Source organism: Pelophylax lessonae, assembly GCF_965119305.1.
Source record: "Pelophylax lessonae genome assembly, chromosome: 12".
In the NCBI taxonomy this organism is placed as follows: domain Eukaryota; kingdom Metazoa; phylum Chordata; class Amphibia; order Anura; family Ranidae; genus Pelophylax; species Pelophylax lessonae.
The window spans coordinates 185340201-185462096 of NC_138779.1; the positions used below are offsets into that span (position 1 = coordinate 185340201).

The 121896-nt window shown below is 45.3% G+C and overlaps 1 protein-coding gene across 1 annotated transcript; it reads right to left on the reverse strand.

Moving 5' to 3' along the window:
* Positions 1-56721: 56721 nt before the first annotated feature.
* On the reverse strand, positions 56722-119865 carry TOMM40 (translocase of outer mitochondrial membrane 40). The gene is made up of 10 exons (XM_082274086.1): positions 119716-119865; positions 96289-96492; positions 94481-94548; positions 89888-89980; positions 85428-85529; positions 73025-73130; positions 70668-70790; positions 64920-64996; positions 59960-60062; positions 56722-57778 (listed from the first exon to the last, which is right to left on the reverse strand). The coding sequence occupies exons 2-10, from the start codon at positions 96485-96487 to the stop codon at positions 57639-57641; spliced, it is 1011 nt and encodes a 336-aa protein (XP_082130212.1). The 5' UTR covers positions 96488-96492; positions 119716-119865; the 3' UTR covers positions 56722-57638.
* Between the last annotated feature and the right edge of the window lie 2031 nt (positions 119866-121896).

A 121896-nucleotide genomic window follows, 5' to 3' on the forward strand; every position in this document is an offset into this window, starting at 1 on the left:
GTTGTTTACAAAGCTCAAAGGCTCAATATCAAATTTATAATCCTTCCCTGCCTGACTTACCTGAACCCAGCCTCCATGTGCACGAGAGCAGCAGCTCTCTCGGCTCTCTCTCTGCTCATTGGAAAGAGAGGCAGCAGTGGTAACCATTGGCTCCTGCTGGTGTCAATCACAGCCAGTGAGGAGTGAGGGGAGGGGGGGGGGGTCAGGGCCGAGCCGGCTTGTTATAGGGGCACTTGACAGGGAGGAGGGGCCAGGGGGGCCAGGAGTGCCAGTGGGGAACCTGAGAAGAGGAGGACCAGGGCTGCTCTATGCAAAATCAGTATGTAGGGCAGGTAAGTACAACATATCTGTTGCTTAAATAGAACTCCGAACCTTTACAATCACTTTAAACCTCTTATTGGGGCTCACTAAAGAGATCTTATGTTCTTATGATCTTATCGTATGGGATCTTATACTGAAGATGATGTGGAATAATAAAAAGAGCAGGGTTAAATGTAATGGGGTGTATTTGAAGAACTTTGTATCAGTTACTTTTCATAAGCTGATGGCAACTAGGCTCAAAAATTTAAAATGTTTGAAATATTCAACATGTTTATGCATCAGTTAAGGAAAATAAATATGAATCAATCAGCTGACATAGACCCATGTCCCATCAAGGATGTTGTCACTGATGAGAATTCACCATCAACAAGAATGCACAGGGAAAACTCTCATGTGATTTTCATTCCCTCGCTAGCTAGATGAGCGACTTATTTCTCCCTCCTCAACAAAAACGCTGCAGAATTTGAGTCACCAGCATGAAGGCGATGCTGCTCTCATTCAGCTGGTGATGGAGGAACACAGGTGAGTGTTTTACCACCTTCGATCTGCCTCATGAATACTCGTCATTCACAGGTATGCTAACGTGACATGGAGGACGTCACACATCCATGAAGAAATGCGTAGGGCGGTGCTTCCGTGTGGTGATTTAAAAAAACGGTTACACTTCCCTTTTTTTCAAATATGCTGCTGAGCCTGGTCTGGTGACCTGAGAGAATTTGAAGGGGGAGTCAAGTTTCCTATCTCCTATATCCATGGAGGGCTTGGTCTATGCTGATGGAGGCTGGACACTATAAATTATAGGAACTGGCTTCCAAATTATAGATCACGTTGTTGCCCCATGTAGGGGGGTCCAACAAAAGAGGAATCTCACATTTGGAAACGTATTGGATATACACTTTAAAATCTTACACACCCCATGGATTGAACATAGATTGGAATATTAATGCACTTATTAATGCATCTTAACACTGGTGGATAGTTGGTGACAAATTTTTTGGGGGGTTGGCAATCTTAATAATCTGACTCCAGTTATCCTTTTACATTTATATTTTTTTTATCCTTTTTATTTATTTTCCAATTTGGCTCGCAGTCTCTGCTCAAATTCATTCCAAAGGTGTTCTATCAGGTTGAGGTTAGGACTCTGTGCAGGCTAATCAAGTTCCTCCACCCCAAACTCACTCATCCATGTCTTTATAGACCTTGCTTTGTGCACTGGTCCAAATCATTTGGTGGAGGGGGGATTTTGGTGTGGGGTTGTTTTTCAGGGGTTGGGTTTGGCTCCTTCGTTCCAGTGAAGGCAATTCTTAAGGCATCAGCACACCTTACCTTACCTCACCTTTGGACAATTTCATGCTCCCAGCTTTGAGGGAACAGTTTGGGGATGGCCCCTTTCTGTTCCAACATGACTGCGCACCAATGCACAAAGCAAGGTCCATAAAGATACGGATGATCGGGTTTGGGGTGACTGGCCTGCACAGTCCTGACATCAACCCGACTAAACACCTTTGGGATGAATTAGAGCGGAGACTGGGAGCCAGGACTTCTTTCTTGTCCAATATCAGTGCCTGACCTCACAAATTGTTCTGGAAGAATAGTAAAACATTCCCATAGACACACTCCTAAACCTTGTGGACAGCCTTCCCAGAAGAGTTGAAGCTGTTATAGCTGCAAAGAGTGGTCCAACTCAATATTGAATCCTAGAGACTAAGACAGGAGCGCCATTACAGCTCATGTGCGTGTAAAGGCAGGTGTCCCAATACTTTTGACAATTTAGTGTATGTGTTAAGTCAATGGAGTTGTTTTAAGCCCTGTTTTACTTTAATGATTTTATGTTCACTTGTTTATGACAGCTGATATTTGGACCCCATTTTTTGTTACAAATTTAGATTTTTAGGATAGTGCGGGTGCATTATATACATATAACTAGTGTGACATGAGCCTTAGTAGCTTTCCTGGCTTGGCCGTTACATCTCTTTGCTGCTAACCCCTGTCCCTATTTGATCTTCCCCTTTTTATAAGACCAGATTTTCCTCAGTGTCACTTTAGAAAACGACCTCTCACCTTCTTTCTGATCATGTCTCCAAAGGATGATGTCTCACATTCTTATGTTTTGTGTGTGGCATATGATGCAAAGTTTATAATGGTCACACACTAGAAAGAAGAAGTTGTGGTTATGCCCTTCCAGACATAGACCCAGGAAACAAGCAAAAATATAACAATTAGGTCACTCACCATGCCCAAGACCATGTAATGTTAAGCTGGTTATTAAGACTCCATTGTACCCAAGTGACCCACTGTACGAGTGGCCGAGGTCAATGGGGGTATACAGCAATGGTGAGCATACTAATCAAAGAAGTCACTAGAGGTAGAAGTCATTACCCTGTGTAAGCTCTGACACTATGAACATGGAGCCTACACAGAGTTTATATCTCTGGCTCTGAGTAGTGGGGGAGCGCCAGGAAGGTGAGTACCTGTCACCTGTTGAGTTGAGAACCTGTCACCTTGCCACGAATTAAAAACACGACCCCCCCCCCCCCCCCCAGATTAATCCTCAGGTCCCAACAACTACATTCAACACCCTGTACTACGTTTGTGTTAATAAGGACTCCGATGTAGCCAAGTGGCCTACTGTGTAAGTGTCATGGGTCAATTAGGATGTAAAGCAGTGGTGAGCATAGTAATAGTTTTTTAAAATGTACCTGTGGGCCTTGTAAAACAGCTGCAAGTGCCTCCCAGTTCCAGAGCTGTCCTGTACCGCTAAAACCCAGGGTGCTCTATAATACAAAAGTAACCAGACCTCCCAAGGCACCAGAATTATGCTCCTATGGTTGGGTTATCCCCGTAAGGGTTACAGTTTTAAGCAGTGGTGTATTTAGGTTTTGTGCTGCCCTAGGCCTGATTAAAAATGGTCACCCCTAATTTAAATATGACCCACCCCTTCCTGTAAAGGCCGCACCCTTTCCTGTTTATGACCTGCCCTGTCATCTGTAGACCACAACCACAGTGAATCAGTGCCCATCAGTGCAGCCTCATCAGTTCCCATAAGTTCAGCTTCATCAGTGCTCATCGGTGCAGCCTCATCAGTGGCCACCAGTGCAGCCTCTCAGTGCCCATTAGTGCAGCCTATCAGGGCCCATCAGTGCTGTCTTATCAGTGTAGCCCTATCAGTGCAGCTTATCAGTACTGCCTCATCAGTGGCCATCAGTGCAGACTATTAATGCCCATCAGTGCAATATATCAGTGCAGCCTCATGAGCTTTTTTGCTCCCCCCCTGCAAAGTGCTGCCCTAGGCCTGGGCCTTGTTGGCCTAGGCCAAGATACAGCACTGGTTTTAAGACCTATTCCAGTCTCTTACTCCCAACCACAATCTACTTTTGAACATAGAATTTCAAAGAATGACTCACTACTGGCCTTAGTCCTTAGGAAATACTTCCAGATTTAGGGTACGCGTGATCTTCCCCCAGTGCTCAGACTTGGGTGGCCATTTGGCTAGCACAAACCCATCATGTTAGAAAAGGGAAGAAGCCATTACCCAGTATAAAACCCAACACCATGAACATGAGCCTACACAGGGTTTGAACTTCTGGCTCTTAAGCCTAATACACACAACCCGCTGGGTTGACCAAAAAAAAAAAAAAAACCTGACAGCTCCAGTTGGAGCCACTGTACTAACAATTCAAAGTTAGTACAGAGATCTCCCCTGCTGTGCTTTTGTGTTCTGACAGAGGGATGGCCCCCACTCCAGAACACTCCAGTCGCTGGCTGAGAACTCTTATTGGAAGCCGGTCAGCTACTGGTTTTCCAGCATGCACGTCCAACAGAAACCAGCCCAGCTGCCATACATACGGGCCGAATGTCGGCCTGCTTGTTTGAACAGGACAATATCACCCAACATTCAGCCCGCGTATACTAGGCTTTAGTGGTGGGAGAGTGCCAGGGAGGTAAGTGGCAGGAAGTTGAGTATCTATCAGTTGGTGTGGGGGGGATCGCCCGTCGCAGTTTTGCGGCAGGCTGGCTCGGCAGCGCGAAACGACGTAGCTCTATATTGGTCACGCGCGTGCTGCTGGGGGGGCGAGCACGAGCCGCCAGTGGCACTTCCATCCCCTCTAGGCAGTGGGATGTTGTGGCAAACATCGCCACTTACAGAGTATTCTGTCAGGAATGATTGTCCAACTGTATTATGTGTGTATTGTATGGGTAAACGTAACCCGTGCAGTACCTGTAGGATTTTGTATTGTGTTAGCTGCTGGCTCATGAATGTGTATTGGAAACCCCTGCTGCCCCTCTGTGGAGACCCTGTATAAGTATCTTGTTTTAAAATACAAGTCCTGTGAATAAAAGAGTTAGTTGACCTTCAAGCTAGGTATCGTCTGGTTATTGGAGGGTTGGGAATATTATACGCTACCAGGATTATTGTATGCTGGACCTGACTACCAGGGGAGATATCGTGGATAATACTGCTACTCTGCTACAGATGCCAAACCACAGGACTGATGGCCGCGATTGCCGCTGGGCACCCGCGATCGCTCCCCGCTGAGAGAGAAGGACGGTCAGCTGTTGTAAACACAGCTGACCGTTCTTCTCCCTGAAATGATCACAGAGCGCCTGTGATCCTTCTATATAGGAACACAGGTCTCTATGGTCATTTCACAAGCCACGCCCCCCATACAGTTAGAAAACACTCCCCTAGGCTCACACTTAACCCTTAGGTTAGCTCCTTCCCTGCCAATGTTATTATTACAGTAAAAGTACATATTTTTAGCACTGATTACTGTAGTAATGTCACTGGTTCCCCAAAAGTGTCAAAAATGTCAGTTAGGGGTCCGATCTGTCCACCGCAATGTCGCAGTCCCGCTAAAAATTGCAGATCTCCGCCATTCCCTTTGAAAAAAAAAAAAAGGACAATGGCATAATGTGCTAGCATGCATCGCATAATAGCACATTATGAAATACTTTCCTTAGAACGAAGCCCCCACACGGTCGCCCGGACACCGCTGAGGTAGCTGTCATGTTCCCTCGGCGTCTCTTCCCGGTTCTGCGGCTCTGGCGCTGTGAGTGGCCGGAGCCGCGATTACGTCACTCCCGCGCATACGCGGAGTGTGCCCCCTCAGTAAGCCCCCCTCCCAGTACAGACCCCTCAGTAAGCCCCCCTCCCAGTACAGACCCCCCAGTAAGCACCCCTCACAGGACAGACCCCTCAGTAAGCCCCCTCACACGACAGACCCCTTAGTAAGCCCCCTCACATGACAGACCCCTCACACGACAAACCCCTCAGTAAGCCCCCTCACATGACAGACCCCTCAGTAAGACCCCTCACATGACAGACCCCTCAGTAAGACCCCCTCACATGACAGACCCCTCAGTAAGCCCCCTCACATGACAGACCCCTCAGTAAGACCCCTCACATGACAGACCCCTCAGTAAGACCCCTCACATGACAGACCCCTCAGTAAGACCCCCTCACATGACAGACCCCTCAGTAAGCCCCCTCACATGACAGACCCCTCAGTAAGCCCCCTCACATGACAGACCCCTCAGTAAGACCCCCTCACATGACAGACCCCTCACATGACAGACCCCTCAGTAAGACCCCTCACATGACAGACCCCTCAGTAAGACCCCCTCACATGACAGACCCCTCAGTAAGACCCCTCACATGACAGACCCCTCACATGACAGACCCCTCAGTAAGCCCCCCACCTTCACTCCCCAGTACACTTGCAGTGTAAGGTGTGTGCCCCCCTCCAGCGGTATGGTGCTCACATACCGTCCTTCATCTTGATGATGATGATCCCATGTCCTGGCCATTGCTGCTGGCGCGTCTCGTCTGTGTGGTAGGGATCGGCGTCGGCGCCGTGACAGTCGTGCAGGCAGCCAGTCATCTTGATCCACCGCCGCGCAGCCGCCGGATGTGACGTCATGCCGCTCACAGCGGCTGACATAGAAGACCGTCACTCTGGAGCGCAGCGGGTGCCGGGGCCGCGGCAGCGGCAATCATCACAGCGGCCGGCCCCGGCGGCCCCAATGCTTCTTAAAGGCGCCCCTACCTCAAAGTGGCCCCAGGGCCGGCGGCCCACCGGGAATTTTCCCGGTATCCCGGTAGGCCAGTCCGGCCAAGGTGATTGGTATTGATTGCTCACTGTGTTCTTTCAGGAAAGGAAGGGGCCAGTAAATGACATATATACTGGCCCCTTCCCCTGCTTTCCAATCTGAAACTTTCCCCTGTGTGCCCAAAGCAGCTGCCAGCGGGAGAGGAAGGAAGCCAGCAGCGCTGTGGGGCACTAGTAAAAAAAAATGACATAAATCTTTCCCCTAGTTTGCAGACACAATAAATGTTGCGCAAACCAATCAAGATACGCTTTTAAGCAGTTGCAGCAACTGTTTTTTTTTTCCCATTTGAGATAAAGTTTTTGCATAAATAAATTAAAGCTGATCTTTGTAAGCACCCCTGTCAGTGGTAAATGGTTTGTCTCCACCCCGTAAGTGTTACAAAGTTTTTTTGCATAAATGAATAAATGTTGACCATTGTATGCAGCACTGTCAGTGTTAAAGCTGTTGTATTCCCTTTGAAAAAAAAAAAAAAAAGGACAATGGCATAATGTACTAGCATGCATCGCATACTAGCACATTATGAAATACTTTCCTTAGAACGAAGCCACCACACGGTCGCCCGGACACCGCTGAGGTAGCTGTCATGTTCCCTCGGCGTCTCTTCCCGGTTCTGCGGCTCTGGCGCTGTGAGTGGCCGGAGTCCCGATTACGTCACTCCCGCGCATGCGCGGAGTGTGGTCAGCATGCGCATGGGAATTCACTTTCCGGCAAGGAGCTCTGAAGGTCCGGCAAGATACGCCTGACCTTCAGAGCGCATGCAGGGTCAATATCTCCTAAACCGTGTAGGTTTAGGAGATATTAATTTTACCTACAGGTAAGACTTATTATAGGCCTTATTATAGGCTTACCTGTAGGTAAAAAATAAAAAGTGGAGTATATTACCGCTTTAAATGGGTTGCTGCTGGACAGCTTGGTCTGTGAAATGATGTTGAAGAATAGCAGACTTACTAGAGGGATCACCAGGTGAAAAAAAGGGGAAAAAAAGAAAACTGATGCAGCCATCCCATCTGGGGCTGTTGTTAGAAATCACGAGGCCCCCTACAGCCTACCTGACATGGCCCCCCCACCTGAAAATGACTGAGGACAAAGATTTACCAGTCTCTTTCTCTGCAGCCTTAGCTGCACATATGAATGAATAGGAAGCGCCCTGAGGCTTCCTACTCATTCACAGACTGAAGCATAGTAAACACAGTTTACTATGCTCCCTTGATGAATAGACATATGAGTGATTGGCAGGGCCGGACTGGGTATGAAAACCAGCCCTGGAAAAAAATGACATACCAGCCCCATAGCATTGCGTAATTATACCAGCGAACCCCCTCAGTAAGCCCCCCTCCCAGTACAGACCCCTCAGTAAGCCCCCCTCCCAGTACAGACCCCTCAGTAAGCCCCCCTCCCTGTACAGACCCCTCAGTAAGCCCCCCTCCCAGTACAGACCCCTCAGTAAGCCCTCCTCCCAGTACAGACCCCTCAGTAAGCCCTCCTCCCAGTACAGACCCCTCAGTAAGCCCCCCTCCCAGTACAGATCCCTCAGTAAGCCCTCCTCCCAGTACAGATTCCTCAGTAAGCCCTCCTCCCAGTACAGACCCCTCAGTAAGCCCCCCTCCCAGTACAGACCCCTCAGTAAGCCCTCCTCCCAGTACAGACCCCTCAGTAAGCCCCCCTCCCAGTACAGACCCCTCAGTAAGCCCTTCTCCCAGTACAGACCCCTCAGTAAGCCCCCCTCCCTGTACAGACCCCTCAGTAAGCCCCCCTCCCTGTACAGACCCCTCAGTAAGCCCTCCTCCCAGTACAGACCCCTCAGTAAGCCCCCCTCCCAGTACAGATCCCTCAGTAAGCCCTCCTCCCAGTACAGACCCCTCAGTAAGCCCTCCTCCCAGTACAGACCCCTCAGTAAGCCCCCTCCCAGTACAGACCCCTCAGTAAGCCCCCCTCCCAGTACAGACCCCTCAGTAAGCCCTCCTCCCAGTACAGACCCCTCAGTAAGCCCCCCTCCCAGTACAGACCCCTCAGTAAGCCCCCCTCCCAGTACAGACCCCCCCAGTAAGCACCCCTCACAGGACAGACCCCTCAGTAAGCCCCCTCACATGACAGACCCCTCAGTAAGCCCCCTCACATGACAGACCCCTCACATGACAAACCCCTCAGTAAGCTCCCTCACATGACAGACCCCTCAGTAAGACCCCTCACATGACAGACCCCTTACATGACAGACCTCTCAGTAAGACCCCCTCACATGATAGACCCCTCAGTAAGCCCCCTCACATGACAGACCCCTCAGTAAGACCCCTCACATGACAGACCCCTCAGTAAGACCCCTCACATGACAGACCCCTCAGTAAGACCCTCTCACATGACAGACCCCTCAGTAAGCCCCCTCACATGACAGACCCCTCAGTAAGCCCCCTCACATGACAGACCCCTCAGTAAGACCCCCTCACATGACAGACCCCTCACATGACAGACCCCTCAGTAAGACCCCTCACATGACAGACCCCTCAGTAAGACCCCCTCACATGACAGACCCCTCAGTAAGACCCCTCACATGACAGACCCTTCACATGACAGACCCCTCACATGACAGACCCCTCAGTAAGCCCCCCACCTTCACTCCCCAGTACACTTGCAGTGTAAGGTGTGTGCCCCCCTCCAGCGGTATGGTGCTCACATACCGTCCTTCATCTTGATGATGATGATCCCATGTCCTGGCCATTGCTGCTGGCGCGTCTCGTCTGTGTGGTAGGGATCGGCGTCGGCGCCGTGACAGTCGTGCAGGCAGCCAGTCATCTTGATCCACCGCCGCGCAGCCGCGGGATGTGACGTCATGCCGCTCACAGCGGCTGACATAGAAGACCGTCACTCTGGAGCGCAACGGGTGCCGGGACCGCGGCAGCGGCAATCATCGCAGCGGCCGGCCCGGCGGCCCCAATGCTTCTTAAAGGCGCCCCTACCTCAAAGTGGCCCCAGGGCCGGCGGCCCACCGGGAATTTTCCCGGTATCCCGGTAGGCCAGTCCGGCCAAGGTGATTGGTATTGATTGCTCACTGTGTTCTTTCAGGAAAGGAAGGGGCCAGTAAATGACATATTTACTGGCCCCTTCCCCTGCTTTCCAATCTGAAACTTTCCCCTGTGTGCCCAAAGCAGCTGCCAGCGGGAGAGGAAGGAAGCCAGCAGCGCTGTGGGGCAAAGGGACTCCTGGGGGTGCCTGGACAGCAGATGGAAGTGGCACATGTGCTATTACCGATCCCCTTGCAGTGCAGCACTGCAGGAGGAGGCAGAAGAGGATTGGTGTCTGCAATAAGACAGTACAGCCAGCCAGGAGGGCTGGCTGTACTTTCTTATCAGTGGCATGATCACATCTATACACTGGTAAGCGGCAATATAGAATATTTTTGTTTCAGGGTTTGATACTACTTTGAATGGCAACCGTCCACTTTAAGCTTTACAATTCCACTGCATTACATAAAATTCCTACCTATGCAATATCTAATAATCAGAAGACTTTGTTTTTTTACTGTATATTAGGGTAAATACCTGGGGATGTGCAAATTTCCCAAAAGTTGCAATAGGAAAAATAAAAGGCACGTACATTTTTTTTTAAAAGTATTATTAAACCCAAAACCAAAAAGATATTATATTGCAGCTTACCAATCATTAGATGATCAGTTTTCATATCTTTGGCATTTTCCCTCTGTTTTCACCTGCTGATCTGGCCAGTAACACCCCCCCCCCCCCTATATTAGCTAGACACAACTCTGGATGAGGGAGCACAGGAGGCACAGTAGACAGCAAAATTGTCAGTCCCGGGGAAGGGTAGTTTTAAATGTATTTGATTCAAAGATTTAGCTTCACTAACCCATTGAAGCTCCAGCTCACACTTTATCCCAAAATGGAGAAAGAAAAAATGTTGGCTGTAACTGATTCCAAAGGTTTTACATGAATAAATAAAAGCGGATCATTGTAATCACCCCTGCCAGTGTTAAGTGGTTTGTCTCCTCCATGTAAGCTGATGCATTCTTCTGGAGAGCTTGTGCTTTTGAAAAACAGACTTGCTGGCTGGATCACCAGATGAAAGTAGAAGAAAGAAAGCCTAAAAAAGAAAACAAATGCAGCCATCACACCTAAGAATGGGTAAGCTGCTATATAGTAAATGCTTGCTTTTGGAATTATTACGGCTTTCATTTTTACTATATTTTTTACCTAGGAAATAAAATGTAATATATGTCATGCGTAAAAGAGCCTCCTTGCTGGCTAGAAAGGTGAGGATTTATTTGAAGGATTTAAAGTTTGTAACTTGTTTCTGCCATATTTAAAGCGTATTTCACTTTTGTTGAGAAAAAAACATTCCCTCTAGGTGATTTCTGTACATTACAAGGATTTTAACAAACTTTGTTTCAGATTCCTACCTTTTGTTATTCTGAAGAAATCATTGTTTGTTCCTCTGTGCTGAGTGGGTCAAACGGGAGTGGTTTCATAATTATCTATCAGCTGTGGCAGCTGCAGGGCTCTAATGAGGGAAGCTGCTGGGCCTGCATCCCCTATTGGGAGTATCTCACCAAATAATGACATTTCTGTTGCAGGGGATGCCAGAAATCTGACTTGTATCTTAGGCAGACTTCTGGGAAAATTGGTGAGCCAATCACAGAAGCAGGAAATGATGTTTCTGGGGTGTGGTCAGTATACATTCTGTGTACAGAATACCTCCAGGCGGCCATATTGCATTGCATTTTCAGAAAATCACAGCAGCTGTAGATTGAAAAGGAAAGGTCATTTTTAATAACTTTCAATCACAATATGATTTGTGTCGCAGTTGTATACGCTATATTGTTTTTTCTTTATTTGCTATTTTTCTCCCCCACAAAAGTGGAGTTACCCTTTAACTCCTTTACGACCGCCCACCGCAGATGTACTGCGGCAGGCAGCCGCTTCTGCGCAAATCGCCGCACACGTACGGCGCTCGCTCTCGGGAGTCTAGGGGGCGCGCGCGCGCGTGCTGTGTGCTCCCGACCCCGCTTGTCAGCGGGGCAGCCGGCACATGTGTCAGGTGGCTCTGATTGCCATCTGATACCCACGATCCTTCACCGCTGAGAGAGAAGGACGGTCGGCTGTTGTAAACACAGCCGACCATCCTTCTCCCTGAGATGATCATAGAGCTCATGTGATCCTTCTATATAGGAACACATATCTCTATGGTCATCTTGGAAGCCACCCCCCCCCCCCCCCCCCAGTTAGAATCATTCCCCTAGGGTCACATTTAACCCCTTGATCACCCATAGTGTTAACCCCTTCCCTGCCATTCCCATGTCATTTTTACAGTAACAGTGCATATGTTTAGCACTGATTACTGTAGTAATGTCACTGGTCCCCCCATAAGTGTCAAAATGTCAGTTAGGGGTCCGATCTGTCCGCCGCAATGTCGCATTCCCGCAAAAAATCGCAGATCGCCGCCATTACTAGTAAAAAAAACCAATAAAAATGACATAAATCTTTCCCGTGGTTAGTAGTCGCGATAACTTTTGCGCAAACCAATCAAAATACGCTTATTGCAATTTTTTTTTACCAAAAATATGTAGCAGGAAACAAATTGGCCTAAAATGTTAAAAAATTTAGATTTTTAAATTTTTTTTTGGGAATGTTATATAACAGAATGTGAAAAATATTGTTTTTTTTTTTCAGAATTGTCGATCTTTTTTTTTTGTTTATAGCGCAAAAAATTAAAATCGCACAGGTGATCAAATACCACCAAAAGAAAGCTTTGTTTGTGGCAAAAAAAGGATATCAAGTTTATTTGGGTACAGCGTCGCGCGACGGCGTACTTGTCCGTTAAAGTAACGTAGTGCCGAATCACTCAATATGGCCTGGTCATTAAGGGGGAAAATCTTCCAGTCCAGAAGTGGTTAATAAAGGTCAATGCAGTGCAATGGAAATAGCATTTCTAGTGGGGATTTTTTGCAATTACAATCCCTGACAGATAAAAGGAACTGACAGATGATTTCTATCACCGACAGCGTCACCAAAATGTAGGTGATTTTTATATATGTAAGAGGTAACCTTTGTACAGCATAACATTTCCATGTAAAATACTTTGTCTGGAATGTTCTACATGTCCAGCCTTGTGGGCTTCAACTGTTGGTAGAAAACAGAGCATTGGAATTGAACTTTGTTACACTTTAAAATTCCCATCACTTCTTGTCCAGTGACAATGACAAACATGATGATTACCCAGCAGGAATATAGACAGCAAAAAAAAACTACTAGAGATACTAGAGATACACTTTACACCGGTATGAAAAATGTAATATATTGCAGCTATCCTTTGATGGGGTGGCTGCATTTGTTTTCTTTTTTAGATTTTTTTTTTTTTATGTTTCGACCTAGGGATCTGGCTAGTAACCCACCTTCTGTATTTGAGTGCCTCCACTCTGGATGAAGGAGCACAGGGGTGCCTGTGGACCGCAGCATTGGTATTCTGGGGGAGAGGAGTGTTAGATGTGTTTTAGATACACTAAACAAATTAAATCTGAATTCCAGCTCACACTTTGTACAGGGCTGGTGCATGGATTTTTGACACCCTCATTTTTGAAACCTCACTTTGCCGCCCCCCCCCCCCCCCCCAATGGCTCTGCCCCTGACTCCACCCCTTTTTGTCCTGCCCATGTATATGGTGGAGGTGGTGGGGTGGAGACTACACAGACCTTCCTGATTCCCACAATCACCTACCTGACCGCTACACTGGCCTACTTGACCCACCTGATGACTTACACTAACCTACCCAATTCCTACACTGACCACTACACAGACCCACCTGACCACTACACTGACCTCCCTGATTCCTTCACTGACCCACCTGACCACTACACTAACCTACCCAATTCCTACACTGACCACTACACAGACCCACCTGACCACTACACTGACCTCCCTGATTCCTTCACTGACCCACCTGACCACTACACTAACCTACCCAATTCCTACACTGACCACTACACAGACCCACCTGACCACTATCAAGACCCACCTGACCACAACACTGACCTACCTGATTCCTTCACTGACCCACCTGACCACTACACTAACCTACCCAATTCCTACACTGACCACTACACTGACCCACCTGACCACTACGCAGACCACTACAATCCCCTACCTGACCACTACAGTAACCTACCCAATTCCTACACTCACCCACCTGACCACTACACAGACCACTACACGACTACTACACTGACCCACCTAACCACTACACAGACCACTACACTGACCTACCTGATTACTGCACTGACCCACCTGACCACTACACTGACCTACCTGATTCCTTCACTGACCCACCTGACCACTACACTAACCTACCAAATTCCTACACTGACCACTACACAGACCCACCTGACCACTACACTGACCTACCCAATTCCTACACTGACCACTACACTGACCCACCTGACCACTACGCAGAACACTACAATCCCCTACCTGACCACTACAGTAACCTACCCAATTCCTACACTCACCCACCTGACCACTACACAGACCACTACACAACCACTACACAGACCACTACACTGACCACTACACTGACCCACCTAACCACTACACTGACCGACTTAAACAAAACCACAGACCACTACACTAACCTACCTAACCACTATACAGACCACTACACTGGCCTACCTAACCACTACACAGACCACTACACTAACCTACCCAATTACTACACTGACCACTACACTGACCCACCTGACCACTTTACAGACCCACCTCACCACTACACAGACCACTACACTCACCTACCTGACCACTACAGTAACCTACCCAATTCCTACACTGACCCACCTAACCACTACACTGACTGACCTAAACAAAACACAGACCACTACACTGGCCTACCTAACCACTATACAGACCACTACACTGGCCTACCTAACCACTACACAGACCACTACACTGACCTACCTAACCACTACACTGACCAACCTAACCACTACACTGACCTCTACACCACCCCCCCCCCCAGTACAATGTACATCAGTGGATCCTCCTTACCTCTCTATGGCCTCCAGGCTCCATTATCAGGCCCAGCACCAGACACAGAGTACTCCTTAGGGGTCCCGCCACCCAGCCGCTCTTTGGTATCCCCCACTTGTCCACCAACAGCCACTGTAACTCTGCACTCCACCATCTGCACCCCACCATCTGCACCGTGCACCGTCCCTCTACGTCTGCCTTTTTCTCACAACAGGCCACACCAGAGGGTTCCTGGGGCAGGGGGGAGGCAATAGGCTGCTGTGGAGGAGCGCACCTCATCTGAGACAAGAGGCCACAGCACAGCATTTTGGGGCCCGGGTGAGTGGCACCATCCCAATGAGCAGCCCAGCTGCTCTGGGCCCCAAAAATACATGCGGCCTTACCTCCCAACTTTTGAATTTCAGAATGATGGACACTTGAGGGAGGAAGTGATCTGCGGCACGTGGCAAAATGGATGTGGCCAAATGCTTAAGAGTGGGAAGTGCTGAATGGGTGTGGTTAAAAAAACACGCTTCCTTGCACTTTTAAAAAAAGCTTTCATTGCTGTACCACAAGCTGGAGTCTCACAGACACAAACCCCAGTACAATCATTTAAAAAAAAAAGAATAAAAAGCTTCCATTACAAATGGTTTTGCACAAACTGTGGAAGAGTGTGGTATGCTAAGTATGGAAGGAGTCCAAGGTTTAGGAGTGCGTTTCGTACATAGTGCAAGTTCAGAGGTGCATTTCATACAGAGTGCAAGGTTCAGGAATGCGTTACATGGTTCAGGAGTGTATTACGTACAAGGTACAATGCTCAGGAGTGCATTACGTACAAGGTACAATGTTCAGGAGTGCATTACGTACAAGGTACAATGTTCAGGAGTGCATTACGTACAAGGTACAATGCTCAGGAGTGCATTACGTACAAGGTACAATGTTCAGGAGTGCATTACGTACAAGGTACAATGTTCAGGAGTGCATTACGTACAAGGTACAATGTTCAGGAGTGCATTACGTACAAGGTACAAGGTACAATGTTCAGGAGTGCATTACGTACAAGGTACAATGTTCAGGAGTGCATTACGTACAAGGTAAAATGTTCAGGAGTGCATTACGTACAGAGTGCAAGGTTCAGGAATGCGTTACATGTCTCAAGTTACATGGCTCATGTCTCAAGCTGACCATAGGCGATTCGAACCTCGACTGGTTCAACAGAAACCGGTAGAGATTTGAATCATGTACCCAAGTTGATCGATCACCTTGATCTGAATGTACCCCTCTGGTGTAGTATGTTAATGTACGCCATTATAAAAACAATGTAAAAAGATCTTAATCACAAAGGTAGATGTATCGGGAACAATTAAGGGCAAAACTGTGCGCTGCTGTCAGTGCATTGCCCTTATCCGAACAGGGGATCAGTCCAAAACCCGGATCGCTGAGAATGTGCCACCTAATGTCCCAGTGCCAAAAAGGTCCACCACACCATTGACACCACCAGAGGATCCAGGTCACAACAGAACGTGTTTCAAGGAAATCTTCCTCTTCTTCTACTGACTAGGATATCCTCCTCCATTGTTGACAGCAGCACGCTTTTAGTTTCAGTTTTTTAATGTCTAGTCCAGGGCTACCCGCTCATTATTCTTTGGTATTTACCTTGTATCCCATTTGTTTTGATTTTTTGGGATATTTTGTTTCTTTCTTTTTTTTTTTTTTGTTTTTCTAGTGAAACACATACATTAATCAATTTTACAAGCTAAATCATTTTTTGCTAGAAAACTACTTAGAACTCCCAAACATTATATATATTTTTTTTTTTTAGCAGAGACCCTAGAGAATAAAATGGAGATCGTTGCAATATTTTTTATCACACCGTATTTGCGCAGCAGTCTTCCAAAGGCAATTGTTTGGAAAAAAATTCACTTTTTTGAATTAAAAAATAAGAAAAGTAAAAAGTAAACCGTAAAGTCAGCCCATTTTTTTCCATAATGTGAAATATATGAGATACCCAACATGTCATGCTTCAAAATTGCGCACGCTCAAAACATGGCGACAAACATTGGTACTTAAAAATCCCCATAGGCGACATTTTAGAAATTTCTACAGGTTACCAGCTTAGAGTTACAGAGGAGGTCTAGGGCTCAAATTATTGCTCTAACCATCGTGACGATACCTCACGTGTGGTTTAAACACTGTTTACATATGTGGGCGGGACTTGCGTATGCGTTCGCTTCTGCACGCGAGCTAACGGGGACAGGGCGGTTTTATTTATTTTTTTCCTATTTATTTTATTTATTATTTTTTATTTTTACTCAGTTTAAAAAAAAAAAATGTGATCATTTTTATTCCTATTACAAGGAATGTACACATCCCTTGTAATAGAAATAGACATGACAGGACCTCTTTATTGTGAGATCTGGGGTCAAAAAGACCTCACACCTCACAACTAAAAAAGAAAAAAAAATAGGCCCTTTAAACCGGTTGCTAGGCAACGACATTTGACGTCGCTCTGGTCCTCCAAGACCATAGAGTCAAGTGGAGGCCATCATCCGGGACTGGATCGTTTCCCCGCTGCCAGCGGGTCCGATAAGCAGGGAAAATGGCCGGGATGTGGCGGGAGGGGGGGGGGGGTGGCACCTCTTCCGCCACACCGTAAGGGTGATCCCACAGCGAATCCGCCCCTGGGACCACCCTTATCTGAAAGCCGAACACCCGCCGTTGAGAAAAATACCAGGGTTATGGCAGCTATCTGTCAAAGGACCGATGTAAAACTGCGGCGGGCGGTAGGTAAGTGGTTAAAGTGATTGTAAAGTCTCGTGTTTTGTTTTTTTTAAATTAACCAACATGTTACACTTACCTCCTCTGTGCAGTTGGTTTTGCGCAGGGCAGCCCCAATCCTCCTCTTTTCAGGTCCCTCTTCGCTGCTCCCAGCCCCTCCCTCCTGTTGAGTGCCCCCACAGCAAACAGCATGCTATGGGGGCACCCGAGCCAAGCTGCAGCTCTGTGTGTCCATTCAGACACACAGCTGCCATTCGGCCCTGCCCCCTCTCTTTCCTAATTGGCTAACTGACTTTGATTGACACCAGCGGGAGCCAATGGCACCACTGCTGTGTCTCAGCTAATCAGGAGAGTGAGTCCCGGACCACCGAGGGACTCGGGGGCATCGCTGGATAGAGAAGGGGCTCAAGTAAGTTTTAGGGGGTGCTGGGGCGGCTGCTACACACAGAAGGCTTTTTATCTTAATGCATAGACTTCATTAGGATAAAAAAACCTTCTGACTTTACAACTCCTTTAAGGCTTCATTCACACCTATGCAATGCCATTACTTCTTAATGGCACCCTAATGGCGGTGTGATTTTGCCGCAATAAATTGCAACGTGCCAAGCTTGTCACTCAAAAAGGAGCAGGAGCTTCTTTTGGGTGACAGTGCCGCGTGTTGCGATTTGCCCGCTATTGCAGCATGATTTATCGCTTCAAAATCACACCGCGATCGGATTGGGGTGCAATTAAAAAGTAATGGCATCACAAACGCATCCCGCATTTAGCTGCAATTCGGAATATTGGGCAGAATCGCCTAGGTGTGAATGGAGCTTTGGAGAAAGCATTGGTGATGGTCGAGTGCTGGGCACTAAGTGGCTCTCTTTTGTGCAGTGGCGGCCCGTGCATAGGGGGCGCCAGGGCGCCGCCCCCCTACCCCTAAAAAAAAGAAGAAAAAAAAAAAATGACAAAGCGAACAAATAAAGTTGTACAAAAAAAAAAATTGGGTTCGCCGGCCTCTGTGATGGAACTGGTGGCTAGGGGGGGTGGGGTTTACGTCCCAGAAGAGGCGCCGATTGGCTGCCTTCTGGGGGCGTAACCCGGGCGCAAGTCTTTGCGATTGGACACCCCCACTTTCTGATATCCTGGCTGTGATTGGTCTCCAGCCTGGACCAATCATAATCCAGGACATCCGATCCCTGACGTCACAATGGGGGCGGTGCGGGTGCGTGAGTCAGTCACTCACCGTCACCGCCGCTCGGAGGACGAGGGAGAAGCCGCTCACCTTCCCGCCACAGCCGCCGCAGAGAGGACGGACTGGATCGAGGAGGGAAGAACCCGCCGCCGCCGCCAGGTAAGTGCATTAAATTGAAGGGAGCACGCACGCTGGTCTCTGCATTGATTGGGGGACAATGCTGTGGGCACTCTGCATTTATTGGGGTACAATGCTGTGGGCACTCTGCAATCATTGGGGTACAATGCTGTGGGCACTCTGCATTTATTGGGGTACAATGCTGTGGACACTCTGCATTTATTGGGGTACAATGCTGTGGGCACTCTGCATTTATTGGGGTACAAAGCTGTGGCACTCTGCAATCATTGGGGTACAATGCTGTGGGCACTCTGCATTTATTGGGGTACAATGCTGTGGCACTCTGCAATCATTGGGGTACAATGCTGTGGGCACTCTGCATGTATTGGGGTACAATGCTGTGGGCACTCTGCAATCATTGGGGTACAATTCTGTGGGCACTCTGCAATCATTGGGGTACAATGCTGTGGGCACTCTGCATTTATTGGGGTACAATGCTGTGGGCACTCTGCATTTATTGGGGTACAATGCTGTGTCACTCTGCAATCATTGGGGTACAATGCTGTGGGCACTCTGCAATCATTGGGGTACAATGCTGTGGCACTCTGCAATCATTGGGGTACAATTCTGTGGCACTCTGCAATCATTGGGGTACAATGCTGTGGGCACTCTGCAATCATTGGGGTACAATTCTGTGGCACTCTGCAATCATTGGGGTACAATGCTGTGGGCACTCTGCAATCATTGAGGTACAATTCTGTGGCACTCTGCAATCATTGGGGTACAATGCTGTGGGCACTCTGCGATCATTGGGGTACAATGCTGTGGGCACTCTGCGATCATTGGGGTACAATGCTGTGGGCACTCTGCATTTATTGGGGTACAATGCTGTGGGAACTCTGCATTTATTGGGGTACAATGCTGTGGCACTCTGCAATCATTGGGGGACAATGCTGTGGGCACTCTGCAATCATTGGGGACAATGCTGTGGCGCTCTGCAGTGATTGGGGACAATGCTGTGGCGCTCTGCATTGAAAGGGGCATGCACGCTGAACTCTGCATTGTGGGGGCACAGCACAGTGTTCATTGCATTGAAGGGGGCACAGCACAGTGTTCATTGCATTGAAGGGGGCACAGCACAGTGTTTATTGCATTGATGGGGGCACAGCACATTGTTCATTGCATTGAAGGGGGCACAGCACAGTGTTTATTGCATTGAAGGGGGCACAGCACAGTGTTTATTGCATTGAAGGGGGCACAACACAGTGTTCATTGCATTGAAGGGGGCACAGCACAGTGTTCATTGCATTGAAGGGGGCACAGCACAGTGTTCATTGCATTGAATGGGGCACAGCACAGTGTTCATTGCATTGAAGGGGGCACAGCACAGTGTTCATTGCATTGAAGGGGGCACGCACGCTGATCTCTGCATTAAAGGGGGCACGCACGCTGGTCTCTGCATTGAAAGGGGGCACAGCACAGTGTTTATTGCATTGAAGGGGGCACAGCACAGTGTTTATTGCATTGAAGGGGGCACAGCACAGTGTTTATTGCATTGAAGGGGGCACAGCACAGCGTTTATTGCATTGAAGGGGGCACAGCACAGCGTTTATTGCATTGAAGGGGGCACAGCACAGTGTTCATTGCATTGAAGGGGGCACAGCACAGTGTTCATTGCATTGAAGGGGGCACAGCACAGTGTTTATTGCATTGAAGGGGGCACAGCACAGTGTTCATTGCATTGAAGGGGGCACAGCACAGTGTTCATTGCATTGAAGGGGGCACAGCTTCAAAGTCACGCAATTTTTTTACTGCGTTTTTTGGCGCGAAGCAATACCTATTACATTTTTCTTTTTGCGCCCCCCCAAAAATTTTGAGCACCAGCCGCCACTGCTTTTGTGCTCAGGTTTTCATGTTGCTGTTTGTTGGGCATGGCTTTGACAGTTCAGTTACTGTCTTGAGGTCGGTGTGTGAGGCCGACCCGACAGTGTGTGCCGGAGGAGCAGGTATCTGACACTCCTGGAAGTGTTGGATATCAGTGCTGGATAGATATCTGCAACACAGAGGTGTTTTAAGAGTAAAGCCTCGTACACGCGCAACGAATTTCCGCCGACCGGTCGTCCGTCTTTTGTCCAGAGTGGTGTCTGTTGGTTGGAATGTGCTCTAGACTGCACACGAATTTTCCCGCACGACAGAATTCAACTTCAGAAGTGATGTCATGTGTTGGATTGCTTTCTTTGTGTTCTTTCATCTCTGAGCATGCCTAGTCTTGCTCATAAGATTTTTCCCGTCAAAATCTGTACTAATGAGACGTAAATCGGACGTGTTTTGATGGAGGACAAAAATTTTATAGCCTGCACACCAGGATTTTTTCGGCTGAAAAGTCAGAGTCAGTTGTCGAAAGCACCATACTAATGGCGCTTTTCCACTGCATGGAACCGAACGGTTCGGCACGCTTTTTTACGTACCGCATGGTATGGTGTAGGAACGGTTCGGTACGGTACTGCGGCGCTTTTCCACTGCAAGGAACCGAACGGTATGGCTCTGAAAAAACAGTACCTACTCGATTGTGGTTCCAACAGGTACCAAACTGGTACCATATCCCACAATCCTTTGCATGCAGTCACTACTAGCCACTGATTGGTCAGAGAATCCCACCCACCCCGTTGTTATCCCACCCACTTAACTTTAGTACTACTTTAGTGGAAAAGCAAACCGTACCGTACCGAACCGTTCCAACACCGTACCATGCGGTACCAGCAGTGGAAAAGCAAACCGGGCCAAGCAGGGCCGAGTAGAGCCGAGCCGGTACTTGCAGTGCCATAAGAAGCCGAAAATCGGCAGATCGGTCGTCGGAAGAAATTTCTACTCGTGTGTACGGGGCTTTAATCTTCTTTGAAAGGATGGTTTGTTCATTTTGTGCAGTTAATGACAGGGTCACTTTTAAGCATCCCACCATGGCTCTTGAATACCTGTTTGTACAGTTGCAGTTTGAACTTTCTTGGGTCACCCATCTCATTCAGATTTGTTCCTTACCCCTAGAACAGCCTTTCCCCATAGGAACCCTTGCAATAATCTCCAGGCCTCAGGTAACCCCTGCTAGAGTAGTCCACTGGTGGTCATTAGGAAAATATCCCTTCTGGTAGTGGTGGCCAATAGGAAGAATGCTCCTTACGTTGGTGGTCAGAACACCACCCTTACAGTCACGGCTCTGGGCTCTGGCTCTGCCCGATCTGGAACTATGCAGACACCATTACATTGAAGGTCAGTCAGCCACAGCTCACGGAGTCCCTAGCCATCCCAGAAGGAACCCCAGTTGAGAATGACTACCCTAGAATCTTCTACGGATCAGCCACTGTCGAGAAGATGAACTTTCAGATGGCCCGAGTGTTGTATGAACCACTTTAAATTACTTGCCTGACCAACTCTGCCATAGAGATCGATCTATGAGCCCCCGTTCACACTGGGGCGACCTGTCAGGCGACCTGGTCGCCTGACAGGTCGCCTTCCATAGAGAAGCTATGGACCCGTTCTAATAGGAGTGACACAAGTCGCTCCGACTTAAAAAAAGGGTCCGGAGCTTCTTTGGGGCGACCCGGAGCGACCTGCATAGACTTCAATGTTATGAAGTCCGTGCCGGCCGCTCCGAGGTCGCGGTGCGAGCAGCGTGCCGCGACCTCGGAGGTCGCCCCGGGAAGTAGCGTCGCCCCAGTGTGAACAGGGACTTACTGTACAGAAAGGGGCAATGATCTTTAATAAAATAAATACAACCAGCCTATTATTAGTGATGAGGAACCAATTTAATAGGACCCGTGATACTCCCACCAAATAAACAAATCAAGCACATACAGTAGGTTTGCAAAGGCAATATACCTTCTACAGCACATGATTTGCATTAAAATAAAATACATGCTGCTGGGATGTTTCTTCTACTACATTAGTAGTGGAATTTGCTGAACACATGGACTTGTTTTTTCCGAGCACTTGGAATTTGCCCTCTGGAAACGATAAATAAATGCGAAGTTGGGACGTGGCAGGGTGTCCATGCAATGATCACAGGGAGTTTGCTTTTGTTTATCTATTAAGTCCAGGTTGAGGGATAACAACCTGTAATAACCTCAACTTGCTCAATTACTGTACGTTCCTCTTAAAGGGTCAGTTTATTCAAGGCTAAAATTCCAGTTTATGGTAGATGATAGAGAGTTAAATGACCTGACGTTCTTGTATCATCATGGATTCTCTTGGTGAGATCTCAGGGTTTGAGTTCATCAAGCCACACTCCCACACACATCCACTCTCCCTGCTAGATTTTGTATTTATGTAGCACTATCCCAGTAGGAGTTGCTGAAGGCAGGGTTCCCCAGTGCTACACAGCCAGTCACACAGCATTTCCTTCTTGCATCAGACACAGAAATCAGTCCTTTGGCTTGTTTTTGTTATTTTATTAGGGGATGATAACTTGGATGGGGTAAGAGATTATGGGATGCCCAACTTGAAAATGTCCATAAAACAGAACCAGGGACATAAACAGATTCCTTTTCTTCCTTCCTCCTGCACAAACTTGGTTCTCTTTGTACAGCTCCTGCTGGCTCACTCCTTGGAGAACTAAAGGCCCGTACACACGTGCAGATTGTTGGCCGAAAAGATTCGGCCGACAACCGATCGGCCGATTTTCGGCTTGTTAGTATGATGCTTCCGACAGCCGACAGCGCACTTTGGGCTGAACAGAATCTGTCGTGCAAGCATTAAAATTTTTGTATGCCGACACCAGAGCGGCCGATTGTTCGCCAGTCAGTACAGATTTCGGCCGACAGACAACAGATTTGCAAGACTGGGCATGCTCAGAAAAGAAAAAACACAGGGAAAGTTAACCATCACATGACATCACTTCTGCAGTCGGCTGTTGTTGGCGGCCAAAATTCGTGTGCAGTCTTTTGCACTTTTCAGCGGACCCGACAGCCCGGGGACAAAAGACGGCCGATCGTTCGGCCGACGATCGGTACGTGTGTACGGGGCTTTAGAGTATTTTTGTTAGCTCAGGAACAGCCCATACAGGCTCGGAACTCTCAGCCTCTTTCACTTTATAAAGTACCATTTATGGAGTGAACAGCATCTTGTACCAACATTTATTCAACATTTTTTGTACTTAACCACTTACCGCATACTAACGTAGGTCTACGTCAGTAAACTTTGCGGTAGTGTACCGGGATGATGCCTCTAGCTAGAGGCATCATTCCGGTACCGTGGTTTGAAGCCGACGGTTGGCTTTCCGTCGGTACTGACCGATGCAGCTCGGGAGCCGCTCGATCGGTACCCGGGGGGGCGGGAGGGGACGTCCCCCCCCTCCCGCCGCCTTCCGTGGCTTTGCTCGGGGCTCCCGTCCCACCGGGAGCCCCGAGCACCCAGCCGGCGCGTCCGCCGGCTGGATGGAGTCCCGATGAATGCCGGAAACAGCATCGATCGGGGCTCCGTTGACGTAACCCGGAGGCGGCGTCCATGACGTCACTTCCGGGTTACTGTGCCGCAAAAGGCGGCAAATTTGAAAATCGACTGTATGCAAAAACGCAGTTTTTGGCATTTTGCATACAGGGAAGTGTAGTGGAGGGGTCTAGGGTCTTTTAGACCCTCGATCCCTCCATAAAGTGTACCTGTCACGACATATTGCTGTCACAAGGGATGTTTACATTGCTTGTGACAGCAATAAAAGTGATCAGATTTTTTTTTTTTTTTAAAACTGTAATAAAGTTAAAAAAATAAATAAAATAAATGGGAAAAAAAAAAAAAAAAAAATTTAGCCGCCCCCGTCACCGTTAGCTCGCGCACAAAAAAAAAACGTATACGCAAGTCGAGCCGCAAATGAAATCGCTGTTCAAACCACACATGTGAGGTATCGCCGCGATCGCCAGAGTGTGAGCAATAATTTAAAAAAAAGAGCTACACTCTACCTCTAAACTGGTAACCGTTAAATAAATTTAAAGCGTCGCAGATTGAGATCTCTATTGACCGTAGTTTGTCGACATCCCACGGGGGGGCGCAATTTTAAACCGTAACATGTTGGGTATCTATTTACTCGGCGTGACATGTTCTTTCACAATATACAAAAAAAATGGGCTAACTTTACTGTTTAGTATTTTTTAAATGCAGTGAAATGTGATTTTTCAAAATTTTTCCAAAAAAATGGCGCTTTATAGACCGCTGCGCAAATACCGCGTGACAAAAATGATTGCAATGACCGACATTTTATTCTCCAGAGTCTTTTCTAAAATAATATATATAATGTTTGGGGGTTCTAAGTTGTTTTCTAGGAAAAAATACTGATTTTAACTTGTGAACAAAATGTGTCAAAAATAGGCTCGGTCCTTAAGTGGTTAAGTATTGCAAGTAGTTTTTTTAAAAATGTTGCTACTCAAGTACTGAAAGTAAAAGTACCAGTACTGTGTTATGTAGTTATTAAAGAAAGAAGTCAAAAGTTTGAACATCATATTGTTTTTTATTATTTCAAATGATTAACCTAAAGGACAATCACAATTCCTTTGGCTGTAACTTTTTGTAAACAAAAACAGATAAAGTATGTCCCTCCCTTTCCCCTTTAAAGCATCCCTCCTTCTCTTCCCTGCATGTTTTTTTTCCCCACAGCTTATTGGTGCACAAAATCATATATAAACCAAGGGGATATACAACAATATATTCCAATAATGAAAAAAAACTGCAAAACCCGTGCTCTCAACTTCCAGTGAAAAAAGCAAAATCGGCCTCTTACCAGAAAAAAGGTCTATGTACGCTTCTGACTCTCCTTGGTTGGGGGAGGTTCTCTTTCCCCTTAACAGCAGATATGTAGATTTTATTTATACATACAGTAGCATTTATTTTCGTATGCGCTGATAATACACATTTTTTTGAACTTCATGAAACCTGCCATCTACTGTTCTGGCAGTGGTAATTTTTATAATTGTAACGAGTAACTATGCAGCACAAAAAAAAAAAATATTGGAGTAGAAGTATTGAAATCATCGAAAAAATGTAGTGAAGTAAAAGTGGAAGTAGGAGAAAAAAATTCTACTCCAGGAAAGTACAGATACCGACTTTCGGTACTTAAGTACAGTAGTGAAGTAGTTCTACTTAGTTACTATACATCTCTGACCAGAAGGCAGATTAGGCTGCAAGGGATTCTGGGAATGGGTATAAGTTTGGGGGGAAGTGCGTGGCAAGGTGTCTTTGGCGGGAGCAGAGTCCCAGGAAGGAGAGTGCGGCTGTCTCTCCTGTCTGAGGAAGGTGGATGTCTCGGGGTGTCCCCTGAGAATCCAGAGAGTGCTGAGTTGAGCTGAGGGGGATCCGGTGTGCCGAGAGCCTGCAGAGAGAGAGAAGGGTCCAGTCCCAGGAAAGCCTACACAGGTCGGGAGTACTGAAGATTGCCCCTGGGGGTCTGCCTAGAGTCAGAGGGGACCATTCCGGAAGAGGTTTGGGGATCCAAGGTCAGCTAGCTGTAAAGGGGGTACCTAGGTTGAGGACCCTGAAGTGTAAAGGGGGTACATAGTCAGTGGACCCTGAAGAGTTCAAGGAGTAAAGGGGGCACTTGCAGTCTGGGCCCTGAATTGTATTGCGTGTGCCAGTTACAGTGATAGTTATTTGGAGTTCTACAAAATACTACCTTAAGCTGAGCCAGGCGGGGGAAAAGTATTCAAAGACTTACACAGTGAAGCAGTGTCAGGAGTTCTACAGTTCTCAGTCTTGGATCTACTGGACTATAGGTCGGGGATTCAACATTTCCTCTGTCTTACAGAGAGTTCTCAGAGTCAGTGAGCGTTGGCTGGCGCTGGCTAGTGTCAAGGAAGCGCCAACGGGCATTTTTCCAGGTTCAAAGTCCCAATTGTAATTAGTTCAAGCCGAGAAGAGTATCCCACTCATTCCCTTCTCCCATCCCCTTAATTTATAATAAAAACCACAAACAAAGATGCCGGAGTTGTCACTGTTTCAATTGTCACACCTGGGGACTCAGCTCACATGGGCTGGAGAGGATTCCGGTACTAATGGCAGACCCACATCAGGCCACAGGCCTGGAAACCTTGCTACATTTAAAATGGCAATGAATTAATAACTTTTACTTGTAGAATTGTTTTGTATTCAGCATGATATGATTCAGAACAACCGAGAAAGTTTTTCAGTAAAACTAAGTAAAAAAAAAAAAAATTCCAAATAAACTTGAGCCATTATTAACCACTTAAGCCCCGGAAGATTTTACCCCCTTCCTGACCAGGGCCTATTTTGCGATTTGGCACTGCGTGAATTTAACGGACAATTGCGCGGTCGTGCGACGCTGTACCTAAACCAATTTCACATCCTTTTTTCCCCACAAACAGAGCTTTCTTTTGGTGGTATTTGATCACCTGTGCGATTTTTTTGATCATGCGCTATAAACAAAAAAAGAGCGACAATTTTGCAAAAATAACAACTTTTTTTATATGAAATTCCCCCCCAAAAAATTAAAAAATCAATGTAACATTTTAGGTCAATTTGTTTTCTGCTACATATGTTTGGTAAAAAAAATCGCAAAAAGTGTATTTTGATTGGTTTGCGCAAAAGTTATTGTGTTTACTAAGGGAAAGATTTTTGTCATTTTTATTGTTTTTTTTTTTTAACGAGTAATGGCGACGATCTGAGATTTTTTTTTTGCGGGACTGCGACATTGCGGCGGACAGATCAGACCCTTGACTGACATTTTTGCCACTTTTGGGGGTACCAGTGACATTACTACAGTAATCAGTGCTATACATATGCACTGTTACTGTAAAAATTACACTGGGAGGGAAGGGGTTAACTTTATTGGAGAGGGAGGGGTTAAGTGTGTCCCTAGGGGCGTGTTTCTAACTGTCATTGGATGTGGCTGTGTGTGTAACAGCAGAGATCAACGGTCCTACATAGCAGGACCGAGTGATCTGTGCTTTTACACAGGAGAGAATGACAGGCAGCTTTGTTTACATTAGCAGCCTACCTTTCTCCCTCTCCACCCGACGATCGCGAGTGACCGGCGGAGATCGGGTCCGCCGATCACACGCGCCGGCTTCTTTGGGTATGAGCGGGGGCGGCAGCGCGCGCTCGCCCCCTATTCGCTCCCAGGCTAGTGACGTACCGCTACATCACTTTGCCTGGGAGGGGCTGACCGCCGCCGTATATAGTCGGGCGGCGGTCGGCAAGTGGTTAATAGTCAAACAAAAATAAATTCAGGCCTCCCCCTTTCTCATCAGTGCCCCATGTTACATCAGGGGCTTCATCAGTGTCTCCCCCTACTACAGGGAGCATAGTCCCTTTTTCATCAGGGTCCCCATCAGAATCCCTATCAGATTCCTACTTGCATTAGGGTTCCCATCACAGTCAAGGCATACATCAAGGCATGATGGATACAGGTATCTGCCTTTATTTCAGCATTGAGGACACCATTGATCCTGACAAAATCTTAACTCCATTTGCAGAAATGCAGCCCCCAACTTACAAGGAACCTCCACCATGCTTCACTGTTGCCTGCAGACACTCATTATTGTACCGCTCTCCAGCCCTTCGGGAACAAATTGCCTCCTGCTACAGCCCAATATTTTACATTTTGACTCATCAGTCCAGAGCACCTGCTGCCATTTTTCTCCACCCCAGTTCCTATGTTTTCATGCGTAGTTGAGTCGCTTAGGCTTGTTTCCATATCGGAGGTGTGGCTTTTTGGCTGCAATTCCTCCATTAAGACAGTAGATGGGGTATAACTGGGTTCCATTGGTTTCCTCCAGTTCTTTGCTGATGGCACTGCTGAACATCTTCCGATGTAGATGGGAAGTAAGCATGATGTGTCTTTCATCCAGGGCTGGACTGGCCTACTGTGATACTGGGAAATTTCCTGGTAGGCCCGCAAGTCCCCCTGCTCTGCGGCTGGCTAAAAGTCAAGGGCACCTGTAAAAAAGTCTACGACTGGCTTAACGTGTACACTTTAATTGTCAGTGTTTCAGCCTACATATGAAATTGACGATCATTAGCACGTGTTGGTGTAATTGGGTAATCATACCGAGGCACATCTCCGGACACGACCTAGATTTTGACATCCCAACCTATCTTCTACATATCAATCCGTTGCCTTACTCTACATACAAGATCTCAATAGTCAGACACATGTTAAATGAGGCAAAATCTCTCATCCCACTAAATTGGAACTCCATCAATCCACCACGAATTCGTGACTGGTTATCTAAAATAAATCAAATATACGAAATGGAAAGGACACTAGTAATGAAAACTGACAGGACCGAAAAGTCACCTACGACCACTAACCTGAATAGTGCCTATCTAGTGTCCCTGGGAGCATGCCCCTCCAGAATTGTGCAACCCCGACACCCCTTTCCCTTCCTTCCCTACCCCTTCCCATTGTCCCTCCCACCACACTGTTTGTTTTCTTTCTCTCTCTCCTCTTCTTATCCACTCTCCCCCAGGACTCTGGCTGAACCTCATCCCCCTTTCTATTTCGGCCAGGACTGGAGTTACTTTTAATACAACCCACTCTAACATCTGCCCATTCATATCTCTTAATACATGGTTACACTCTGAACCAAACCATACAGTTGAAACTTGGATCTCTTGAATCTTTTCAAATTTTCTTGTTTATGCTGCCTGATATCCAATAGTTTTGGAGCCTTTAATTGAGATACATACTTTGCTTGACTTGACTATATGCTTATCCCTTAACCACTTGCCGACTGCCTAACGCCGATCTACGTCGGCAGTCAGCCCCTCACAGGCAAAGGGACGTAGGGCTACGTCACTAGCTTGTGAGGGTCTAGGGAGCGAGCGCGCGCCCCCGGAGGCGCGCTCCCGCGTGGTCACGGACCCCCCCGCGCGTGTGACCGGCGGACCCGATGTCCGCCGGTCACTCGGCGATCGGCGGGGGAGAGGGAGAATGTCAGGCAGCTTGTGTAAACAAGCCACCTGTCATTCTCCTTGCTGTAAAGACACTGATCAAACGGATCTAGTATGTAGATCCGTTGATCAGTGTCCTTACAGCTCAAGCCACAGCCAATCACAGTAGAAAGCATGCCCCTAGGAATACACACGGCCCCTCCCTCCCAAATAAAGTTAACCCCTTCACAACCAGTGTATTTTTACAGTAACAGTGCATATGTATAGCACTGATTACTGTAGAAATGTCACTGGTAACCCCAAAAGTGTCACAAATGTCAGTCAAGGGTCCGATCTGTCCGCCCCAATGTCGCAGTACCGCAAAAAAAATCGCAGATCGCCGCCATTACGCGTTAAAAAAAAAAACAACAAAAATGACAAAAATCTTTCCCTTTGTTAGTAAACGCGATAACTTTAGCACAAACCAATCAAAATACGCTTTTTGCGATTTTTTTTACCAAACATATGTAGCATAAAACAAATTGGCCGAAAATTTTAAAAAATTTAGATTTTTACTTTTTTTTGGGGGGGAATTTCATATAAAAAAATGTGAAAAATATTGTTATTTTTGCAAAATTGACGCTTTTTTTGTTTATAGCGCGTGATCAAAAAATCGCACAGGTGATCAAATACCACCAAAAGAAAGCTCTGTTTGTGGGAAAAAAAGGACGTCAAATTCGTTTAGGTACAGCGTCGCACGACCGCGCAATTGTCCGTTAAATTCACGCAGTGCCGAATCACAAAATACCCCCTGGTCAGGAAGGGGGTAAAATCTTCCGGGGCTTAAGTGGTTAAACAATGTATCGGTCAATTTCGATTTTGCTTGGTATGTATATAAGTAATATTTATGCTATTTCTATTTTTGTACAATTGTACAGTTAACTGTAACGTGTGTTAAATTAATCAATAAAGCACCTTTTTGTGAAAAAAAAAAAAAAAAATCATACACCTGACTCTAATCCACTTTGTGCAAGTGTACAAAGTGTGCAAGTGTAAGAATTGAAGCTGGTTTGAAGCCAAAGGGTGGTCACACCAAATATTGATTTGATTTAGATTTTTCTTCTGTTCACTCACTTTATTTTATCAATTTAAAAAATCAAACAATTCAAATTATTTATTTTGAAGAATGCTTTCAAAAATATATGACTTCTTAAAAGTGGTATTAAAACCAAAAGCAAACATGTATTATATTGCAGCTCACCAGTTCTTAGATGTAATGGTTATATAAGTTTTTTTTTTGTTTTTTTGGCTTTCTTTCTTTAATTTTCACCTAGTGATCTGGCCAGTAAGTCTGTTGTTTTTCAACAGAACAAGCCGTTAGAAGGTTGTGACAAGCCATTTGCCACTGGCAGGGGTGCTTACAATGATCAGCTTTTATTTATGTATGTAAAATCTTTATCTCAAAAGGGAAAAAAAAACTGTTGTTGTAACTGCTTATAAAGTGTAAGCTGGAGTTTGGTTTTAATTTGTTTAGTGTACCTAAATCTTCTAGTACATCCAATACTCCCCTTCCCCCAGAATGAAAATGCTGCTGTCCAAAGGTGTATCTGTACCTTCACCCAGAGTGGAGACACTTTAATACAGGAGGTGTGGTACTGGTAAAATCACCAGGTAAAAACAGCCAAAAAAAAATGCAGCTGCCACATCTAGTGATTGGTAAGCTGCAATATATTCCATTTCTGGTTTTGGGTTTAGTTCTACTTTAATGCAATGTACTTCAATGCAATAAACCCCATATGCATATGTAGCACTACTCCCATGGTAGTTGCTGGTTATGGATTCCCCTGGGTTACCCATAGCAACAACTTGACAATGTAGCATATTCTAAGTGCTTGGCTCAGTCAGAAAACAGTCCAGGGGTTTTGGTTTTGTTGTTTTATTTGAGAGCTGGAATAGGAGAAGGGATGAGTGGGATAATCCAACTGAATAACTATGCACAATTACTGGGACTTCTGGTTAGCTGGATGCGGCAAGGCCGCTGCTTCACCTTGCCACTATAGTGAAGAAGAATTGAATGAACTGTACTGAACTGTGAATCCCTCTTCAGGCACCCCCTTTGTCCCTACTCTTCAGGGTTCTATACGGCATCCCCTTTACTCTGACACTCTGTGTGAGCTGACCCCTTGATCCTCTGGCTTCACTGGAGTGGTCCCCCTTCCTGGGCAGACCCTTTGGCAAGTCCCCTGGTACTCACAAACACTGTTTTACCTGGAAGACTCTGCCAGCAGCTCCACTGTCAGCTTTACAGGACCCCCTGCAGCTCAGCTCCACACCTGGTTCACTAGGCCAACTGCCTATGACCACCTTCCTCATACAGCAGGAGGAGAGACAGCCGTCAGCCTCCTCCTGGGACTCTGCTTCCTGCCAAAGACACCCTGTCACATGTCCCCCTGGCTTTTATCAGCAATCCCAAGATGCACTGCAAGAGTGCCTTCCCACTGGGACTCCTACAAAAGCCAATGTGTCACTGGCTGGGTTTCCTCCACTGTCCAACAAGCTCCCTTATTAGATACAATGGGGACACTCCCTCAGACCCAGTGAATCACACCTGGGAACAGGCAACCTAACAGATCAGGCTCCACTGATAAGCAGAAGGAGCTTAAAATGCTTTTACCTAGCACCTACCTTCTGGAGGGTGCTACACATACATTACACACAAGGATGTGAAGAGACCCTTAAGTCGGCCATACAAGTCTTGACAATCAATCAACACCACTTGTCTTGACAAACTTCAATTTAAAAACCTAGGAGGAAGATGAATGCAGCTGAACAGCAACTGCTTCCATTCAGATGCAGTCATGGCTCGGGTATTGAGACAGTTGCAGGTGTGGCCAATCTTGTTGGGAACCGATAACCAGAAAGACCACAGGTCATATTGATGGACTTTATGAAGCACCACCTAGAGCAGAAATCAAGGTTCTTGTCCCGGGCAGTATTTGTTAGTATGATCAAAAGTTCCCTTGTCCACATCGAATTCCTGACCTTACCTATTTCAATATCTCCTTACTCAGAGCATACTTTTTTTTTTTTTTAACAATTTACGAAGACTTGCACGGTCTTGTGACCTCTCTGGCTGTCCCTATTGTCATGTATTGGCTAGTTCAGTTCCTGTGGTGTTTGAAAACACTTCTTGAGGTAAATCATGGACTGTAAACTTGATGCAAATAAAAACAAAGAAAAGGGCGCACCAGCCTAGCACATTATCCCCAGTGGGCTTTTAATGAAACAAGTTTTAAAATCAGCTACTCACAAACATGCAAAATATTCCAGCATATCAATTCCATAGAGCAACATCCTTGTTTAAGGTCCAATGTCTCGTGAAGACGAAGGGCTGACGCGTTTCGAGGCCGTGCCTCTTCCTCAGAGCCTCAACTGTAAACTTGATAGCTAGGAATATTTACTTGACTTAAAGCAGAACTCCAAGAAAACAGCTAAATACTCAGTCAAAATAGACATATAGTTCATGTTTTCCCTACGGTATGTACTGTTCAGCTAGTCTTGTGATCACCAATCAAGTCATTTGGCAGGAAAAGCAGCAACCATATGTGTAATTATCTTGTATAAGTTTTTTGCTTGGTTTCACTTCACGGGAATGGACTACAAATGGGTGCATGAGCTTAGCATACTATATAAAAGCAACCCAAGGACCCAACCACATTTGGAAGAACCTAATTCTGTAAGCACAAAATGAAAAATGAGAAGTATACTGATACCATGGAGTAAATCTGTATTCATTAAATTAAAGTCGATCGCCATCCTCTTCTTCTGTTCAGTGGACAAGGACATGATCAGGTATATAGCATGGCATCATCATAACTTTATCCGCGTCTGTGACGCTATACGCTGTCTTTTCTTTTTTTTTTTTTTTTTTTATTTAAATATTTATTGATATTTTTAACATACAAAATCCAAACAAAAAAATTGAAAAATTTAAAGCAACAGTAATAATGCAGCCAAATACCGGGAAGAACACGTGAAGACATAATATAATAGTTTAACCAAAAACAAAAAAAAATGTACTTTCAAAGAGAAAAAAAAAAAAAAAAGGAAAAAGAAAGAAAAAGCAGAATTCAATATTCATCCTGAGCCGGTTGAGGTAGCAGCCCTCATATTGCCAAGAGAGTTGGCCATGTCTCTAGTAGGATACCATTCAGTGAATCTTAAGGGGCATATCATATCCGCCAGGGTCTCTCCTGAGAATTTATATTCCAGAAATGATATCCATCTGATAAAAAAATCTATGGGTAGTACGAAGATTTGATAGCATAGCATCAAGTCTTTCCAGTTGGCATAAGGATAACAAAGATTGTTGAACCTGTGAAAGGTTTGGGGGGTTGGGTTTGATCCAGTTGGCCATGATGGTTCTGCGTGCTGCCAGGAGACAAAGGTGGGTCCATTGGGAAAGGAAAGTAATGGTTGAGCCCGCCCCAAAAGTAGGGGAGGGTATGCAACTAAAAAGGCAGGTAGTAGGGACCTTAGGTAAGCCCATACCCAAAATAAGACGAATATAATCCAGCACTCACTCTATCCCAGTAATTGCTGATATGGGGGCAGCCTTAGGCTCCTTTCACAGTATCCATCCGTTGGACGGAGTCCGTTTTTCTCAGCGGGGGATCGAGCCACCGATCCCCCGCTGAGCAGCAGGAGGACAGCTGTGTCTCCACGCTGTGTGCGGAGACACAGCTGTCAGTTCCCCATGCATCTCTATGGGGGAAATCGGGTGAGAACGGACCGGCAGTCCGTTCTCACCCGATCCAAACCGCTGGACGGATGGAAAATAGGGTTTACATCCGTCCAGATTTGACGGATCGGATCGGGTGTCAGCGGACATGTCTCCGCTGACATCCGATCCCCCATAGAGATGCATGGGGGGACCGTTCAGATTTGCCAAAAAAACGGACAGGCGGTCCACCTGTGTGAAAGGGGCCTTACGCTGTCTTTTTTTGCCTATTTCGGCTTATTTCTTTTACCTTGGAAACAAAAAAACATTTTTAAACGATATCACACCATCTGGAGCTTTCTTTCTGTCCCCCACCCAGTCGGATGCATGGATGGAGAGGAGTGAGGGCTGAGACTGCTGAACCCTAAAGTGGGACCCTTCCTGGCCCAGGTGGCCAAACAAGCGCTGTCCAGTCTTAGTGTCATAAGGTATATAAGACCCATTCCCTCTGGTGAGTGAGCATTTCTGTTACTCTTCACGGTGGAAACCGAGTGTCATCCTAAGACCATCTGGAAGTCGGGGACACAGAGCACTTGCACTTTTTTCACTAAAGCAACCCTGAACTGTTTACACAAAAGTCACTATATGATTTCTGATGGACTCTATATATGAACTTTTGGGAGCACTTATTGGGACATTACGCACATGGACCTTTATTCATTGTATTCACATTATATTGAATCTCATTTATGGAGATATTCATTTATTTACTTATTTATTTATGCATCTATGTAATTATTTATTAATCTATTCTAATGTGTATTGATTATTGTTTGCACATTGGTAGTATATGTTTACACAATTAATTAGCAAGCGCTATAGGTAGCCCCTATTTTGAGGCTATACACCATAACTTTATCCAAGCTGTGCTGTGGAAACCTGTCATGGGCTAGTTCAGTTTTAGGAGAAAATATATGGATTTTGGGTGATTTTCTTTTTTTTTCATAAAGGGTAAAGTAACAGGGTCACTTAGCTACCCACCTATCCAGCAGCATATACTCACCTTAACTGCCCTCCACTGGCATTCCACTTGTATGTTGGGAGTGATGAAAGGAAGCCTTGTGTCAGCTCCAAACAGACTTGTCAGAGCTTACACAGGACTGAAGACCATCTCTTCTTGTATGTAACAGTCCTGGGCCAATCAGAGTGAGGGAGAAAGGAAGTAAACTTGCATGTTTCTCCATACTAAGGTATGGGGAAGGGCCAGGTATTTTACTTTGCTCCTGATGGCTGAATAAAGTGTTAGAGAAGTGGAGGAATGTATATGCATAATATATATATATATATATATATATATATATATATATATATATATATATATATATATATATATATATATATATATATACAGTGGGTACGGAAAGTATTCAGACCCCCTTAAATTTTTAACTCTTTGTTATATTGCAGCCATTTGCTAAAATCATTTAAGTTCATTCTTCTTCCTCATGAATGTACACATAGCACCCCATACTGACAGAAAAACACAGAATTGTTGACATTGTTGCAGATTTATTAAAAAAGAAAAACTGAAATATCACATGGTCCTAAGTATTCAGACCCTTTGCTCAGTATTTAGTAGAAGCCCCCTTTTGATCTAATACAGCCAGGAGTCTTTTTGGGAAAGATGCAACAAGTCTTTCACACCTGGATTTGGGGATCCTCTGCCATTCCTCCTTGCAGATCCTCTCCAGTTCTGTCAGGTTGGATGGTAAACGTTGGTGGACAGCCATTTTTAGGTCTCTCCAGAGATGCTCAATTGGGTTTAAGTCAGGGCTCTGGCTGGGCCATTCAAGAACAGTCACGGAGTTGTTGTGAAGCCACTCCTTTGTTATTTTAGCTGTGTGCTTAGGGTCATTGTCTTGTTGGAAGGTAAACCTTCGGCCCAGTCTGAGGTACAGAGCACTCTGGAGAAGGTTTTTGTCCAGGATATCCCTGTACTTGGCCGCATTCATCTTTCCCTCGATTGCAACCAGTCGTCCTGTCCCTGCAGCTGAAAAACACCCCCACAGCATGATGCTGCCACCACCATGCTTCACTGTTGGGACTGTATTGGACAGGTGATGAGCAGTGCCTGGTTTTCTCCACACATACTGCTTAGAATTAAGGCCAAAAAGTTCTATTTTGGTCTCATCAGACCAGAGAATCTTATTTCTCACCATCTTGGAGTCCTTCAGGTGTTTTTTTTAGCAAACTCCATGTGGGCTTTCATGTGTCTTACACTGAGGAGAGGCTTCCGTCGGGCCACTCTGCCATAAAACCCCGACTGGTGGAGGGCTGCAGTGATGGTTGACTTTCTACAACTTTCTCCCATCTCCTGACTGCATCTCTGGAGCTCAGCCACAGTGATCTTTGGGTTCTTCTTTACCTCTCTCACCAAGGCTCTTCTCCCCCGATAGCTCAGTTTGGCCGGACGGCCAGCTCTAGGAAGGGTTCTGGTCGTCCCAAACATCTTCCATTTGAGGATTATGGAGGCCACTGTGCTCTTAGGAACCTTAAGTGCAGCAGAAATCTTTTTGTAACCTTGGCCAGATCTGTGCCTTGCCACAATTCTGTCTCTGAGCTCTTCAGGCAGTTCCTTTGACCTCATGATTCTCATTTGCTCTGACATGCATTGTGATCTGGAAGGTCTTATATAGACGGGTGTGTGGCTTTCCTAATCAAGTCCAATCAGTATAATCAAACACAGCTGGACTCAAATGAAGGTGTAGAACCATCTCAAGGATGATCAGAAGAAATGGAAAGCACCTGAGTTAAATATATGAGTGTCACAGCAAAGGGTCTGAATACTTAGGACCATGTGATATTTCAGTTTTTCTTTTTTAATAAATCTGCAACAATGTCAACAATTCTGTGTTTTTCTGTCAGTATGGGGTGCTATGTGTACATTCATGAGGAAGAAGAATGAACTTAAATGATTTTAGCAAATGGCTGCAATATAACAAAGAGTGAAAAATTTAAGGGGGTCTGAATACTTTCCGTACCCACTGTATATATATATATTGTACAGGATTGCAGGTATGTGTCCTGGATGTCGGGTATGTTTCCCCATTATTTGAATTGTGGTCCCTTTAAGGGGGATGACTTGTATGCTGTTTGAGTATTCAGGAATGCAGAGTGAGGGATTCAAGGTTTATCCGGTCAGTCAGGGGAGGACTGATTTTAGTACTTTTTACTTTTTTTCTTTTTTTTTTTTTTTTTTTTTTTTAGAAATTACCTTATTGGGGAAAGAATGCATTTCTACGTGTACACAAGCAACATTATATACAGAACAAGCAACCTTTTCCCATCCTATTAAAAAAAAAAAAAAGTGAAGTATGTATTAATTTTTTTAACAAATAGACATATGTTGCTAAATACAGTACAAAAGAGAAAGTAGAGTATTTATCTAATACTGTACATGATAATATGTATTGCAGTGTAAAGCGATTACAGTACATAGGTCTAATACAGGGACAGCACCACCTAGTGTACTTGTTAATTATTATTTTTTTTACCACAGAACAAAGAAAACACAATAATACACTATATGTAAAGGGTTCTTATTACTGTTTTAAAACTGCTAGACTATCATTGCCCACTCACTTCCACACTTTTGGGGTCATTGGCCTAGAAAACATATGTAGTCAGATAATAAGGCAACTGTCTTCTGTCTTCATCCATGCACATGATCTGGGTCAGCGACTTATAAAGTATTGAAGTAAAGCCCCGTACACACGTACCGATCGTCGGCATACAAACGTCGGTGGACGAAGGATCTGCCGATTGTACGCGTGTTAGTATGGTGCCTCCGACAGATGTCTGCGCACAATCCGCGGACAAAAGTCTTTCGTGCAAACATGAAAATATTTGTATGCCGACACCAGAACGGACGATTGTTCGCCTGTCAGTACACAATTCGGCCGACAGACCGCAGATTTGCAAGACTGGGCATGCTCAGAAAATAGAAAACACAGGGAAAGTTAACCATTACATGACATCACTTCTGCAGTCGGCGGACAAAATTCTTGTGCTGTCCTTGTGCTGTCTTTGCACTTTTCAGCAGACACCGACATCCCGGGGAGAAAAGAGGAACATTTGTAAGCCGACCATCGGTACGTGTGTACGGGGCTTAAGAGTCAGTATGATTGCCAGACAACCAGCATTTTCAGAATGAGGAGTCAGTAATAGCAGTCACAGATCGAGGCCGGGGATAAATGCAGTTCTGTGCATGTGTGGGAGTGACGTCATCGTGCACTGACCAATCAAGGTGGGCGAAGACCGACACCCTGAAGAAGCCGGGGAAAAGATGATGGCGAGGGACCTCGTGGTGGTTGGACCATTGAAGCAAAGGTAAGTATCACTGAATTTATAGTAGTTCTGCTATAACAAGCAGGTGATTGGCTGCTAGGATGTGGGGTGGTTCTAGGAACCAATGGTAGGACTGGGGAAAGGGGGGAGGGGAGCTATGATTAGAAGGGGGGAGAACAATGATAATGAAGGGAGGGCTGTGATGTGAAGGGGAGAATGTGATATAAAAGGGGAGATGTAGGAGGGGTGTTGGGGGACTGTGATGTAAGGAGGGAGTATTGGGGGACTGTGATGTAAGGAGGGTGATGCTGGGGAGCTGTGATGTAAGGAGGGGGTATTGGGGGACTGTGATGTAAGGAGGGGGTATTGGGGGACTGTGATGTAAGGAGGGTGAGTTGGGGGGACTGTGATGTAAGGAGGGGTGTTGGGGGACTGTGATGTAAGGAGGCTGAGTTGGGGGACTGTGATGTAAGGAGGCTGAGTTGGGGGACTGTGATGTAAGGAGGGTGAGTTGGGGGGACTGTGATGTAAGGAGGGGTGTTGGGGGACTGTGATGTAAGGAGGCTGAGTTGGGGGACTGTGATGTAAGGAGGCTGAGTTGGGGGACTGTGATGTAAGGAGGCTGAGTTGGGGGACTGTGATGTAAGGAGGCTGAGTTGGGGGACTGTGATGTAAGGAGGCTGAGTTGGGGGGACTGTGATGTAAGGAGGGGTGTTGGGGGACTGTGATGTAAGAAGGGTGAGTTGGGGGGACTGTGATGTTTAGAGGGAAGACTGTGATGTTTAGAGGGAAGACTGATGTGAAGGGGGGTTTGAGTACACCGATGTAAAGGGGGATGGGGGCTGTAATGAGAAGGATCTCAGTCAATTCGGATTAGACACCCAGCACATAGCACAATGGCAGCAAAGGTGTACAGTGTGTCCCCTCATGCGTTGCCCTTCCATGTGCTCTTTGCTGTGAAGGCCCGTTATAGGTGGGGGCAGGGGCCATTTTATTTGTTACTGATATGTGCTGGGTGTCCAGTGTTCCCCTGTAATCCTAAGGAGGATTTGGCTACCTCCAAGCCCACCTGCCCCCATCTATTTATTAGAATGCATGTGCTTCCACTGTGGAGTCTCTCATAAATGTACAAGAGTCAGGACTGCAGGTAATACAGGGTGCTGCGAAGGGGTCTTGTAGCTTATGCATGCATTTGCAAATGTGTGCTAACTAAATGGCTGTTTTTAATGCATACTGTTAATTCGGTTGGTAAGCAGACGGTTGGTGGGTTGAACTGGGAATTTCTCTGGTTTTGTCTTGGGGAAGAATCAGACCTCTAAGGATGCATTTACACTGGGCGTTTAGCTGCTAGCAAAGTGTACCGGTGCTCCATCCAGTCCAGCTGCCAGCAGCCTGTAAAACCCATGAGAGGTTGACAGCTGCTGGGGGTGAACGTGCCCAAGGTAGTATGTGCCCAACGTGCTTAGGGTAGTATGTGCCCAAGGATGAATACCCACACGGCAGACTTTTTTGTTCCAGGCATTCGCCCCAGGGGTGCATACTGCCCTAGACATTCTTTTTTTTCAATCAAAAACAAGTTTATTGTGTACCGAACAATCACAAATACACAAAAAGAAACATTAGCATAAAACAGCGCTAAGAACAATACAGCCAATTACGTGAGTATCAGATGAACAAGAAAAAGAAATACAAGTATACCGTATCACAACCATGTATAAGAAGGCAGGCACCAAAGGAAGAGGTAAAGAATCCCCATTGGAGCAGGAGCCAGAACGCTTAGTAATAAGTACATTCCCGTGCATTTAAGATATACAAGTCGAAGAAGAGTTCAGCCACCTGTCCCAAACCTTGTTGTATTTGCCCGGGCAACCCCTATTGATATAGATTATTTTCTTATAAGGGAGAGTTGTATTCACATCATTAATCCATGCGGCCAGGGAAGGTGTTGTAGGCTGGATCCACCCTCTAGCCAAGAGTTTACGTGCACTAAAGAGCGCTTCGTGAAGAAATCTAACTGTGTGTTTGTCAAGCTTGTCATCAGGGAAGAGTCCCAACAGACACAATCTGGGGTCCAACAACACAGGGGCACCCATCTGGTCATGTAGAAACTCAATAACTTGGGCCCAAAAACCTCGTACGCGAGGACACTGCCACAAAAAGGTGCTTGAATGTGCCGACAGACAACAGACACTTGGGGCAATGAGGGGGATGTGAGGGGCAGAATTTGGCTATACGGGCAGGAGTGAGGTATGCAAAATGTAAAATACAGAGCTGAATGAATCGGTCCAACATTTTAGAAGAAACATGTTTAGCACAAGTTAGTACATCATCCCAATCCCAAGGGCTTCCATTTAGTCTTCAGGGCATAAGCTGTCTTAGTAGCCACGGGGGTGACCAGCATCTCATAAAGTAGCGCAATCAGCCTCCGATGGTCAGTGCCGGTCAAAACCACACTCAAGTCAAGAGACTGGAGAGCAGGGCACCCCAAAGTAAACTGAGCTCGCAGGGCATGACTCAACTGGAGGTAGCGAAAAAACAGAGGACGGAAGAGTAAACTCCCTCTTGAGGTGGGAAAAAGTCTTCACCGCCCCCCGGTGAACAACATGGGAGAGCAGGAAAACACCCCTAGAGATCCAAACAACAGGGTCAGGTATCTGTAGGAGTTTGGGCAATGTCTTATTAAACCAAAGTGGAGTATCAGTATGTGGGCCGTTGCGCCCCAACCGAAGCAAAACCAGGTCCCAGACTCTTTTATAGTGGTACGGGAGACCCTACCAACCCCCGCATGAGATTACAAAAGGGGTGTGGGATTGAGGTCATGGAGTCAGCACAGACCAGCAAACGGTACCTCAGACTGTCCTGTTTATCAATGTGGTAAAAGTGGGAGAGCTGTGCAGCCAGATAGTATAAGGGGAAATCTGGGACTGCCAGGCCTCCCAAGGAGGCCGGAAGTTTGAGCACTCTAGCAGAGAGCTTGCGTCTAGCTGTGCCCCAGATAAACGAGTGCCAGATGGATTCAACAATCTTAAAGTATTGCAGGGGCAAGTAGACAGGGCAGTGCCAAAACACATACAATATCTTGGGCAGGAGGATCATTTTAACAAGACCTATACGTCCCATGATCCCCAAGGGGAGCCTAGCTCAGACTTGAGTTTTGGCCTTAAAAAGGGCAATGAGAGGTTCCACATTCAGAGATATATAGTCTGAAAGCACACGCGACACGTGGATGCCTAGATATTTAACAGTGCTAACCCTAAGCAAGGGCATGGAGGCCTGGTCCACAGTAGGGGGAAAGACGTCAATGGGAAGGATCTAGGACTTATTCCAGTTTATGCGTAAGTTAGAAAACTGGCCAAAATGCTCTATGAACTGTAGTGCGGTAGCTAGGGAAGGACCAGCATCGGCGAGATACAGAAGCATATCATCAGCGTAGAGACTAACTTTCTCAACAAGCGGGCCAACATACAGGCCCTCAATACCAGGATGAGAGCGAAGTGCTTCAGCAAGCGGCTCGACCGCGAGGGCATATAAGAGGGGATATAGGGCATCCCTGATGTGTTCCCCGAAATAGAGGGAAGACACCTGAGGTCCAGCCATTCGCCAGCACCCGCGCTCGAGGGGCATCATACAAAATGGTCAACCACTTGATGAAGTGCGGGCCAAAACCAAATTTACGTAAACAATGCAACAAATAATTCCATTCAATGGAATCAAAGGCCTTGGCCGCGTCAAGCATGACCACCACCCTAGATCCAATCCGCTCATGAGAGCCTGCAGGTTCATAAAAAGTAGTCTGGTATTATATGTCGTGTTTTTGGTAGGCATAAAACCTGTCTGATCAGAATATATTAAGGTAAGAATCACGTTGTTGAGATGAAGGGCGAGAATTTTAGCTAATATTTTCACATCAGATTGCATAAGGGATATGGGTCTGTAGGATTCAGGTCTGAGCAGGTCCTTCCCGGGCTTGGGTATCAATACAATAAGGGCCTCACGCATGGAGTCAGGTAAGGCAGCTCCCTCAAAGATCGCCTGATATAAAGCCAAAAGTCTGGGTATGAGGGCAGTGGAGAAATGTGTATAAAACTCATCGTGTATAATGGCTCTCTGGCAAAACTAGACAGAGCCAGCTGAACCTCGTCAGCAGTGAGGGGAGCCTCCAGAGCAGCCACCTGCTCTTTCGACAATTGGGGGAGAGAAAGACCCTCAAACAAAGCAGCAAGCTTGGGAGGGCCATAGTCCACCCTAGAGGAGTATGTGTCACGGAAAAAGTCAGCAAACATATGCGCTACAGTATTAGCATCAGTAACTATTGCACCATCAGGGGCAGCCAAGGAGATGACCAACGGCGGGCGGGCATCCAGATGGAACAACAGCCGGCCCAGGCGTTCCCCATGCTCAAATATCTTCCGTTTGGTGAAGAACAGTTTATGCCTGGCTCTCTCATAGCTGAGCTGCTCAGCCATTCTCGTCTGAAGTCTAAGTCGAGCTAGGGCTTCCGGGGAGGGTGCCTCAGCGTAGCGATCCTCCAGGGAAGACAGCTCCTCCAGCACCTGCGTGTAGGACGTGCGGGACTGCCGCTGAAATTTGGATATACAATCAGTAAGATGTAGGTGGGCATGGGATTTAAATGCGTCCCACACTATAAGAACATCAGAGGTACCACTATTGATCTCAAAAAATGTCTCCCATTCCATAACTAGAGTATCAGAGTCTGGGACCACATTTAGCCAGAAGGGGTTCAATCGGCAAGTAATATTGGGAGGCCTAGACAGAGCGTCCAGAGCCACCCAGTAGAGGGCATGATCAGATAAGATGCGTGGGCAAAAGCCTGCCGCCCTTAGCTGAGGAGTAAGGTGGGCTGAAACGAAAATAAAATCTATGCGGGACATAGGAAAGCATTTTCATGTTTTTCAGCATTTCATGCCTCTATCAGGGTACAGGTGCCTCCACGTGTCAACCAGTGAGACCTGGGCCATAGTGCGACCAAAGCGAGTCACACAGTCCTGAAACTATACCAGGGGGTCCGTGGAAACTTTATCCAACGCGGGGTTGATGATCATGTTAAAGTCCCCCAACCATATACCGGGCACGGAGGGATGTTTAGCCATGAAAGCAAAGCCAGCGTTAAAGACATTAGCAGCATAAGGAGGTGGCAAATAAAAAGCTAACAACAGAATTGGTGCCCCAGCCAGGGTGGCATGAAGAAGCACATATCTTCCCTGGTGATCCGTCTCAACCGAACCTGAAACTGAGCTGCAGCACGGTGGCCAAGACCATACAGCAGTTTAACAGGACAGGTTCCATTTAGATCAGGCCTCGCAATGGTCAACCAAAGAAGTTGAGTGCACGTGCTCAGCGTTATATCCAGAGGTTGTCTTTGGGAAATAGATGTATGAGTCCTGCTAGCATTGCTGCAGAGGTTGAAGGGGGTGGGAGGATCAGCCTGTCAGTGCTCAGACCATACGCCTCACACTACATCAAATTGGTCTGCATGGCTGTCATCCCAGAAAGAATCTTCTTCTAAAGATGATGCACAAGAAAGCCCGCAAACAGTTTGCTGAAGACAAGCAGACTAAGGACATGGATTACTGGAGCCATGTCCCGTGGTCTGATAAGATCAAGATAAACGTATTTGGTTCAGATGGTGTCAAGCGTGTGTAGCGGCAACCAGGTGAGGAGTACAAAGACAAGTGTGTCTTGCCTACAGTCAGGCATGGTGGTGGGAGTGTCATGGTCTGGGGCTGCATGAGTGCTGCCGGTACTGGGGAGCTACAGTTCATTGAGGGAACCATGAATGCCAACATGTACTGTGACAGGGCATGATCTCCTCCCTTCAGACACTGGGCCACAGGGCAATATTCCAACAAGAGAACAACCTCAAACACACCTCCAAGACGACCACTGCCTTGCTAAAGAAGCTGAGGGTAAAGGTGATGGACTGGCCAAGCATGTCTTCAGATATAAACCCCATTATGCATCTGTGGGGCATCCTCAAATGGAAGGTGGAGGAGCGCAAGGGCTCTAGCATCCCACCAGCTCCATGATGTCGTCATGGAGGAGTGGAGAAGGACTCCAGTGGTAACCTGTGAAGCTCCGGTGAACTCCATGCCCAAGAGGGTTAAGGCAGTGCTGGAAAATAATGGTGGCCACACAAAATATTGACACTTTGGGTCCAATTTGGACATTTTCGCTTAGGGGTGCAGTTTAGACATTAATGGCTGTGTGCTGAGTTATTTTGAAGGGACAGCAAATTTACACTGTTAGGGTCCATTCACACTAGCGCGACTTGTCATTGACTTCAATTATATGAAGTCCCTGCAAGTCGCCTTCAGGTCGCCCCAAAGTAGTACAGGACCCTTTTTCTAAGTCGGAGCGACTTGTGTCGCTCCTATTAGAACGGGTCCTGTACTATTCAATGGCGAGCGACCGACCGCGACTTGTCAGGCAACCAAGTCGCCTGACAAGTCGCGCTAGTGTGAATGGACCCTAACAGTGTAAATTTGCTGTCCCTTCAAAATAACTCAGCACACAGCCATTAATGTCTAAACTGCTGGCAACAAAAGTGAGTACACCCCTAAGTGAAAATGTCCAAATTGGGCCCAAAGTGTCAGTATTTTGTGTGGCCACCATTATTTTCCAGCACTGCCTTAACCCTCTTGGGCATGGAGTTCACCGGAGCTTCACAGGTTACCACTGGAGTCCTTCTCCACTCCTCCATGAGGACATCATGGAGCTGGTGGGATGTTAGAGACCCTGTATGTTAGTTGTTGTATCTACCGGTAGAACACTCCAGAAACAATAGTGCGCATTTTATTATTTTTTTTTTTTTTGATCCTACCTAAAACACACTGGGCTCTATTCACAGAACCAGACCGAATATGGTATTTAGGTTTATTTACCGCATTAAGCAAAAACGCTCTGTAAATACAGCATAAAACAGGAGTGAAAGTCAATTCCCAAAAACAAACAAAAAAATGTGCATGTGGTAAATATGTAGTGGTCCCAGCCTGCGATATTTAAGGAACAAGCAGCCGCTGGTTATTAAGGAGGGGGTGGCCAAGTCCTTAACTGATGACTCATCAGCTGTCAGCAGGGCTCTTTGCTGACAGCTAAAAGTAAAAAAAAAAAAATTGCCAGCATTTTAACAAAAAAAAAATTGAATTGGGAAAAAAAACAGCGTGAGGCACCCAACCCCAGCCCCCGCCCCCCTCCCCAATCCATGCCAAGCCCTTCTGGTCTGGAATGGATTTTGACAAGGGGGCCACTAGAACCCAGACCCCACATGTGAAATGAGTATGTGAGTACCCCAACTCATTCAACAAAAAAAAAAAAAAGTTGTAGTGTAAAAAGACATTAGGACAGTTTTTGACAAGTCCTTTATTTTAAAAATAAAACAAAAAAATAAAGGTTCCCCGGTGTAGATCCATCCTCAATCAGCGCCCGCCTCCTCGAAAAATAAATTAAAACTCTGCTCGCACCGAAGGCTCCCGCCATCTGCCAGCTCCACTGCCTGCCAGTTCTTAAATAACTAAGGGGCAGGGCCAACCAGTCACATAAAGGTGATCCTGCACCCTAGTGACGTTGTCGGCCAGGGGCATGCTGGGTTGATAATGTAACCTAGTGGCAAGACCGAAGGGTCTGGTATGGATTTGGGAGGGGGTCCCACACAGTTTTTTCACATTTTTAATTGCAGGCAATTGTTTGTTTGTTTTTTTACTTTCAGCTGCCAGCGGGAAACCCCACTGACAGCTGATGGTTCAGTGGTTGTTAAAGCGGAGTTCCAGCCATTCACTCACCTGTCCAACGGTCCAGCGATGCGGCCACCGGAAGCCTCGATCCTCTCCCTCTGCGCCGGCATCACTGCTGTGGGCACCCGGCTGTGACAGTTTGCGGCTTCACAGCCGGGTACCCACTGCGCATGCGCGAGTCGCGCTGCGCGCCGTGATTGGCTGGCAATCTTCTGGGACCTCTGACGTGTCCCAGAAGATTGCAGGGAGGGAGAGGGGGGAGGAGAACTTCCGTTCAGGGCGCCGCGGCGCTCCGAGCGGAAGTGGGAGCGGGTACCTGTCAAAACTAGGTACCCACTCCCCCCCAAAAAAAATGACATGCCAAATGTGGCATGTCAGGGGGTCAGGACTCTCTAAAGCGGAAGTTCCACTTTTGGGTGGAACTCCGCTTTAAGAACGCCGCGGCCGGCCGCTCCTCAACAACGCCTATTTTTTCATTTTAATAAATATGCTGGCTACCACATGGCAATAAATTATTGCATGTTTTCACTACTAAAATACTGCATGACTTCATAAAATAACGCATGCTGTATTTTAGTAGCGTTTTTTAGTGAATACTAAAAAAAACTTTTTGAAAAACACTATGCAGTATCTTACCGCATACTCAGACAAGGTAAATACTGCTTAGTGAATGGGGCTTACAGATGCTAATTAAAAAGATAAAATAAAATAATATCCTACCATAAAAAAAAAAAAAAATACTGACCCAGACCCAAACACTAACCTAGATTTAGGTATTTTTTTATTTTATTTTTTGCACAATTTTTTTTCTGCAAGGAGAGAGAGACTATGTGAATCTCTCCTCCATTCACAGAGAAAGAAAACACGGGGGCGGGCTTCACTGTGACTGCTGTGATATACTCTGATTGGCTATCACAGTGATCATTCAGGTGACCCGGAATCGGGAGTTCTGGGTCCTGATCATTAGAACGGGGCTCAGGGTTCACGTTGAGGCCCCGGACTCTGTGCTGGGAGCTCACCATGCAGCACACTTCCAGCACAAAGGGTGATACCCAAATATGCTGCCCCGTGGAAAAAGTCCAGTCCAGTGGGGCCGAATATTTGGGTTACGTCACCGTGAGGGGTTAAACCAGAGTTTAGTGTCACTTTAAAGTACAACTAAAGGCAAATTAAAGTATAACTAAAGGCAATTTTTTTTATTTATTTTAGGTTAACATAGTGAGGTCCCTGTCAGGTTTTTATTGCGTTCAGTGTCCTCCAGAATGTCCTGATCAAAAATGTTAAAGGGAGTGAAATTGAGGGTAAATCCACAATTTTAGCTGAACATAGCGAGGAAACCATCCCTATCCATGTATAAGAGGGGATTCTCCCTCACGTTGGACATATAATCTCACTTCCTGTTGAGTCTACAGGACAGGAAGTGAGAGGAAATCTGCTTATTGGCCAAAAAAAAAAACACTCTCCTTTGATTTATTTATTCTGGGTGTTTTTTGCTTGGATTCCTGGTTTAGTTTTTCTGTTACCCACAGCAACCAGATTTTGGATCTCATTTTCCCAGATTATAAGGTCTGGTCCCAAAGGACCTCTATTTCCGTGTGTATGTTTAACCGGTTCTGGACCGCCCACCGCATATTTACTGCAGCAGGCTGGCCCTCCTGCGCGAAACGACGTAGACCTACGTCGGTCGCGCGCCTGCAGCTAGGGGGCTGGCCCGCTCCTGCCCCCACTCGGTAGCGTGGACTCCGCTTGCCCCCTGACACCCGCGATCGTTCCCCACTGAGAGAGGACGACGGTCGGCTGTTGTAAACACAGCTGACCGTTCTTCTCTCTGGAATGATCATAGAGCCCATGTGACCCTTATCTATATAGGAACACAGGTCTCTATGATCATTTCACAAGCCACGCCTCCCACAGTTAGAATCACTCACCTAGGCTCACATTTATACCCTTGATCACCCACAATGTTAACCTTTTCCTTGCCAGTGTCATTATCAGTGCATATTTTTAGCACTGATTACTGTAATGTCACTGGTCCCCCCCAAGTGTAAGAAATGTCAGTTAGGTGTCCAATCTGTCCGCCGCAAAGTCGCAGTCCCGCAAAAAAAAAAAAATAAAATAATCGCTGATCGCCGCCATTACTACAAAAAAAAAAATGACAAATCTTTCCTGTAGTTTGTAGACGCGATAATATTTGTGCAAACCAATCAAAATATGCTTATTGCGATTTTTTTTTTTTTTTTTTACCAAAAATATGTAGCAGAAAACAAATTGGCCTAAAATGTTAAAAAATTTTGATTTAAAATTTTTTTTTGGAGAATGTCATATAGCAGAATTGTCGCTCTTTTTTTGTTTATAGCGCAAAAAAAAAAAAAAATTGCAGAGGTGATCAAATATCACCAAAAAGAAAGCTCTATTTGTGGGGGGAAAAAAAGGACATCAATTATATTTGGGTACAGCATCGCACGACCGCGCAATTGTCCATTAAAGTAACACTGTGCCGAATAGCAAAATATGGCCTGGTCATTAAGGGTGAAAATCTTCCAGTCCAGAAGTGGTTAAAGGACCTTATTGCAACCATTTAACCACATCCCGCCCGCCCTATAGGCAAATGACGGCGGGATTGTGGTTGTATTATCCTGACCGGACGTCATATGACGGTGGCAGGATAATACAGCTCTGCGAGGAGTCAGTCTGACTCCCTGCATCTCCGATCTCGGTAAAGAGCCTACTTACGTAGGCTCTTTACCATGTGACCAGCCGTGTCCAATCACAGCTGGTCACATAGTAAACAGGAAGAGCCGTTGATCGGCTTTCCTTAGTTTGTGCCTGATCGGCGGCTCCCGACAGGGGGGGGTCGGCACTGGTAATCAGATCATTGATTACCAGTGCAGACCCTCGGGGGGGGTGCCACTAGAACCACCAGGGATGCCCACCTATGACCCCAGGGATGCCCACTATGGCCACCAGGGATGGCAATCAGGGCTCAGGGAGCCCCCCATTGCCCTCCCCATCAGTGCTGCCCGCCAGTGCCCTCCCTATCAGTGCTGCCCACCAGTGCCCATCATTGTCATCTATCAGTGTCGCCCACCAGTGCCCATTATTGCCCACCAGTGCCGCCCATCAGTGCCACCTTTCAGTGCCCATCAATGCTGCATATCAGTGCCGTCTATCAGTGCCATCCCATCAGTGCCTCCTCATCAGTGCAGGAAAAAACGTATTTATTTATAAAATTGTATAACAAACAAAAAGAAAGAGTCTGGGACAGAAAGTCCCAGCACAGAGAGAGCCAGCCACTCCTGACAAGCTAGACATTAAAACTGAGATATGGTGGCAGGAAGTAGGAGGGTATTGACTGAGGGGACCACCCCTTGAGGGTGGGATATGTTAAAGCTTTATTGTTAACATATTCTGTTGCCTAGCTACTCCTTCGGAGCAAAGTCTAATACCCATATGTGACGAATATGAAGAGGCGGCGACTGTCGGAGGACGTAAGAGAAAAATTTTTTTTTTTTTTTCAAACTTTTTGGTCTTTTTTTATTTGTTTAGCAAAAAGGAAAAAACCCAGGAGGTGATCAAATACCACCAAAATAAAGCTCTATTTGTGGGGGGAAAATGACATATATTTGGTGTAGGTACAGTGTTGCATGACCGCGCAATTGTCATTCAAAATGCAACAACGCCAAAAGGGGAAAATTGGCCTGGGCAGGAAGGGGGTGAAAGTGCCCGGTATTGAAGTGGTTAAACTTCACAGAATTTGCTTGTAAACTCACAGTACCATATAAATTAAAATTGGTAAAATAATTATAGAATAAGGCCACATTTTATTCCCCCAAAATAAACATCAAATTAATTCTGTGAGATCTTATGTACATTTCACAGTATTAGGCAGCAGCTGTCTGGCATGTCTGTCACACTCACCATATGGGTAGTGGAGCTGAATCACTGCCAGCCACATATGGCAATGAATTGCTGCTAATAACAACTATCATCTGTTACTGCAATAAATGAGAGTCTGCATAGAGCAATATGACAGCTTACATTGCTCATGTACAGCCCCCCGCTGTAAACACACAAATAGCCTTTTTATGGTGTGGACAAGCAAAGAAAAGCTGCCTTTACAAAAAATATGGGCTAGAAACAATGAGGTGGACACAAATCTTCAGTCCATTGAAAATAGTCGGTATTTCAGCCTATTGGCTTGGGTTTGGTGGCTCTTTAAACAAACAGGGGGCCATAGAGGCAGGGGGTCACCCAGATTGATAACACTTAGTACACTTTTTTATTTTTTTTTACAGCAACACAGTCACCACTTACTTTCTTCCATCGTTGCACCTCGTTTTTATATGGGGATATGTGTGGTGCATTTTGCAGGACTGCGGGATTACCACCACAGCTCCCAGGGGTGGCACATGTGATGCCCTGCGTCCACAGGACCGCACATTGCCAATGACAGTCAACCTGTAAGTAACAACAGGGTTGGACAACAATTTCCTCCCTCTTAATTTGAATCTATGCGATTTTAGTAGACCAATGGATTATTGGAACATTAATACTTTTTTTTGCATCCGCTCCTGAAGAGTGGTATTAAACCACGAAACGCGTAGAGCTTGAAGGATGTCATCAATTTTTCAACCATACAGGACTCTATCGCTACCCAATCATTTTTTAATGCTTACTTACCTTTTGTACATTTATTGCATTTTTATATACATGATACTAACTAGGTCCATGACTGCTGCAGCAAGTTGATGATTCAGCATTCATTGCCATGGTGTACCCTGCAGACTATCTATAATGTGGCAACAATGGAATAATTATGGACTATGTGGCCTATACGGAGTGCCATTACTCCCTATACGCTTTATATAGACATATAACTTGTGTACCTGCACACATATCAGACTGATCCAAGTGTTTTGATTGTGTTGATTATACATGAATTGACATTTCATATGTTGTACTTTGTTAACCGCTTGCCGACCGCCGCACGACTATTTACTGCAGCAGTCAGCCCCGTACAGGCAAAACGACGTAGGGCTACGTCGCTGGCCTATGAGGCTCTAGGGGGCGAGCGCGCGCCGCCTGAGGCGCGCTTCCGTCCCCGCTTGTTCCCTGACATGTCTGCGTGAGTGACCGGCGGATCCGATTTTCCCCGCTGGAGAGGGAGAAAGGCAGGCGGCTGATGTAAACAAAGCCGCCTGTCATTCTCCCTGATCTAACTGCAGAGATCATACGATCCTGCTATGTAGGATCGTATGTCTCTGTGGTTACATCACTAGCCACGCCCCTTTACAGTTAGAATCACGCCCCTAGGGACACACTTAACCCCTTGATGACTAATAAAGTTAACCCCTTCCCTGCCAGTGTCATTTTTACAGTAACAGTGCATATGTATAGCACTGATTACTGTAGTAATGTCACTGGTACCCCCAAAAGTGTCAAAAATGTTAGTCAGGGGTCCGATCTGTCCTCCACAATGTCGCAGTCCCGCAAAAAAAAAAAAAAATAGCAGATCGCCACCATTACTAGTTAAAAAAAAAAAAAACAATAAAAATGACATAAATCTTTCCCTTAGTTAGTAGCTGCGATAACTTTTGCGCAAACCAATCAAAATACGCTCATTGCGATTTTTTTTACCAAACATATGTAGCAGAAAATTGGCCTAAAATGTTAAAAAAAAATTAGATTTTTACATTTTTTTTGGGGGGGGGGGAGGGGGAATTTCATATAAAAAAAATGTGAAAAATATTGTTATTTTTTCAAAATTGTAGCTCTTTTTTTGTTTATAGCGCAAAAAGTAAAAATCGCACAGGCGGTGATCAAATACCACCAAAAGAAAGCTCTGTTTGTGGGGAAAAAAGGACGTCAATTTCATTTGAGTACAGGGTCGCACGACTGCACAATTGTCTGTTAACGCACTGCCCTTGCGCTAATGCAGCCGGTGTCAGCATAAGGTGAACAACATTGCAAATGCAGTGCGTTTGTCTGCACAGGACCGCATGGTACAAAACAATCCAGTTGCAGCGTGCTTTCAAAAGTAGTGCATGCATCAAAATGAATAGGCACTAATTGCATTTTACTCAATTGCATGTGAAATGCACAGGAATTGTACAATCCTGTACAATTTATAGTGTGAACTAAGGTTTAAAGTCCAACGTGTTTTTTTTAAATGATTTAATAAAAAGCAACAAGCATACAGTGCATTTCAGGGGCCAAAAACTGCGTTGAAATGTTTAGCAAGCTTAAAACAAAGATCCAGAGCAAACAAATCCTTGGCAGATTTGCAGGAAAACAGTCAGGGTTTGTGCCAGCAAAGTGTGTTTGAGTCCATTAAACATTATTGGCCCCTACAAAACATTAGCTGCATGTTGTACTTTTGTGGATTCAATGAAAGTCATTGGTTTGGCGCTCTTATTCACTGTTACATAGTAGTTAAGGTTGAATAAAGACAATAGTCCATCCAGTTCAACCTGTGTAGGTGTGTGTGGCTGTAATCATCTCTCATATCCCTGAATGTTTTGATCCTTGAGATGTACGTCCAAGAGTCTTTTAAAAGTAGCCATACTCCCCGCAGTTACTACCATTTGTGGCAGAGAATTCCACAGTCTTGTAGCCCTTACTGTATAGAACCCCCTGCGTAGCCTGAGGTTAAATCTCTTTTCCTCTAAACGCATTGTATGCCCTCATGTCCTCATGCATTCCTTGCGACTGAATAGTTTTTTTTTGCTATGCTCAGATCACCGTTGAGGTATTTGTAAATTGCTATCGTGTCCCCTCTCCGGCGTCTCTTCTCCAGGGTGAATAAATCAAGCGCTTCTAAGCGCTCTTCGTAATTAAGGTCCTCCAATCCCCTAATAAGTTTTGTTGCCCTTCTCTGGACTCTCTTCAGCTCCAACACATCCCTTCTGAGGACTGGCGACCAGAACTGGACAGAATACTCCAGATGTGGTCGGACCAGAGTTTTATAAAGTGGTAGGATTATAGTTTTATCTCTGGAATACATCCCCTTTCTTATGCATGCCAATAATTTGCCGGCTTTGGCAGCTGCAACTTGACATTGTATGCTATTGCTAAGTCTATCTTCTACTAAGACCCCCGAGATCATTCTCCATTTTTGATTCCCCCAGAGGTTCCCCCCCTAGCATGTATTTTGCTTTTATGTTATTAGTCCCTAGCTGCAATACCTCGCACTTATCCACATTAAACCTCATTTGCCATGTAGTTGCCCATTCTGTTTTTTTTGTGCAGGTCATTCTGTAAGATTTCTGCCTTACGATGTGAAGTTATTGCCCTGCTCAATTACACATGGGGGAAAAAAAAAAAAAATTAAAAAAAAACATGGGAACAACCAATTGTTACCTCCTCCTGGCTAGATGCCTGACTACCATACAAATCGTCTGACTTCCTGACTAGCTTGGAGGCTGGGGAATTCCATCTTCACTTGCTGCAAACTAATCTCAGGTCAGCAAGTCAGAAATTTATAATAACTCAGAAACAGTGAGGCAATTAGTATGCATTTTTAAAAGGCAGTTAAAAATAGCAGTATCTATATTTGTCACAGTCCAAAATTTTTGCATTACCTGTGGCTATATGTGAACAGGGCCCAATGAAATCAATGATCTTGGGTGTAGTATACACTATATTACCAAAAGTATTGGGACACCTGCCTTTACACGCACGTTAACTTTAATGGCAGCCCAGTCTTAGTCCGTAGGGTTCAATATTGAGTCGGCCCACCCTTTGCTGCTATAACAGCTTCAACTCTTCTGGCACGGCTGTCCACAAGGTTTAGGAGTGTGTCTATGGGAATGTTTGACCATTCTTCCAGAAGTGCATTTGTGAGGTCAGGCACTGATGTTGAAGCAAAGGCCTGGATTTCCTGTGAAGCTCATGTGAGTGTAAAGGCAGGGGCCCCAATACTTTTGGTAATATAGTGTATGTTCTGGGCATGCCTAACACCTTGCATTAAGGTACAAAGCGCCAGAAACCATTTTGGCCACATACGTTACAATCTGATTGTACAACCTAAATTATAGATTTGCCATTTATTGTGTAGTGAGAGCCAGATTGGATGTTAATTGTAAGCAGACTTTTACCCTCAAGAAAGACTACCCTCTTCCCCTCCATTGCCAGAATAGTGAGGTCTTGTTTACTCCCCCCCCCCCCTTTTTTTAAAAAAGTGCAGCCTGCCCCCCTCTTGTAAAACAAAGAGGCTGCAACAACGCTCCAGGTGATTCAATAGCTGTACTGAAGATCTGGTGCTGGTCCAGTCCATGAACTGAAAGAATGTCAAAGTATGTGCTAAAGAGATGTCCGCACTCCAATCTCTGGAAGTTTAACTGCTTTAGTGGTAAAAATCCACTCATAATATCACTAGACCATAACAGGACTGTAGCAGCAAGGTTTTGAACATACTTTGTCTCCTCTTGTACATCATTAGTCTAGGTCAGCCTTTCTCAACCTTTTCAACACAGAGGAACCCTTGAAATAAATTTCTGGTCTAGGGGAATGCCTGCTAAAAATTTAAAATCTACAACTCATGACACAGTGTGACAGTCAGTGGGAAGAATGCTCCTTACTCTTGTCATCATTGGGAAGAATTACCCCCTTACAGATAGCTAAAAGGAACAATGGTGTCATTGGGAACATAAAGGAGAGGCAGAAATTTCACATTGCTCTAGGAACCTCCTAGCAATCTCAGGAGGAACCCTGGTTGAGAAACCTTGGTCTAGGTGAATGACTTGCACTGTCCTCCCTTTGCCTCCTTAGATATACACATCACATATTCTAGGAGGAATAGCGCTTCATTCAGACAAGGGAGAGGGGGGTTTGCCTAGTGCCGCATCATCAGGAGGCGCGCCCGCTGAACCATGAAGAGCTGTCGGGCCTTTTGATGTCATAATAAACATGGCGGCACAGGACTGAAATGTGGCAGAATACAAGAGGATCTCAGTGAGACAACACTAGATCTATAAAAATGGAGGACATTGTGCAGGTACAATCAGACTGCATACATCCAAAACACCAAAACTTTGTAGCCTGATGGCCTACCTAAATAGTGCATTTAATATGTATCCAATCCGGCATATTCCTGTATTAAAGAGCTTTTGGTAGAGCTAAGGTTTTGTGGCACACTATAATCCTGTCACCGTCAACAACTGAACAGGGATAGGTCGATGAGTGGAGAAAATACCAACCTACTTCCATGAGTCTCTCTCCTTGTCTAAAGTAGCAAGCCATCACTACTACTCTGCTAACAAACATAGCAGTGTAGTAAGTAAGTAATTTCTTTGCATAGCAATCCTGTCCATGGCAAGCCGTTACCAGCAAAAGGATCACTAGTACCCTAAAAGGAGACTGTATGATTAGATTAGAAATACGTGTTTCACATTGCTTGCTATTAAGGATGAACCGATCCGATATTAGGATCGGATATCGGCGCCGATACTGCCACAATAGCTGGATCAGGGGATCAGTAAAATTAACAGATCCACAGGCCGATCCGGTTTTGCCGAGTCCCAGCTCAGCCGTCCCTTACTTGCACGGAGCCGCCGATCCGGTTTTGCCGAGTCCCGGGTCAGCTATCCCTTACTTGGTGTAGTAGTATGGGATGGGAGCCGCTACTTCCTCATATAGATCCGGCTCACAGGCGGAGTGATATCAGATGCACTCCGCCTGTGAATGGAGGAGCCATACACATGAAGCCGCGGCTTGGCTCTGTACTGCAGCCGCATACATATTGTGTATGTGTGTAGTTCTGGATCGGTATCGGCAGATACACAATGCCAGATATCGGTATCGGGACAAGAAAAGTCAGATCGGTGCACCCCTACTTGCTATGCTTGTAAACAGAGGCTCAGTAAACACTAAGCAGCCTTTCTCAGCCAAGGTTCCTCCGGAGGTTGCTAGGGATGCCTTGAGAAATTTCTACCGATCAGATAAGCGATGACACCAATGACATTTTCAGGGCATTTTTCCCCACTGACCCCCAATGTAAGGAGCGTTCTTCCCACTGATTACCAATGTAAGGAGTATTCCTTCTACTGACCACCAGTGTACTACAGCCCTTCTATAACTGACTGTCAATGTATCCTAAGGGTTACTTCGACTGACCACCAATGAAATGGGGCACTGCAATTTATGTTCTAGTCATTTTCTATTTGTTTTATTTTAACATAACTTACAAAGAATAAGGCCGGTAGCAAACGGGGTAAATCATTTACGGAGGTCTTTCTGACATCAAGATCCTCAGTAAACCCGAGTAGACCTAACGTAAGCATGCCATGCATTTCTTTGCTGTGCCGTCCATTCAGAGCACAGTGTGGCGGTGATGTCACCAGCTGCTACAAATGTCAATATCTCCTAAACGGTGCATGTTTAGGATGTATTCACTCTACCCTACAGGTAAGCCTTATTAGACTTACCTGTGGGTACAGATGAAAAAGCGGACTTGACTACCGCTTTAACAAGCATCATCTCAAACAATGGTTAGACATCAAGATGGCCAATGATAAAATAAACCACACTGACACAAAATAATCCCGTTGCGGAAGTCAGTTTATTGGTGCTGTACATGCCCGGTCATGACTTCGCTCGGGGCTCCACATCTGTTTTGTGTAAAAGATCAGTGTCATTATTCTCTTTATAACTTATAAACATGATTTACATCCAAGCTCCTACAGAGAGAGGTCAGGAGGCAGCAGGACTGAAGCTTCCTTCCCCTCTCCAACAGCAGCACAAGGCCTAGGAGGACACAGGGCTCAGGCAGGTCCCATGAGAAGACCCTCTACCTAGACATGACGCCTCCCTACCCCAAAAGTCATAAGCTAGAGCAGAGCGGATCAAGCAGACAAGATGGAGAAGATCAGTCACCCATGGCATCACACTCAGACACAGGCAAGTCACATTCATAACATGGAGTTGTTGAGAAGACTGCATTAATGGCTTTAAAGGTACAAATAAAAATGAGGAAACAGCTCTTCAGACTGAACAGGACACACAGAAAGAAAACTCACTCAAACCAAAATAACTGATGACCTCGTGATCCAATATCTGATGACAGAACGGTTTTGCAGAGAGCAACCATCCAAATATTCTCTTACTATTCCACACCATACTTCAAACATGGAAGGAAGAATCAGATTGGTTGCAACAGACAAACCAAATTCTTCCTTCAGACCTTACCCAACCATGAGGTCCCTCATAAGAGGAGACAAGAATGGCTTCCCCTCCGCGCTAGGTACCTACATTAGATATCGGGAAATTCCTTCACTGCCTCCCTAACCCCAATGATAAAATAAAGTCCATAAAAAAAAATGTGCCTGGCAGGAGTTTTGGGGTGGAAGGGCGAGTTAAGAAACTGGGGAGAGGGAGAAGGCAGTCAGAAAAGCAGATGAAGAGGCCACATGTCTAGGTGTAGAGGTGAGACCACAAGCCGTGTGCGGAAGCTGATGTTAACCGATGGTCAAGCCAAAGCCGCACTGGAATTTGTTCTTCTTGTGGTTGAGGAAGGCTCCCATGGCTAGCGTGAGAGGAAGTGGTGGAAGTTTCTTTTCTAAAGTTGCCCCGACTATCCAATTGCTGTCTACTGAACCTGCCAGAAACGGGACATACAAAATTAGCCAAAAACAAAAAGGGGAAAAAAATATACCATGAACAAGGAGAAAAGAACGTAAACACAAGAGTTAACAGAAGTTCTGGTTTAAGTAAAACAAAATAATAAATTTTCATCCCATACAGAGAGAAACAAACCCCGTTGCATGTGCCCTGCCTAATTTTTCATTCTGCAAACTCTAGATTCCTCTTTACAGGAGGCATGGGGAAGCTGAAAAACTAAAAAGAAGCTAGCTCCACCTGCTGGCTACAAAGAATACAAAATATTATCTAGCACTGGAAAACAGCTTAAAAAAAAAAAAAAAAAAGACAACGCTGCTCTAAATTTAGAAACTGTACAACAGTGTTGTCAGCCCTTTAACCACTTCCAGCCCAAGGATCATTCAGATATCATATTTTGCAGCCGACGATTCCCTTCACCATAAGAACAATCATAGCGTCAGTTCAACCGCTTGGTCACAGCAGAGGATGCCCCCCCACTCGCCCTCCGTTGCTTCAGTCGGCTCGCCCGTGCGATCGGCGAGCCGGAGAAGGAATCAGACAGTGGTGGAAGTTCACCATAGAGAATACTGAGGACCAGATGGTCCCCAGCAGTCTCTTTGACTCTCGGAGGCCCAGGGCACGACGTTATGACGTCACGCCCAGCCTTGCAGTTTGTAAATACTGCTGAGACCTCGGCTGGAAAGGCAGAGATGTTTTTTTGATCGCAGTCTTTCCTGCCTAGAGGAGAGATGTGGAGACTTGGGTCCTCTTTATGAAGAGATGTGGGGTCTATGTCATGCCCTATTCTTATTACAAGGGACCTTTATATTCCTTGTAATAAGAATAAAAGTGATAAAAAAAAAAAAAAAAAAAACTTAAAAAAGGAAAAAAAAAAAAAGGTGTAAAAATATGAAAAATTACAAAAAAAAGTTTGAAAGCATCCCGTCCCTGCGTGCTCGCATGCAGAAGCGAATGCATACGTTCATCATACCCGCATGTGTAAATGACATGCAAACCACACATGTGCAGTATCGGCACGAACGTTGGAGTGAGAGCAACAATTGTAGCCCAGGAACACCTCAATCTCTAAACTGGTAACCTGTAAGAATTTTTAAAGCGTCGCCTATGGAGTTTTTTTAAGTACCAAAATTTGGCGCCATTCCACAATTGTGCCCAATTTTAAAGCGTGACATGTTCGGTATCAATTTACTTAGCGTTACATCCTCTTTCACATTATACAAAAAAAGTTGGGCTAACTTTAGTTTTTGGTTTTTTTATTCATGAAACTGTTTTTTTGACCCAAAAAAATAAATAAAACGCGTTTGAAAAATTGCTGCACAAATATCGTGTGACAAAAAAATGTTGCAATGACTGCCATTTTATTCCCTAGGGTCTCTGCTAATAAAAAATATATAATCTTTGGGAGTTCTCAGTAAATTTCTAGCAAAAAAATTATTTTTACATGTAGGAGAAGTGTGCCAAAATAGGCCCGGTACGGCAGTGGTTAAAAAAGCTGCTCGAGGGGGGACTTCACTGACATCATTAACAGGAATTTGTGAGAAATTACAGGGGAACAAGAAAAAACTGCAAGTGCATAAGCGCTTACAACTAGGTGTGGCAGTGAATACTTTTTTTTTTTTTTTTTTTTAATTGGGAGGTCAAAGTTCTACTTTAGATTCACTGACTGTTTATGTACCAGGTCTTCTTTTACAGCCCATTCAGACTGGCGCAACACGACTTTGTGGGGCGACCTGTGAAGTCGCGGGGCACAGACTTCATATAATTGAAGTCAATGCAAGTCGCCTCCAGGTCGCCCCAAAGTATTACAGGACCCTTTTTCTAAGTCGAAGCGACTTATGTCGCTCCTATTAGAACAGGTCCTATACTACTCAATGGCGAGCAACCGACCGACCGCGACTTGTCAGGCGACCAAGTCGCCTGACAAGTCGAGCTAGTCTGAATGGACTCTTAAAGCCGTGAAAGAAAGACTTCATTGTAAACATTAAAGATGAAACAATCAAAAAAAAAAAAAAAGGATCACAAAGCTGTCAAGCAATGTAGAGTAACTGAAAGCATACTTTTTAAAGGAAAGGAAAAGAGGAAAAAAAAAAAAAAACATGCCATAACACCAGCATTGGTCATAATGCCCTATAGTGGCCCAAATTCTAACTGTTCATACCTTTAAATAGTAGGTTGGCTTTGGGGAGGTCCAGCTGGTAACCGAAGGAGACACTTGTGTCCTGCATCCTGGCGCTAGCTTCAAACTCCACTCCTACTTGAAGCTGATGAAATTAAAAAAACATTTTTAGGGGGGAACAATACCCAGTAATGGGGGGTAAGTGAATTATTTATGCTAGTCTTATACATGGACGCTCCATTTACACTTCACAAACCTATTGCTAAAATTTCCACTGCCAAATACAAAGGCTTCCATGGCAATGGGCCTGCAAGTTTTTATTTCAACTCCCTAGCTGCAGAATTGAAACCTGCCAAGAGAATACAATAATGGAGGCTTGCCATTGTGGAGCATTTTTTTGAAAATGCTCATTGCTTTGCTGGGAAACCTCTTGCACACAGGGCCATCTAGGTGCATCCTCCCAGCGTTTTAGGGCACCCAGGAGGGATAGCTGTAGTGTCCAGCCCCACTGCAAACAGCCAAAGTCAATGGGAGACTGCGGCTGGACGGGACTAAGGGCTGTACCAAGTTTGGGTCCTCAACCTTCAGGGACTAAAGTCCGGATGTTCCACGGAATTTTTTTTTCCACTATATGTTTAAATGTAGAAAAAAAAAAAAAAAAACTATTACCACCAGTGACATTATCATAAGGCGTGTAAAATTCTTGCAGGGGCAGAAACCAGAAGCTCAGATCCTATTGATGTATAGTTGTGTTCAAAATGATAGCAGTGGGTTTGAGAAAGTGAGTAAAGCTCAAAATCATTATAAAATAGAATTATTTTTTTTTCCATACATGCAAATGCCTTGGGAACATTGCACAGTCTATTCCAAATCAAATCAGGTTTCCAATGTGTTATTACTTTACGTAAGTGAAGAAAAATACATTTTAAGCTTTTCAAAAAAAAAAAATAGCAGCATCTGAATTTTACTTTACAAACTCATTTACTGAATAAACTGAAAAATGCTTGAAGATTTAGCTTTCCTGTAAATCACTGAACTAATATTTAGTTGTATAAGCACGGTTTCGGAGAACTGCTTCACATCTGTGTTGCATGGAGTTCACCAACTTCTGGCACCTGTGAACCAGTATTCCAGCCCAGGACGATTGCACTACATTCCTTAATTCCCTCTACATTTCTTGGTTTTACCATTTTCGATGTCGCCCCACAAGTCTACTACTAGATTAAGTTCCAGGGATTGGACTGGCCACTCCATAACGTTAATCTTGTTGGTCTGGAACCAATAAGCTGCTCACTTATGGCACTTTTCCACTGCATGGAACCGAACGGTTCGGCTCGCTTTTGTGCTTTTCCACTGCTGGTACCACATGGTACGGTGTAGGAACGGTACGGTACGGTGGCGCTTTTCCACTGCATGGAACCGAACGGTACGGCTCTCAAAAACAGTACCACATCGATTGTGGTTCCAAGAGGTACCATACCCGGTACCATATCCCACAATCCTTTGCATGCAGTCACTACTAGCCACTGATTGGTCAGAGAATCCCACCCACCCCGTTGTTATCCCACCCACTTAACTTTAGTACTACTTTAGTGGTAAAGCAAACCGTACCGTACCGAACGGTTCCAACACCGTACCATGCGGTACCAGCAGTGGAAAAGCAAACCGGGCCAAGCAGGGCCGAGTAGAGCAGAGCCGCTACTTGCAGTGGAAAAGTGCCATTACTGGTGTGATCGGGGTCATTGTCTCGTTGAAACACCCATTGCAAAGGCATTTCTTCTTCAGCATAACGCGACATGACCTCTTCATATTTTGATGTGTTCAAAACTTATCCATGATCTCTGGTATGCGATAAATAGGCCTGACACCAAAGTATTAGAAACCTCCCCATATCATGATGCTTGCACTACTATTCTTCACTGTCTTCACAGTGTACTGTGGCTTGAATTCAGCCGTCACCTCCCACGACTCTTCCACGACTCGTTAACTTCATCAAGAAGCTCCGGAATGGACTCGGAGGAGCCCTTTCAGATGGCTGCACTTGTGGTGCCCCTCTGTCCCGTTCTTGGCACTTTTCTTCTAATGTAGTCTTTGTCATCTGACAAACTCCTGCGGCCCGTAGACCCAGAAAAAACAATCTTGCTTTCATCATTTCACAAAATGTTGCACCACTTCTTTTTATGCCAGTCAATGTATTCTTTGGCAAATTGTAACCTCTTCAGCACATGTAGTTTTTCCAATAATGGGACTTTGCGAGGGTTTCTTGTTGAAAATAGGTGTCTAATTTGTTAAATTACTCACAGGTAACTTTACACCCCTTCTTTGATCACCCTGGAGCTGATCATTGGCTTAGTTTTTGCCATTTTGGCTACTCTTCAAACCATTTGAATGGTAGTGTTCCGTTTTCTTCCACGTCCTTCTGGTTTTGGTTGCCATTTCAGACCATTTCAGCTGGGCAACCTATCAGTTTCTGCACTTCTTCATAGGTTTTCCCCTCTCCAATCAACTTTTTAACCACAGTACACTGTTCTGAACAAAGTCTGGAACGACCCATTTCAGAGAGAAATGCACTATACCCAGCATGTACAACATTTGCTGCCTTCTTCCTTAACCACCTGCCTACAGGGCACTTTCACCCCCTTCCTGCCCAGGCCAATTTCCAGCTTTCAGCGCTCTCAAATTTTGAATGACAATTGCGCGGTCATGCTACACTGTACCCATATGAAATTTGTATCATTTTTTTCACACAAATAGAGCTTTCTTTTGGTGCTTTTTTAATCACCGCTGGGTTTTTTTTATTTCTTGCAAAAAAAAAGACAGAATATTTTGAAAAAAAAAAAAGTTTTTCCTATTTTCTGTGAGTCAATTTTGAAAATAAATCATTTTTCTCCTTCACTGATGTGCGCTGATGAGGCGGCACTGATAGGCTGCACTGATGGGCAGTGATGAGGTGGCCCTTATGGGCACTGATGAGCAGGTACTAATATGCCGCACTGATGAGCACTGACTGGCAGCACTATGGGCCCTGATTGTGGGCACTGAGGGCACATTATTTACATTTTGTGTAATCAGGGCACTGATGATCAGTGCCCTGATCACTTGTACTTGTCTCCCCTATTAGGAGGAGGAGCCGCTGATCGGCTCTCCTCGCCTCACACTCTGACAGTGTGAGGCGAGGAGAGCCGAAAAATGGCACTTCCTCATATACATCGGACACAACCGATCACATGGGTAAAGAGTCATGTCATGGACTCTATACCGAGATCGGGGTCGTGCCGTGTCCTAGCAACACGGCGCGGTCACGATCGCCGCTTAGTGCGCCGTGCGCGAAAAAAGGCTGTTCTGGTGCGCCGTCATAGGACGGCGTCCCAAAACAATAGCTGCAACGCTCCGCCGTCATTTGACGGCGGGCGGGTAGCAAGTGGCTAAATTAGGGCCACCTGTTTTTTCCCAAACTGAATGGCCTCACTAATTGAACTCCACTGTTATTGTGAACAAGCTCCATTCAATTACACAGAATCAGCAGTAGGCATGTCATGACTGCTGGTATTCTTTTACTCTACTATACAAAAAATAAAGAAACAGAGCGCACACCGCCCTTTCTTTATTTTTTGTACAGCTTCTTTGCCTCATATCCCATGGAGGGTTAGGAGAGCTGCCACGCTTCATTCATGCGTTTCACCACAGGCCATATTTACAAGATTCCTCAGCTTGAGAATCAATCTCCAGGATCTGCGCAGGGACTGGTAATGTGTGTTTTCTCTGAGCTTTTACTCTACTATACCTACTAGTAAATTATTTGCCATGTAGAAATATAATTTATACCAAAAACAATGATTGATCAGGTTAGTGCTGTTGGACTATTCTTTTGAACACTACTATAGGCACATCCCCTAGAGCTACATTTCCCAAGAGCTCTTTCCCTACACACTGTTAACCCAGTGTTTGAGGTAGCTCCTGGAAGTCAAGGCAGTAGCACTGTTATTCTAGTAAAGATATCAATGTATATATGAGCAGAGAAATAAGGGAAGAGTGAATGTTTGAGTTCTGCAATCCATCAGTCAGGGCTGACAGCACTGGTTTAGATTTCTGTGCAGCAAAGCCACCGTCATGTCAGCCAAGGAGCACACCGGATGTTCGGCAGATCTGCTATTATTTTTCTCTACTTGTAGCATTAGTAAAAGATATAGAACATGGGGAAATGTGCACTTATTGAAATGTGTAAGTTAATTTCCAATTTCCATTTCCTCAATTCCAACACTGCAGGGAAGCACAAGGCCCGGGGAAGTCTATAGGCAGGGTGTGTCCTTAGTAAGACTGTTTAAAAGATGACATATGGTGACGGATAAAGGGTCCTGCTTGAAAATACTTCATAAAGTGTTTTAAAGTGACACAAAACTCTGGTTTAAAAAAAAAACAAAAAAAAAAAAAAAAAAACATCTATTTAAGTATGTATTCTTAAATCAAAAAAAGGGACTCTTGCTTTCAGCCTTCCTCCAAATGCATTTTTTCCCCTGCTGTTATCAGACTTTATTTTTACTAGTAATGGCATCGATCAGCGACTTCTAGCGGGACTGCGATATTGCGGCGGACAAATCGGACACTGACACTTTTTTTGGGGACCAGTGCACTGTCCCTCAACTAAGGACACTTGATAGGAAGGGGTTATTAGGGGTGATCAAAGGGGTAACTGTGTGCACTGTGTGGGGGGTGCTTTTACTTAGGAAAAGCATGAATCCATGTTCTGCTTGATCCATGCCTTCTGTACTGACATAACAGCAATCTGCCTGGGTAACGAATGATCAGCGGGTGCCAGCGGACATCCAGTCCAATCACAGCGGGAGCGAGCATTCGCGCCCACTACCCAAAAGTGCGGGATCATGTATATATACTTGATCCTGCACACAGCCGCCTCCCTGTAGCAGTAAAACGGGTGGTCGGCAAGTGGTTAATAACTGACTCGAGATTCTGCTCATACATAATTCAAATACATCTAAAGTACCTGATCATTAGCTTTATGGTAATATGTTGCATGTGCTCCAGCTTGTCCAAGCGTTAGTGTCGCTGTCCAATTTGGAGCTATAAAGAAATCAGAAAGCATTAATGAAGCAACAAGAAAAGAAGTTTAAACAAATAAAGCCAAGCATAGCAGCAGTTTACAGTGGGGAAAATTACTATTTGGTCCCCTGCAGATTTTGTAAGTTTGCCCACTTACAAAGAAATGAAGGGTCTAGAATTTTTATCATAGGTGTATTCTAAATGAAGGGTCTATAATTTTTATCATAGGTGTATTCTACATGATAGTAGAGACCGAATATCAACCAAAAATCTAGGAAAAAACAGGATACAAATGCTATAAATTGAGTTGCAGTTCAGTGAGTAAAATAAGTATTTGATCCCCCAAGCAAAACGTGACTTAGTACTTGGTGGAGAGGCCCTTGTTGGCTAGTACAGAGGTAAGACCTTTCTTGTAGTTGGTGACCAGGTTTGAACACATCTCAGGAGGGATTTTGGTCCACTCTTCTTTACAGATCTTCTCTAAATCCTTAAAGCGAAGCTCCACTCAAAAGGGGAAGCTCTGCTTGTTTGCTTCCTCCCCCCTCCACTGCCACATTTGGCACCTTTCGGGGGGGGGGGGAGGAGCGGGTATGTGTTCGGCCCCCCTCCCTCTTACCCCCGCCGCCGGGCCATTCACGAAACAGCAGCGGGCTTTACGCATGCACAGCAGGGAACCGGTTGTGAAGCCGTAAGGCTTCACTGCTGGGTTCTCTTACATGAAATGGCAGCGCAGCACCCAAGAGCTGATTGAAAAATCAACTGGGGTGCCGAGATCGCGAGATCCCTGCACAGGTAAGCGTCTGAATATTAAAAATCAGCAGCTACAGTATTTTTAGCTGCTGACTTTAATTTTTTTTTTTTAGGTGGGGTGGGGGGGGGGGGCTAAAGAGCTCCTTTTTAGGGTTTCTTGGCTGTCACTTGGCAACTTGGAGTTTCAGCCCCTTCATACATTTTCTGTAGAATTACGGTCTGGAGACTAGCTGGGCCACTCCATGACCTTAATGTTCTTCTTCTTGAGCCACTCCTTTGTTGCCTTGGCGGTATGTTTTGGGTCACTGTGATACTGGAAGACCCATCTTCAGTGTTCTGACTAAGGGAAGAAGGTTCTCATCTAAAATTTTACAATACATGACCCCGTCCATTGGCCCCTAAATGCGACAAGGTCAGCCTGTACCCTTAGCAGAGAAACAGCCTCAAAGCATAATGTTTCCACCTCCGTGCTTGACTGTAGGGAAGGTGTTCTTATGGTCATAATTAGCATTTTTCTTCCTCCAAACACAGCGAGTGTCCCCCCCCTCCTCAAGAAGGCACATGTACAGGCTTGTTGGAAGTTTGCCAATGAACATCTAAATGATTCAGAGGATTGGGAGAAAGTGCTGTGGTCAGAGGAGACCAAAATTTAGCTCTTTGGCATGAACTCGACTCGCCATGTTTAGAGGAAGAAAAATGCAGACTATGACCCTCATGAAACTATGAGGATTTTTGGTTGATATTTTGCCTCTCTGTTTTAGGCTTTGCAGCCAGAGGGACCCTGCATCCAATAGTAAGTACCAATTAGCTTAATTAAGCCCCGGAAGATTTTACCCCCTTCCTGACCAGGGTTTTTTTTGAGATTCGGCACTGCGTGACTTTAACGGACAATTACACGGTTGTGCGACGCTGTACCTAAACGAATTTCACGTCCTTTTTTTCCCACAAACAGAGCTTTCTTTTGGTGGTATTTGATCACCTGTGCGATTTTTTGATCATGCGCTATAAACAAAAAAATAGCGACGATTTTGCAAAAATAACATTTTTCGCATTTTTTTTTATATGAAATTCCCCCCCCAAAAAAATGTAAAAAAAATCTAAATTTAACATTTTTGGGCAATTTGTTTTCTGCTACATATGCTTGGTAAAAAAAAAAAAAAAAAATCACAATAAGCGTATTTTGATTGGTTTGCGCAAAAGTTATTGCGTTTACAAACTAAGGGAAAGATTTTTGTCATTTTTGTTGGTTTTTTTTTTTTTTTTTAACGAGTAATGGCGACGATCTGCAATTTTTTTGGCGGGACTGAGACATTGCGGCGGAAGAATCGGACCCTTGACTGACATTTTTGACACTTTTGGGGGTACCAGTGACATTACTACAGTAATCAGTGCTATAAATTTGCACTGTTACTGTAAAAATGACACTGGCAGGGAAGGGGTTAACTTTATTGGGGAAGGAGGGGTTAAGTATGTCCCTAGGGGCGTGTTTCTAACTGTGATTGGACATAGCTACTGGTGTAAGAACAGAGATCAACTGTCCTACATAGTAGAACCGTGTGATCTCCATTTTTCCACAGGTAAGAATGACAGGCGGCTTTGTTTACATTAGCCGCCTGCCTTTCTCCCTTCACGGCGAACTTTCGCGAGTGACACACGCACTGACTTGTTAGGGAACGAGCCTCCGCGGGCGTGCTCTCGCCCGCTATTGGCTCACAAGCTAGTGACAGGCTAGTGACGTACCCATACGTCACTTTGCCTGGCCGGGGCTGACCGCCGCAGTATATGTACTTGCGGTGGTCGGCAACAGGTTAAGAACTACCAGTCAGCCTTAGGGCTTCACTCTCGAGAGTTAACCATGCATCAAACCTTTGCATTTAACTAGAATTAAACATCACATCATTGGTTAGGTTTCCCCGTTCTCCTCCAAAGCCAGCCACAGACTTTACAATATGATCTTGGAATATATATATATATATATATATATATACACACACACACACACACACACACACATATATACACACACACACATACATATATATATATATATATATATATATATATATATATATATATATATATATATATATATATATATATATATATATACACATACATACATACACACACACACACATATTATATATACATACATACATACATACATACATACATACACACACACACACACACACACACACACACACACACACACACACACATACACATATATATATATATATATATATATATATATACACATATATATATACATATATATATATATATACATATATATATATATATACATATATATATATATATATATATATATATATATATATATATATATATATATATATATATATATATATATATATATATATATATATATATATATACATATATACATACACACATACACACACACAGTTTGAATGTAGTAGAATGGCCTTCTTTATTTAAAATAAATTTAAATTTATTCAACCAGACTGCAATGTGTCATGCGGGCAGACTTTTTACTACAGATGAGACATACAATGTCTCTTCTGTAATAAAATAAACCCTACAGATTGATTTTCAACGTGAAAATAGCACCTTCAACCACCAGAAATGTGATGTGACCTCCACCAAAGCTACAAATGCCTGCTTACCCGATTAGCTGGACCTCTTATGAAGGGGTCAGTAGCGCTTTTGACTTAAACCCAGCCAGGGCCTTGTTTCTCTAAAGAGAATGAACAATAGCGAATACAGTCTCCCTTAGAACCCATACAAAAAATGGTCGAACTTCAAAGTATCTCATGCAGTGACACTCCCCGAAAACAGATTAGAAAACTCGTCATAGTGTAAAACCTTTATAAACTTTAATCACAAAATAAAAGGTTGCACTTAGAGTTGTGCGGCATATAACTGCATAAAAACAGCAGAGCTAGCCGGCTAGTACACACTCGCACGTCCTTCCGGGATCATGCTATTGCGGGGACGTCAGCTAATGTGACAGATGTGGTTTTTAACCACTTTACCGCTGCTCACTGAGCTGCTACTGCGGCAAAGTGGTTCGATAACGTCTGACGACGTAGACCTACATCGCCAGACATTCCCCTCTCTCGGCGGCGCGCGCGCGCCCCCGGAGGCTCGCTCCCACTGTATTCAGGCACAGCGGGAGTCGGGCCAGGGGAGTATCGTTAGGGAATCGAGTGTGGAGATCCGCCCGCTTGTTTAAACAAAAAAAAAAAAACGCAGATCACCGCCATTACTCGTTAAAAAAAAAAATGACAGAAATCTTTCCCTTAGTTTGTAAACGCAATAACTTTTGCGCAAACCATTTAAAATACGCTTATTGCAATTTTTTTAACCAAAAATATGTAGCAGAAACAAATTGGCCTAAAATGATTAAAAAAAATTGATATTTACATTTTTTGGGGAGGGAATTTCATATGAAAAAAATTTGAAAAATATTGTTATTTTTTTCAAAATTGTCGCTTTTTTTTGTTTATCGCGCAAAAAGTAAAAAAATCGCACAGGTGATCAAATACCACCAAAAGAAAGCTCTGTTTGTGGGGAAAAAAAAAGACGTAATTTCGTTTGGGTACGGCGTTGCATGACCGCGCAATTGTCAGTTAAAGTCACACAGTGCCGAATCGCAAAAAGTGGCCTGGACGTAAGACAGCAAAATCCTCCGGTGGTAAAGTGGTTAAGGGAGACCGTATTCCGTATATCATTCATTCTCTTTGGAGAAACAAGGCCCTGGCTGGGTTTAAGTCAAACGTCACCTCAAATATTTTATTTGTTTGTTGGTCCTGTCTTTCTAGGTGGCGTTGTTTCTGAGAAAAGTAGTCGACCACGTGCCCCCGGTCCAACCATGCATCTAGCAAGGAGACAAATATATTAGCAGGGATTGACAGTGCTTGTCTCAGGCACCAGGCGTTTCCCCAAGACAAGTCATGTCACTAGGATTGCGGGGGGCATGTCACAACCTGTTTCACCTCTTCCGATTTTTCAAGAAGTGACAAGATCACGCTTCTGTGGTCAGTTTGTGTCCATAGGCTTGCTATACAGAGATAGAGGATGGCATGCATCAGCATGGTTGGCTTTCCTGCCATGCCCCCCTGCCCAGCCCTGCCTTGTTGATTGACAGGGGCTCCAGCTGAAGCATTGCCATCAAATCGCAGCTGCAGCAGGCATGGCCTTTCGGTACAGAGCAAATGCAGATAGGGAAGTTAGGCAGGCTACACTTTTTTTTAAATCGACTTGAACCCCCCCCCCCCCCCCCACCCCCCCAAAAAAAAGACTATTTCCTCATCTAGACGCTCAATGCGCAGCGGGATGCCCCCCCCCACACTGAGCGGAGGGAACAGGGGAAACCTCCTGCTGCGCTATTGTAGTCTGACAGTAAGGAACCTTTTCCACCTTCAGAATACATTAATCAGTGCTGCCGGCTATAGTTGGCGCCACTGATTGACTTCTGTACAACCACTCTGTCAGGTTTTCCCGATCAATCAGTAGACCAACTTCTGCACAACCACTGTCCCCATACATGGATGGAAATTCAGCTGGTCCCTGCTAAACTGGTCAAATGTCTATCCATGTATGGCTGGCTTTAGTTCCCTGCCTGTGTGTGACATAATCAAATTCCTGCTCCCTTCTATCCAGAAGTGGACTTGCAAATTAATGGTGTGGTCATGTGCACAACCAGTAAAACATGAAGAAAGGTAAAAAGAATAAAATTTTTGTCCAAAAGGCAAATTGCTAATGTATTCCCCACATTATATGTGCTTATTTACCATGTGCCTTAACAGTTGTGTGTTTACATAGATTTTAATATAAAGATTTCAAGAAATTATGCTAGTAATTACACACACACACTTTTCTTTACAGAAGAATACAACGGATGTGCATAGAAAAATAAATAATGCATACATATTGTATATGGAATTATTACCTGTATATCTTCCTGCTAATGACATCACTGTCCCCTCCTCCCCAGGACGCCGATGATATACAAGTTCTCCTCCCAATGCTAGATTAGATGTGATGCTCTGCAGATAGTGTGCAACCACAATACCTAGAGACAAAACATATTCATTTGCTTATGGATTGCTGAAACACTTGAAATTGTACATTAACACAGTGAGTAATGTTATGGAAGGAAATGAACATTCACGCACAATTTATTTGATACTATTTGATGCGTATAAGACGTTATCCTATGAAAAGATTTTTGCTGTGCGCCGATCATGCATGCGTTTACTGATAACATTTAATAAATCTTATGGCCACTGACATCCAGCGGCCTTTCAAATCTTGTACAGTATAAAAGTAATTTTCTTTTTTCTAATAATTTGTTATTCTTAGTGATACTGCAGAAAATAAAATCTTAAAGCTTAACTCCAGTCAAAAAAATAGGACATGAATATTAGCCCATTGAAAGATAAGATAAAACCAGCTTTTGCTGCAATATTATCTTCCTTTCAGAGATTTCCTCTGTACTTTTTCTGCCACTAGATGTTCACTGTCTAATGGTCAGTATTATTAAACCCACTTCCTGAGGCCATGTTGTTTTGTACCTGCCCCCAGCTTGTGAGGGGACAGTGAAAGGGGAAGCAGCATAGTAATGAGTCCCTCTATGTGTTATGATCCTATCAGCATGTGTGACGGTACTCACCGTCACAGGGAGTGAAAGACAGATACTTAATGGACACTGAAAATATGGTTTGCAATACTTCAAATGGGTTATGTGTTTACACTTATGATAATGTGTATTGTACTTTAATGTCAGAGACAGACAATCTGTCACTGGCAGTCTTTTCCTAATATTTGTGTACTGAGGTGCGACGTGTATTCCGTTAAGCCTGTCTGTCCCATTGTTAATTGTTAATGAACTCACATATGGTTTCTGTCCAGATGGCTAGATAATTAGTTCAGGTTAATTCTATTTCTGTATACAATGTCATCTGCATATGCTGGTGTAATCAGACGGCCCCTGACTTGATGGGGTAGTCTGATCAGGAGGGGGATGTCCATGCTGTATATAAATTCTGTGTAACTGTTCAATGAACGAGAATATTCCAGTACACGCTAAGTTGTCGGCTAGCTTTGTATGGGTGCGGCTGGAATATTTGATATCTATGCTTAAGACTGAAGGAAGCTGTATACTGACGGAAGTTCACAAGTGTGGGTGTCGGTTCCGTTACAGCATGCTTTTAGCACACAGCACACACTGGCACCTTGCACAGCTTCTTCATCTCTATTTCCACACTTCAAGAGGCGGATACAAGGTCAAATGTAGGTACTTACACTTCTTGCCTTTTAAAAAATACATTTAGTGATGTAATGAAGTGTATCTTTAGATACAACTTTTTTTTGTCTTTGATAGAGTGGAGAAATTTGTCAAGGTCTGCATCCCCCACTAGGTAGATATATCCTCTTATTTGTACTAGTGACCAAGATAGAAAAATCCAAAAAATGTTAAAGCTGTCCCTAGAACAAGAGGTTTTGGGACATTGACAACTGCCTAAGAAGGGAACTTCACTCTCTTTGGGAGATTCAGCTAACTTTGTTGCAGCTCTGTGACAGAAAGTGAACGAAAATCCTACCCTCCCAAAAAAAAAACAAACAAACAACAAACACCTTATAGTGGATTTAAAGCAGGGTAGTATAGTCATTTTGTTGACTTTTACTTACAGGTAAGCCCTACAAGGCTTACCTGTAGGTACAATTAATATCTCCTAAACCTGCACGGTTTAGGAGATATTTGCACTACATGCAGAGTTCCTTGCCGGGAAGTTGCCGGAAAGTTAATCCCCTGCGCGCATGCGTGGGAGTGAAGTCATCGTGGCTCCGGCCACTCACAGCGCCGGAGCCGCCGAACCCGGAAGAGAGACGCCGAGGGATCATGTCTGCTGTGTAGAGAGAGAAAGCCGACAGTGGTTGTAAAGTGCCTGGGAAGGGACGTCTCCCTTAGAGTTACTTTGGGGCTTCCATTGTTGGCGGCCTCTCTTGCACAGTCCCACACACTGAAGCCGCCGCTGACATCTCAGCGTGGGACCGGCTACAGAATAGGCAAGTTTAGCGATCTCTCCTTTGCGGGGTTAAATAGATTAGGTTTAGAATGTGGCTGAGAGAAGTTTAGCGTTAGGTTTTGGCTGAATTTCCACTTTAAGGAGGTAATAAAAACAACATAACTGAGCATAAGAAATATAAATATAGAACTTTATTGGTTTTGCCAAAGATCAGCTTTAAAAGTGAGCAGAACACTTTGCTCTCAGTAGAATTTATTGATATTAATATTCTCCTTACCAGATCCCACTAGTACATCTGGGTTGCCCAATGTGACAGCGGCTGTGAAGTCTTGTCCTCTGTATTCTGTGTCTACTTGCCAATTCACAAACTTGGACTGCTGGGTCTGAGAAAGGAAGATGCAGAAACGGTAAGGATCGTTGATAAAAGTAGGTACCGCTCTCTAATGTGGTTTGTGATTATCAACTGCTCTGAAAACCTTTGGTGCTCTATAAAGAAGAACTCTTTACCATTTTATACCTTCAAAAAGGCATATCATTTTTAGATACTCAAATTACACAAAATCTGGCATTACAGAGGCAATCGGGTTTGGAATGAGTGTGGCACATAATAGGTGAGGAAGGAAGCGCATGGCATTGAGAGAGTTCCGGCAGATGTTTACTAGCATTCCAAAGAGCTACACAGAGGATATACTGTGACATCACAAGAGCACGTGCATGTCTTCACTTATCATCCAGCAGATAAAAATAGTTCCTTTTCATGTATTTAAATAGTGTATTTAGTGATTTGACATGGGTAGATCTTCAAAAGAATAAAAAGGTTTAGGAGTGTGTCCATGGGAATGTTTGACTATGTTTCCAGAAGCGCATTTGTGAGGTCAGGCACTGATGTTGGGCGAGAAGGCGTGACTTGCAGTCTCCACTCTAATTCATCACAAAGGTGTTCTATCGGGTTGAGGTCAGGACCAGTCAAGTTCCTCCACCCCAAACTCGCTCATCCATGTCTTTATGAACCTTGCTTTGTGCACTGGCCCGCAGTCATGTTGGAACAGAAAGGGGTCATCCCCAAACTGTTCCCACAAAGTTGGGAGCATGAAATTGTCCAAAATGTCTTGATAACCTGATGCCTTAATGGCTCCCTTCACTTGAACTAGGGGGCCAAGCCCAACCCACGAAAAACAACCCCACACCATAATCCCCCCTCTACCAAATAATTTGGGACCAGTGCACAAAGCCAAGTCCATAAAGACATGGATGAGCGAGTTTGGGGTGGAGGAACTAGACTGGCTTGCACAGAGTACTGACCTCAACCCAACAGAATACCTTTGGGATGAATTAGAGCAGAAAATCCAACACCTTCTTGTCCAACATCAGCACCTGGCCTCACAAATGGGTTTCTGGAAGAAATGGTCAAATATTCCCATAGACACATTCCTAAACCTTGTGGACAGCCTTCCCAGAAGAGATGAAGCGGTTATAGCTGTAAAAAGGTGGGCCAACTCAATATTGAACCCTGCAGGCTAAGACTGGGATACCCTTGATGTTCATGTGCATGTAAAGGCAGGTGCCCCAATACTTTTGACAATATAGTGTAGGATAGCTGATTAATTCACCAAAGAAGGCTAATTTCACCTAAAGTGCATATCCTCCTAAATCTGTACTCAATGACTTCTAATATTATTCAGGGACTCCAAGAGCAAAAAATGTGCTATTTAGTTAGTAAATATGCATACAAACTAGAGCTGCACGATTCTGGCCAAAATGAGAATCACGATTTTTTAGCTTGGAATAAAGATCACGATTCTCTGTGTAACAAAAAAAAAAATTGGGATAACTTTACTGTTACCGTTTTTTTTTTTTTATTCATTAAAGTCTATTGCGTTTGAAAGACTGCTGCGCAAATACAGTGTGACATAAAATATTACAACAATCGCCATTTTATTCTGTAGGGTCTCTGCTAAAAAAATATATAAAATGTTTGGGGATTCTAAGTACTTTTCTAGCAAAAAAAAACTGATTTTAACTTGCAAGCAACAAATGTCAGAAAAAGATCCAGTCTTTAAGAGGTTAAACTTCCTTTCTCCCTGGCAGAGGGAAGGAAAAGATACAATGTAATCATTTTTGTTTATAGTTACTGGGAGACTTTGCTGATAGCCATTTGCAAGGAGGCTTTTTTTTTTTTTTCCACAGCTGTTCTCTCTGCTATGCAAAGAATCGAGCATATTTCAGGTTTAGATCGTCAGGAGGGGTGAATCGAGATCGCGATTTTCATACGATTAATCGTGCAGCTCTAATACAAACTACTAAATCCACTTGCTGCAGCCATTAGTAGGACAATCACTCATCACTTAAACTCCATTACAATGCATGCAAAGCTCTCTTCTGGCTGCATTGAAGAGAACCTTGATTCAACCCTCCAGTGTCCACTGAAACATTCAATTGTACTGCTTTGGAGTCCAGAAGCGCACCACTGTGCTTTGTAAGAGTGCATTTTGTTTCTGTATTTTTTGAGCAATACTGCTGCTTTTTAAATGAACCCTTCAGTCTTGCAGTCAAAGTTAAAGGATACAGTGCACAGCATAAAAGAGTACACCCCTTCTGAAAAACTGAGTTTTATAGAACATTTGTTTAGCTCATTACATGAAAGTTTAATAATATAACTTTAGATTACAAAATCTTCAGTTTTACTCAATCAATTAATGCAAACACGAATATACCCCACAAAAAAACAACTACATCTGGTATTTTGTATAACCTCCATGATTTGTAAGGACAGCACCAAGTCTAAGCATGGAATGAACAAGGTGGCGACATATTGCAACATCTATCTTTTCCCATTCTTCAAGAAAAACCTCTTTTAGAGCTTGGATCCTGGATGGAGAGTGATGCTCGCCTCTTCAGAGTTCCCCATAGGTGTTCAATTGGGTTCAGATTCTACTTGGCCACTGAATCCCTTTCCACCCTGTTCTTCAGAAATGCAACAGTGGGGCCTTGGATGTGTGTTTTGGATCACTGTCATGTTGGAAAAGTGCACAACGACCAATGGCACAGAGTGATGGTAGCATCTTCTTTTTCAATATAGAGCAGTACATCTGTGAATTCATAATACCATCAATAAAATGCAGCTCCCTGACACCAGCAGCACTCATGCAGCCCCACAGGAGGACACTGCCACCACCATGTTTCACTGTAGGCCCCATTTTCTTTGTACTCCTCACCTTGGTAATGCCATTTGAGGCCATCAGTTCCAAAAACATTTATCTTGGTTTTATAACTCCAGGGTACAGAGTCCCAATAGTCTTTTTCAACATGGGCCTTGGCAACTCTAGGCAGGCTTTTTTTGTGCATGGGATTTAAGAGAGACTTCCTTAATGGACGACACCCATGCATGCCCTTCCTCTGTAGTGTACATCGTATTATGTCACGGGAAACAATCACCCCAGTTTGGCTTTCTACACCTTGTAAAGCTGCGTCACTGAGGCCTGGTAACGGAAGGCTCAAGAAGCACTGACTGCCTGAGTAGAGTGCGCCATGACAGGGAAAAGAGGAACCTGACCCTTGATGGAATATTCCCGAGTTAACATCTATCTGATCCATCTGTAAATGGTCGCAGAAGCAGCAGATAGTCCTTTCTGAGGCCCATGCTTGAGCACAAATAGTGAATCTGACTGTAGCTGCCAGGTACACCCAAACCACACCCGTACGCCCGAACCACATCCAGGGCCTTCAACGCCACTTCTCTAGGATGTTATGGCCTGGGACACAGGGAAGGCAACACAATGTCTTCATTCAAATTGAAAACAGACAACCTTTGGAAGGAACGAAGGACAGGTGCGAAAAACCTCCTTATTTCTGTGGACCCCCAAGTAGGGTGAACGACAAGATAATGCCGCCAATTCAAACACCCTGCACGCAGAGGTGATTGCCACCAAAAAGGCCACCTTCTGGGACAGCGTAAGCAGAGGAATCTCCTGACGATTTTCAAAGAGAGGCTTCTGGAGAACTGAGAGCACCAAGTTGGGATCCCAAAGTGGTAACGGAGACTGCACTGGAAAAGCCAAAGTGTCAAATCCCCTGCAGAAAGGTACGCACCAGTGAGTGTGTGGCCAAAGGTCGTTGAAAGAAGACCGCCAAGGCGGACACCTGGCCCTTGATGGTACTCAAAGCCAATTTCTGCTCAACCCCCCAATGAAGGAAGGTCAAGACCCCAGCAACTGAGAAAGAGCGAGGGTGAACCCCAAGATAATCGCACCACGAAACGTACGTTTTCCACGTACGATAGTAGATCTTCCTAGAGGTAGACTTCCTGGCTTTCAACAGCGCTGCAATCACCGACTCAGACAAACCTCTATCCTTCAGTACCTGGCTTTCAACAGCCAAGCCGTCAAAGCCAGCGACTGTAAGGCAGAATAGAAGATCGGCCCTTGGGACAGCAGATCCTCTTTGAGAGACAGTCTCCAAAGGATGTCGGTGACCAGCAGCACCAGGTTGGCGTACCAAGCCCGGCGAGGCCAGTCCAGATCCACTAAAATGACCGGAATCTCTTCTGCCTCCATCCTGCGCAAGAGTCTCGGCAGAAGGTGTAAATCAGACGATACTGGCCCCACGGGGCCACCAGCGCTTCTGTGGCGTCTGCCAGAGGATCCCGTGACCGTGCAGAAGAAGGGACATTCATCTGTAGTTTGGACTGAGCAGAGCTCTGGCAAAGGACACCTCCCCACCTGAACATACTGGCACCTGTGATGACCACCGTCCAATAAAAGGGGAGAAAGGATTTGCAATGGTGAAGAGCAAAGCCACCAGATCAGGGACCCTTTTATGTCCCGGCTCAGCCGCATCCAATTGCCCAGAGACTTCGGACGCTTGTCCCATTCGGCCAAGATCTCCCTTCGCAAGGACCTTGTATGGAGCTGTGCAAACAGGACCGCCTCAAAAAGGTAGAAACCATCAGGCCCAGCACTCGCATGCAAGTTCAGAGGGATGACCACCTGCTGGATAGCAGACGATGAATTGCAGCTTGCAGTTTTTGGAGTTTTCTAGAGGAAGGAACACTCTGGCTAGAGCGGAGTCCAGGGTCAGACCCAGATAGTGCAGCTTTGTGGTAGGAACCAAAGCAGACTTCTGATAATTCAGAACCCACTTGAATCCCTCAGAGAGTCTGTATTTTGATAGCCACCAGAGCAACAGATGACTCCACAGGCAGAAGAAGGTTGTCCAAGTAGCCCAATACTAGGATCCCCTGCGAACGTAACAATGCTAGCACCGGGGCCAACACTTTTGTGAAGACCCGAGGAGTGGAGGTGAGACCAAAGTTTAATGCCACAAACTGATAATGCTCCTCTCCCACGGTAAAGTGGAGAAAGCGCTGGGGATTGACACATATTGGAATGTGTAGGTAAGCATGCTTGATGTCGATAGAGGCAAGGAAAACCACTGTGCAAATGGACTCCATTCTAAACTTCTGTACCCCCACAAAGCAATTTTGTGCCTTGAGGTCCAGGAGTGGATGCACCTTGCCCTCTTTCCTGGTGACTCTAAACAGGTTTGAATAAAACCCCTGAAAACATTCCGCGGTTGGAACCAGGACAATCACCCCTTGAAATACCAGGTCTTGCACCGCCCCAAGGAGAGCCTGTAAGTGGTCCGGGGATAGGTGCACGTTGGAAGTAAAGAACCTTTCCGGAGGGTAGGAACGAAACTCAATCTTGTAGCTGGACCGTATAACTTTGTGGACCCACTTGTCTTGCACCAAAGAAGTCCAGGGGTCTGGGAAACAGCGAACATGTTCCCCCCACCCCAGATACGGGTGAGGGTGCCCCTTCATGCTGAAGGAGCCTTGTCTGCGGGTCTGGAGAATCCCACTCTCAACTTGCCAGACCAAGGTCGCTTGGATCCTCCCAAGGAGGCTTTACAGGCTTTGATCCCTTGTCGGCTTACCCTGAGGGATGAAAAAAAACTTCTTGTGAGTAGAGAAGGATGGGCCATGTCTACGACGAGCATCCTTACTCTTACTAGCCTGCACAAGAAAGGTGCTCTTCCCCCCTGTGAGACTCTTCATAATATCATCCAGGATAGCTCCAAACAGACAATCTCCCTGAAAAGGGAGATCAGTTAAGGCTTTTTTTTTTTTTTTTTTTTTTTACGAGGGCCCCGCAGGCTCCAAGAGGGGGTTAGGTGGGGAGATGTGCTCCAAGGACTCCATAAGGAATCAAAGCAAAGTGCACAAAAAAAAAAAAGAAACACTGCCAGGGGACACCCCAATCCGCACTGGTAATACCACTAGTCACCAGGCACAAAGCACCCCCCGATCCTGCAGCAGAGAAAGGGAGAGAACCCTACCAGACTCACCCCCCCACCAGGCAGGCACCGTCAGCAGCAGGCTCCAAGCACTCCACATGCGGTGTTCAGGAGGAAAAGAAGGCCCAGCAGTCAGCACCAGAGGATAAGGATTGGGGCCCACCACCAAAATCACTGCCCGCAAGGCTCTACTGCAATGGCCACAATTGATTTCAATGCTGGACCAACGCAAAATGGCCGCTGCGGCTACACAGATATGGCCACCAGCCTATACAGAATAGGCTACAACAAAATGGCAACTCCACGAGGCTCCCAGGAGGGGACACTGGAGCCCAGGTCTGTACATACCAGGAAGGAGGGGAGTGAGGCAGGAGACCCCCACCAGGTACCTCCCCCCCCACAGCGGATCACAGCGGCGTATCACCCCCCCCCCAATCGTCATTACTGCACCGTGCCCCTTCCCCAGGATGTAGCCTAGGCCATCCTACTGCCCCCAGTATAGGTGGGGGGGGGGGGGGAGAGGTTAAAAACCCCATAGGACCCTAAAACAAGGAGAAGGGGGTGTCTTTAACAGGAAGGAAGGGAACATGGGGGGGTCCTGTCTGGTGGGGCTATGTCGCGGCCGACCTAACGCGGAGCTGAGGTCTGCACACGCTCGCTAGCCAGACTGGGGTGACTGCTGGATCTAGATCAGGGATCCTCAAACTATGGCCCTCCAGCTGTTGCGAACTACACATCCCATGAGGCATTGTAAAACTCTGACATTCACAGCGATGACTAGGCATGATGGGAATTGTAGTTCCTTAACAACTGGAGGGCCATAGTTTGAAGACACCTGATCTAGATTATCCAACCCGTTGCCCAGTCCAGCAGTTGATTGTAGATCTCACAAGAAAAAAAACAGGAGAAAAATCTATTCTAAAAAGAAAAAGATTGCCAGGACCAGAGATCCCAGCAAGGAACTAGGTCCTTACTCCTGACTAGGCAGAATAAAAACGGAGTACCTATAGCAGAGGGGGGGGTAGTCGTAGTCAAGTTCTTTTTCTACCTAGTGTCCTATTCCTGAAGGGGGCAGTGTAACCCAATGGTCAAGAAGATCAGGAGATGTGTCTGTCAATGAACGAAAGAGAAAGTGAGTTTCAGTGGCTGAATGAAAGAGATGCCGTACTCTAGCCCCATTGTGCTTGGCTCTCTGCCAACTTTGGGAGCCTGAAGCCAGCAGACTACTATTAAATGAATGGAAGTTTGAAGAAGAAAGAAAAAGCGGGAAAGAAAGCGTGGTCATGTAATCTGTCAAAGTCACATGAGCAGCTCTTCACCAATCATGGAGCTATGTCTATTGTGTTAATCCAAAATATTGTATGTGTAAGAATTGTGCTAAATTGCTAGTATTGCCATTGGAGGGTTCTAATCCCTAAGTAGAACAATTCAAAGGCAAGAATATATATATGTAAAGGGACTATGAATACCCCTCCAATGGACAAATGTACACAATGAAATATGTTAAAACATTTACAGACAGTGCATCCGAAAAGTATTCACAGTGCATTACTTTTTCCTCATTTTGTTACGTTACAGCCTTATTCCAAAATGGATCAAATTCATTATTTTCCTTAAAATTCTACAAATAATACCCCATAATGACAATGTGAAAGACGTTTGTTTGAAATCTTTGCAAATGTATTAAAAAAAAAAAAAAAAAAAAAAAAAACTCACATGTACATAAGTAATCACAGCCTTTGCCATGACACTCAAAATTGAGCTCATGTGCATCCTTGAGATGTTTCTACAACTTGGGAGTCCACCTGTGGTAAATTCAGTTGCTTGGACATGATTTGGAAATGCACACACCTATTTATGGTCCCACAATTAACAGTGCATATCAGAGCAGAAACCAAGTCATGAAGTCCAAAGAAATTTCCATAGACCTCCGGAGCAGAATTGTATCGAGGCACAGATCTGGGGAAGGGTACAGAAACATATCTGCGGCATTGAAGGTCCCAATAAGCACAGTGGCCTCCATCATTCGTAAATAGAAAAAGTTTGGAACCACCAGGACTCCTCCTAGAGCAGGCCACCCAGCCACACTGAACGATTGGAGGAGAAGGGCCTTAGAACCCAATGGTCACTCTCCAGAGTTTCTTTGTGGAGAGGAGAACCTTCCAGAAAAACAACCATCTCTGCAGCACTCCACCAATCAGGCCTGTATGGTAGAGTGGCCAGACAGAAGACACTCCTCAGTAAAAGGCACACGACAGCCCACCTGGAGTTTGCCAAAAGACACCTGAAGGACTCTCAGACCATGAGAAACAGAATTCTCTGGTCTGATAAAACAAAGATTGAACTATTTGGCCTGAATGGCAAGCAACGTGTGGAGGAAACCGGGCACAGCTCATCACCTGGCCAATACCATCCCTACAGTGAAGCATGGCGATGGCAGCATCATGCTGTGTGGATTTTTTTCAGCAGCAGGAACTGGGAGACTAGTCAGGATCGAGGGAAAGATAATTGCAGCAATGTACAGAGACATCCGTAAAGAAAAGCTGCTCCAGAAAGCTCTGGACCTCAGACTGGGGCAAAGGTTCATCTTCCAACAAGACAACGACCCTAAGCACACAGCCAAGATAACAAATGAGTGACTACTGGACAACCCTGTGAATATCCTTGAGTGGCGCAGCCAGAGCCCAGACTTGAACTTGATTGAACGTCTTTGGAGAGATATGAAAATGGCTGTGCACTGACGCTTCCCATCCAACCTGATGGAGCTGGAGAGGTCCTACAAAGAAGAATGGGAGAAACTGCCTAAAAATAGGTGTGCCAAACTTGTAGCATCATACTCAAAAAGACTAAAGGCTGTAATTGGTGCCAAAGGTGCTTCAACAAAGTATTGAGCAAAGGCTGTGAATACTTATGTACATAGGATTTTTTTTTTTGCTTTTTATTTTTAATAAATTTGCAAAGATTTCAAACAAACTTCTTTCATTTTGTCATTATGGGGTATTGTTTGTAGAATTTGAAGAAAATAATGAATTTAATCTATTTTGGTATAAGGCTGTAACAAAAAAAATGTAGAAAAAGCTAAGCGCTGTGAATACTTTCCGGATGCACTGTAATTACGTTAAGTTTAAAAATTCACCATCTTAGAAACACATGATTATCTAAAAGGTCACCAATCCTACCACTTGCCTTCCACTTAGGAAGAAATTTGTGGCATGGAAGTCCTCCAAGAATATGGTTTGTAGGTGGATGCGTTTTTCAGAAAAATATACACCAGTTTCGGACATTAAAACTGGTGTATATAAACAGCAAGATAACAGGGGCTTCGGTCTTCTGGATTTTTGATTATATTATTTAGCGGCGAGGTTTTTGCAAATTGGTCAATGGCACATTGCAAATTCAATGGTCCCATGGGTCATTTTTGAGAAAGATGAAATCAATCCATTCTCTCTTTTGGGCCTTTTGTGGGCAAAGGGGTGTCTCAGCGAGCAAAAATCGCCCCCCCCTGAATCAATTAGTATTCCAATCCATTCAACTTTGGAATAAATATAAAACAGCTTTTGGTTTGATTTCAAGTTCTCCCCCCTCGGGCCTCCTTCTTAGGAGACCTTAAATTTCCTTTGGGACTATGTAGACCAGAGAATTTTTCATGGTGGATAGCCAATGACCTGACGCACTTACACAAATGTATTCATGACTCCACTTTTATTACTTTTTCTACAATTCAATCACCGTTCCAAATACAATGATGAGTAAGGCAATAATCATCATGGTTTTTGTCCTTTCCTTATTGTTACATTATGGCAAAACACTTCATTGTAATTGTATTCATTTTATTGTACCTTCATTGTAAAAATTGTATTCATTTTATTGTACTGCCATTTTTAGAGCCCATTCACACTAGCGCGACTTGTGAGTCGACTTGTGTGCCCTCAAGTCGCTTGACATAACAAAAGCAATGTTAATCAATCAGTGCCGTCTTAATTGGCACTACTGAAGTCGCTCCAACTTCAGAAAAGGTTCCTGTACTACTTTGAGGCGACTTGTGATCTGACTTCTCCCATATACTTCAATGGGAGTCACCTCCTTATCTTAATTGAAGCGACTTGTTCTCAGACTTTCCAGGAAGAAGAAAGAGATTAGCCAGGCAATCCCCACATTGCAGCCATGCCTATATGATAGATATATATACACATATACACACACATATACATACACACACACATACATACATATATAATGGTATATATATTCCATTATCTCTGCTTGGTCTGTGTGAGTGGCACTGGTGGACAGTGATTCGTGGCACTGGTGGACACCGATACTTGGCACTGAAACGTGGCACTGGTGGGCACTGATACGTGGCACTGGTGGACACTGATTCGTGGCACTGGTGGACACTGATTCGTGGCACTGGTGGACACTGATTCGTGGCACTATGTGACACTGGTGGACACATACGTGGCACTGGTGGACACATACGTGGCACTGGTGGACACATACGTGGCACTGGTGGACACATACGTGGCACTGGTGGACACATACGTGGCACTGGTGGGCAGTGGCACTGGTGGACACATACGTGGCACTGGTGGGCAGTGGCACTGGTGGACACATACGTGGCACTGGTGGACACATACGTGGCACTGGTGGACACATACGTGGCACTGGTGGGCAGTGGCACTGGTGGACACTGATACGTGGCACTGGTGGACACAACGTGGCACTGGTGGGCAATGAGGAATGAGTAAAAAAAAAAAAAAAAAACAGAAAAGGGGAATTAGGTCACAACACATATTCTGATTGGCCAAATACAAAGTCGTCTGTCATACAAGTCACGCAAAATAATTCACAAGTCGCAGTAAAGTCGATGTAAAGTCGCGGTAAAAAGTCGCTCCGACATGGGGCGACTTATGGTCGCGGCAGTGTGAACCAGCTCTTACCCTGAATAAAAAGTTTGCAAAAAAAAAAAACTTGTGTATAAATATGACTGGACACTGAAATCACATTATAAACACAAATGCATATAAATTACAGGTAGTCTTATACACATAACAGTAATCACGAGTTTAGTAATAAGAATCTCCCCCCCAGAAGGGAAAAAAAAGATAAAAAAAAGGTCTATTGTGTTAAGTAGGCAGAACTGCAGTATTGCAGGCTCGACAGTGCTGCCCGCATTTTATTAACCACTTAAGCCCCGGAGGATTTGGCTGCTAAACGACCAGAGGGTATTTTGCGATTCGGCACTGCGTGACTTTAACGGACAATTGCGCGGTCGTGCGACGCTGTACCTAAACGAATTTGGCGTCCTTTTTTTCCCACAAACAGAGCTTTCTTTTGGCGGTATTTGATCACCTGTGCGATTTTTTGATCACGCGCTATAAACAAAAAAAGAGCGTAAATTTTGCAAAAATAGCAATATTTTTCCCTTTTTTTTATATGAAATTCCCCCAAAAAAAAATGTAAAAATCAAAATTTTTTAATATTTTCGGCCAATTTGTTTTATGCTACCTATGTTTGGTAAAAAAAAAAAAAATCGCAAAAAGCGTATTTTGATTGGTTTGCGCAAAAGTTATTGCGTTTACTAACAAAGGGAAAGATTTTTGTCATTTTTATTGGTTTTTTTTTTAACGCGTAATGGCGGCGATCTGCGATTTTTTTTGCGGTACTGCGACATTGCGGCGGACAGATCGGACCCTTGACTGACATTTTTGACACTTTTGGGGTTACCAGTGACATTTCTACAGTAATCAGTGCTATATATATGCACTGTTACTGTAAAAATACACTGGTAGTGAAGGGGTTAACTTTATTTGAGAGGGAGGGGCTGTGTGTGTCCCTAGGGGCGTGATTCTAACTGTGATTGGCTGTGGCTTCAACTGTATGCAGAGTGATCAATGGATCTACATAGTAGATCCATGTGATCATCTCTCATACAGAGAGGAGAATGACAGGCAGCTTGTTTACACAAGCTGCCTGACTTTCTCCCTCTCCCCCGCCGATCGCAGAGTGGCCGGCGGCGATCGGGTCCGCCGGTCACACGCGCGGGGGGGGGGGGGGGGTCCGTGACCACGCGGGAGCGCGCCTCCGGCGGCGCGCTTTTGCTCCCTAAACCCTCACAGGCGAGCAACGTAGACCTACGTCACTTTGCCTGTGAGGGGCTGACCGCCGCCGTAGATAGTCGTGCGGCGGTCGGCAAGTGGTTAATGGGCCATAAGAGGTGGGCCACAGAGTGACAAATGGGGTGTAACGAGAAGTGGATAGCAATATCTGCTCTCAGATATAAACGAGCCCCTTGTCAGAAGACATAAAGCACCCTGAGAAAAGAGTATTGCTGGATATGACAGTCAAGCTTATGGTATTAAACTATGCACAGGCCTTTTTGTTACCTGAAGAGCAATCTTTGATCGGACACACTGAGTGAGTTGATGGATTATTTGTGCGTTCAGGCTGCCGCTGTTATCTAGGTCTCCAACTAAAACAGGAAATGCCTGGAAAAACAAAGCACAAGAGAATAAGCAAGTCACCTTTACAAAGTGATTCAGTTCTCTTAACTTCAAGGCACTTCTGCTTAGCATGTTGCACACTTCTAAATCTCATGCGTCATTGCAAGCCTACTAGACAAGGGCTAAATTCATGAAGCTATACCGTATGTGCTCTTTAAACCAGTGGTTGTCAACTTCTGAGCTTAAGGGGCCTCAAATGCAGCCCCCGACATCAATGTTACCACCACAGACTGCTGAGGTCAGAGGGCTGCACATCACGTGTGAACCTAAACAGACTTTTGGGTCTCTTCTCCGACATCCATGTCCCCCATTCGGTGGGTTCCACTGAGGGTGCAGGTCAGGCTAGGAGTCTGCCCTGACTCCATGTAATCCACAGAACAAGTAGAGAAAAATCACCACACAACATACTAGCCCAGCGTGTAATAGGTGAACAGCCTTACTCCATCAAGACTATGCCCCTGACATGTTTCACCCACCCACGGGGCTTAGTCATGGAGGTAACCTCTATTACATGCTGGGCTTGTATGGTGTGCGGTGGCTGAGATTTTTCTTTATTTGTTCAGCACATCATTAACCAAAGGGCTGCGGGTTGGGTACCAGGGCTGTAAATAGTGAGAAACAATAGAAGGAGGTTCCTGCTGTAGTTTCGTCCTAGCCTACCATGGCCACTTATGTGGGCCCAGTGTAGGAAATTTTGCCCAAGAGAAGCTCTCTTTCCAACACCCTCCTCCTGATAGTGGAGAAGCCACACAGGTGTTTGTAGAGCTTGTGATTTTATCACTTCCACTAGGTGGTCCACCCTAGGACACTTGCTGGCAAAACAATTACACTTAGACAAGATTGCCAGACTCCTTACATGATTTGAGAGGGAACGTAAGCAATGGAGCCCTCTCAGACCTACAGCCTTTTAACCACTTAAGCCCCGGAGGATTTGGCTGCTAAAGGACCAGGGGTTTTTTTGCGATTTTTTACTGCGTCACTTTAACGGACAATTGCGCGGTCGTGCGACGCTGTACCTAAACGAATTTGACGTCCTTTTTTTCCCCACAAACAGAGCTTTCTTTTGGTGGTATTTGATCACCTGTGCGATTTTTTGATCACGCGCTATAAACAAAAAAAGAGCGTAAATTTTGCAAAAATAACAATATTTTTCACATTTTTTTATATGAAATTCCCCAAAAAAAAATGTAAAAATCAAAATTTTTTAACATTTTTTGGCCAATTTGTTTTATGCTACCTATGTTTGGTAAAAAAAAAAAAAAAAATCGTAAAAAGCGTATTTTGATTGGTTTGCGCAAAAGTTATCGCGTTTACTAACAAAGGGAAAGATTTTTGTCATTTTTGGTGTTTTTTTTTTTTTTTAACGCGTAATGGCGGCGATCTGCGATTTTTTTTCGGTACTGCGACATTGCGGCGGACAGATCGGACCCTTGACTGACATTTTTGACACTTTTGGGGTACCAGTGACATTACTGCAGTAATCAGTGCTATACATATGCACTGTTACTGCAAAAATGACACTGGCAGGGAAGGGGTTAACTTTATTAGACAGGGAGGGGTTAAGTGTGTCCTAGGGGCGTGATTCTAACTGTGCAGGGACATTGCTATTGGTGTAAAAGCAAAGATCAACAGTTCTACATAGTAGAACGGTCAGATCTTCACTTTTACACAGGGAGAACTGACAGGCAGCTTGTTTACACAAGCCGCTCTGTCTTTCTCCCTTCACAGGAGCGATCGTAGTGTGACTGGCGGACATCGAGTCCGCCGGTCACACGCACTGACTTATCTGTGAACGAGCCGCGGCGGCCGCGCGCCTCGGCGGGCGCGCGCCCGCCCGCCCGCAATAGGCTCGCAAGTCAGTGACAGGCGAGTGACGTACCGATACGTCACTCTGCCTGGCCGGGGCTGACCGCCGCAGTATATAGTCGTGCGGCGGTCGGCAACCGGTTAAATGTACAAATTGCATTAATTGTAATTCCTCCATACCCAACAAAGTACTCTTGTATAGGACTCCACTGATCCTACATCAGCAACAGCAGGGACATCTTACATATATTTTAGTCACACCCCTCCATACAATCCTTTTGGGTAGAGGTTTTAAAAAGGCAGTTAAAAAAACGTAAACAGATTTCCTGATACCAGACATTGTTCTTACTTCACCATTACATCCCCAGGAAGACATATAGAGGATCCGGACATTTGCCCATTTACTCCATGCAGCCAGGAGTTGTATCCCAGATTTATGGAAGCAACCTCTATTACCCTGAGAGCTAGCAAAAGTTAATGATATCAAGCCAATTGATGACAGCAAAGGCAATAAATTTCCTCGGCTCTATTGCAAAGATTTTTCTTCTACTTATTAATATGAAGCCCTCACGTGTGCTGACCTAAAAACATAAGTAATTTGGATGCGACTCGTGTTCTGGAGGATTTGAAGGATGGGAATTCACCCTCTCCCCCTCTTCATCTCTTCTGAACCCCCTCAGTCTCTGATCTCCTATTAATTCTCTTCTTTGAAAATTCAGCCCCTTCTCCCCAACTCATCCTTGAATATTTTGAAAGCCAATTGTACTTTGGTGGCCATATTCCTTCAGATACTTCCAGGTATGTTATCCCTTGTGCAGCAAATATTGATGCTGTGCAATAAGACCGTTTAGCTTCAAGGATCCCTGAACAATCGTGATGTACCTAAATGGATAATAGTGCTGTATTAGGGACTTGCTGTATTTCGCTGGGTTTTTGTTTGTGAAAGCATTGCATTGTCTCCCCTGCACATGTTTTTGGTTTTAAAAAACAAAAAGCTTTCACTAATGCGGAGCAATGCACCTGTCATAGCTGTAGGTCATATATGTACCCGCTAAAGCCAGGCCAAAAAACAGCGTTCCCCCATCTAGCCTTGTTGTTATGACTAGTGATCGACCAAATATCGGCAAAGCCGATACATCGAGGGCCGATATGCACTTTTCCCGATATATCAGAAATCGGCCCCGGAGGTTACCGACATTGCCGATATTTCGGGAAAGTGCATGTACCGGAGTGATGCCTGCAGCTAGAGGCATCACCCCGGTACCGGTGTCCATAGCCGACGATCGGCTGTCTTGTAATGACAACCAATGCGGCTGAGAAGCTGCTCGGCTGTTATTACAAGAAGCGGGAGGGGATGCCCCCCCTCCTGCCGCCTTCTGCGGCTCGCCCGGGTCTCCCGTCCCACCAGGAGACCCGGGCAACCAGCCTGCACGGTCGCAGAAGACCCGATCAAAGCAGCATTCGGCTCTGATCAGGTCTCCATGGAAAAAGCCGGAAGTGATGTCATGAGTGACATCACTTCCAGGTACTGTCTGGCGCCAGATTTAAAAAAAAATTACAGCATTCAAAAACAGCCAAACTTGGTGTTTTAAATGCTTTTAAGTGCAGAGAAGGGGTTTGGGGTCTTTTATACCCCCAGATCCCTCCAAAAAAGTACCTGTCAAAAAAAAAAAAAAAAATGTACAAAAATATCAGCCGATACCGATATGCATTGGCCAAAATATCGATATCGGTAACAAAAAAAACGATATAGGGCGATCACTAGTTATGACTTTACTATGATGTTCCCAGCTGTTAATGCTTGCCCCTACCATCACAAAGGCAAGCTAGACCTACTGTGATGGGGGGGGGGGGGGGGGGGGGAAATAGAGAGAGTGTATGCGCGGGGTATAAAAAGAGAGAGATTAAGGGGGCAAACTGTTTCAGCTAGAAGTGTCTTGCAGCAAGCCAGGATGAAGGAACGTCATCTTCTGGAGTTTTCAGGAGGTATGCAAGCTATGGCATGTGCATTTTTAGACTAAGCTGTAGTTTGCCTTTGTCTACTGGTGCCCCTTAACTGCGCTGGCAGTTTCTTAAAAAAAATTAACGTTTAAATATGGGTTTAATTTAAAGAGAAGGGTGGCCTTTATTTTATCTTTCAGCAATTCTGAAGTCAGAATGTGGGCGGAAGAGATCTATAAGAAGAAGAATACTCCAGTAATTACAGACTTTTTTTTTTTAAATAACCAGCCAGGCAGAGAGAAAAGTGACATCTGTGCTATGTATACATATAATGTGTGTTTTCCAAATCAATATAACGTTTATATTAAATAATTCATAAAAAAAAAAAAAAAAAAAAAAAGGGAAGAATTACCAACACAAATTAAAGAATTGTATCCATAACTTATTTGCAAAAAGCAGATGGCCACTTCGCCATATGTCGTAATTACAGTATATACAGCAAGAATTTACAGCTTTATGTGAACTTTCAAAAAAACATTTTCAGAGTAAGATTTTAACAAGTGTAGAATTTCCATTTCATTTAGAGATATTCTCACCTCCGTTGGGCTCAGCTGCTTTGTTCCAACATATGTGACTCCAAAATGATAATTTGAATCCCCGACAGTACTGAGTGCGATCGTATGGTTTACCTGAGAGACAGGACAAGAAATGCGTTAAACCAACATCGTATGTGTGCCAACACCCAACACCCGCTGTCAAAAGGGACTGAAAGCAACTCCAAGTCACAAACTAATTTAAAAACTCTCTTGATCAAATAAATACTGTATCAGCAGTAAGGCCATGACTGCTATCTCATATGTTAGTTGACACTGCTCAACACTACAGAAGGTGTTGCTTGAGTTTGAGGGCATATGTAGAGGTATCACCGATACACCATTAGTAATAAGCAAACCATTTATTCACTATCATAGGGGGCCACTACCAGCCTGAGGAAGGGGTTCTCAACAGACACAAAGAGCCGTTTCCTTTAGTCTTGTGGAAGTGAATAAAGTGGGATTTTTGACTTACCGTAAAATCCATTTCTCCGATGTTCATTGACGGACACAGCTCCTGATTTTTCTTAACCATTGGGTTATACTGTCCCCTACAGGAGTAGGACACTAGGCAGGAAAAAGCTTGACTACGCCTATGGGCAATCCCAGGGGGTATACACCCACTTTTAGCTATAAGCACTCAGTTTTGTTACAGTGTCAGAAGAAAGCCAACTCCACAGAGGGGTGGGTGCTGTGTCCATCCGGAAACCAGCGAAGATCTCCCCCACCCCGGATACGGGTGAGGGTGCCCCTTCATGCAGAGGCAGCCTTGTCTGCAGGTCTGGAAGAGCCCGCTCCTGGTTTACCAGACCAGGTCCTCTTGGAGCCCTGACTTTTGATCCCTTGTCTTGAGACCCTGAGGGACGAAAAAAACACCTCTTCTGAGCTGAGCAGAATGGCCCACGTCTACCAGGGGGCTCCTTGCCCTTGGTAGCCTGTGTACTCTCCCCCCCCCCCCTCCCCTGTGAGACCGTTAACAATGTCATCCAAGGAAGCTCCAAACAGGCAATACCCTACAAGGGGGAGATCAGATAAGTCCTAGTCTGGTCCGCAGACCAGTATTTTAGCCAGATAATACGCCGAAGGACCACTGCTGATAAAGACAACCTAGGAATCAAAGGAGCCGCATCCAAGAGGCATTACAGATAAACTGTAGCCCCTTGACCAACTGATCCGCCAGCTCCGCAAAGACAGGGGAAGCGGTTTCTCCTCCAGGTCCCGGCCTAAAAGTTTAGCCCACTCGGTCAGAGCTTGCGACACCAGGGCAATAGAAAATACCGGCCTAAGTACTGAACCAGCCACAGCCACATATGAAGGGCCAGAGCCTCTGCCCTCCTATCAGCTGGATATTTAAAGGTCGGGGACTCCTCAACCGGAATGAAGGTAGCTTTATTTACCCTGGAAACCGACGAGTCCACTACAGGTGGGACCGCCCACCTTTAAAAACGCAATTAATCCTCATAAGCACACCGCAAGCAAAAAGCGATTAGGAACCACTGCCTTTTAGACAATGTTGTCAAAGTAAGCAGAAAAGGGAACACCGTCGCCCCTTTGGAGGGCTTGTATGTGCCAAAAGGGACTGGCGCCTCCAACACAACATCAGCCGCAACCTCCAGTTTTAAAGTGTCACGCACTGACACAAACAGTGCATCTACCAGCACTTTTTCATGCGCGGCTAGAGAAGCAGAGGAATCAGCCCCACTATCTGAGCACTCCGGGTGTGTGGACGCAGACCCAGTAGGGTCACTATATACTAAGCTCACCCGGAAAATATAAAACATTTATCGTTTGTGGATTAACTTCTTCACTAGTTACTCATATTCTTAGCGCTACACTTTATTATTATTGTTTTTATGAATCACTGTTGGTTGATTTTGTGTTAGCTGCTTTTCACATCTATCATAATTTTATTTTTCAATTTATTTAGCGCAGAAACACCCCTTTAGAATTTTATTTAGGGGAGGCCGCCAACTGCGATCCCGCAAGGGGACACCAACCAAGGGCCCACGAATGGACCACCTACTGGACCCAGAAATAAAACAAGGGGGGGTCGCCCTCCGAGTCCTCCATAGATGGCATAATAGGAAATAGCCCCCTAAAAGAGGGCTGCCCGCCATGACGCTGTAAGTAGAAAAGAAAGTTGCACTTCCAGACCCAGGAACTTGGAAACTTGAGTTTTATTCTTCAAATCAAAAAGGTACAACATCAGACAGGAACACAAGACAAACTGGACAGCAGACGCGTTTCACACCTTGTGCTTATTCATTGCTATGACGCTGACATGCAGGCAGGGTACCCTGATGGTCCCACAGAGCTAAAAGGGGCAGGTGCCCCACATAATAATGGCGGCAAGGCTGTCATTAAAAAATTAAGCGCCCCCACAGCGCCACCCCTTCCAAGGGAGGCGCCAAGCTGACCACATGGCTTAGCAGGCCACGGCCTAAATTTTTGTGGAGGCCTAGCTTCATGTGCAAGGATCCCAACCCAGCAGATGCCCAAAGGAAGTGTGGGGGCTTCAGCTAAATGCACTGGAGCCGCCCCCAATGGAGGTGCCCGCCTTGGCCGCATGGTCTAGTAGGCCGCTGCGTAAACATTTGTGGGTGCCCAGCCACTAGGACACGAGCCCCAGCAGAGCCTACCAGCCAGGGGCAGCAGAAGGGGGGGGGGGTGCCCAAATGGGAGGGAGTGGCTTCAGCCATCCTCACAGGGGCCGCCTCACGTAGTTTTCGACTAGTAGGCAGCAAAGCTGCGGCCTAAATTTTCGGCTTGATATGGTCGCATGAGGCGCGTACCCGCGAATGCTAAACGATCCCCCAGCCCAACAACTGCGACAGGGAGCCCAGATGATATCCCTGCCCTAGTCACCAACCCTCAGGGTGGCAGGGAACCCTGCTCAACCCCCCCCCCCCATTTCGCACCAGGAAAACCCGGTCAGCAGCAACTCCAACCAGCCCCCCCACCCCCAAACCCTCCAGGCGTTGAGGGGGGGGGGGGCAGCTACTTACCATACCAGGAACAAGGTGGGCACCGCTCCATCATAATCTGGGTGCTGTCGGCCAGGAGAAACGCTGCGACTTAGACAGAGGCCAGGTCATATGCGTCCTCATGAGACATTTAACTCGCAGGCCAGCCCCTGTCCAGTGGGGCTATGTCGCAGCCGACCTAGCGCAGAGCTGCAGTCTGCAGACGCTTGCTGGCCAGACTGGGGGGACCCTCTGGATTTAGGTTATGCAGTCCGTCGCCCAGTCCGGCAATTGATTGCTATTTTGTTCCTTAGAATCCACAAAGATAGGAAAAAATTCCATTTAAAAAAGAAAAACAAACAATCGCCAGGACCAGAGATCCCAGCAAGAAACTAGCTCCTTACTCCTGACTAGGCAGAAAAAAAATGAGTGCTTATAGCTGAGAGTGGGTGTATACCCCCTGGGACTGCCCATAGATGTAGTCAAGCTTTTTTCTGCCTAGTGTCCTACTCCTGTAGGGAGGCAGTAAAACCCAATAGTTAGGAAGAATTAGGAGCTGTGTCCATCAATGTACGAAAGAGAAATGGTTTTCTTTTTACCAATAGGGTTCTGGTGATAACTCTTTGTATGGACATTGCACTCTGTGCCACCCATCACTGCAGCATCCAAGACTATATAGTTTTTGCCTGTAAGGAGGGCAGCAGATCATAAAAGTTTATGGCTTGAAACATGCTAACCACACAGAAGCTTATGAATTCACAATGTCATTAAGACTCTTTTGCTAAGCAAATTTAAAAGGATAAGTTAATATTTGTAAAGAAATAAATAAATGCACATCTTTTTTTCTTACCTGCAAATGTACATTTAATATATAGATTTTTTTTTTTTTTTTTTTTTACTAGGAGCCTGGAAAGCATTACACCCTCGATCAGCAAAAGAAAAAAAAAAAAAAAAAGGTCCAAGTCTCTTTCACACCAGTGGACTGATCAGGTCCGCCTGTCTGTTTGTCAGGCAGATATGATCGTACCACTCATTGTACTGTTTAGTCGGCAGATGGCAGCAGACAGGTGTCCACTGACACCCTCCGACATCCAATCCTGTCCGCTAAAAACAGACGGTTAGAAATACATTTGCTATCCATCCGGCGGAACGCATGACAGTTGGATGGAAAAGGACATGCAGTCCGTTTCCATCCGTTTGCCCCATAGAGAACAACGGGCTGTGTCCGTGTCTGCTCTGCATAACGGAGCGGACACGGAGCGGTCATCCGCCTGCTCAATGGGGGGGATCAGCAGAGAGATCCCCTGCTGAGCAGGCAGATCTGCATGACGAATTCTGCTCTGTCTGATAGGGGCGGGCCCAACTGCTTAAAAAGCATGAGCTGAAATTAGGCTTCAATTTTGTTAGTTACACTCCCCTTCCCCCAGGTAAACTGCTTCTGTCCAATAGTAGCTCAGTTGCTTCCTAAAACAGGGGGAAATAGCTTAAAAAAAAAAAAAAAAGCTAACGTAGCCAACACATCAAGATTGCTAAGCTGCAATTTATTACATTTTTGGGTTTATTACTGCTTTAAATGCATCATTACATATATCATTATTGTGTTCGATCATAGATACGCTTTATTGGGCCTTACCTGGAAATAGTTACTCAACCCTTTATTTACAGTAAGTTTCACACCTTCCATCTGCATGGGGAATAATTCTGTGAGAAGAAAGCAAATCAAAGGAAAATACATACAAAGGAGATTGAGCAGACACATGCTTAACAATCAATTTGCTCTTAAAAGACAGTCTACTTTTGGCAAGTGATGCGCCAAATGAAGCGTTTTCTATACTGAGAACTGACACAATCCCTTTGTTAATTGGGAGCAGCACCCACTGCCATTTCTAATTCACTCAGAAACTGGGCAGGTAGCACAGATAGACCTGAAACAGACCTATTTACTTTGTTAATGTGGCCCATGCCACTCGTACCAGTTTCCTTCACCAAAGCTTTGATAATTGACCCCAAAAAAATCTAGCAGTGGAACATGGAAAATTGCAAGCGGCTGTCAATGCGGCACATCTAAGGGTCAATTTATAAAAAGTGTATATGGTGTGTTACTCTCGTGCTACCAATACATGGGTCTTACAGTAAAAAGGTGGTTCGGCTCCTGCTGGCACTCTATAGGTTATCCACAGCTATTGACCAAGATAGAATGATAGGTAAAATAGTGCTGTGCTGCCAAATCAGTGATACAATATCCTATATACCAAAGTGCAGTGATTCAACAAACATTTAAAATAGGATGCTCTAGCACCTATAGATTCATACATCCTACTACAATAAAATCCAAGTGCATATAAATCACATAAATTCGACAAAGTGCACCGTACTATTTTTGTAGATTTAAGAGGTGAATGGGGAATCTACTGAAGAGGTCATGTGGGAGTGACGCAACGCGTAGGGCGTGAGCGGAGGTTACCAAAAGTGACGTAGACACTGAAACAAGTATGGCACTCATAGATTGTTGCTGTTTACATGTTTTTTAATGTGAGTTTCAACTGCTTATTTTAAATACATTTTTATTAACTTATTACACCATGAGAAGATCTATAATATATAATATAATACATAACCCCACCTTGTACCACATGGTGAGAGGACCCCTAGAAGTCTCAGAGAGTACCCATTACCATCATAGAGAATAGAGCATTGGGAAACAGTACAGAGGACACCTAGAGGCGGGATGGATACACAGTAATACCAAGGGGGGGGGGGGGACATTACTACATGCTTTTTTTAAGCAAAATTCAGGTGAGAGGCTAGAGAGCACAGTGGTGTCACCTGGATTAAGGAAATAATTATATATGGACACTCATTATTAAACGGTGAAGAGATACAACATGGGTACACAATAAGGACTATTCTTATTTATTTTAGTCATTGTAGGTTTTCATTTGTGAATATTTGGAATGAATATTCGCCTCTTGAATCTACATTAATGCACGGTGCACTTTAGTGATTTTATATGGGATTTATATGCACTTGGATATTATTGTAGCAGGATGTATGAATCTGTATAGGTGTTAGAGCATCCGATTTTAAATGTTCACTGAATCACTGCACTTTGGTATATAGTATATTGTATCACTGACCTGGCAGCGCAGCACTATTTTACCTATAGTTCTAAACATATAAAAAGATCTCTGTGTTTGTATAATTTTCTCTAATTTTATATATATATATATATATATATATATATATATATATATATATATATATATATATATATATATATATATATATATATATATATATATATATATATATATATATATATATATATATATATATATAATTCATACTTTTTTTCATGAGGAAAGGAGCAAAATTGCAGAAAATGCTGCATTTTCTTAAATACTGTCCTTATGATTATGGAGCTTAGTGTCTCAGACTCACCTTTGCATTTGCGGTGACACTCTTCAAAAGTTCCGGGATTAGGTAACCGTTCCTCCTGAGGTTCCTTCTTTTCTGCTACTTGGCCCAGGCCAGAGACGGGGGGCATTGTGAAGCCAGGAGGCACAGATACTAAACCGGGTCCCACAGGGGACCCTGCAGGAGGGGGAGAGGGAGAGCTGGCAGCCAAGACATTCCCCATGATTACTGTGAAAACAAAGCAGAGGAGAACAAATCAGGGAATAAACAACCAAAAGACCATGTAAAGACCCTTCAACCATAAGTGCTGAGTTTGATAGAATGGGGTACAATAATCACTTAAAGACAGTCCCAAAGCAGTTTTACTGCTACAGGGCGGCTCTCCTGTGCAGAATCAAGGATACACACTATTTTACCAAAATTATTGGGACACCTACCTTTACACGCACATGAGCCCCCCCCCCCGCCCCAAAGCACCCACCATGTTGCTTGGTATGGCCCAGGAGGAGGAGGAAATGGGAGGGGGGGCTCTCTTCCCCTCCCCCCTTTTCCTGACCTGCCAGGCTGCTTGCTCATATAAGGGTCAGGTATTGTTTATTTTTTTGGGAGGGGGACCCTAACCTTTTTTTTTGGCGTGGGGGTTCCCCTCAAAATTCATACCAGACCCCACGCCATTTTTTATTTGGCATAGGGTTTCCTTTCAAAATCCATACCAGACTCAAAGAGCCTGGTATGGCTCATGGGAGGGGACCCTACGCCATTTTTTGGGTATCAACTGGGGTTCCCCTTCAAGTTTCTCAGAGCACAAGTCGAAACATCATGATATGACTTGGATGCAACTTCTATTCAAATCAATGGGCTGAAAGTCGGATCAGCTAGAACGGCTCTCATAGGGAACTATTGATTTTTAATAGAGGCAGAGAAACGCAGCTAAACATGCATGAACGCCAATGCAAAAAGCTACTAAAGTGTTTTTACAGCAGCTTTTTTTCTGATGTAGGTAGTGGCTTTGCAGCTCATTTTTTCTAACGCCCTGTGTGCATGGGGACTTAAAGTGCACTTACCCGTTAAATACAAGTGAAACAAATGAGCAAAGAGCCGGCTCTATCCAAGAAACGCTGCAATTGTACAAATGTCAGAAAATGTAGTCAATTTACCATCTACTGATACTACAGTCTGGTCAGATTTCATGGAGCAACGACCCCTGTCTCTGGGTGGGTCCACATGTTCTATGCTGTGCTTCCTCTATACCTGAAAATAGGTGAAGACCATACCATGGGAGACAAAGGGAATAGCCCAGCTGCTACTTTACAGGTCTTGAAGCCCTGGTGTCCAACCAGTGGCCCTTTGGTGTTTGAGGTGCAGCCCTCGGACCCAGCAGTGGGAGTTTTGATTAGTAATGGATCTGTATTAGCTGTGCTTGCTACCAATTTTATGTAACCTATCCCCAGTCTCTGATAGCTTGATTCCAGTCTCCAACAACTCAGTCTTTGACCATCATCTCTTGGAAGTCTTTTGCAGGAATACATATAATAAATAATGTATGCCCCGATGTAAAGGCAACATTTTTTTTATGTTCTGGATAGAGTGGAGAGGGATTAGTGTTGTGTCCCCATTGGGGAGATTTACTCTGCAGAATTGTCCTGTTTACCTCTATCACCGAAAGTGAACGTTAATTTTGTGTTGTCACCAGAACAGGAGGAGGAGTCCTCCAATGGGGATGTTAGTTCTGGTGACAACTAGGGATTACCTCACTTTACAGGGATTTCCTCTCACTTCCTGTTTTGGCTATGAGACAGGAAGTAAAGGAAAACTTCCCTTCAAAAAAAAAAAAATCTGGCAAGGGTTATAACCCCCCCCCCCCCCCCCCTCCTTACTCTATCGAGAATAAAAGAAAAATTCAAGTTAGACTTACCGGTAACTTGTTTTCCAATAGTCTTTCAGGACAGCAACTTAGAGAGATGGCTCCTCCCTCTCCTCATCAGGAAACACCCCATCCACCAGATTTTAAAAGGAGGCTTCTCCCACCATTCATCAGTTTGTAGAAGAGTACCTCCGGCCCATGCTGGAACACATAAACAGATATGGTTAATCACAGCAATACATTTTTATACAATAGGGCGGGATCCTCCTGCTGTCCTGAAAGACTATTGGAAAACAAGTTACCGGTAAGTCTAACTTGAATTTTCCCTAAAACGTCTTTCAGGACAGCACCTTAGAGAGGATTATCGAGACTTACTCAATTTAGGGAGGGACCACAGCTTGCAGGACCTTTCTGCCAAAAGCCTGATCTTCAGCTGCCAAGAGGTCCAACCTATAGTGTCTTGCAAATGTAAAGTAGCTTGACCACGTAGCCGCTTTGCAGATCTGATCTGGAGTGGCACCAGCTTTCTCTGCCCATGTAGTGGCTAACGCTCTAGTAGAGTGAGCTCTGATCCCCTGTGGGGGAGACAATTTCATTTGGGAGTAAGCCTCTGAAATAGCGGATCTGAGCCATCTGGCTATTGATCCTTTTGATGCCTGGCGACCTTTTTTGTTGCCAGAGAAAAGAACAAAAAGAGAGTTTGATGATCTAAACTCTTTAGTAACCTCCAAGTAGTGTATAAGAACCCTTCTTACATCTAGGTAGTGAAAGCCTTCTTCCTTATCTCCTGATGGATTAGGGCAGAAGGTAGGTAACACAATTTCTTGTGAGCGGTTTCTCGTTGAAGCTACTTTTGGGAGAAACCCTGGATCTGTCTTGAGAATTATCCTGTCTGGATATATGGACAAGAAAGGTTCGATAGCTGATAAAGCATGTAATTCACTGATTCTTCTTGCTGATGTTATTGCCACCAAGAAGACCGTCTTGAGGGTAAGGTTTTTTAGTGTAACCGTTTCTAGTGGTTCAAAAGGTTCCTTTGTGAAGGCCTGAAGGACCACCGACAAGTCCCATTTGGGGAAGCTTCTGACAGGCACTGGTCTGGAGCGGGTAAGGGCCCTGAAAAATCTGATGATTAAAGATTCTGAAGAAATGGGCCTTTCCAAGAATACCCCCAGGGCTGTAACTTGTACCTTGAGGGTACTTACTGCCAAACCTTTTCCTGCGCCCTCCTGTAGGAACTCCAAAATTGAAGTAGTACTGTTCAATTTTTGATCTTTCGATTCACACCAGGTATTATATGTCTTCCAAACTTTTGCATATATATTCCTTGTGACTTTTTTCCTACTGGAAAGTAGAGTAGCAATTAATGCGTCTGAAAATCCTTTCCTTTTCAGCAGTTGCTCCTCAGATACCAGGCGGTGAGCTTTAGCTTTTCCACTTCTGGATGATAGACTGGACCTTGAAGCAGTAGGTCTTGACGAAGAGGGAGCTGAAAAGCAGGTTTGACTGACAGTTGAAGGACAGTCGAAAACCAAACCCTTTTGGGCCAATAGGGTGTGATCAGGATCACTGAGGCTCTTTCCATTTGGATTTTTCTCAATACCAACGGAATGAGCTGGAAGGGGGGGAAGGCATACCCCAACCTGAACCTCCAGGGATGTGCCAGGGAATCTACTCCCAGAGAGTTGTCGCTTCTGTGGAGTGAGAAGTAAAGTGGAAGTTTTGCGTTTTCTTTCGTTGCAAACAGATCCACCTCTGGCTTTCCCCAAGTCTTGGTTATCAACATGAAGACTTCTGGGTTCAAGCTCCATTCTGCTTCTCGGATCTTCTGCCTGCTTAAATAATCCGCCACACTGTTTAGTGTACCTTTTAGGTGGATTGCTGACAAGGAAAGTAACTGCCTTTCCGCCCATTGCAGAATTTCCGTTGCCAAAAGCTGTAGGGTTTTGCTTCTTGTGCCCCCTTGCTTGTTTAGATATGCCACTGTAGTGGCGTTGTCTGAAAGGACTTGAACATGAGTCCCCTGAAGATTTTGAGAGAAAGCAGTTAGGGCTAGGCCGACTGCCTTTAATTCCTTCCAATTTGAGGATTTTCTTGTCTCGGTCTGAGACCAAACCCCCTGTGCCAGGTTTTGGTTCCAGTGGGCTCCCCACCCCCACCTGCTGGCATCCGTTGTTAACCTCTGGTCTGCCGGGAAGGACCAGGCCAAACCCTGAGACAAGGTTGTCCGATTTCTCCACCACCAAAGGGACCTCTTGACCTTGGTGGGGATTTTTACCTTTAAGTCCAAAGTCTCTGGATTGTGATCCCAGATTCTGAGGAGGAAATATTGGAGTGGTCGAAAATGCAGCCTTGCCCATTGGACAGCTGGAATTGATGCAGTCAGGTTTCCAAGGACTGACATGATCTCTCTGATCGACCACCACTGATTTGTTTGTAGCCTTGCTACCAAATTCTGTATTTTGACCTGTTTGTCTTCTGGTAGGAAGATTCTTTGTTCCACAGAGCATAACTGAAACCCTAGGAACTGAACCCGCTGAGCCGGTGTGAGATTCGATTTCTTGATGTTCACTATCCATCCCAGAGCTTCTAGATGACCTCTTGCCTTGTGCAGGTCCTCTTGAAGTTTTTCCTTTGACGGGGCAAAGAAAAGCAGGTCGTCCAGGTAAGGCACCACAGAGATTCCCTGAAGGCGGAGGGGAGCTAGACACTCTGCCATTACCTTCGTAAAAATACGAGGGGAGGATGATAGCCCGAAAGGGAGTGCTTTGAATTGGATATGGAGCATTTCCTTTCCCAGATTTACTGCCAACCTTAGGAATCTCTGTGAGTGAGGGGCAATAGGGATATGTAGGTAAGCATCCCTTAAGTCGATTGATGCCATGAAGCATCCTTTTGTTAACAGGGTTCTGACTGTAAGAATTGAGTCCATTCGAAACTTTTTGTACAGAACTGACCTGTTTAATGGTTTCAGATTCAGTATAAGACGAAAATCCCCCGATGGTTTCTTTATCAAAAATATGTGGGAATAGAATCCCTGATGTTGTTCCTCCACTGGAACTGGACAGACAACTCCCTGTCGCCTCAGGTCCTTTAACAGGTCCATCATAGCCAGGGCTTTTTCTGCATCTCTTGGGAGGTTTGTGACAAAGAACCTTTCGGGTGGCGTCTCTGAAAACTCTATGTTGTAGCCTTGGGACAGCATACCCAGAATGTATTGATTTTCTGTTATGGCTGCCCAATAGGGGAGGAATTCCCTCAATCTTCCTCCCACCGGCAATGTCTTGTCATTGTGTTTTGTTGGTTGACACATGAGGATGGAAGAGAACACCTCCTTTCCCTTTGGGTTTTTGTGTCGACCAGTTTCTTCTCTTCTCCTGGGGTCTGCTATTTTGCTGAGCTTTTTGAGGTCGAAAAAGCTTCTTTGCTGCCTGTTTCTTCTTCACAGGAAAAGACTTCTTTTTGTCTGCTGTTCTATCTAGAACAGAGTCTAGCCCAGGCCCGAATAGTAGATCCCCTTGAAAAGGAAGTCCACATAGCTTATTTTTAGAAGCTGTATCTCCAGGCCATGTCTTTAACCAAAGAGCCCTTCTGGCTGAGTTGGATAAAGCTGCAGATCTTGCGGTCATCTTCACTGACTCTGCTGAAGCGTCAGAAATGAAGGCTATGGCCGTGGAGAGCGTGGAAAAGGAATCCAAAATTTCCTGTTTAGGTGAGTCTGCTGTGATGTGTGCTTTTAGCTGGCTAAGCCAGTATTCCAGATTCCTGGACACACAGGTTACTGCCATGGCAGGTTTCAGACTCCCCATGATGGATTGCCAGGATCTCTTAAGTTGCTGGTCCATCTTCTTATCCATGGGATCCCTCAGTATTCCCATGTCTTCAAATGCTAGGTCTGTTGACCTAGAAACCTGGGAGAAGGCTGCATCAATCTTTGGCATCTTATTCCAGGGAGCTCCTGGGTCCTCATCAAAAGGAAATCGCCTTTTAAAGGCTTTAGGGAAGAAGGTTTTCTTTTCCGGATCAGTCCACTCATGTTTTATTGCATCTGAGATGGTCTGATGTACTGGGAAGATACGGCCCTTAGGCTCTTCCAAGCCTGCATACATTTTGTCATGTAGGGACAGTTCCTTCTTTTCTTCCTCTAGACCCAGGGTGATATAAACTGCCCTCAGGAGACCATCCACTTGCTCTAAGGATAGTTTGTATTTAGTGGGCCTGCTTTGTGCCCCTCCCTCCTCTTCTTCCTCTGAATCCTCCTTGGAATGTGAGGGGGAATTATCTCCTTGGGTGGAAGGAACCCCTTCTGTCCCCACCGAAGGAAGCAATTGTGAACCCTGAGAGGACAGTGAGGCTGATGGCTGACTCAGGGCAGGGTCCTGTAGGGATGACCGAAAAGATTGGATGGTAGCATCCAATTCCTTCCTCACAGATGCGACTAAATCGCCACAAACTGCAGATGCTTCTTCCTTTACTAGTGCATCAATACATCCCTGGCAAAGTGTCTTTTTCCAACTTTCCGACAACTTTGCTTTGCATGAAGGACACTTTCTCTTGAAAACAGTTTCAGAGCTTTTAGCCTGGAAGACATGAATGGGAAAACATACACATGCTTCTTAAAAGTCAGCCTGATTCTCAGGGCCACCAAAGGTGCACAGAAAGACATTTAAAGGGAAGTCCCATGTGCCCTGACAGGCCCCCAGCCACCGGGGGGATAGTAAAAGGGATGGAGAGAGACCCCACAGTAAGATAGGCCATATAAAGATACCCCTTACCTGGGCCTTACTGGTGCCTGTGCCTGTCCCACTCGCTGAAGAAGCTTCCATCGCTTGGCAGCGGTATCACCCGTGGCTTCGGTACCGGTTCCGGAGACCAAAGCGCACCTGCACTGGACCGGATCCGGAATAAGGCACCAGCTTGCTCCTCCCTTCTTCCTCTGCGTCCGGCGGAAATGACGCCATACGCCCCCTGCAGAACGCTGCCCTTTCCGGAACCTCACTTCCGGTCCGGACGAGCGTCACTCGATCCGGAGAAATGGCGGCAAATTTGAAAAAAAAAAGGCGGCGGAAGCCTAAGAAAAATCGTTCCGCTCCTCCAAGATGCCTTCCCAGGGCTGTGCTCTGCGGGGTCCTGACTCAGCCTAGAGCACTGAAGAGGAAGAAGGAGCCCATGCACTGCAGTCGGTCGCGTGAATGGGAGAAGCAACCGTCTCCAAAAAAAGGGTAGGTGGACGTAGGAAGCCCGGTCTCTCAGGATAGCACCTTAAGAGCCCAGCTCCCCACAGAGGTGTTCCTCGGCCGGAGGAAACACAAAAACTGATGAATGGTGGGAGAAGCCTCCTTTTAAAATCTGGTGGATGGGGTGTTTCCTGATGAGGAGAGGGAGGAGCCATCTCTCTAAGGTGCTGTCCTGAAAGACGTTTTAGGGAAAAAAAGGTTTTGCCTTTAGGTCTACTTTATCTGGCGTTCCCAGAACACGAGATTATTGACAAAGACATTTTTAGCAGAGGGTTAGCACCACAGCTATGTCAGCATGACAAGGAGATTACTTGAGCTGATATGCTGTGTCCCAAATATGCATTTCCAAGTTGCAAATTTTTACATAAGCGTTCTTAGTCCTTCCTGTGTTTTTTTTAGTCTGGGAGTTCACAATTTACCCCCCCCACCTCCTTCAATTGGGAAGGCCATAGACAGGCACATGTCCCGCCACTGATGTTAGGATATATCTGCCTATTCTCTAACATTCTGTATTGTGACCCTAATAATCAACATATCAAGGCAGAAAGTTCCTGCCGACAGATAAGAAGTTGTAAGTAGACTAGGATGATGAGAACATTAAAAGATGATCTACTGCTTTGCCCCTTCCTAAGACTCCCTATTGGTCCTTTAATGTAACCAACAGCCTCAATCACCAACAGGGAGGCTTGGATGGCGAAAAGCCAAAAATAGAGATGTGCATATAAACTTATCTTTCTAGTCACAGGTCTTTTGTGTACACGGGTCAAAAATATATATGGGCTTAAAAAAGCCACATTTATAAATTAATGATTAAAGAGGAAGTAAACCCTCCTCTGACACTTTTACCTATAGGTAAGCCTATGATAAGAGACTTACCTATAGGTACTGTAAATATCTCCTAAACATGTACCGTTTAGGAGATATTTACCTTACATGCAGCCAGTGACGTCACTGGCGCATGCGCTCTGAAGGAACGGCCGCTGGTGCCGTTTCTTCAGAGCCCCGTGCCGTGACTGTCGGCTCCCGCGCGGGGGAGTGACGTCACCGCAGCTCCGGCCAATCAGATGGCCGGATGCCGCGATCCCGGAAGACGGGCGACTGGTCCAGTCGCCTGTCATACAGGTAAGCGGGCGGCACGGCGGTGGCTCGTTCTAACGATGCATACTAGCTCATATGTTTCTCTTACAGGTTGCAAAAAAAAAAAAGTTGTATGGGTTTACAACCTCTTTAAAGGGTAAAGGCCCGTACACACGTACCGATCGTCGTCATACAAACGTCGGCGGACGAAAGATCTGCCGATTGTACGCTTGTTAGTATGGTGCCTCCGACAGCTGTCTGCGCACATTCTGCGGACAAGAGTCTTTCTTGCAAACATAAAAATTTTTGTATGCCGACACCAGAACGGACGATTGTTCGCCAGTCAGTACAGAAATCAGCCGACAGACCGCAGATTTGCAAGACTGGGCATGCTCAGAAAAGAAAAAACACAGGGAAAGTTAACCATTACATGACATCACTTCTGCAGTCAGCTGAAGTCGGCGGACAAAATTCTTGTGCTGTCTTTGCACTTTTCAACAGACATCGACATCCCGGGGAGAAAAGACGAACGTTTGTATGACGACGATCGGTACGTGTGTACGGGGCTTAAGTTCACCTTTACAGAAAATCTGTAAGGTGAATTTAAACTGGGACCCCCTACCCCATCCCCCCCCCCCAGTTCGCAATACAGAAGTCCCGCGATTACCCACTGCGAGACGTTGGGTTGCTGCTTCACAGGTCCAGGGATTTGAAATCCTCGCGGCTTAATCTCCTAAATGTACCTTGTAAACGTACAGATAGGAAGCATTCTAATTGGTCGGCACCGACCCAGACCCTCCTGCCAGCGCTGGAGAAGAGGAGAGAAAGTTGCGGGGGATTTCAAATCCTAGGGCTGGTAAAGCAGCAACCTGATGTCTCGCAATAGGTGATCGCGGTACTGGTACAGTGGGATCAGGGGCGATGAGGAGAGGTCCAGTGTAGGTTCACCTTAGCCTGCATTACTTGGGAGTTTTTTCTTGTAATCCAGTAAAACACAACCTGCGCCGTTTAGGAGAATTCACCTGATGTTCACTGCAATGATGTCTATAGTGGAAGTGCGTTTTGGCCCCATTGACGGCATGCTTATGGCACTTTTCCACTGCAAGTACCGGCTCGGCTCTACTCAGCCCTGCTTGGCCCGGTTTGCTTTTCCACTGCTGGTACCTCATGGTACGGTGTTGGAACGGTTCGGTACGGTACGGTATGGTTTGCTTTTCCACTGTTTATAGTACTGATAAGTAGTGGGCAGGATTACTCTGTAGTTGTACCGCCTCTACTGCCGTGACATCATCTTAATCTTAGCATAAACAATGACAGTGATGATTATTGAGCATAAACAATGACAGTGATGATTATTGACCAATCACTGCCTTGTAGTGAGGACCAATCAGGCTGCATGGGAGGGGTTGTGGAATTTAGTACCAGTACGGTACGCTTGGAACCACAATCGAGGTGGTACTGTTTTTCAGAGCCGTACCGTTCGGTTCCATGCAGTGGAAAAGCGCCGCCGTACCGTACCGAACCGTTCCTACACCGTACCATGTGGTACCAGCAGTGGAAAAGCAAAAAAGCGAGCCGAACCGTTCGGTTCCATGCAGTGGAAAAGCGCCATTAGTGTGCCATCAGTATTGTTCATCCTGTTGCTATGTCTCTGTCATCAGCACTCATGGCATTGCAATCCTGGGAGAGTGCTGACCCATTGAGAGTTTCCCGATACACCCCATGTAACTTGCCATGTCACAAGGGGTGTCAACATCGGTGCTAAGAATCAACAGAGCAAGCAGGTCCACAATAACCTTTGCCAGCAGTACAGTACTTATAGAAAACACATACCCACCCAAGTAGTAAAGCATGTACAGGTGACATGGACATGAATTTGGGGGGCTCTGTCGCCATAGTAACTGTGTATGAAAACAACAAGCCTTAGCTAATGTCCACTGCGCAAGTGCGAAACTACGGCCATGACGCAGGAGAAAGGGCGGTTGTATTCTGCAGGGTGGAGGAGACAGACAGGGGCAAACTGGAGCCAGTTTCAGCCAGGATACAATGGAAAGACAAAACCCCGGAAAAGAAGAAACATGCTGAGCAGCTACGGGGATCATTTGGATTGCGGTATTTAAAAAGCTTTAGATTAGTGGCCTTATGGTTGGGGATGATTTGGGCTTTAAGGAAGAACCTCACCCAAAAGAGAAGCTATGCTATTCCTCCTCTAACACATTTGGGAGTTTAATTATTTTTTTGGGTGGGGGGGGCCATTTACCTTGTTTTGGCAGGTACCCATACTCCCGCTTGGATCACCTAGGCCCCCTCCCTCCCTGCAACCTTCTGGGTCACGTCACATGCCCAGGAGGCTGCGGACTATTCACAGGGAATGGGCAGCTGGCTGTGAATTTGCAAGGAGTCAGAGCCGGCTTCCCACAGTTAACATGCCGGTGACCTGAAGACCAGTGAAGAACCTGCCAGGGTCAGGATTTGTAGCTGCGGACCTAATTTTTTGGAACCTGGCTGAAGCTCCTTTTTATGTTACCATTTGCCAATGAAGCCTATGCATATAATATCTGAATCTAATGAAAGAGTCTGCCAATAACCAGAGTTTGGTTATTGCACATAATATCTAACTCAGATATTATGTGTTAACAGGTATAATATTCTGTGCCTTATATTATTTTTTAATTGTGTACAGTAACTCACAAAAGTGAGTACACCCCTCACATTTTTGTAAATATTTTATTATATCTTTTCATGTGACAACACTGAAGAAATGACACTTTGCTACAATGTAAAGTAGTGAGTGTACAGCTTGTATAACAGTGTAAATTTTCTGTCCCCTCAAAATAACTCACACAGCCATTAATGTCTAAACCGCTGGCAACAAAAGTGAGTTCACCCCTAAGTGAAAATGTCCAAATTGGGCCCAATTAGCCATTTTCCCTCCCTGGTGTCATGTGACTCGTAAGTGTTACAAGGTCTCAGGTGTGAATGGGGAGCAGGTGTGTTACATTTGTTGTTATCACTCTCATTCTCTCATACTGGTCACTGGAAGTTCAACATGGCACCTCATGGCCACCTAATTATTTTGTACAATTTTTATTGCTATCACAAGGGATGAACAACATCCCTTGCGCCAACAAGGGCCTCAACAGGTCCTCTTTATAGAGAGTTGGGGTCTATAGGCACTTTTCCACTGCAAGCACCGGCTCGGCTCTACTCGGCCCTGCTTGGCCCGGTTTGCTTTTCCACTGCGGTATTGCATGGTATAGTGTCGGAACGGTTCGGTACGGTACGGTATAGGTTTGCTTTTCCACTAAAGTAGTACTAAAGTTAAGTGGGTGGGATAACAACAGGGTGGGTGTGATTCTCTGACCAATCAGTGGCTAGTAGTGACTGCATGCAAAGGATTGTGGGATATGGTACCAGTTTGGTACCTGTTGGAACCACAATCGAGTATGTACTGTTTTTTCAGAGCTGTACCGTACCGTTCGGTTCCATGCAGTGGAAAAGCAAACCTATACCGTACCGAACCGAACCGTTCCGACCCTATACCATGCGGTACCGCAGTGGAAAAGCACAAAAGCGTGCCGAACTGGTACGGTTCCATGCAGTGGAAAAGCACCATATTAGACCCCAAATCTATCCTGTAGCCTCCAATGCAGCCGATCAGGCCGAGATTGGTCCGATTAGCTGCTTTTCTACCGCTGGTGGCAAGGTAAACAAAGGGGAGGAACCGGAAGTGACGAATACTAGTCGCTCCCGGTTTCCAGGGTTCCTCTCTCTCTGTACCAAGCAGCCATTGCCGCATCACTCCCAGCCTCTGGGATGGGGCCTGAAAACCCGGGAGAGGGGGAGGGGGAGTGTGACCCCCTTCCACCACTTGCAGAAGTGATAGATCACTTCTGCCTTGTAGAAAATAGCTGGCTGCAAACAAGGATACTGGGATGATGCCTGTAGGTGCAGGCATCATCCTGGTATAATCACCGACGTACAGGTACATCCTTGGGTAGGAAGTGGTTAAAGAGCAGCTGTCATCTCTGTCCCATAGGGCCTCCACCTCTGACCCGCTGTTGATTTACCGACAGTCCCATTCACTTTAATGAGACAACTGGTGATGCGGCAGTAAGACAAAGTGAGGGACGTGGCGGCAGCAGGTGAGTGGATACCCAGTAACAGGCACTGCTATGATGGATCTGAAATGACAGGTGCTCTTTAAATGGAAGGACTCATTCTTGCTGGTATTTAGTGTGAAATTGTGTGAATGCATCAATGCAGTGCATGTTATCTCAGCTTGCAGAGCTTGGATTCATTGAATGAGTTTACCAAAAAAGTAAATACTGCAGAATATACAGCCTCATGCTACATAACTAAGCTCCATTTCATGCTGAATAAACTAAAATTATTAATTCATCTTAAATAGAAAACTATCTTTGGATAGATTTTTACTCCAAAAGCATTTTAATAAAATTAAATAATATATATATATATATATATATAAAAAAAAAATATATGAATTAAAAAAATAAAAAAATAAAAACAACATCAATTGTTATCCACCCTGCCCTGAGCCGCTACACGAGCTTCATGGGCGCTAACAGCTCTTTTCCCACAGAGGTAAGTGCAGTGGGGATCGTGGGCAAGGTGTTAGTCCACCAATTCATTTTTCTGAAAAAGTGAACCAACCTTTTAAAGCCTTTTAGCAAAATAGGTTTTAAAAACAAAAAAAGAAGAAAGTATAAAAAAAAAAATAGCTTTTTGTTTCAAAGTTTTTGGTCTTTTTTTGTTTATATTGCAAAAAAAATAAAAAATAAAAATGTGGACAACTGCACTAAACCAACAAAAAATTGTGAAGCTGCAACTTCAAGTGTGACTATCACCTTAACCACTTAAGCCCCGGAGGATTTGGCTGCTAAACGACCAGGGGGTATTTTGCGATTCGGCACTGCGTGACTTTAACGGACAATTGCGCGGTCGTGCGACGCTGTACCTAAACAAATTTGGCGTCCTTTTTTTCCCACAAACAGAGCTTTCTTTTGGTGGTATTTGATCACTTGTGAGATTTTTTGATCACACGCTATAAACAAAAAAGAGCGTCAATTTTGCAAAAATAGCAATATTTTTCCCTTTTTTTTTATGAAATTCCCCCCCCAAAAAAATGTAAAAATCAAAATTTTTTAAAATTTTCGGCCAATTTGTTTTATGCTACCTATGTTTGGGGAAAAAAAAAAAAAAAAAAAAAAAAAAAAAAAAAAAAAATCGCAAAAAGCGTATTTTGATTGGTTTGCGCAAAAGTTATTGCGTTTACTAACTAAGGGAAAGATTTTTGTCATTTTTGTTGTTTTTTTTTTTTACGCGTAATTGCGGCGGACAGATCGGACCCTTGACTGACATTTTTGACACTTTTGGGGTTACCAGTGACATTTCTACAGTAATCAGTGCTATATATATATATATATATATATATACAGTGGGTACGGAAAGTATTCAGACCCCCTTAAATTTTTCACTCTTTGTTATATTGCAGCCATTTGCTAAAATCATTTAAGTTCATTCTTCTTTCTCATGAATGTACACATGGCACCCCATACTGACAGAAAAACACAGAATTGTTGACATTGTTGCAGATTTATTAAAAAAGAAAAACTGAAATATCACATGGTCCTAAGTATTCAGACCCTTTGCTGTGACACTCATATATTTAACTCAGGTGCTTTCCATTTCTTCTGATCATCCTTGAGATGGTTCTACACCTTCATTTGAGTCCAGCTGTGTTTGATTATACTGATTGGACTTGATTAGGAAAGCCACATACCTGTCTATATAAGACTTTCCAGATCACAATGCATGTCAGAGCAAATGAGAATCATGAGGTCAAAGGAACTGCCTGAAGAGCTCAGAGACAGAATTGTGGCAAGGCACAGATCTGGCCAAGGTTACAAAAAAGATTTCTGCTGCACTTAAGGTTCCTAAGAGCACAGTGGCCTCCATAATCCTCAAATGGAAGAAGTTTGGGACGACCAGAACCCTTCCTAGAGCTGGCCGTCCGGCCAAACTGAGCTATCGGGGGAGAAGAGCCTTGGTGAGAGAGGTAAAGAAGAACCCAAAGATCACTGTGGCTGAGCTCCAGAGATGCAGTCAGGAGATGGGAGAAAGTTGTAGAAAGTCAACCATCACTGCAGCCCTCCACCAGTCGGGGCTTTATGGCAGAGTGGCCCGACGGAAGCCTCTCCTCAGTGTAAGACACATGAAAGCCCGCATGGAGTTTGCTAAAAAAACACCTGAAGGACTCCCAAGATGGTGAGAAATAAGATTCTCTGGTCTGATGAGACCAAAATAGAACTTTTTGGCCTTAATTCTAAGTGGTATGTGTGGAGAAAACCAGGCACTGCTCATCACCTGTCCAATACAGTCCCAACAGTGAAGCATGGTGGTGGCAGCATCATGCTGTGGGGGTGTTTTTCAGCTGCAGGGGCAGGACGACTGGTTGCAATCGAGGGAAAGGTGAATGCGGCCAAGTACAGGGATATCCTGGACAAAAACCTTCTCCAGAGTGCTCTGGACCTCAGACTGGGCCGAAGGTTTACCTTCCAACAAGACAATGACCCTAAGCACACAGCTAAAATAATGAAGGAGTGGCTTCACAACAACTCCGTGACTGTTCTTGAATGGCCCAGCCAGAGCCCTGACTTAAACCCAATTGAGCATCTCTGGAGAGACCTAAAAATGGCTGTCCACCAACGTTTACCATCCAACCTGACAGAACTGGAGAGGATCTGCAAGGAGGAATGTCCGAGGATCCCCAAATCCAGGTGTGAAAGACTTTTTTCATCTTTCCCAAAAAGACTCCTGGCTGTATTAGATCAAAAGGGGGCTTCTACTAAATACTGAGCAAAGGGTCTGAATACTTAGGACCATGTGATATTTCAGTTTTTCTTTTTTAAAAAATCTGCAACAATGTCAACAATTCTGTGTTTTTCTGTCAGTATGGGGTGCTATGTGTACATTCATGAGGAAGAAGAATGAACCTAAATGATTTTAGCAAATGGCTGCAATATAACAAAGAGTGAAAAATTTAAGGGGGTCTGAATACTTTCCGTACCCACTGTATATATGCACTGTTACTGTAAAATTACACTGGTAGTGAAGGGGTTAACTTTATTTGAGAGGGAGGGGCTGTGTGTGTCCCTAGGGGCGTGATTCTAACTGTGATTGGCTGTGGCTTCAGCTGTATGCAGAGTGATCAACGGATCTACATAGTAGATCCATATAATCAGCTCTCATACAGAGGGGAGAATGACCGGCAGCTTGTTTACACAAGCTGCCTTTCTCCCTCTCCCCCGCCGATCGCAGAGTGGCCGGCGGACATCGGGTTCGCCGGTCACACGCGCGGGGGGGGGGGGGGGTCCGTGACCACGCGGGAGGGAGCGGGCGCGCGCTCGCTCCCTAGACCCTCACAAGCTAGTGACGTAGCCCTACGTCACTTTGCCTGTGAGGGGCTGACCGCCGACGTAGATAGTCGTGCGGCGGTCGGCAAGTGGTTAAAAACAATATGTATATATAAGTTGCGCTAAAAAGTGAAAAACATAAATGATTATGTAGTAAAGTCCATATATAAGCAAACAGCAAATGTATGTCAGCCCTCTTCGGTGGCACGGTTGGAATCTATATGCTCACTATACCTTCCTTTTGGTAAGCTGCAGTCCTATTGGGGGAGGCCTTCCCTTTGTCTTTTCTGCAACACTTTCTATTACTCTGGTAAGGAGTATTTTCATAGGATTGGAGGTGTCTGTCTTCTACCATCACTACTCTAGCACCTGACATTCCTATCACGTGGGGTGTTTATTCAAATTTATTTGTGGTTTTACGCTATGGCGTTTTTCATTTTATATTTCACATGATTACCCAACACTGAGGAGATCCATTCAGAAATATGGAGTCCGACTGACGTCTATTTCCTGTGGACCTCTCGAAGTTTCTTTGGGCCTATATATCATTTGTTTTTGGTAAGCGGTACCTGTACAGATAACTCGCCAGACGTGCCGTTTGCTTATATATGGACTTTATTTTGGACTTTACTACATAATCATTTATGTTTTTCACTTTTTAGCGCAACTTATAAATACACAAAAAAATAAAAAACCCAGGAGGTGATCACAGAGTGGGCAGCTACATGGCAAATGAGGTTCAGGCTCCGTTCACATGTAGGCGTTTTTGGGGAGTTTTTCTGCTCTAGGATCAGCTCTCAAAACGCCCAACAAGACAAATCCTATTCATTTCAATGGCCCCTGTTCACATCCGAGTGTTTTGACGCTGTAAGCAAAACGCCCAAAGCTCAAAAAAGTACATGAGCTTCTTTTTGGGCAGATTACAGGCGTTTTCCATTGGTTTCTATTCAATCTAAAAACGCCTGCACAAAAAACGCCTGTAAATCGCGGTAAAAAACGCGCGAAAACGCTACGCTCAGGTGTGAATGTAGCCTTAATGTGTAGAAAGTGTTTTGCACTTGGGGACTAAAAACATAAAAGCACAATACACTTTAGGGGGGGGAACCTTTGGGGGAATCAAAAATGGAGAAAGATCTGGGAGTCTTGGTAGAGGATAGACTAAGCAATAGCATGCAATGTCAAGCTGCAGCTGCCAAGACAGGCAGGATATTAAGGAAGGGGAAATATTCCAGAGATAAGACTATAATCCTTCCACTTTATAAAACTCTGGTCCCACCACATCTGGAGTATTCTGTCCAGTTCTGGTCGCCAGTCCTCAGGAGGGATGTGTTGGAGATGGAGAGAGTCCAGAGAAGGACAACTAAACTAATTAGGGGATTGGAGGACCTTAATTATGAAGAGCGTCTGCAATCGCTTGATTTATTCTCCCTGGAGAAGAGACGCCTGAGGGGGGACATGATAGCAATTTACAAATACCTCAATGGTGATCTCAGCATAGAAAAAAAGCTCAGTTGCAAGGATTGCATGAGGACTCGATGGCATACAATGTGATCAGAGGAGAAGAGTTGTAACCTCAGGCTACAGAGCGGGTTCTTTACTGTTAGGGCTACAAGATTGTGGAATTCTCTACCACAAGAGGTGGTTTTTGCGGGAAGTATGGCTACTTTCAAAAGACTCTTGGACGTACATCTCAAGGATCAAAACATTCAGGGGTATGTGAAATGATTACGCCCACACACACCTACACAGGTTGAACTGGATGGACTATCGTCTTTATTCAACCTCAACTGTAACTATGATCAAATACCACCAAAAGAAAGCTCTATTTGTGTGAAAAAAAAATGATAAATTTCTTTTGGGTTCAGCACAGCATGATTGCACAATTACCCGTGAAAGTAGTGCAGTGCTGAATAGCATAAAAATGGCCTGGTTATTATGGGAGGGACCTTCCGGAGCTGAAGTATACACATGGGCCGAATATCAGCCAAAATCAATGGCTACATTAGAAACAGTCTGACATTCCGGCAATGAGTACAGCAGCCTGTCTGACAAAAGCCGATCTCATGACTGCCGTCTGTTGAATGAACATGCTAAAAAACAGAATCCAATCAGCGCTTGCAGCCACATCACATGGTACAGCGAGATCCTAGGGTTTTTTTTCCCACTTAGTCAAACGAAAAAAAAAAAACGTACTTTGTGTACCAGGCATTAGATTGTAAGCTCCTTAAAGGCCGGGCTCATGTGACTGGACAATGTATATACACTCATCAGCCACTTTATTAGGTACACCTGTATAATTGCTTTGTAACACAAACCGCTAATCAGCCAATCACATGGCAGCAACTCAATACATTTAGGCATCTAGACGTAGTGAAGACAACTTGCTTAAGTTCAAATCAAGCATCAGAATGGGGAAGAAAGGGGATTTAAGTGACTTTAAGGTGACATAGTAGTTAGTGTCAGACGGGCTGGTATGAGTATTTCAAAAGCTGCTCATCTACTGGGATTTTAATGCACAACCATCTCTAGTGTTTACAGAGAATGGTCCGAAAAAAGAGAAAAGATCCAGTGAGCGGCAGGAGAGTGTCAGAGGAGAATGGGTTTGAGATGCTAGAAAGGCAACAGTTAAGCCTCATTACACACGCAATGATTGTTGGCCGTGAATTTTCAGCCAACGTCCGATCGGACGATTTTCGGCTTGTTAGTATGATGCTTCCGACAACCGACTGCGACTTTTCGGCCGAACAAAATCTGGTGTGCAGGCTATAAAATTTTTGTTGGCGGTCAACAGAACGGCCGATTTTCCGTCAGTCAGTACAGATTTCGGCAGACAAAAATCTGATGAGCAACACTGGGCATGCTCAGAGATGAAAAAACACACGGAAAGTAAACCATCACATGACATCACTTCTGAAGTTGGTTTTTGTTGGCCGAGAAAATTTGTGTGCAGTCTAGGCACATTCCAACCAACACAACAACACTGGACAAAAGACGGCCGATCATCGTTGCGTGTGTACGAGGCTTAAGCCTCCATTCACATATCGGCGTCCCGAATAGCGGGCAGAATTGCCGTGATTCGGCCTGCGATCCTGAACCATTGCAAATTACTAGGGATGCACCGAAATGAAATTCTTGGCCGAAGCCGAATAATAATAAAATGTTTGGCCGAAGGCCGAACGCGGTGTTTTGCATTTTTTCCATTTATTTTGCCAATTTTTTGTCCTCTCTCTTGTCCTCTCGTGTCTCTCTCTCGTCCTCTCATGTCTCTCTCTCTCCCTAAATGTTACTGTAGGGAATGGGATTCAGTGCACACTGCAGCCTTGTACCATAGGGTTAATGTTAGTGACACTGTAGGGATTGGGAAGGATGCTGGGAATGGAAATCAGGAAGCATGCAGGCAGCCTTGTAAATTTTAATTGCATATACAGGGCACTGGGCAGGTCAGGGTTAATGTGGTAACATCAATTACTCAGTGACAGTCAGTCAGTGTCAGTGTGGACTCGATCAGATTATACAGTGACAGACAGTCTCTCATAGTGGTGGTAGTAGGAGGCTGGAGGTGGACTAGTAGGAGCCTGGAAAGGAGCACAGCCGCATACATACATTACTCACTCGTGCACTGCAGCCCGCCCCACACATTCAGTGAGTCTTACTCTCCTCCCTAGTTTTTTCAATGGCACATTCAGGAAGCCAATCACGCCGTGAGTAGCGGCACAGCGGAACCAATCAGGTGTGCAGGCACGCGTGATTGGTTCGCTGTGCAGCTAATCACGGCGTGATTGGCTTCCTGAATGTGCCATTGAAAAAACTAGGGAGGAGAGTAAGACTCACTGAATGTGTGGGGCGGGCTGCAGTGCACGAGTGAGTAATGTATGTATGCTCACCGCTGAAGTGTCCCGGCTTCCCCTGCCTAACACGGAAGTCTGTGAGTCCTCCTGTACTCCTCCGAGTCCCTTCCCCCTGTAAATATCGTGACCTCGGCGATATGAATATCGCCTACGGCCACAGAACGATAGTCAATATCATATCGACTATCGTTCAGCCCTATTATTCGGCACAAAATGATTCGGCCTTTTGACTTATTCGGCCGAACACCGAAAGTGCTATTTTTTCTATTTTCGGCCGAATAATGTTCGGCCGCCGATTATTCGGTGCATCCCTACAAATTACTGAACCCCCATGCAATTCCCGTGATTTGAAATGGCACCCCAAAGGCGGTGAGATTTGGACGCAATTGTTGCCCGACGAATTGCGGTAAAATCGCCCAAACAGAATCACGGGACATCTGTCGCCCAAAAAAAGTACAAAAACTTCTTTCAGGCGACAGGCGTCCCGCGATCCTACAGCGATTCGTCAAGCGACAATCGCGGCAAAATCCCGCCATATTTGGGGTGCCATTGCAAGTCACGGGAATCACACGGTCGCCCCGCAACGATTCAGGATTGTGGGCAGAATCGCGGGAATTCTGTGCACGATCTGAGATGCCTGTATGTGAATGGAGCTTTACTCAAATAAGCACCCATTACAACCAAGGTATACAGAATACCATCTCTGAACGCACAAGAGATTGAACCTTGAAGCCGATGGGATACAGCAGCAGAAGAGAGAAGACCACACTGGGTGCCACTCCTGTCCGCTGAGAACAGAAAACTGAGGCTACAATTCGCACAGGCTTACCAAAATTTGGACAATAGAAGATTGGAAAAATGTTGTCGGGTCTGAGGAGTCTCAATTTCAGCTTCGACGTTCAGATGGTAGGGTCAGAATTTGGCGTAAACAACATGAAAGCATGGATCCATCCTGCCTTGTATCAATGGTTCAGACTGGTGGTGGTGTAATGGTGTGGGGGATATTTTCTTGGCACACTTTGGGCCCCTTAGGACCAATTGAGCATCGTTTAAATGCCGCAATCTACCTGAGTATTGTTGCTGACCATGTCCATCCCTTTATGACTACAGTGTACCCATCTTCTGATGGCTCCTTCCAGCAGGATAGTGCACCATGTCACAAAGCTCCAATCATCTCACCACTGACATGACAATGATGTCACTGTACTCCAATGGCCTCCACAATCACCACATCTTATCCAATACAGCACCTTTGGGATGTGGTGAACGGGAAATTCACATCATGGATGTGCAGCCGACAAATCTGCAGCAACTGCATGATGCTATCATGTGAATATGGCCCAGAAATGTTTCCAACACCTTGTTGTATCTATGCCACAAAGAATTAAAGTGTTACTAAACCCAGAACCTGCAGTCACTATATCTGGTCTCCCACAGAACATGGAAATGCAATTATTTTAGTAAATATAAACTGTTAAATAGCTTTTCTCATCAGCAGTATATAGCAGTCTTGTGACTTCTATCAGTGTCAGGTTAAAGCTTGTAGGAGGAGTTTTTATTCTCCTCTGACTGTCCTATGAACCTGTATGACCCCCTCACACTCTGTATGGACAGTGCTGATTGGCCCTGTGCTTATCGTATGAACTCTCCCCAAAGAAAAGATAAAACTCTCTAGCAATACACAACAAACTGAGCATGTGCAGAGTGACTCCAGTAACTCTGTCTTATCGGGATATGTTATGGGGACAATGCAAGAAGAGGAGGATCAGAGAACACAGGATCAAACAGCCTTTTTATACAATGCAGAGGAGAACCCCAGGTCTCACAGTAAGTACAAGCATGCTTTACTGCATATACACACTGATTTTACTGCTGTGGGTTTAGGAACACTTTAAGGCTCCATGCACAGTGGGGTTTTTTTAGCTCCTAGAAACTAAATAGTGTTATCCTGTGTCCATGCACACGGCTTTAGGGTCCTTTCACACGGTGCGTCGTCCGACGAGGTCCGTTCTGCTCAGCGGGGGATCGATCCGCCAATCCCCACTGAGCAGGCAGATGACAGCTCCCTCTCTGCTCTGTGTGCAGAGACAGAGCTGTCAGATCCCCGCTGTCCTCTATGGGGAGATCGGATGAGAACGAACCACCTGTCTGTTTTCATCCAATCCCATCCCATCCGATCCAGCAGACGGATGGAAAATAGGGTTTCCATCTGTCCGGATTTGACGGACAGGATAGGATAGGATTGCAGCGGGTGTCAGCAGAGATGTCACCGCTGACACCCGCTGCCCCATAGGGATGCATGGAGCATCCGATCAGGTCAGCCTGAAAAACTGACAGGCGGATCGGATCGCCCGTGTGAAAGGACCCTAAGGCTGGCCATACACTATACAATTTTCTTATTCAATTTCCTTTAGATTTACCTTAAACTATGTAGTGCAAGGGCCGGCCTGATTGAATACAAATTGAAAGTGTTTAGGTTTGACCCTATATTACATGGTTTTGGTAAATCTAAAGGAAAGTTGAACAAGAAAATTGTATAGTGTATGGCCAGCCTTAGGCTATTAGAGTTTTTTAAGCTTCAGCGTACAGGAGCAACAAAAAAAAAATGTTTTTGTAGAATTTTTGGGAGCGTTTTTACAGCAGAAATGCTCTTAAGGCTACGTTGACATGTGGGCGAAGCGGATCGCGGGCAGACTCACCGCGATTCTGCCCGCCATCCAGAATCATTGCAAATCGTGGGACGCCTGTGCGATGCCCGTGATTTGCAATGGCACCCCAAACGCTGTGCGATGTTGCCGCGATTTCTGCGTGCCGAATCGCTGTAACATCACGCAAACCGAAACGCATGACGCACAACAGAAGCTCTTGTACCTTTTTTGGGCATCATGCGCCCCGCGATTCTGTTTGCGCGATGTTACCGCGATTCAGCAGGCGGAAATCATGGCAACATCGCACGGCGTTTGGGGTGCCATTGCAAATCATGGGATGGGCATTACACAGGCATGCCGCGATTTCCAATGATTCCGGATGGCGGGCAGAATCGTGGCGAGTCTGCCCGTGATCCGCTACGCCCACATGTGAACGTAGCCTAAATCCATTTCTTAAACTTAAGGAACCGCAAGAGCGCTAACGCTCCTAAAACGCTCCAACAAAAAGCCATTACCAGCGTTTTTTTTTTTTTCATCCCACATTTTTTTTTTCCAGCGTTTTTTTTTTTTCTGCGTAAAAAAATAAAATGCTAGTGTGCATGCAGCCTAAGGCAAAAGGGGGTCCAACCCAGTACTAGCTAGATGTACCTAATAAAGTGGCCAGTGAGTATACATATGTAAAGCACTGCGTAAATTGTTGGCACTACATAGGAACCTTTAAGAAATAAACCTGCCCATCCCCCCCCCATTCATAGTCCCTGTTAGGGAGATTTCCCACCACTTCCTGTCCTGGGGAGACAGCAGGAAGTCAATCCCGTCACACACTTCCTGTGTCAGGGTGACAACATCCCAAAGACCCAGAGAGTGTTGTCACTCCAGGACAGGAAGTGTGGAAAATATAGAGGCCTGTAAAAGGAAAACGAATGCAGCCAGCACCCCTAAAGACAGCTCAGCTGTAATCTATGAGATTTGTATTGTTGGGATTCATGCATTTCTATACTATGGGGTGCAGAATCCTCAGGAATGAAGGTTGATGAGCACTGGGGGTATTATTTGGTAGGTATGACCTGGTATAGAAATCACAGTCAGGGTGTCACTGCTTTATTTAGGCCATGGTGTCATCAGGACAGGCCCCTCCCACATTGACCCCCAAACTCAGTCCACCTTGTACCCTCCTGAGCAGGCCCCCCCTGGTATTAGTGTGCAGCAGCCTCCTCCCTGCCCCATTCATACTTAATGTGCCAGCCTATGACCCACCTAGGCCACCATCCCCCTCCGCTCTCCCCGGGTACCCCTTCCCCCCACTCCCTCTCCTTCTCCACTACCCCAGCCCAGCCTCACCTTTCCTCTCCTCTCCTGCGCTCTCCGGGCTTTTTCACATACACTCACACACGATACGCGCAACCAAGAACGCTAGCCACCCCAGCCCCGCCTCTTCTCCTTCGCTATTGAGGGAAAAGAGCCACCACGCCCCTTCTCTCTCGCCTCATTGGCCCGCTCCTTCCATCAATCAGCCGGCTTCTTGCGGCGCAGCCTACCTTTGGTGCCCAAGCGTCCCGCGATTGGCCCCGTCTCGGCAACCTTGGCTTCCTATTGGTCGGAGCCCGGCACCGAGGTCGTAGTGCAAGGTCATGTGAGCCGCCCCACAGTTCCACGCGCTTGCAGGCCTGAGCTGCCATTTTTTTTGGGTGGTTGCCATAGTTACGGTGACGTGCTTTTTTTTGGGCGACTAGTGATGACGTTTTTCAGGGTTAATTAGTGACATTGAGGGGTGTAGACTTGTGATCCTAAACCTATCCTCCAGCCCTGGCAACTAAGGGGTATCCACACATGTATCTGAATGGCATTGGAGGGGGGTTAACCACTTCTGGACTGGAAGATTTCCCCCCCTAATGACCAGGGCCATATTTTGCGATTCGGCACAGCGTTACTTTAACTGACAATTGCGCGGCCGTGCGACGCTGTACCCAAATAAAATGTACATCCTTTTTTTCCCACAAACAGAGCTTTCTTTGGTGGTATTTGATCACCTGTGCGATTTTTATTTTTTTGCGCTATAAACAAAAAAAGAGCGACAATTCTGCTATATAACATTCCGCCAAAAAAGGCCAATTTGTTTTCTGCTACATATTTTTGGTAAAAAAAAATCGGAATAAGCGAATTTTGCTCAAAAGTTATCGCGTCTACAAAAACTACTGAAAAGATTTGTGTTATTTATATTGTTTTTTTTTTTTTTTTTACTAGTAATGGCAGTGATCTGCGATTTTTTAACGGGACTGCGACATAGCGGCGGACAGATCGGACCCCTAACTGACATTTGTGACACTTTTGGGGGGACCAGTGACATTACTACAGTAATCAGTGCTAAATAATATGCACTGTTACTGTAATAATGACACTGGCAGGGAAGGGGTTAACCCTGTGGGTGATCAAGGGGTTAAATTTGTGTCTAGGGGAGTGATTCTAACTGTGGGGGAGGGGGGGATTGTGAAATGATCATAGAGACCTGTGATCCTATATAGAAGGATCACATGGGCTCTGTGATCATTCCAGAGCAGTGCTGCCAACTGTCCGTATATTTACGAACAGCCCGTAAAATGAGGGCACTTTTCTCCTGCCCGTAAATGCCCGTAGCAGGAAAAAAGTGCCCGTTAAAAAGCTAGCTGCGGAGAGACAAACTGACTGCGCATGTGCGGAGTGCGCCTCTCGGTCACTCACACTCAGTCAGTCAGTCTCATCATGTCTCCTCCCCCGCCTGGGCCCTGCCCACACACATGGCCCGCCCAGAATTTTCCCGTCACTACCTCCCCAGCCTATAAACAGCCCAGGACCGAGCGGGTGGCGCTGGGGGATCGTGCGCGAGGAGCATTGCAAGCCAGGAGGAACTTGTAGTCATAGCCCGGCATGGTGGCTGGGAGCGGAGGAGGAGGACGGGGGATCCGGGTTTCGCAAGGTCGCCTGTGTCACCGCAGTCCAGGAACATGTATAGGGAGGAGGCCGGGTCCCCGGAGAGGAGGTCTGAGCATACAGACCAAGACAGGACCGGAGACACACCGGACACTGCCGCCTGTCTGTGCGGAGTGGGAGGAGCCTGCCGGAGGTGGACGATGGAGGAGTCCGACGACCGACCAGTAAGTAAGTAACAGAAAACAATGCAGAAAGTGAAGTAAGTACAAGCTGCAGATTAAATCTGATTGGTTGCTACAGGTTACTGTTGTCACTTACAAGGGTGGCTTTCTTGACATCTGTTACGTCAAGCAGCTGATGGGGAGAGCCGGTGTTCTAAATTTTAGTCGGACCCGTGAAAATTCCGGACCCTCGTCACTTCCGGTGATACTACATCACCACCAGCAGCTGTTGCGAGCCCCGGTGCGCATGCGCACAAGACTTTTTCCAGGTCCGATGAGATTTTAAGACTTTGCTAACAGCTGACTGAGAGGAGGAGGAGGGGCTGAGGTAGGACGACAACACCGCCGCATCATCGAGCAAGGAACATGTTGCAGAGCTGACATAGAGGGGTTC

Excerpts from the sequence above, each read along its gene's own strand:
- TOMM40 (XM_082274086.1), bottom strand. The coding sequence starts at position 96,487 with ATGGGGAATGTCTTGGCTGCCAGCTCTCCCTCTCCCCCTCCTGCAGGG. Across the intron at positions 94,549-96,288 it reads GTGTCACCGCAAATGCAAAG|AATTATTCCCCATGCAGATG; the intron begins GTGAGTCTGAGA and ends TTCTTCTCACAG. Across the intron at positions 70,791-73,024 it reads AGATGTACTAGTGGGATCTG|GTATTGTGGTTGCACACTAT; the intron begins GTAAGGAGAATA and ends TTTTGTCTCTAG.